This window comes from Prionailurus bengalensis, chromosome C1 (assembly GCF_016509475.1).
Source record: "Prionailurus bengalensis isolate Pbe53 chromosome C1, Fcat_Pben_1.1_paternal_pri, whole genome shotgun sequence".
Taxonomy (NCBI): Eukaryota; Metazoa; Chordata; class Mammalia; order Carnivora; family Felidae; genus Prionailurus; species Prionailurus bengalensis.
Genome location: NC_057345.1, coordinates 66,396,183 through 66,540,361, shown reverse-complemented (window position 1 = coordinate 66,540,361; position 144,179 = coordinate 66,396,183). Strand labels below are relative to the sequence as shown.

The following is a 144,179-nucleotide window of genomic DNA, read 5'->3' as shown; positions in this document are numbered from 1 at the left end:
CTGTCCCAAAAATAAATAAAAAACGTTGAAAAAAAAAAATTTAAAGATTCATGGTTAATCCCCAGCGACAAAGTTGATGTCAAATTGAAATCTCTAGGTTGCACAAGTTTTGCTAGATTAGTAAACTTCACATTTTGCTTTTAAAATTAGTTTCTTTGTTATTTATTACTTTTAAAAATATCTTAAATGACTGTCTTCATTGCAGATTACCGTTGTTTGGGCTCCATACTACAAATTACAAAGTAGGGTAGACAATGGGACATTCAAGTGAGCTTAGCATTAATGTAGCTATTGACTCTTTTCTTCATAAAGACACATCAGTAAAACATTCATACAAATATCTTTAAAAGTAATATACGCTGGCTTGGTGAGAAATAAAGTTTCCAATGCCAGGTATAATATTGCAAAAGTCAAATTCTCCATCGGTTGAAAACTTTTGTTTTGGGGTACATCTAATACTGCTCTCCTGAAACACTCCAGATAGCCTGTGCATACTGCTTTTCTTCTGAAAGTCTACGCCCAAATTTTAATCCTTCAGTCATGCAATTAAAATATGTAAAATACAACTCCATATGGAAAGGCTGTTAAAATTAAAGGACTATTTAGGGGCACGTAGGTGGTTCAGTCGGTTAAGCATCCGACTTCAGCTCATGTCATGATTTCATGGCTTGTGGGTTTGGGCCCTGGGTCAGGCACTGTGCTGACAGCCTGGAGCCTGAAGTCTGCTTCAGATTCTGTGTCCCCCTCTCTCTGCCCCTCTCCCCTCTCAAAAATAAATAAACATTAAAAAAATTAAGTAACTATTTAATGGAAAAAATCAAAAGCAGGTATTTTGAGAGAAGAGAAAGGAAATTATCTCCATTTAGTCAAATAAATGGAATGTTTTGTCCGTTTGCTTTGGAGAGGAACAGTAAATTTACTACCAAATTAAAGTCATGGCTGTGACAACACATTTACACCCTAGAAAGATTTAGCAATATTCATCAAAGATCTCTCAGAGATCTTCTGACACCAAGCCAGATCAAGGCAATAAATGTAGGAGGCACAATTCGTTGGATGTTTTAAAGAGAAAATACTGATTCAGTAACAAAAACTACTCACTGGGATGCCCAAGGTGTATCGACCAATATTTTAAAAGATTGTTTCTTCATTAAACAGAAGGTCAAATATAAGACTGAATTTTTGAAAGACGTAATACCAATATTAAAACAGATCTCTAAGTAACAGGTAAAAATATATACTAAAAAAAAAAACAACAAACAAAAAAAGTTAACCATAACATATGGTCGATTAGATTAGAGATCTCTTACCAGGCTAATTTGAACTGTCAGTCAATACACTTTAGGGCTGCTTATTCTCCTAAAAGTCAACCTAACGTGAATTTGATCTAGCCTGCATTGATTTCTTCATCTTGACCACAGGACATCAAGAAAGTTATTCCATGGTGACACACACACACATAAACTAATCTGCCAGTCTCGTACTGTAAGTTTTAAAAGTTAATTTAACATGCCTACTGGTAAAGACCATGCTTGCCCCTCTTATCACTACCTTATTTTCTAAACGCTCACAAACATTAACTGTCTAGCAATTTTTCTTAGAATCAACCAAATTAGAGTTTTCTAAATCTCCTTTTGGCCATTAGGTCATTTTTCCTCGGTATTTTGAAACTCTCATTCTCCAAGAGTTTTGAAAGAATTATCAGGCAGTCATGACTTCGCACCTCTGTTATTCCGTTATTTACGTAAGGCCCTTAGAAAATCTCAGAGACTCCTCTATATCTCATATCTACAATGTCCCTTGATCATAAATGTTGTGTGCCTTCTGGGTTGAAAATCATTTTCACATTTAGATGGGAGAGTGGGGAGTAGCTAAAGAAGAGTGTGAAATTCAAGCCTCTCTTTTACAAATGGGGACCCTGAGATCAAGCACAGGTGTGTTCAATGAGCAGAATACCAGCTGGACCTCGGGCCATTGCGCATGCTCATTCTCCATGAAAGGAACTTGAAAGCAAAATTAAGAACGGAATAATGTGTGTGAGTGTACTATGAGGAAAAAAAAAATACTCAGCTCTGATTTGGGTTTAAGTTCCAGCTTAACCCTTAGGCAAAGTTTTGAACATAGTTTCCTCATCTGAAAAAGGCAAAAAATTCCCTGCACTGTTTTACAGCACTGCTATGAGATGCCTAATTGGGAAACAAAGCAGGGAAACCATAATGGATCATATAAGCATAAGTTATTATAATTATATAGTAAATTACACCATCTGTCTTTGTTCTTGTTATAAACTTTAACAAAAATTGTAACATAGTCTGCCCTTGCTGCTTCTTGAAATGTTTTAAAGTTGTTAGATCGTTTTTTATCTTTCTAGACTTTATTCCAGAGAAAAGATCATGAGTTTTTTATAACCCGACAATAGCTTTTCCTGAACATACTTTTTGATGATAATCATCATTTAAAGATTTTAAATCTTGTGTGTGTGTGTATGTGTGTGTGTTCTACACGAGTCATTTAGATTTGGGATGGTAGCTCTTCCAAAGAACTAGTAACAACACTTTCTCAGAACTGTAAGAATGATATATTTCTGAAAATATCCTCAGCTGTCTGAAGAGACTTTTAAATGCAAGCTGTGACTCCTTTTTAGAAACACGACAGCAAGAGAGTTTCCCATTTAAGACACTGCCATATGCAGCATTTTCTTGCTCACTCAGAGATTGTATTTAATGTCTACAAAAATATATTGTGTTGATTTCTTTTGAAAGTATTGAAACTTTGAGGAACAGCAGTGTCTTTTAATAAAGAACACCTAAATGTTATACCACTCTAAAAATGTTTCGTTTCATTCTTCAGCAGCTGATAGGAAACTCGGTATTATTAAAGCAAAACAAAGCAAACTCATAGTCTATAACCAAGGCACATGATAAAAACATAGCATTTTGTTTTTACCGCATACAGCATGAAAGCAAATCACTTATTATCAGAAATATATCTGATTCCTTAAACAGATAAATATGAAATAGTTCCTCATAAAATTATCACACTCGATTTTTAAAATGTCCACTACATCAAATAGTTTTTTATGGGGATGCCTGGGTGGCTCAGTCTGTTAAATGTCCGACTTCGGCTCAGGTCAGGATCTCCTGGTCCAGGGGTTGGAGCCCTGCCTCAGGCTCTGTGCTGACAGACAGCTCAGAGCCTGGAGGCTGCTTCAGATTCTGTGTCTCCCTCTCTCTTCCCCTCCTCGACTTGTGCAGGCTGTCTCTCTGTCTCTCTCTGTCTCTCTCTCTCTCTCAAAAATAAATAAACATTAAAAAAAATTTAAAAAGTTTTTTTTTATGAAATGATTAGAGTCATGATCAAATTCATGTAAAAAATCTAGAAAGGGCAGTTTTTACAAAAAGATTGCTTTGCCTTTTAAAGAATTAATTAAGCAATTATTTTATACATAGCCCCAAAACTTACTCACAGTTAAACAAAGCAGTTAAATATAATGTAATGTTATGAGATTACACTTGCTGGTATTTTGTCATAACAAATAATCTTATTTTTACTTCGCTATGCAATAAGTAAGAGAAAATTATTTTCCACCATCATTTTGATCTCTAAAAACAACTTATGCTCAGAAAATCATGTGTAAAACGTAGACCCCGATAATAAATTTGGACACATTTTTATTCGCATTCAAAAATCTCTTTAAGTTAAAATTCAGATTGAAAAGGAAAGGGTTTAGGAAAAACTCAAAGATTAAGAATTCATCATCGCAGAATGACATTTCTTTTGACAACATAACTCGATTGCTACTCAAAAATAAATCATTTAGGATTCAAATGCTGTGAATATTTATTTAGTGTCATACCTGTCATTTGTTTGGCACTTTTCCCCATGGATAGAGGAGAGCAACTGTATATCTCTTATTACACAGTCAAAACCATTCCTGGTAGCAAAAATCCACAAATGCTGTGTACCTTAAAGTGGGCAGGAAAAATTTTCAGGTGTTCTAATAAATCACAAAAAGAACTAATATAATTCCCATAACAACACTCCACTTGCTCTCAAGCTAGCATTTCATAAAACATCATTCGAATGCAACAGTAGATGGGGCTCCTGGATGGCTCAGTCGATTAAGCATCTGACTTCAGCTCAGGTCATGATCTCAGGGTTCCTGGGTTTGAGACCCATGTCAGGCTCTGTGCTGACAGCTCAGAGCCTGGAGCCTGCTTCTGATTCTGTGCCTCCCTCTCTCTCTGTCCCTTCCCTGCTTGGTCTCTGTCTCTGTCTCTCTCTCTTTCTTTCAAAAATAATAAACATTAAAAAAAATTTTTTTAATTCAAATGCAACAGTAGAGAAGTCCACCCAGCCCATCTAAAGGATGAAATTTTTATTAAATTTAATAAAAGAATAAAAGCAGAAAGAGTCAAGTTCTTAGTCTTTTCCAAAATTAAGTTTCTCTGGTGTCCAAACAGTACCTTCATTTTTATAGTGTCATGTCTGTGCCAAAATTTTCTTTAGGAACTACCTAATTTAAGGCCCAACACGGCATGATAGAACTGAGAATATGCAGGAGCTAAGCATATCTAAGAACAACTTCTAGGAAATTCATTTAGACAAGACACTATTAGATTCTGGACAGGAATAAGTCATATTTTAATTACACTGCAGTATACCTATAAAATGATATTTCAATATTTTAAATTAATTTACTTTGAAACTACTCAGTTTCTAACTTATTGTGCTGTTGGAGATCAGTAAATTTAACATCAAACAAACAAACAAACAAATAAAAAACAATTTTGCTGCATGAAGAATTTTGGAGAAAACATTGGCACTCTCCAAAATTTCTATCTTGTACCATTTTTGTGAGGATTGACTCAAGTTGTAAAGTATACTGCCAAATAAAGCTCTATATGAATATAATAGATTACTCTGCGGATGGTGATCATTAGTGTTTGTGGGTAATTTAACCCCATTTAACCCCAAATTTAACCCCGATTTAACAGATACACTTTCATCCCATCTTAATGCACTTTTGGTAGTCAAACCACCCTGCATAAGCCAGATAAAATGTCTAGATTTATCAGAGAACTGAACCTTAATGGAAGTCTGTTGATAATAATAAAATAAGGAATTAACAAAGTTGATATGTCATAATTAAGTGAGCGAAGTAAAGAATTTTAAGATCTAGTCACTCAACAAATCATGGAGTCCGTTTCTCTTGGTCTGGAAAATAAATGGATTGGATTTTAGGTCCCCAAATATGTATCCAACAATAAGCTTCCACATTCGCTGTCACAATCAAAAATCCATAGTTTTATAAATCACTAATAACATAGCAATGCAGATGGTTGATTGTACTTTTTAAGTCAAACATTGTTTCATATCCATCATTGCAAATGATCCCTACCTTCCACCTCCTCAAAAAAAAGCTATGAGGGAGCCAAGACAGACTGTACAATCCCCATTTTACAGGTAAGAAAACAAAGGCCAAGTGAAGTTGCATAATGTGCCGTGGATAGAAACATAAGATGCCCAACTGGGGCTAGAATACAGATTTTTTTTCATTGCAAGAGAAGGAGTCTTTCAGGATTCTTAGAAAAGATTCTCTCAAAAATGAAAAAAAATCATTCATCATAGAGCATCTATTAACATTTATACATTTATAACATCTATATATATATATATATATATAACACCTATATATATTATAACATTTATAACATCTAGATACATTTATTGTATCTATTAACAATAAAATTTCCCATGAGTTAAGGGATAGACTAAAATACACAAAGGTTGAAATATTCTAATCTCTAAAATTAATACATAAAAGCAGGAAAACTAAGCTTGTTTGTTTATTCTTCATTAAATATTTTAGCAAATAGTGGGGAAGTGATTGTTTCAATTTTTAGGTATTAGACACTTCTCTTTAGTACATTGTATTGCATTTTAAAAGTATATCAGAATTGAAAAATACATATAATTATTATAATATTCAAAAGTATTCATTTTTCTCTCAGTTCAAATATTTGTAAATCATGTTCTAATTATAAAACCTCTAGAGTTGATTAAAATCAGCTTTAATTATATTCATATTTTATTTTAAAGCCAATCAGTTCACTTAATAGAAAGGAACTTATGCTGTCAATACTATTAATACCAATTGCCTTTAGATATCTCACATTAGTATTTATTTGATTCAAAAAAGTAGTAATTTCTTGAGGTTGCCTTAAGATAAATGCATAATATTTTATAATCATGATAGTTCTATTTCTAAATTTCCATGTTTTATAACATGTCATTAGTTTCATGCAGTTTATAAAACTTGAAATACAGTGATAGCAACTGTGTATCATTTATATGTCAAAGACATTTGAATGCTAACTCTTGAAAATTTTCTTTAGGCCCTATTACTGATTTCCTGTGAAAAATAATATATTACAATGTAATGCAGGTAGCTAATGGGTCCCACAAATTAAGACACAGTGAAAACTATTTGCTTCTTTCAATAAGCTCAATTAGAAAGTGTATGATAACTTGTAGATTTTTTTTTTCAATTGAGTGACAGGAAGTAACAGTATATAACTGCCAAAGGTTATTAGCATATAGACTGAGGAGAGACTATGACTGGCTAAGAATTCATTTTTTCCAGTGCAACTTTAAAACTTTCTCCTGGGTGGACTCCATTCTTTATTTTAGTACAGTGAAATTGTCTCTTAACTCAGAACATAGTGAGCAATGTATTGCATTTTAATGTGTCCTTTTCTTACACAATTTGTGAAAATAAAATATCATGGTCATAGCTTTTGAAAGTACTATAACTTTTTAAACTACAAAACAAACTGAAAGGGAGGGAGAGTGGGCGACCTGCAAGGAGATAAGGAAGGGAAATGGAAAGGCAGGGGAGAGGTAAGGAAGGAAAACAATCCTGATACCCTAATAAACTAACTTGCCTTCCATTGCCTCGTGTTCCTGCACATTTAGCAGTTTGTCAGTTGGCAGAATGAAGAAGTAATTCACAGATTCTGCAGATTCCAGTCATACTTGCGGGAATGGATTCTGGACTTCCTCAGGACTCACTGAGAAGATGAAACTTGGCAGAACCCATGTGGAAATTCATTTCATCTGTTTTCATTTTATACTGTCTATCATGTATTTTTGATGACTAAATGGAAAAGAAAAAATGAAATTCTACCATATGAATTTCTATTAAATATCATTTTAGCTATCAGTTGTCACACCTGTTATTTGATGCATTTCCGCCAGTTGGTATAATTATATATATTTGCAACCTATATCATTCTATGAAGCCTTATTTATTTTGCAATGAATCCAATTTATTAAAAATTTATTCAAACATCTTAATATATACCAAATATTAGTTCCCAATATATTTAAATATTTTTCACTCCGAATCTATAAGGGATTGATAACATGTGGTTGTTTTTTAAGTGAAAATGAGTCACTGTTTTCCATGATAATGTCACGACAGCTCTGCAGGCTCTCTTTATGGGTCACCACATGCGCTTAGATTTGCATACAATTTCAGGAAGTTTTGAAGCTCCCTGACGTCTCTTCTTAAACCCTCCCAGGTTCTGAAGCTCCATCAAACCTCTATAGTCTATCAGTTGCCTCCAAAATTCTGTCATTAGAGTCACATATCCGTTACATTTTTTATTATTCTGCCATATATGTATGTTTGTATATAATACCATGCAGGATTAATCTCTTAAATATAACATAAACATGTACAAAAGTAGACTTTAAAAGACTAAACAGGGGCACCTGGGTGACTCAGTCGGTTAAGCTTTTGACTCTTGATTTCAGCTCAGGTCATGATCTCGTGGTTCGTGGGTTTGAGCCCCGTGTCAGGCTCTGCACAGACAGCACAAGCGGCTTGTGGTTCTGTCTCACTCTCTCTTCTCTTTTACTTAAAAATAAAATAAAATAAAGACAAAACAAAGATGTAAAGAATAATATCTTACTGCTTCCTTACTGATGTGACTTCAGAGCATCTATATGGTTGGGTGTGATTTATAATTAACGATGATATATTATGTAAAATCTTGTTTCAGAATGAATTCTTGATTACTTTTGTTTCTTGGCTAAATGTTTGTCAGATCTGATTAGTCCCTGTTTTTATTCCCTAAAATGCCTCATAGTACAAGTATCGACATCCCACTTTCAAAACCAGCAGTCTATATATTATAAAACACCCACACATACATACATACATACATATTGGGTTATTATTATGTAACTCATGAAGATGGCTCATCAACCATTCAAACTTTGGACTGGGTAGAATCTGGCCTAAATCGCAATTTCTCAGTGGGATATAAAGACAAAAATACTTTTACATGTATATTTAAATAGATATATATTTCAATTTCTTTAGTCTCAGTCAACCTTCACATAATTTCTAAAATGCTTCCATCTTGATTTATTTATATTTCCTAGGTTAAGTACTATAAATGTATACTTTGCTGAAAGTATTAAGATGATTTACTGTACTCATGTCTCTATACTCACTTGACATCTTATTTAGATCTTTTCCTTTGGCTGAGTCATTTGATAAAAAGAAAGATTAAAAGAGAATATATTTTGTTAACAAAGATATTCTTTTCTGAATTTCCCTGCCAAATATTTTTAATATGCTGAGCAAAGCTTTCTTTTGGAAAAAAAAAAACATTTTATACCATCCATTTCTCAACATTCACTTACTAAAAAGGTACTTGAATACCTATTATTTATGAGCACCATGCCAAGTACTGTAGATTCCTTTTTCAAAAGTTGATATCTGCTTCCTTCTTTTATATACTCTCAGTCTTAAATTAATTGAATTAACAGGGTACCACCCACATTTCCTGACATTTTTCCTTCTGCAAATGCACTTTTTCTAAGTTCGGAGAAAATAAGTAGTGCTTATCAACCACAAAGAATTACTGAACTGTATATAAATGGGCGCTAAGAATCAATCCCCACCCTTGCAATCTAGGTCTAAAATAAATCCTGGAAATAGTGCTCATTTTATCAAGGAATATGAAAGTTGACATTTCTATACTTAGCAAGCTTATTCCTTAGTGGTGATAGAAAAGAAAAAAGACTGATCTAATCATTCCAGTATTCCAAATTACATCATAGATAGTGACTCTTCAAATGAAAACATACTTCATAGGCCTACTCTATAAGCTTTATATTCTGTAGTGTAACAAAGTATTTTAGGAGTGAAAATGACAGATGTGAGGTACATTAGCAAAACGAATAGTCACTTCTTCCCACCAGACCAAGCACTTTTATCACAGCAATTTATCAGGAACTAGATAGCAATTTAAGAGGAAACATTTGAACTACAGTGTATATCGCAAAGGAAGTCAGCAAGTTTGAAATTATGACTACAAAACTAGTAAGCATTTTATTACGGATTTTAATATTTTGAAATTAAACTATCACTTAAAAGATGAAGAAGTGAAAAAATACACAGTTATCAGAATACATCGGGTAAAACTTAGGGAAGAAGGAAATTTAACTCTGATTTAGTCAGTAATCGCCTGCATTTTTCGTTCTGCATTTATACATCTACATTTTGGGGGAGTACTTGGCTGATTTTCTGGGAAGTACTGATTCTCTCCGACTGCCTGTGTCACTAGTGGGTTCTGCTCAAACGTTTTACAAATAAATACAAGTCTAAATTCAAGATCCAAATGCTTAAACAGCAGAGAATTGTCTACTAATTCAATTTTATTTCATTTCATTGTTCTTATCAGAAGCTGTTGACGTTCAGAAAGAGTTATTTTAAGGCTGCATGTGTTCAAGAGGAGCTCTAGAGATAAATATGCACAAAAAACTCTGATAAATGACAAAATTCCAGAATGGAAACATGCTTTGGTCAGGGGGAAACATTCACTCCCTCAGTCTTTCATTCACTTCATTAGACATGAAAAGCCTCTTCTGGGGGTGCAGTAATAAGAAAGACACAGCCCATGCTCTCAGGAGCCCATGCTGTGTTGACAAGACTGTTAATATTCAATTTGAATACAACGTAGACATGGTATGATAAAAATATGTTTAACATGCCATGACAGAAACATGAATTAAGCACCCGAGTCTGTGAGAAATTCTTTGAGAATCCTGCCAAGGGCGGGGAATGGGGAGACAAGAAGGTGGGCATAAAAGGCTCCCCCTAGTGGCAGCCAGCCCTGCCTCTGCCCAAGGTGGAAGGGAGACTTCCATTCCTCTGAACAGCACCCCTTCAGGAATGGCAGTGTGAAGCGATTCTGTACAACATTAAGGGGGAATCCATACGCAGCAGGGTTCTGGAAAAGTTTCGGAGAAACACAAAAATGGGCACACAAAGACAGACATTTCCTCTTCTAGTCTGCGGCTCATGTTACTTTGAGAAGATCCAGTGCTATGAGTCGCCACGGTTTTGGTGCCATTTTAACAAGATATAGGAAAAGGGGCACCAGGGTGGCTCAGTCAGTTGAGCCTCCAACTTTGGTTCAGGTCATGATCTCATGGCTTGTGAGATTGAACCCCGTGTTGGGCTCTGTGTGACAGCTCAGAGCCTGGAACCGGCTTCGGATTCTCTCTCTCTCTCTCTCTCTCTCTCTCTCTCTGCTCCTCCCTTGCTCATTCTCTCCCTCTCTCTCTCTGTCTCTCTCTCTCTCTCTCAAGAATAAATAAAACGTTTTTAAATTTTTGTAAAAAGAAGAAATAGGAAAAAAATTGGGAGTCAGTGGAACTGAACACAGTCCAAATCTTACTCAGTTACATTTGCATTTGCAGACAGAATAACTTTGACAGCTTTACTAAGTGGCCAAGAGATTCCAAACATCAAACATAGGTACAGATAAATATACCCTAGCTACTCACCAAAGTCAGGAAATAGAAATAGAACAGGCAGCTCAAAGTGAGAATCTATCCTTTACTGATCTATTTAGTCCTATAATTTCACCCTAAGTGATTCACTCCTTTATGTCTTGATATAAAAGCTTAAATATACTTGCACAGGCTCAGCTATTATTAGCTAATGTAAGAATACATGCTATGTGCATTATTGCATGATGTAACAATGTGCCAAATGTAGAGAAGGGTGGCTGATGTTTGGAAGAGGACTAGAAGCAAGGGCCTGGTCAATGGTACAAATCAAAAGAATGGCAAGACTGAAAGCAAAGTTAGAATAGAGACCCAATTTGCCTATTTCACAATTTTATCTAGTGTTGGTCCTAAATACAATCTTTGAGATAAATTTTATTTCATTCTGGAGGATAGATTTTTATATCTAAAATTACTTCTCCATTTTCTTATTAATCAAAACAATTATCAACAGAAGGCCAGCTGGAAGAATTTCACAATAATATTTGCCAGTCTATTATAAAATAATGATTGCAAATTGCTCCCATTTATTGAAAATTGCTACATGCAGTAAGTGTGCTTGATATGTATTATCTCATTTAATCATCATAGCAAAACTATGAGGCTAATACAGAACTCTGAAGCTGATCTTTGTACTTCCCAATAGAACCCAGACCCAGCTACCCAAGATCAATTATTTGTAGTAGCAAAAGTGAGATTCAAACTCATGCTTTCTGAATACAAAGCCCATACTTTTAAACAGTAAGTGTGAATGTATGACACAGAGGAAGAAACATGTTGGCAATTAGCCTAGGAGTGTGGTCCCTCTTGCCTGTAGAAGTAAGTATTTCAGTATTTTATTTTTGAGTATTGAAGTAAACTGTGATGGTGTTTTCTAACGTTTCTTATCATAAACTCATATAAAATTTCAAGGTTTGTCAAGAAATGTTAAGACTGCTTTGTTTAACTGAATACAAAGTATTTGTAAGGGTTAATAATACATTTTTAAAAATACCTGAAAATACACCTGTAACAACTGACCACTAATCTCCTTCCGTTATACACATTCATAAAAATGAACATTTTTAAAGTTATTTCAGGATCGTAATTTTAACAACCTCTCTTGAAATGTTATGGGAATCAATGAGTTAATACTCATAAAGCACACTGTAATTCTTAGTTTAAAGGTGCTTAATTTAAAGAATATATGGACTCTTAATAAAAAGGTCAGATGTGTAATTTATTGAACTAAAAGCAAGTTCTTCTTTATGTGTAATTAATCATGGAACTTGTATTGACATGGACTGAAAAACAGTGTGGCTCATTGCAATTCAACCTCACCAGGATAGTTAAATGAGGGAACAAATTGTTCAGGTAACATCAGCCCAAAGAATACAACAGAAACTAAGATAAGCATAAATGTCATAATTGCCACCATTTAATATTCACTGGCTGCCTGCTAAGTGGATATAACTATGATAAATGCTTTAAGAGTTTTAAAGAGAGGGAGAACATCATGGGTCAACAGCATAGGAAAAATAAGTTACGTGATGCGATTTTAATAGTTCTAGAGTATAGACCCTCTTTTATTTGTAGCAAGCATTATTCACATACTACTTCATTCTTTTTGTTTAATTTTTATTCATTATTTTAAGTAAGAAATATCTGAAACAGATGAAAGACCATGTGTAAGCATATACAAGCTATAAAGCATAAGAATAAACTAGCTGCCACCACATATATATTGTCTGTTCCTTCTGCATGTCTTATTTTTATCTCTCATTTGGAAGTAAACACTATCCTGAATTTTTTAGTATGATTCCCTCGTTTTTTATGGTTTTAGCACTATCCCTGCACAGGAAGTTCATATTTGGGGGGTATTTACAAAAAAATGGCATCATACTCTATGTCATTTACCGTGACTTCTTTTTTTTTTTCTCTCCTCATTACATTTCTAAAACTTATCAATGTATTTCACTTTTTGTTTCATTAATTTTTATTACTGAAAAATATTCCATTATGGGGATAAACTTCATCTTAGTTATCAGTTATCTTCCCTATATTCAGGTAGGTTGTTTCTAGTATTTTGTTTTTTGCTTGTTTTTAGTACTACAAACTATGTATATTTTTGTTTCTGTCTCCCAGGGTTTATTTACAAGAGTTTCTCTAATTATACACCTAGGAATACAATTGATAAAGGGTAGATTTTTTTCTTCCTAAGTGGATACACTAAAATATAAAATGTAACTTGATCTACACCCCACGAATACTTGATATTGCTAAGCTTACTTGCTGCTCATCTATATTGCGTCCCAGTAGAGCTGAGACTATTTTATTTTTGGTGTTTGAAAACTCTCTTGAGATTTTGTGTCCAATTTAATTGAATCTACAGTCCATTTTTTAATGTTTATTTTAGAGAGAGAGGGAGAGAGAGAGAGCAAGAGTGGAATAGGAGCAAAGAGAGAGGAAGACTCAGAATGTGAAGGAGGCTCCAGGCTTTGAGCTGTCAGCACAAAGCCCTATGCAGGGCTTGAACTCACAAACCCCAAGATCATGACCTGAGCTGAAGTCCAACATTCACCCGACTGAGCCACCCAGGAGACACGTATAGATCATTTTTAAGGAGAAGTGACAGAATTACATCATTCTATTTAAATTTTCCATAAAGACTTACATTACATTAAAATTTTTACTTACATTAAAATTTCATAATTTATGATATGTTTTAAAGTGGATTGGGTTTTTTTGTTGATAGTGTAAATGGTATTTTTAATTGGAGCAAACTGCAATCAATTTTTACATATTGATCCCATATTTAGCCACTTTGTCAATCTTTCTTACTATTTCTAATAATGTATATGTTATAAAATAATGTGTATAATAGCAGCTTTGCCTATTATTTTTAGTCCTAATACATTATATTTCTTTTTCTTATTTTGTTGGCCAGGCTTTCAGTATAATGTTTGGAAGAAGTGATAATAAGTCATTTTTGCCTTTTTTTCCCCCTGATTTTATACTTTTTGCCACAACAATGATATTTGCTATAATGTAAATATTTTATCCTATTATACATTTAAAAAAAAACAGGAATGAGTATTGAGTTTTAGCAAATGTCTATTTTCTATATCTATTGACTACACTGTGTTATTTTCTTTCTCTAGCCAGCTAATATGGTAAATTTACTTAAAGATTTTCTGAAGTTTTATTCTTGGGCTAAACCCAAACTGGTCTTTTTTTTTTTTTTTTTTTATATTGGTGTATTAGACTGTTACCATGTTTTCGTACTATCCTTGCTTAGTTTTGGTACTAATGTTATATAGGGCTTATAGACTAGGCTGCCTCTTTATTCTCTATTCTCTAAATCTTTGTATAAGATTACTTAAAATGATATACTTCTTGAAAATTTGATAAAACTCATCTGTAAAATTATTTGTATTTCATTTTTTCTGTGAGAGAATGCTGCTTTTATTTTCCTCTAGTAAACACATATCTTTCCTGGCAACAATAACAATAGCTAACACAAAGTACTTATTGAAAGTGCTAATTCTCTTGCATATAATACATATAATACTTGTTACAATCTTAGAAGCAACATGTTATCATTATTTCATTTTAAAGATGAAAAAATGAGGCATGGGAACAATTGCTTAGCTTATAAGTAGCAAAGTCATAAGTTATAGCTACATAACTTTGTTCCAGAGCCTATGTCCACTAGAATTGTCTGTTGACCAGAAGTCCTATGGTTTATATCTTTTGCCTCGCATTGGGGAGTTTCAATCTTTCTTTTTTTCCAATTTTAAAAGTCCTGAGAAAGGTCTTTAATTGGATATTACCCTCCACTCAACTATGGTCAGGATGACAGGGTTTATAGCAACATGACTGCTCCCATTCTTACGTGAGAATATAGTGATATTAAAAGAAGCTGCCAAGATAAAGAGAGTTGCATTTATAGAAAATGGTCAAGGTTCTGGGTAGACACAGGCACTGGACTAGGAAAAATATCTGAAAAACAGAAAAAAACGCTATACTCAGAAGAAAATTTCCCTTATACAAGTGGAGTTTTGTGTATATGTAAAGTTTTTTTACCTGGCTGAAAGAGAAGTCTGGCCTTTGTCCTTGGTTCCAAAGAGGTAGACCCCTAGATCTTGGAATTTCTTGCGTGACGAAATTTTGTTTTGTTTCATTTTGTTTTCTTGTGTTGTGTTGTGTTTTTTATGTGAAGGCTTTTGACCACATCAAACAGTCTATGATAACAATGTGATGTATGGTATGGACTTCGGGTTATGCGGAATCAGTGTGACAACCAAAGAGACTGGAGAGTAAATTCAGTCACGCAGGTAGCCAACCATCTCTACATGACTGAACATCAATAAATCTTCTGGACACTAAGGCTTGTGGGAACTTTCCTGTTTGGCGACACTCTGCATATCTTCATACCATTGCTAGGAAGGGTTGACACTATCCATGACTGCATTGGGAGAAGACAACTAGAAACTCCACAGAGGAATCTCTCCTAGACTCAACCTCACAGTTCTCTTCCCATTGGCTGATTCTGATCTGTATCCTTCGCAAACTCTAACTGTGAGTTTAACAGCTTTCAGTGAGTTCTGTGAATCTTTTTAGTGAATTATCAAACCTGAGGGTGATCTAGGGAACCCCAGAAATCTGCAGGTGATGTCAGAAATGAGAGTGGTCTTGGGGACTGTTTCATAACTTTCTTAATGACGAGTATTTATCTGCCTGATGCCCTGCTCTTTTAGGTGAGGTGCTCTTTCAGAAAGTGCCTTGGTCCCTAATACAAAGAAATCTAAAGCAGGCAGCCCTGGCAGAGCAACTAACATGCTCAATTTTCTTTTTTTTTTTAACGTTTATTTATTTTTGAGACAGAGAGAGACAGAGCATGAATGGAGGAGGGTCAGAGAGAGAGAGACACAGAATCTGAAACAGGCTCCAGGCTCTGAGCTGTCAGCACAGAGCCCGACGCGGGGCTCGAACTCACGGACTGCAAGATCATGACCTGAGCCGAAGTCGGACCCTTAACGGACCGAGCCACCCAGGCGCCCCTAACATGCTCAATTTTCTATGGATCTGCTTCATGCTTCTATATATGTGAGTCTGTATACATATAATACATATAGATGCTTGTTCAATGATCTCTCCTCCTAGACTGTGAACTCCAGAAAGCAATAATCTTGTCTCTCTTATTCATTCGCAGGGTCTATATTCATTTACTATTCAGATTTGATGGATTTAATGATTGGTTAATTGATTCAACCATTCAATTAATATTACTGAACTTTGGTTAAAGACCAGGTGCTGTCCTACATGCAGTGGGTCCAACAGTCAAGAGTTCCAATTAGACCAAAGTTTCTATTCCCATGGCTCCTAAAATACATCAGGGAAATAATATATAAACAAAATAAATAATTAAATATAAAGTTTCTCAAATGGGTGCAAATGCTATTGAGAAAAAATAAAGAAGAGAATGGGGAGAAAGGAGTGGTAAATTTAGGACTGCGGTTCAGAGAAGGGTCTCATTTATAAGGTAACATTTCAGCATGTAACCTGAAGTGCAAAAGCAATATGTCAGTGCTCAGAGATAGACAAAGCCATGTGAAAACCAGGAGGAAAACATTTTCAGATGGGAGACTGTCAGAATAAATTCCCCAATGGGGCCAGTGCTACTACAGTTGAAATGAATAGTGAAGAGGGAGAAAGAAATGATAGAAGGTAACATTAGATAAAAAGGAGAGCAGATTATATGAGGCCTGTGGGTCAGTAGAAGGACTTTGGCTTTGATTCTGAATAAACACAGATTGCCATTACATGGCTTTGAATTGAGGAGTGTCATTATACAAGTAACATCTTTAAAAGATCACTCTGTATGCTGTATTGGGTACAGATTATGTAAGCACAAAAGGTGAGAATTGAAAGTCCAGTAAAGAAAGCCCATTTTTACGGAGAAATCCAGGAAAGAGATGATGGTGGCTTGGACCACAGTCAAGTTGGTGGTGGCAGTGAGAAGTAAAATAATTCTAAATGGATTCTGAATGTAGAGCTCACAGAATTTGCTGACGGGTTATATGTTGGGTGAAAGAGAGAGGAGTCAAGGGTGATCTTAAGGCTTGTGTCTCAAGTAACAGTTAGGATGGAATTGTCCTTAAATCAAATGCGGAAGCAGAAACAGTTTCGGATTTTTTTTGTTTGAGAGACAGAGGAGGAGAAGAGAGAAAGTTTTTTTTAGACATTCAAATGGCATATCTAAGAAAGTAGTTCTAGGTGCTGGTGATACAGTCTAAACATGGAAAGAATAAACAACAAAGACATAGATAAGCTTCATCATCTTGTTTGCCGTTATATCATTATTTCCTTGCATAGGTGTTCAATAAATATTCAAGACATGAAGAAGCAAATGTTTTACTATGAATATCTAAAATTCTGCCATGATTTTGCCTCTATGGGGTTGTGCAGTAATAGTATTGAGGATAGGGCCAGGAATTTCCTTAGAATGCAACTCCAGATATACTCATTTCTGACCTCTATCCACTAAGCAATTTGTTTCCTGTAACACGTTTGATTTTCAACAGTGATATTCTTGTGAGTCAGCTAGGATGTTAGTCAGAAAACAGACCTCTGAGTAAGTAAAAAGTTAAGTTGAACACAGTTTAGTTTTATCTGTTAGAATACCAGGTGATTTTGCATAAAAACAACTCCAATTTTTCCATAATTGGCATTCATGTTTTTCTGACAAAAACTGACTAAGATATTTGGCTAGTTCTTAAGGCCACTTCTGACAAGAGGAAGTTTGTTTTCCTGTTGCTCTGACAGGAAGAGGAGGATCTACTTCTCCAAAATGCAATACCCAATTAGGACACAGGCTAAAAATGATGACTTAAGTTAGTATATAGCACTCTTGAAAACTACATATCGAGATATACAAAGTTATGTGAGCGTTTACAAGTGTGTGTCCACATACTGAGTTTGCAATGCTAAATGAATTTCTTAGGGGTTGCCTGCAAAACAACACTGATAATGACAGGTGAAACCATGGGCTATCAGATGTGATCCAGACTCCACCAATCACCAATAGATGAAATTGGACACATTCTATTTTTGCTAAGCCTCAGATCTTTATTTCTAAAATGGTAATGCATTTGGCTCATGGAGTTATCTCAAAATGTACATGAATTTATATCCACTAAGTGCTTTTGAATGGCTGGTGCATGAGAAACATTTACTACATAGTACTTATTATTGTTAATACTATTGTGTTTGAAAATTTTGTATCCTTCTGTTCTTTACTTGTAATTATATCATATTAATCCTCTATGTCATTGAACAGTCTTTATAGATAACATTTAAAATACGGTTTGCAATACTCTTGTGTTCAGTTATTTCAGTATTCAAGGCTATTTTTAAAAATTAAACACCGGTCTGTTTTTTAGCATTATGTCATCATGCTAGCATTTTAAAAATCTGAAGTCTGTATCATTATTTTATTCTGGTGAAAATCACTGACTTTATTATACTATTGATGTGAAAAGACAAATCAATTACTATTCTATAAGCCTAGCCAGTTCTGTGCCCATGAATCTAAATAGGCAAATGTATTATGTTTTGCAACTCTTTTCAAAAATAATTTTTACTCTACTTCGAAAACATTCCAAATAAATGGAATACAAACATAACAATATGGAAATTGTTATATAGTTAAGGCTGCTTCAAAACTTCCATTTATTCATGATAAAATGTATAAAAAGACAAATCAGGAAACTGTTCATGTAACAAAAACAAAATATACAGCTTGCCATCAGTAAAAAGTTTGCAGAGCCAGAAAAAAAAGACCCTTTAAAATCTTATTTTAAATGATTTTTTCAAAGTTATCAACTAAGGGATCTATTATGTAAAGATGAAAGATTTAGAATAAACTATTTGGAGTTATTTTATAGCCTGTCTCTGCATCATTCTCTTGACTTGTATAGAGTCAAAATGCACATTTACAGCAACAGGGAACAATCTACACAAAAATATACTCGTGAGTTAACATTGATGATATTACACTTTTTTTAGAATAGTGCTTTTTAAAAAGAGATCCAAGGGACACCTGGGTGGCTCAGTCGGTTAAGCATCCAACTTCAGCTCAGGTCACGATCTCACGGTCTGTGAGTTCAAGCCCTGCGTCGGGCTCTGGGCTGATGGCTTAGAGCCTGGAGCCTGCTTCCGATTCTGTCTCCCTCTCTCTCTGCCCCTCCCCCGTTCATGCTCTGTCCCTCTCTGTCTCAAAAATAAATAAACGTTAAAAAAAAAAAGAGATCCAATATCATTTTCCTTTAAATATTTTAGAATTAAATCTTTTCTTTATATTCTTTTCTGGCTCACCAAAAATATTTTATTATGTTAATTAATATTTGAGTGGGAAATTTAAATTTACAATTCTACTCCCTGACTTACAATATAGCTATAATTTATTGTATTTGAAATGTATCACATATTTACTCTCATTTTTTTTATGAATTCAAAACTGTGTTTTAATAAAAACTAGCACGTATATCAGCATCTTGAAATAACCAAAAAAAAACCCCAAAATATCCATTTTACTCTATTATTATCACCAATTTTATATGAATGTATAATTTAACATTGACTAGTTGTGGTGTGATTTCTTTAATTATTTCCTTTCTGTCGAGTATTTAAATTGTTTGCAATATTTGAATGCTACAAAGTGGGTGTAAATTCCTCAGTGTGTAAACCTTGTCAAAATCTAAGGGTGTTTATTTTTATTTTAGAATCTATGTCAAGAATGGGAACTACTTAGTCAAAAAATGGGAATGCTTTTAAAGCTGCTTATAAACACTGAGGGATTGCTGTCCAGATCAGCCTAAGTGTTTTGTTTTGTTTTTGTTTGTTTGTTGAACTAATTGTAGTACTAGGCCACCTGTGTCAAGTCATCCTAAGCATTGTTGCTGTAGCAATATTCCTATAATAGATTTTAATAATGGGCAACAACGAGTATGCATACAATAGGACTCAAAGTTACTTATCTATAGCTGCACAAGACAGGGTTTGTCCTGGAGGGAACTTAGTGTCTAATGCGGCACATTCTATATAAGAAATGAAGAATCAAAGTAGAGTAAGAATCAAAGTAGAGAAATAAAGTCAAGACATAGAGAATGAAGAAATTAAATTCCATAAACAATCAGAAAGCACACAAGAAATGGTATCCCTCATCACAAATGTGCACTCATAATGTGGAAAGACTTTTAATTTTTTTTTTAATGTTTATTTATTTTTGAGACAGAGACAGGATGCGAGTGGGTTGGGGGCAGAGAGAAAGGGAGACAGAGAATCCAAAGCAGGCTCCAGGCTCTGAGCTGTCAACACAGAGCCCGACGCAGGGCTTGAACTCATGAGCTGTGAGATCATGACCTAGGCTGAAGTCGGACACTCAACCGACTGAGCCACGCAGGTACCCCAGGACTTTTAGATTATTCTTACTATGTTTCCTATTAAACCACTATACTGAGTCTCTAGTTTGTTTATAACTGAAAAGTATACCTCAGATTTTTCTTCATGTTGTCCCCTAAATTTAATTTTTGATCAACTTTATCAATATCAACACATTTCTAACGTGAATTTTTTTAAAGCTCATTATGGGGCGCCTGGGTGTCTGACTTTGGCTCGGGTCATGATCTTATGGTTTGAGTTCGAGGCCCACATAGGGCTCTGTGCTGACAGCTCAGAGCCTGGAGCCTGTTTCAGCTTCTGTGTCCTTCTTTCTCTCTCTGCCCCTCTCCCACTTGTGCTCTGTCTCTTTCTCTCAAAAGTAAATAAACATTAAAAAAATTATTTAAAAAAGCTCATTATGATAACGCAAAATAAATGTTAAGTATAACAAAAGATTTAATGTACTTGATAAAAACTGCAGAGACCTCTTATAAATATCTAAATGTTACCATTTTTTTTACTTTTGTATGAAAATCTATCAATATCAGTAAGCTAATATTATCTAATAATTCATTTGAGAGGAAAACCAGAACTGACAATTTTACTAACAAAGCTATTAGTTCTAAGTATTTCACTTAAGATGTCAACCACTTAAAAACCAAAAGACTTTATCAATAAGCCACACTTGCTTCACTCAAAGCCCAGGATTGTGTTACAAAACACCGTGTGATAGTTACAAATTAATAAAAATTCCCACTATCACTTACAGCATGCTGGGATGCTTTTTTTCATGTTACTCTGATAAATACCATCTTATTTTTTAATGACCGTCTTCATAATCTATAAAAGCCACCATGCCGACTCTCCAGAAATGTTTCAGTAACCCTTTGATTAAACAAAATCCTTAAGGATTTCTTTGAAATCTTGAAGGTTTGTCATTATTTTTAATAGACTAAGCGAAGCACTCAAAGGATAGTCACAAGCAGTTAAATCACTTGGATTTGCACTTGCCACAATGAGGTACTTTTGTGTAGCATTCATATTTTAATCAAGGAGGATCTCTTTAGTTTAATTTACAACTTGAAGATCTATTATAATAAACCCAACATACTCAAAGAATTAAGATAAAGAGACATCTAATGTTGAAGTTATTATCTCATAATAAATATTGAAAAAATACGTATGTACCCTAACTTTGTTTTAATTTCTGGACTCAATAAATTAGTGGAAAAAAAATAACATGAAAGTAAAGATTCTAATATTAAGTATTTTTGTTGTATTTAGCTATGAAAAGAAGTTATACTTTCAAAAAGTTGCTTTATTTGTGTCTATAGAAATATATATGCACACACACATACATATACACATATACATATATATGTATATATTCATATGTGTGTCTGTGTGTTTGTGTGTGGTATGGTATTTAATTCCCTAAACTGTGGTTCAGGGCCCCCTGTCTTATCCTAATGTTAACTCCTACCTGAGCCTCTGACTTCCTTTGTTGGCAGTCTCTGATCATTACCAACTAGATGCCAAAAGCAAATTAGGGGGAGGCCCAGCATTACATAGGTACAAAGAATACACTTGCAGATGCCCTGGTAGCCACACCTTTAATCTGATGTGCCAAAACTGTCCTCATGTTCAGCTCCTTCAAATCCAACATCGATAGTTCTAAAAACATTATGCTTAAGAGTAAACCCCCAAAACAACAATTGCTCACTTAAGATAGGAGGTAATTGTTCTCACCTTAAAGACTAGGCATGGCCAATTTTGCCCGTTCTCGCAGGTGGCTTTGGCTTTACGGTCCTCAGGGATGACTCTGTTTTATCACTCCACCATCCCCAGGCTGCAACTTTTCCTCCTGGTGGATAACTGCTAGAGTTCCGATTTGAGCACAGTGTCTTAAGTAACAGGAAAGAAGAAGCAGGGAGAAAAAAAAAAAAAGGCTATTTAAACAAGGCTTTAAAAGCAAAACCCAGAATTGTGCTTATACCCTAATAGCCAGAACTTAGTCTCAGCAGAACCAGTTGTAAGGGCGATCAGAAAATGCAATTTTTATGTTGGTAGGCTAAGTTCACAGCTTCAAGTATAGGCTACTATTATTAGGAAAGATGGAAAATATACTTGTTAGGGAAGCAACCAGCAGTCCCTGCCACACCCTCATGGCAGTCTACATTCTTTGTACCATACTGACAGTTATTTATTTGTATTAAAATTGTTGGTTTAGGGGCGCCTGGGTGGCGCAGTCAGTTAAGCGTCCGACTTCAGCCAGGTCACGATCTCGCTGTCCGTGAGTTCGAGCCCCGCGTCGGGCTCTGGGCTGATGGCTCAGAGCCTGGAGCCTGTTTCCGATTCTGTGTCTCCCTCTCTCTCTGCCCCTCCTCCGTTCATGCTCTGTCTCTCTCTTTCCCAAAAATAAATAAAAGTTGAAAAAAAATTTTTTTAATTGTTGGTTTATCCCTGCTTAATGAATTACTGAGGTCAGTAACATGTCATGTCTAGTTTTGTGGTAAGAAGATCAGGACTGCCTGAAAGTTACCCTGAGGATTCATTTTGGGATACCTAGCAAGCGACTTTGAATTAAGGATTCTTCTCCCATCAGAAGGCAGTTTTCTCTCCCACCCCAGCCACCTAGAGGAGTTAACAAGCTCCGAAAAGCCCTACAATCCCCGATGTTAGGCAGCTAGTACCTAAATTCAGATTACTTGGCTCCCAGAAGTCTTCCACCCTGTGAAAAAGCTATTTTCTTCAGGTTATCTATAAGAAGGGATAACAGGGCTACGTGCGTGGCTCAGTCAGTTAAGCATCTGACTCTTGGTTTCAGCTCAGGTCATGATCTCGTGGTACATAGGTTTGAGCCCTGCATTGGGGTTGGTGCTGAACTGTGAGGAGCCTACTTGGGATTCTCTCTCTCTCTCTCTCTCTCTCTCTCCTCTCTCTCTGCCACTCCCTGCTCATGCTCTCTCTCTCACTAAATAAATAAATAAATAAATAAATAAACTCTAAAAAACATAAGGGAGAATGGAGGGCCAAATCCCCTTCACTGGAATCCAAACCCACACAGCGTGTCCTGAACAGTACCTATTTAGGTAAACTCACAAGCCCATGCTCAGCAATAACCAAGAAGGCACACATCCCCTCCAAGAGGGGACGGCTGGTCCCGGTCTCTCTGCTATGCATGAAGTACAGACCCAGTAGGGAGGGCCCTGCTTTCCCTTTTGGTGGTGAGGAGTAGGACAATAACCTTGTCAGTTGTAAAGGAAGGAATTTTCAGTTAATTTGGTTGACAGAGTTCAGAATTCTGATATCAACTGTTGACAAGAGTTGTTTGGGAAAGTACTTGGGCACCCTGTGGCCCCATGGGAAGCCAGATTAGATACGGCCCCTTCTGATGAAGAAAGTAGAGGAGCATCTTCAAGTCCCAGCTAGCTCATTGTCCAGGAAACCCAGAATCAGCCTATAGGATGAGTTAGGGATATTTCTGCTTGTCATGCTATAATTTTGAATCTCCAGTGTCACAGAGAATATGGCAAATAGTAGACACTCAGTAATGTTGGCTGGAGAATTAATGAATGAATAGAGGATATCTAATGTTACACCTGATAGCAACATTGGGAAATACATTAATATCTGAATTATTTGTTATTTTCTTTAAATGAAAGAAAAAGCCACCTTTATGTAGATATCCTAACCTGTCAGTGGGTGTTTTCTCATGAAAGATCTAAGCTTTCTATGACACTACCAAGGAAGTACAGAGTGAGCTCTCCTGGAGTAATGCTAAGAGCCTTTGTCTTAGGTATTTCTCATCAGAATGGAAGCTTGTTCCATGCTGTCCCTTTTTAACTTACTATATATTTCTTTCAATCTGATTCTAAACATCTAATTCGAATAGTGTTTTCTAATCTTAAAGGAAAAACTATTCACTGTAAAACAATTTGTCTGGGGACTGGAGAGATAAAGAAGCCATTGCAACTGGTTTGCAGGCACATAGAAAAATGGGAAAGCCACACATGGACCCTGCTGAGCCTCCTGTTCTCACGTGAATATCAGGCCAAGTAGATGAAGCGATGTCTTTGGCTTTAGAAGATGAAGAAGTTTGATATCCCCTGGCATACAAAGCCACTAGAAGGCAATAAGGATGTAATAGTAGCTGTGATAAAAATGAACTGGAACACAGTTCTCCAGATACAACAGGGCGCCTCAGAAGTATATTCTACTCTATTGTTCCCAGTATCTTAGTTAATTATTAGACACATTGTGTAAACTATTGTTTTTACTGGATAATATATGGAGATGATTCAGTGCTAGAGTGATTTGATTTTCCAGTAACATTACTGGGATGAGAAAAGTTACATCTGGGCAAGTTATTTTACCGTAGTCATATTTCTTCAATTCTGTGTAGCACTCAACATGAACCAAGAAGCTAGGTTTTAAAGATTCTGATAAGAATAGATTAATTATTTTGACCCCTTTTCTCCCAGTAAACTTTTTGCACAGTGAAAATATGAGGTACACTTGAAATTCAAGGATAACTCTTTGTTAGGGTCAAACATTTTATGATGCAGAGGTATGAAATTAATCCATTTTGTTGACAGCCTTATAAATCCTTTAGGAAAAAATAAAACAAAAAGAAAAATACATTCTATTGACAAGGATAGTAAGGAAATGGAACAAAATTAGTGTATTTACAGGACAACCTCTAAGACCATAATCATATGGTTCCTCTCAAATGCTACAGTAATGGACCACAGAACACTGTAAACAAGACATATCACTTAAAAACTGTGCACATCAACCTTAACCATCTTAGCACTGAAGGAATAAACAATGCATAATATTAATTTCAGCCTTCAAAAACCGAAAGAAAACAGTCAACAGAGGACTCACAATTTTAAAAAGTGATATGCATTGTATTAAGTTTTCAAAAGTACTTTCTGACAAGTATAAATATTTTTTTTTATTCTCAAAAATAAGAGAGCAATGAGGGACATATTTAGAAGACACACTGCTAATGACAGAATACTGAAATTATTAAAAATAAAGTGAAAAATAACTATTTAAAAAATCTGTCCAATACTACAAAATAATATAATAGAAATAAAATAAAAGCTACTTAAGAAAATGTTCTATATGTAGTTTTGTTGTTGTTGTTTTTTTCTGTAAAGAGAGGAAGTGCCCAGATCAAGGAAAATGTTAACTGCTTACATTAGAACCTTGTTTGTATCTCCTGATCTAATTAGACAAAGTGAGGAAATAGTTTGAAATAAAATCTCAACCTCAAGATTAAAGGGTCAGCTATGTTGACAATAATTTAACCACAACCTCTATCTTTCAGAGCTAAGCAATTTCACACCTAAACAATGTTATTACTATTATAGTTTAGAATTATTTTCATTTTAAACATATGTATTTACATTGCAAAATTGCTTATAAGTACCTGAATATCACCTAATGAAAGAAAAACCTCTTCATTTGTCCTATGTACTGGGCTCAGTAATTGTATTTGTCACAAAAATAAAATGATATGACTACTTTTCCACAAAATTATTATTTGTACCTTACATAACTTTGTTTACATTTCACAGATAAGATTCACTTTCAAAAGATATTATTTTAAATATTTTCCCTTTCTAGAAGTTAATTCAGACAAAGAATTATTTTCAGAATTATCACCAAAACTGGTCATCATTCTAGATTTTCATCATTTTCTTATAAGTCATTGAATAAAAGTGTGTAATTTCATATGACAAAGAAATCAATTTTTATTTATCATTTAAAAATTTTCATTATATTATAAGAAAAGTTGTAGTGGAATTTGGTATAATTACATTTGGAAAATTGCTATTTAAGAATTTTTTGGGGTGCCTGGCTGGCTCAGTTGGTAGAGCATGTGAGTCTTGATCTCGGGCTTCAGCCCCATATTGGGTGTAGAGATTACTTTAAAAAATAAAAAAAAATGGTAAAAGAAAGGAATTTTGGAAGAGAAAGTAGTGCAACTAGTTTGTGAATAATTTTTAAGACACATATGAGAACTAAACTCTATATCTTAGCCCTTGCTTTACAATGTTAATTTATAAGTTATGCGTCAATGATGCCTTTTTTGTCACCATGACTTTTAGGGGAGTAATGGTTACCTTCAAATTTATCTTTTATTTCTGTTTAGGCAAAATCATATTAGCAGTTGGTTGAAGACAGTACTATTTATACTATTTATATTCATTTACGGTTATACATAGAAATATGAGGAAAACTTATGACCACCTGATATGCACCTTCATAAAAAAAGTTTTAAAAATGAGATAAATTACAAATGATTATAAGCTAATGAATTTTATTTAGAGTTCAAAATAACTTTATATTTTTAAGCTAATCCTTTCTCATAGAAGGCTATTAATAACAGATTACAATAGGAAAATTAAATCTTGTCTGAGATAAAGATTTGTGACAAAGTCAAAAGTAAAGAGTATGAATAAAAAGGTAATTCTCTAAGAAGTAGGAAGTTAATAATGATGTTCCCTAGAGATCTGAACAAGAGACTTGTATTTTCAATATGCATGTTAATAATAATGGATGATTGTGAATAACAAGCAGCTGAAATATGCTGACAGTATGTAATTACAATATTTAATTTTCCTTAAAAATTTTGAGCAATTATGGAGAATTGTAAAAAGGTATAATAAACTAATGATCAAAGAACACAAAGTAGATGAAATGTAGTGTAAAGTACATTGTATTACATACTAAAGAAATAATTTAAATTATTTGTACATCCTGATGGATTCTCTAACTTCTTAGGATATTCTTCTGCACAACCCGGTGAAGCAGAGGAACCAACTATGATTAAATCAATATTACAACATGTTAATTAAAAGCATAGCTAAAAAGTGTAACAATATTAAGTAGAAGATGATTTTAGCATGATTTATATTTTAGAAGTGGCACACTTTTTAAAAAAATAGCTAAGTTTAATATTTTTATAACATGGAAAAAGTCCAAACAAAGGAAGATACATTAATAAAGTATTTAGAGGTCAGTTATAATGCAAACAATTAGTATACTACACATGCTTTCTTTCTTTCTTTCTTTCTTTCTTTCTTTCTTTCTTTTTTTTTTAAATCAATGCCTGGCTTAAAAATATCTGTTCCTAAGCATTGGTGCTAATTTATAAATCTTTAAGAATAGGAGTCATAGGAGAGAAAGAATCATAAAAAAAACAGGGACATTTGCAAAAATGTTAAACAGAATAATGGAAAGATTTAGTGAGTTTTCTGAAGGTCACAAAACAATTGAATGACCAGGCTGGGAAGGAACTCAGATCTCCTTTCCAATCAACATCGAAAATTACCAGATGCTCTTTGCACTTGCTTCCACTAAAAAAAAAAAAAATTAGCCTAAAACTAGTCAAGTGTTGCTATTCATAGCCTTAGACAGTCAATTTTTAAATCATTTTTAAAATACTAGAGTTTTATAGTTATGGGTTATTAAAAATGCCTAAGTGGAAATGTTTATTATAATATTAAAATTAATTTTCATACAAAATATCGACAGACATTAAATAGATTCAATACAGATTAGAGATACACAAGTTTCCAGATAGCTAAGTTTGAAAATCGTAGCACTTCTTTGTTTTTTAATATTATTTTTTTTAAAGTTTACTTATTTATTTTGAGAGAGAGAAAGAGCACACATGAGCGAGGAGGGGCAGAGAGTAGGAAAGAGAGAGAATCATAAGCAGGTTCTGTGCTGTCAGCACAAAGCCCAACAGGGGGCTCAAACTCACAAACTGTGAGATCATGACCTGAGTCAAAGTCAAGTGTCAAAGGCTTTTCTGACTGAGCCACTCAGACACCCCCAAAATTGTAGCATTTCTATATTGATTATTTAAGACCATTAGTTTAACAATAGACAAAAAGACATAGTTCCCTATTGTTTGAGAACCATGAATTACTCTACAAATAACTAAAGATTTTCCTGGACTTCTCTTCAAATTTAAATTCAAAATATTTACATCTGCTATATTGCAATAACATGAAATGTATCTGGAAGCCTAAAAGACATTTGAGGCAAACAATTTCTAGCTGATCTCCCAAAATAAAGATTTCCTTTTGTGATAAATTTTACTATTCATTGGTCTAGATATTTATTAATTTATTAACTCATTTAATCAGCACAAACTTTTATTGTATACCTATCCTTCTCAAGTTACTGTGTGAGGTATCATGGAGGGGAAAACAAAGAAGCAAAACTATGTTTCTTACCTTCAAGTTCTAAGATACCAGGTGAGGAACCCTCATCAGAGAAGTCCACCTTGTGGAAACCCAATCGGTACCCATTCCTAGAGGTTGTCTTACACTGAGTGGCTGATGTCCCACTTTGGTAAAGCTTTTCTTTGAGTGTTGCATGTTGCCATCAGATTACTCTTCCCATCCTTACACATAATTCCTTTTTTCTTGTTTTTACTTTTTTTTTTTATAGCCCTTTTGCCAAGCATATGTTGTTAATGCTGGGATTGACTAAAAATTAACCTGTGGTGGAAAAATCTGTTTAGTAAATTGTAATCCTATTGAGAATCCTATGGGAAGAGAGATAATATAAAAGAATGAGGAACCACCTAACTTAACAAGCTGGTAATAAAGTTTCCTTAAGTCAAGAAAAATCAAATGATGTGTAATGACAATATTTAGAATATAGTCACAGAGCTGGTCAAACACTTAGAATCCAATCACACTGTTAACATATATGGATAGGAATTAGAAAATCCCACAGAGGCCTCATGAGGGAGGTCCAGAAGCAGCATACGTTTTGCACATGATAAATACATCTTTGGAGAAGGTCTTTATTTCAACTGTGCACGAATTTCCTATATTTTGATGTGTTGAGTATTAAAGGTATGGAATGCCTGAGAGTTCTGGCATGTATATTAATGACCATAACAATTGTGATCTAATGTGGCATGCATTGTTATTTCCATGTTATAATGGGTGAGCTGTTTCCCAAAGAGGTTAAAAAAATCTATTCATGATAAAAGTTTGAGCTACAACCAGATCTTCACGGTGAGTACTTTTCAATGCAAACTTTAACTTGACTAAGAACTTTTCAAGGAAAGCCTCTTTGATTTCGCATCTTATAGATAGACCCAAGATAGAACTAACCATTAATTTGCTAAGACCCCACATTGCAGAATGAGGGTTCAAACTAATGTATTATGACCACAACTGGGTAGGCAGCTTAGAATGACTTAACTTCCATGTGTTATACTTAGGCTAAAGTCAAGCTCTAAGTGATTGCTATATTTTTAAAAGTTAGATATGTCTCAGTGGTACCCAAGTGAAGATGACCAATAAAATGTAAAACTTAAAACTGTATCCCTTTGAGAATACTTCTTTAAAATACACTTTTCTCTCACAATTGAAATATTTTCTTGGATTGAAAATTCTCAATGCTTCTTTTTTAGTAACGTAAAGACAATGGGTCCAAAATTATTCAGTTACTATATCTATTCCTTAAGAAAATAGACTACTTCAAATAAATTTTTAAGTAATTTTGATTTTTACCAGAGCAATCTTAAACTGTAAGCATCATTAAAAGTTCATGTTCACCCTTATGTTCTCCTACATTTTCTTGATAAAGATATATAAATACAATTTTACTTTTTATAAAAATACACATGTGAAAAAAGAAAGCTTGGAAAATATGTTTTAAACTGAATTTTAACTTACTTTTGTTAATTTTGAAACAATGTATAGAGAAGAATAATATATCATTTTTATTTGCTCATCTTCTGTTATCTTAAGGGTAAAGAGTAAGCGTGTGTGGCTGACATAGGAAGCAAACCATCTTAAGGCAATGATGTTAAAAGTAGGTACTGTCTTTCAGTTTATAAGTTGTCTCAGAAAACAATGTATTTCTATATTTATTATGCCTTCTGAATGATGAGTATGTTCAATGACTCCATATGATGAATCTATGCCATGACTGTGGGAAAACTCTTCATAAACGGAATCAGGCCATTGGAACACCTCAAATTTTAAATTATGAGACTGAGCTCGCTATTTATTTCCCTACAAAGCCACTCCTCCTATTTTTCCAATTTTTGTGAATGGTTCCAACCTTCCTCTATTCATACAACTTGAAAACCTTTCTACTCTCTGTGTCTCAAATATATCTCTCAGCCTGAACTAGTCAATCAGACATCAATCTGTCCTTCTTTAATCCTTTCAGGACTCTGTCCGCCGCCCCCCCCCCAGCCCCTCCCTTTTTTTTTTTTTTTTTTTCCATCCAAATACCTCTACCTTTGTTGAAACATTTGTAGTCTATTTCCTGAACTATTCTGGCTTCCCTGCCTTTGATGTCTCCTTAATATCCTTCATTTAGACTGCTGCCAGACTTTTTCACTGAATCACTGTCTAGTTAAAAAAAAAGGGGGGGGGGGAGTAATCATTAAAAGAAAACCAATTAACAGTAGAACAAAATCCCAAACTTATGATTCGTGGCATTTGGGGCATTTAAATCACCTTTACAAACTCCCTGAATAGCGATAATGGATAACGGTGACCTCTCATTTTTCCAACAGCCTTCTGAGGTGCTAAGAGCACTAACTCAGGAGCAAAACAGCCTGGGTTTGAATCAAACCAGCCACTTAAGACTAGTTGTGTGACCGGGCAACTCACACACTACCTCTGTTCCTCATTTCCCTCATCTATTCCAGACCCACTCTCAGGAGCTCCTGGTGGGAGTTAAGTTAAGCTAGAAAGGGTCTAAGCAAATGCAGTAGAGAGCCAGGGAAATATATTTATACCTAAGTACTTAGGTCGTTGTGACTTGTGTCATTGTGACCGGTTTTCGTTGTTGCCCCACGGGGGGGGGGGGGGGGGAGGCAGGGCTTGCTCCTCTTGGTGATTGTACTCTGTATACAAAGTCAGTTCTCAGTAGATGTTTGTTAAATCAAACAGAATGTAAATGAAACAACAAGGGGGTGCCCAGCTGTGTAAAGGAAAAATAGCTTGTCTTGATGGCACAAATTTCAGTTGCTTCTTTTCTTTAAATCAACGCTATTGAGGTATAATTTACACACAATAAGATGCACCAACTTGATGAGTTCCAACAAATGCGTAGACTTTTGAAACTGTTTTTTTGTTTGTCTGCTTGTTCTTTGCTCAGTCATCCGAAGCCCAATCTTCACCTGTAGACAAGGTATCCTTCTGCCCTCTGAAACCCTGAGTCCCAACAAGGTGAGGACTCGGCACTGGCCAGGAGTGTCCCATTGTCGGGAGCCAGGGCTCAGCCTACCTGCGAAGGCTTCATGGAAATGTGCTCGTGAACAAAAGAACGCTGTGTCCGGGAACTTCGGAAGTACCCCTTCGACCTTTGCGGTCCTGGATGCTCTCCCGGGAGGGACACTCCGTGGGCGGCCCCCTTGTTTTGTCTACCGAGCTGGGGGTTTGAAGGCGGCCCTCTGGACGCTGAGCCCGGGGGCACAATGATCCCTCCAAGGGTCAGCAAGAGTGCTCGGCGGTCAAGAGGCCGGGGATGGAGGTCAGGGTGGCGTGGAGCAACCGGCCGGGGGCCGGACGTGACCGGCAGACTCAGGGCTTGACCCACAGGCTCACACAAAAGAGGCCGGAAAGTGTCCGGAGGAAGCGGCGCGTCACGGGGGACGGAGCCGGGACCCTGCCGCGGCCGCCCAGCTGCGTCCCGTGGACACGGCCCGCACACCCAGCCGCACTGCCGCCACCGCCTGCACCGCGGCCGCCGCCAATGAAACTCCTCCCGCTCCTAGGTGAGTGCCCAGCGAGGTCGCGGAGGGGCCGGGGCTTGCAGGGAAGGGGATTTTTCCGAGGTGGAACTCGCGTGCCAAGCGGATTTGGCCCGGGTTCCAAGAAGAATGGACGGCGGTACTTCTCAGGATGTTTTTTCTCCTTGGCCTTTCAACTCTGGAATTGGATATGCAGGGCCCAGGGACCAAGTCACCTTTTTATTCCTGAATACAAAGTCCGCAAAATCCCCAATGTCTCCTTTGACCTTTTTTTTTTTTTTTTTTCTGATCTCCCCTCAAGAAATTTGGGAAATCCAACCCGGTAACGCTTGTGGGAGGCTTCCCGGCATTTTAAGGGGACTGCCAGCCCGGACTTTGGGTTCATTTAAAATACCATTTGGATGATGCTGTGCAGAAGGGTTATAAATCACATCTTTGCAGCTGAATTAATTCTGGTTTAGACAGTATATCCAGCCCTATGTGAGGCCGAGATTTAGAATCAAATGTTAACACTCTCTTGTTACCAGATAAGGACAGTTTATCTCAGATGACTGTTCTAAGAACAATGATTTGCATGGCTCCTGACTGTCCATCCTCAAGCAGGTGTGACTTCAGAAGACCTGGGACAATAATAAAAAAGGATGGGCCCATGCTTTTCCTTATCAGCCCACAAAATACCATTTCCTAACACAAAATACCAATTTCCTAACAGCCCACAAAATACCATTTCCAACTTTGTTTTCAATTACTCCGAAATAAAGCCTCGTTCTCTTTTCTGCTTCATTTTATTGGTTGTGTTTGTATGGTGTCCGTTCCCAGAAGATCAATCTTTGACCAATATGTTGAGTTTATCTTAAATTCTCCTACTGGGGGAACATGTAGCATAAATTTTACTATGGAAAAGGCAGGATTTAAAAGAAAATTAGACTACAGAAAAAAACAATAATTGCACTTGTCCTCCTGATGTTATGATATGTTGCTCTTCATCTTAAAAATTAGAGATTTGAATTTGACAAGACCCAGACCATCAAGTCACCTTGATCTCTGCACAGAATCATTCCCAGAGGCGAGAAATGGCTTTACAATCATGCAATCCCCTTTAACAATATTTCGTCTCAGAACCAAGAGTCCAGTGATCTAGGAATACTCTTTTCTGTATAGAGCTGGGTTGTTTACTACATTACAGCTTTGTTGAGATTTACTCAATAAATACTGACATTGAAAAAAGTGCTCATCTTTTTGCTTACTTGCTCTTGTGCTGTTAGCTAAATACTCTCTTGGGAAATTCTCATAATCCATTTATCTAGATGGAAAGAAAGAAGGGTTTTTGTGTTTACTATAGTATGACTCAACAATGGGGGGGGCAGGGGAGAGACTTTTCTTTCTCTTTCTTTTCTTTCTTCCTTTTTTTTGAAAAGGTATATTTCTCTATTTTCCGTAGTGGGTTTTTCCACTTTGCTGAATTGTTCCTACACTCAGAACTGCACCAAGACACCTTGTCTTCCAAATGCAAAATGTGAAATACGAAATGGAATTGAAGCCTGTTACTGCAACATGGGATTTTCAGGAAATGGTGTCACAATTTGTGAAGGTAAACAACCTTTATTACCTCTTTTGGGTTTTTTGGTAAGATTAAATTCTGATATGATTGTTTTTCCCTTGTCCAGAAATTAAGTGTTTTACATTAATCTGTATGATTTCAAGCTATTGATAAAAAAAAAAAGCTTAATTAACTAAACAAGTTTGAAGGTCCCACTTGAAAATGTATACTTGATTATTGATTTTTGAGGAGTCCAGGTATATCTTATTTTTGGTGTAACTATTGAACATTGTCCTTGAACTTAAGCTGGAAAACTAAGTTGCAGAGAGCAGAGTCAATACCTTTGGAAAGGAAAGAACACAGAGTTCATGAAGTCCAGGCTATATGGATATGTGTTGCCTTCGGGTACCTTCTTTACTACCTGACTACTTAAATTTGAGGATAATATTAAGAGATTCAAGTGTTTTGCCTGTATATCCTGCATGATACCCTGGAAGATAGAGAGAGAGAGAGAGAGAGAGAGAGAGAGAGAGAATTTTGAAAATGTATTCTTTTCTGAAAAAGTAGATCTCACTTATAGAACTTGAGGCTACAATCCAGAGCAAGAATGGTAGAAAAGGTCCTAGCAGGGTGCAATTCAGCCCACTGATTTGATAAACAAGACCTTGTCCGAAAATCATATTTCAGTGACTTCTTGTCTGTGGTTTCAACCACCACTCTTTATCTTCCTTCAAGCCTCACTCTACCCTTCTTCTCTCTTTCATTTTTAGTACAATCTAGTTTTAACTGGGTCAATGGAAAAACATTCTGTGTATTAGAGAGAGAAGCAGTTCCAAGTCATATAAATTAGTTTTAAAATATAATTAAATGACAACTTCAAATTAGAACTATGTGGTATTATACTCCTAAATGTATTTAAGATAACATGGACTTTTTCTAATTAAGCCAGGATATTGTACATTGTTAATATTGCATGTGTTTGCTTATAGCGTAAACAAGTTGTATCTCGTGATTCAATTTGATAGGCTCTTAAAAAAGATTAAATATGCAGTTCTTAGTAAGACCAGACCTCATCATAATTAGTTTAATGTTTAAAAAATGTAGAGCAAAGCTACAGTTGCTTAATGGTGCATTAGATCAGGCATTTCTGCTTGTACATACAGCCAGGATTTGTAATATACTATTCCACAAGCACTACGAAATTCTTTCTATAAATAATCTTAGATTTTTACTGTGTATTTAATTGAATGGCATTATAGCAAGTTGATAGTCGAGTGACCTTCAAAATATTGCATCGAATATATTAGTGTGCTTTTCCACTAATCATTACAAATTGCACTATGATACTTCATAAGTGGTGTTGCCTTTTTGTTATTTAGATTCTTTTCAACTGTCATGATTACCATCATTAACATCAATAATTTTTCACAATTTGGACCTTCAGCAGCTAACCAGATCATAATCATCTTTTTAATGTTTTTTTTTTAACACATCTTCCATTATCCAATGCACTCTTCCTCCCCAGCCACCCCCACCCCCCCGCCCTGCTGCCTCAGTCAATAGCCAGCTGAAGGACAGAAAAAACTTTTTGTTGGAAAAAAAAAATACTGCAAGATCTTTTGGCCTGTAATTTCTTTTCACACAGAACAGAATTTGTAATGGCACTTTTTTTTTCAAGGTCTTTTTAACAAATCCCTCATTTAAAGAATGTTATAAATTCACTTGTCTTAGGGATACAGGAGTACTGATGCATAGGGGCACTTGTACCCCAATGTTTATAGCAGCACTCTCAACAATAGCCAAATTATGGAAAGAGCCGAAATGTCCATCAACTGATGAATGGATAAAGAAATTGTGGTTTATATACACAATGGAGTACTACGTGGCAATGAGAAAGAATGAAATATGGCCCTTTGTGGCAACATGGATGGAACTGGAGAGTGTGATGCTAAGTGAGATAAGCCATACAGAGAGAGACAGATACCATATGTTTTCACTCTTAGGTGGATCCTGAGAAACTTAACAGAAACCCATGGGGGAGAGGAAGAAAAAAAAAAGAGGTTAGAGTGGAAGAGAGCTAAAGCATAAGAGACTCTTAAAAACTGAGAACAAACTGAGGGTTGATGGGGGGTGGGAGGGAGGGGAGAGTGGGTGATGGGTATTGAGGAGGGCACCTTTTGGGTTGAGCACTGGGTGTTGTATGGAAACCAATTTGACAATAAACTTCATATATTGAAAAAAAATTTTAAATAAAAAAATAAAATAAATAAATTCACTTGTCTTAATATTCACTATGTGAGGCTTATAATGGCCTCTTAAAACTGTTCAAACAGTGGTTTGCACCTTTTATTAATTCACTGGTAGATTTTTGAAATTTATTTCAGTAAGTATATTTAACATGTGTTTTAGAGTTAAAACACTATGTTCTCAACCACTGAATTGTCTAGATTATATATTGGGTTTGAACAGTTGGCTTTCTTCATCTGTGAAGAGATTTCCCACTTTTCCTATCTTTCTCTAAACTTGGTATTAGGTCAATAAGAAATGACCAGACAACAGTTTTGTTATAAAGGATGGCTACTTCTTGAAGAGTGGAAGTAAATTTCTTTTTGGTATCATTACCATCATCTTCCTCATCTCCATCCAATTTGGCTCCCTCAGAGACCTGTCAAATAAATGTTATGGTAGTAACCAGACCTCACTTAAATGAACTCTGTTGCAAGAACTAGTTTTAAACAAGTCATTTAGAATTTGGATAACCTAGTCCCATAGAAACAAGTGGTTTTTTTTTTTTGATGTTTATTCATTTTTGAGAATCTGAGAGAGACAGAGCATGAGCGGGGAAGGGGCAGAGAGAGAGGGAGACACAGAATCCGAAGCAGGCTCCGGGCTCCAAGCTGTCAGCACAGAGCCTGACACGGGGCTCGAACTCACGAACGTTGAGATCATGACCTGAGCCAAAGTCGGACGCTCAACCGACTGAGCCACCCAGGCGCCCTGAAACAAGTTTTCATACTAGTGACTTTATTTCATTTAATCATCTTTTTACTGGACAAATATTTATTGAATATTTTCATTGTCATCATTATCATTATCACCATCACATCAAGATAGCTAATATCTAAGATATTAATTAGCACAACACCTTCATCTGTTTTTATTCTCATTTTATCTATAAAAAAGTAGAATCTTAGAAAAGTTCAGTGAATATCACAAGTGGTAACAACAAATAAGTAATAGAGCTGAGATTTCAGCCTAAGTCTGTTTCCAGAGCCTGTTCTCTTACTCACTATGTTTGCCATAAGACCTCTACTTAACAAATACTGCTATGCCCTTGGATTACAGTAATAGATAAGGAATTGGCCTTGATTTCCAGGATATCTAGGGACAGCTTCAGAACTATATTAACGACTTGATGCAGTGTTATAAAATATGCAAATACAGGTAAATTTGAGATATGTAATCAACTGCAGGGTAGCTTTCCAAGTGGGGGTGACATTTAAGCTGAGAATCAAAGAATAAATAGGATTCATTAAGACTGACAAAGTGACAAAGCCAGGCAAAATGAATCAGCAGTAACAAAGGCCTAGAAGTTGAACATGTGTAGTATGTTTTAGGGAGCCCCAAGTATTTCATTCTGGATGTATATATCACAGGGCATATTAACTGGGGGGGGGGGGGGTCAGTGGGAATTAAGTGTGGGTGTCAAGATATGGACTTTTTTCTCTTAACAAAAAAAGAGCCATTGACAAGTATTAAGTAGCTAAGTTACATGATAAATAGTGTATATTAGAAAGATGACCCCATTCGGTAGAATAAGAATAAATTAGCAAAGGTCAACCCAACCTATACAAACAGTAGTACTGGGGTGCCTGAGTGGCTCACGTGGTTAAGCCTCCAACTCTTGATTTCAGCCCAGGTCAAGATCCCAGGGTCATGGGATTGAGCCCTGAGTTGGGTTCCCTGCTCCTGCTTGTTCTCTCTCTTTCTCAAAAAAAAAAAAAAAAAATATATATATATAATAATAATAATAATAAAAATAATAATAAAAGAAAAAGAAAAGAAAAAATCCAATAGTACTTTGTACAATTCTTATAGTTTATGTCACTTCTATCCAATATATCTTAATTTTCATAAGCTTTTGAAATAAAATGTATGGATGCTGTCTTTTATTTACAAACACCATTTTGAATGGTTATAACTAGTTTGTTAAGCTCAATGCTATAGCTTTTTGCATATGAGAGAAGCAGGACTCTGAAGCTTAAGTGAGTTTCCCAGTGTCCCAAGGCTACAGTGACAAAGCTAGGACTCAAACCCTGGGGATCTCAACCTTTTCTAGATTACCAAAAATATCACTAGTATTACTAATCAGCTGATGTAATTAGATTAGTGTAGTACAGCTTTTTAAATCAAATAGGTAAAACAGTATCATTTGAATAGGAATTATTTATTTTCGACAACCTTACTGAGGTATTAACATGAATTTATTTACACACTTATCTTTATGCTGACAATGAGTGTATTTTAAGGCAGAAGCTGGAGAAGTGTAGAAATTTGGGGATATATTTAATGGCTTTTGAAATTGTTGATGATATTTTCCTAAAATTTAGGATTATTTTAGTCTTTTAAACAAATATTGTTGCTATATGTTTTGCTTCTCAGCACAGTGTTGGTTACTCTCTGGAACACAGTTATAAATCTAAAAAGTGAGACATCCCATCTCCCCTCAGTAATTTGGAAGGTTGGAAAAGTTGAAAGAATCACTGAAAAGTAATTTGGAAGGTTGGAAAAGTACAAAACATGATATTGCTTGATTTGAAATAAACTGAGCTGGGAGAGGTAAGAAGCAAGAGCAAGGGGAAGGATGCGGTACAGTGCCTGTTTGGGTGTGGGCATCAGGAAGAAGGTAGTAGACTTTCTCTTCCTACTCACATCTGAACTCAGTAAGTGGTGCTGTGTTTGGGGAAATTTCATGGAGTCAGAATGGGTAAGAAAAGAGTTGCCCCAGATGAGGATAAGATAGGTCAGGAAAGATATAATTGACAGCGTGTATGCATGTATAAAAATCTTTCATAGCTTGGGACATGCTTGTTATGAATAACATCGCAAGCACTTTATAAGAAATAATGAAGTCTCAGTGCCTGCACTCAGGGAGACATACTCTATGCTTAAAAAACAGTTTTCTTCATTATCTAATAGCCATATATATGCTTGAAAAATTCAGCTGGGAGAATATCATAATAAATTAAAGAGCATTGTGACAATAGTAAATGTAGAGAGAACAGTGTCGCAATAGTTATCTAAGAGTTTGGAAGAAGAAATGGTCTGCGCGTTCTGAATGTGGGAGAAATATCCATTAGAATAATCTGCTAGCATCATTCTGCCCAGGCTACAATATAAGTACCAAGGACATGTAATTTTCTTCCATAATAGCTTGTTTTTTAGTAATGAAAGGATGCTTATCAAAATGGGCAAACCGAATGTCATCAGAACAGATGCAAAGCATACAAAATGTGTGCATGTGTTTGTACATCGTGTATCACCGGTTACCACAGATATACTATCTAAACTATCTCCTACAAAAAATAACTGCAGTTTTAAATATTTAACAAAAGACAGTTTGGTAATTTCCATAATAGACATGTGATCAGCAAAACTTAAATGATGCAAGTCCTCTTTTTCCTTTTCCTTTAAAAATAATTCTATTTTTAGTGGGGCACCTGGGTGGCTCTGTCAATTAAGCATCTGCCTCTTGATTTTGGCTCAGGTCATGGTCTCAGGTTTTGTGAGATCAATCCCCACATCTGACAGCATGGAGTCTGCTTGGGATTCTTCTCCCTCTCTGCCCCTCCCCCGCTCAGGAGGGGGTGCATGCACACTGCAGGCTCTCTCAAAATAAATTAAAGAATTAAAAATTAAAATAGAATATAAGCTTAAGGAAAGTGTTAAAATGGTTTATGCTTTTATTTTTTTCTTCCTATATGTTGAAGGAATTTGTCATCTTATGAAGTGGATATTTTTGAGGAAATTCCACCTAATTATTGTGGTAGAGTTTGTTCTCTCTAATGTGGAACCTCTTCTTGTCAACACACGAAAGAGGTCATATTTCTAGTACAAGGAAAAGGATTTCTGGAATTGGCAAAGGCACTTTATTTATTTGGAGGAAGTTCATGAAAATCACGCATCCTGGAATGTAAGCCTTGGGTTAATTTAGACTGTCATTTCTTAAATAGGTTACATTTCCATTGAGTACAAGACATCCCAAGGAAATATGTACTTCACTTTAAATACATCTGATACATGACTGTCTAGAAGCACATTAGAGTTCCTACTTTTTCAAGTTTGTATTCGTAGTCATGTACCTAAGAAGATCATCTGGAGTATGTAAAAATGCATTTGTTTTACCAAAAAATAAAAACTTTGCTTCCTCAATGCTTTTTATTAGTATATCACATATGAAGGAAAATGAATCTTGGAATTATCTAACTTTCTTCCATCTAGAACCTCCAGTTGATTGTTCAAATATTATTTAAATATTATGTATAAATCAGGAGCCGCCTCCCTCTAGGGATTGCAATAAGAAGGAGAGAAAGAGGGAGAGGGAGGGAAATGAAGGCAGGGAAAATGAAAGTGCTGGTCCTGGCTGCTACTTGTGCCATTTGAGTTTTGTTGATAAGCTGCACAATTTTATAAATAAACACTTACCTCATCTGACTTGACAATGTCATTTTTGCAGGCTGTTTCAGAAATCATTTTTTTAAATCATCCTGTTTCATGTTTATTGCACAGGATAATTATCAGAATTAATGAGATAACAAACTAAGAAATATTTTGAGATCTTAAAAGAGGTTTTAATATGAACATATGATTTTGGGTTTTTTCAAGTAATTTATACTGAAATATCATGACAAGTTTTCTTCATGTAAAAATCTCTTTGATTTGTAATCATTTTAATCTTTTATTTATTTATTTATTTATTTATTTATTTATTTATGAGAGAGAGAGAGCACATGGGCATGAGTTGGGGAGGGGCAGAGGGGAAGGGAGAGAGAATCCCAAGCAGGTTGCTCACTGACAGGCACAGCTTGATGCAGGGCTAGGTCCCATGAACCATGAGATCATAACCTGAGCCAAAATCGAGAGGTGGACACTTAACTAACTGAGTCACCCAGACACCCTGTAATCATTTTAAATCAGTATTATCTAGGTGGATTTATTGCATATTTAGAATCAGAAAAGTAATATCAGCATAGAGAATTAGCAATAAACACATTGCTTCTGAGTTCTTTTAAACAATCACAAAGAGTTGTTCAAAATTCTGAGTTAAATCAATTCTAAATAAGACTTACCATCTGATTTGACATTATTAGTGTCCTGATTTTTTTTTCTAAGTTAAGACTGCCATTTTTGTTTTTTGTTCCAGGCTAAAACATCAGTTCACAAAGTATGTATATATCTATGTATAAGTGTGTGTGTGTCTGTGTGTGTGTGTGTGTGTGTGTATGCGCCCTATGATATGTGCTGATGCTAAGGCATCAATAAAAATGGAAATGGATATTGTTTTTCTAGAATTAGTGTTCATTTTGCATGCAGAGTGAACATGGCAGCTATACCATCTTATACTCTCTGTTCAGCCATATCTTTAGGAACTGCTAGGAAATTAAAATTAAATGGAAATTGTGCTCTCAATGTGGAATTTTCATACATTTTAATCCTCTGTGCTTTTCAAGAAAACTACTGGTAGAAATAAGGACAAAAGGATCATAGGGATAGCACTTTCAATTCCACGAAGTAACTCACCGAGTTCAAGTTTTTCTGCTTTGTTTACTGTAGCTCTGATCTTTTGTCAGCATTTTAAGATAGCAAACTTTATGTTGCTAAATTGATACTTCCTGTGTCCTGGGGCATGTCAGTTATCTACAGCCCCAGCTTTATAGGACATCAGCATACTTTACAGCCAACTCCTGCTTATTTCAGAAGCAAATTATCCAGTCTCCTGATTATCCATCTTTCCATTATTTCTTTTTCCTTATTTAGGCTTTTTTCATGCTTAAAGAAGTAACTTTCATATTTACAGTTTATTTACAAAAAGAGTAATAATATTGATGTTGATTTTAGTGCTTTCTGTGAGCTAAATGCTGCTCTAAGCACTTTACATGAATTTATAAATTTAATCCTCATAACAACTCTTTGAAATGAGGGCTAGTATTACCCTCAATTTATAGATTAAATAATTTTCCAGTGAAAGCACATTCAAACTATTGCTTTATATAATTCTCAAGCTACTCTGTGAAGTAAGTCTGCAAATAAGAAAACTGAATCTCCCTGAGACATAAATGAATTATTTTGGTTGTTGACCCCACCTTGAATCTGCTTTTTACTCACTATGTTATCAAAGAAATTGATTAAAAACAAAAAAGTATGAGGTGTATATACTTAAGATACCTTAGGAATAAGTGCAGGCAAGTTAAAACTATTTACAAGTTTCAATATCTTGATGAAACTCATAGATCAGGTAAAGTTGTTTAACTCCTGTTCATCGACCTCCTTAAAACCCAGTGTATTGATAATACAACCAGTGAGATTGGGGTGAGGAGGATGGGCACGGGAATTCTATAAATTAGGAGTGAACTTCTCAAAGCAGAATCAGAGCAGGCTTCTGCAAAAATGGCAGCTCTTCCTTGTGGTGATATCCTATACCCTTCCCAGAAAGGAAGTGTCAGTCTCGGTGACTGGTTTAGTTACATGTGATTTTCCAAAGGTTACCCTGATTGGGCTCCTTATTCCCCATTGGCATTTGAGCCCAAATAAAGCCAAGAAAAAAATCTCTTAAAGGGAACTCTAGCATCTGCCTGGAAGGAATTGTTGAGAGTAAAAATTGATGTCACCTTTCTGCCTATACCCCATCTATGCCACCAGGAATAATTCTTGGAGATTGCTCTGCCCCTCCACCCACAGATATAGGGAATTCTGAACTGTCTTGTATGTACTAAGGAGGTTGTAATGGCTGGCAGGCAAAACCTGGGCCAAGCTACCTGAGATAATCAACATTGCTCTTTAAAAACATGAGGATCATTTAAGAATAATCAGTCATTGGAGAAGAGCCAATAATACAAAGCACAAAGTTGAATAAATAGAACAATCGGCCTGGAAAATGATACTGTTAGGAAGAGAAAAGAGGTTGAAGGGAAAAGTCTAGCTTATATCTTCAAAGAGATTCTGAAAAAGTTTGCATTCAAACAAACAAAAACAAGTAGAATAGGCTTCTGTGTACAGAAAAATTATCATACCACAAAAAATTTTCTTCTTCAATATGTCTTTAAACCTTTGTGCTGCTCAATTCCTCCTACCTTTATCCCCTGTTTTTGCTCTCATTTTGTAGCAAGAGGCATCAAGACAATAGCTGTAATTGTCAGGAATGAAAGCCAATGTTTAAAAGTCACCAGAAGGGGCGCCTGGGTGGCGCAGTCGGTTAAGCGTCCGACCTCAGCCAGGTCACGATCTCGCGCTCCGTGAGTTCGAGCCCCGCGTCGGGCTCTGGGCTGATGGCTCAGAGCCTGGAGCCTGTTTCCGATTCTGTGTCTCCCTCTCTCTCTGCCCCTCCCCCGTTCATGCTCTGTCTCTCTCTGTCCCAAAAATAAAATTTAAAAAAACGTTGAAAAAAAAAAAAAGTCACCAGAAGATTGAGAGCATAGTCTCCATTTCTGGGTTTCCACCCCTACCAAGATGATCACACAAGGAACAGGGAGGTTATAAATATCAAATTTATTAACAAATCAGTGGAAGATACATCAGGACTCAAGAAGTGAAGATATTCTGAGCCGATCAGCTCAACACAATCATCCTTTTTATAACACAATTTCACCCTTTTGTGATCTTTTCCTTCATCTGTGCCAAAACCTCTCCCAAATTCTTCCCATGTTTTATCACAACGTGAAACTAGGTAGCCAATGTGTTTTCTGATCCTAATTGCCTAATGTGGTTTTCACATTATAATGTCATTAATATAGCGATGGAACCCCTATGCAGTCTCACTATATTGTCTGTTTTCCCAAGTGATTTTCTGAATTCACCTGCTCATACTTTTGATGGTTCCTGCCAGACACACCTAATGTATTTTTCTCCTCCAATAAAATATATTTATCATTTAATCAATATTAGTCCCAAGTTGAATTGATAATATATAGTAGTAAAAAAGTGGTAAAAAATAACCCAGGAATTGCAGAACTAAAGTTAAGACAAAAATTATGAGAACAGAGAAACAGGACTAGACATGGAGAAACTAACATCCATGTAATAGAAGTCTTACTGAAGAAAGGATAAGACAAACTTTAGCAAAGGAAATAATAAAAGGTCTGACAATTTCCCAGAGCTTAAGACACACATGAGTCTTTAATTAAAAGAGCCCTCTAATCCAACCTATCTTCTACAAAATATGTTTATGCCTTCACTTCTCAGTTTATTGCCTATTGAAGCCTTCTCAGCTTCGATGTCTATTGATTGATATCCTGCTATAAAAGAGGAGTATCATTTACTTCACATTGTCACTTTTATTCATACATTCAAGTTGTTACCTTCATGTCCTTAAATAATAATGGAAATACTGGCTATCGGGCTACTCCATTCCTGGAGCCTAGGGTGAGGATCTCTTCAGATCATAGGGACAGAGAGAGAAAGGACTTTAGGGTGGCTGTGGCCATCAGGAGAGTGAATAGATGAGCCGAGCAGCCTAAAAATGTAGATGCCTACTACAGGAGAAGTTTTTGTCAAACTCTTGAGCCTCATTTCTTCGTTAGTCTACTTTCATTTAACCCCTACTTCATTTCATCACTTTTCTGAGACGAATTGTAGCCCTAAGAAGGGAGGGAGAGTATATTTAAAAGTCCTGTGATTTTAATCGTTATCTTAAAACTAATTTTTAAGTGTATTTATTATTTTCAGAGAGAGAGAGAGAGAGAGAGAACAAGTGGGGGAGGGGCAGAGAGAGAGGGGCAGAGAGAGAGAATCCCAAGCAGCCTCCATGCTCAACACACCGCTCAGGGCCTGATCTCACAACCTTGAGATCATGACCTGAGCTGAAATTAAGAGTCGGACGCTTAACTGACTGGGCCACCCAGGCATGTAATTTCTAAATCAAGTAATTCTAAATCAAGAAAAGTAATTGGGCATGAAAAGTAATTTCTAAATCAAGGTCTTATTTTTCAAGTTCCCATTGTTAGATCCATCCCTTATATCCTTGTATTGCAGTAGCTAAGACCCAGCCCTATAAATTGGAGCCTTCCTGTTATGCCATGGCCTAGTAACTAGATTCTCTGATATAAATTCTAATATTGCTGTGCAGGGTTTCCAAACTTGTTTTAAATATTCTAGTCCAGTTCATCTGCGATTCTCATGATAAGTCACAAAGTGCATCTGAGCCTGTTTCTCTGTGAAATGAGCAGATTTCACCAGGATCACTATCAATATCTATTCCGGTTTTAAAATTATGTGGGTCTATTATTGTGAGACATGTATTTGAACTGTAGTTAATTCCCAGTTCAATCACTTTTGAGGTAAATAGCCTGGATTTGGGGCTTTATTTGAAACCTGAAAGTGAAACAGAGATTTTGGTCTCTTGCCTCTGAACTCAGTACACTTTTCATTGTTTTTTTGTTTGTTTGTTTTTTAACTCTGATCTCTGGAGCTGGCATGACCTAGGCAAGCAATGCTTTCATCTCCTCTTTCTGCTCCATTCCCTCTGACTCATGGCCATAACACATCCTGATACTCTTTCTTGCTGAGCCAGGATGTGACCTCAAATTTCCTCTCAAGACAGGTGTTACAAATGAATAGGGATTGGCACATAGGTGAAACTTATTTTCCATGTTTTTCTCTGGTACCTTCCACTCTTGGAAGGAATTTCTGGACCAGTCTTCAGGAGCACTGCACTATTGCAGTGCTGAAAGGTAAGCTATTAAATATAATGCAACCAGAAAGTTAAGTACTGTAGCGGAGTGATTTGAACCATTAAAAACAATCAAGAAGGCTATAAAATCTTGATTTTTATATTTGCTTTCCTATTGGAGACGTTTAGCTACTTTTATATGTTATTGAGACTACCTCCCTTTGAATAAGATGGTGTGCATATCCATTTTGTGGGTAAGAGGGTTGTGATTCATGTGCTTTTATAACCACCATTTAACTGACATCTGGAACAAAATGCTACAAATGGAACTTGTCTTTGTGTTGCAATTCCAAAAGTACATTGATGATTGTGTGTTTATGAATATGTGATGAGCCAGGGACAGTGAGAATGGAATTGACCAGAGCAATCCTCTCAGCTGGAAACCTGGACCAAATTTCTCCTTTCTGAGGATTACCTGTGTTTATAGGCATCAAAGTACCTTTGTGTCATGCCCAATAAATGGGATGGGATAACCACCGTGTTTGTGCTCAGGGGAGAAATTGGGCACTTTCCATGTTGGAAATACTATAAGCTGAGACTCATTGTGTAAGACACAGTACATGTCATTCTCTTTGGAAGATTTTTTCATTTCTATCTATTAAGAATAATTGCTCATGTTTTCATGTTCTCTTCATAATTCCTTTTTATTTTGCATTAATACGTAATGTTGGAGTAAGTTTGGATGGGGTCTACCTGCTTTTTAATAGTACCTGAGGGAATGGCTGTTTGGGGACAGTGACTAGTTCTTATTCTTGATTGTACCCTTGAAAACTACCAAAATTGGATCCAATATATAAAATATCATGGACTATTTTTCAGGTGCTACTCTGACAGGTTGGTGCACTATTTTTATTGTTCCTTCCCTATGCTGAATGTATTAAGATATTGCAATGAATGGTATCTCTACTTGTACGAATCTGTGCTTAGATTTCATTGAATTTTATGCATTGTAAAAGGCTGATATAGCAAGGTTACCTTAGGTATGATCCCATCACAAATATTTTGCTACACATAGTGTCCAATATAGCCATATGGAAGATTTGTGTGATCAGTGAACATCATAAACTTCACATACTTCTTTCCATAACATCTTTGTTTTCCTACTTTATTTTGAGGATCATCCATACAATACTGAATGTTCATTAACTTATTTATTGCACTTTTGAGAATTTTCATGAGTTAGGAAGCAGCATGTGTTAGGCAGGGTCATTTGCAATTTTGGCACTAATCCTTCATGATCATCCCCTAGTTTTGAGGACGATCCCCTGGTATTCATGTTTAAATCCCAGGAGTTATTTATGTTGACTGTGGTATTTCCTTTTGTGTCTTATGTTATCAAAAATGCCTTTTTTTACAAAAATCCTAGGAAGTATGAAAATACTGGCACTTAAAAACTGATATTTTGGGGGCACCTGGGTGGCTCAGTTCGTTAAGCATCTGACTTTGGCTCAGGTCATGATCTCACAGTCCGTGTGTTCAAGCCCCACGTTAGGCTCTGTGCTGACAGCTCAGAGCCTGGAGCCTGCTTTGGATTCTGTGTCTCCCTCTCTCTCTGCCCCTCCTTTGCTCATGCTCTGATTCACTCTGTCTTTCAAAAATAAATAAATGTTAAAAAAAAATTTAAATAAACTTTAAAAAAACTGATATTTTTACTTTTAATCATAAGAGTACTTTGATAGTTCTTTCTTAAATTGCAAAAAAAGGAATTTTAGTTTATGTGTTATTGAAAACACCTGCCTCATTTATTGCTCCTTCTAATGAACTGACCTTTTTAAACACAACTTTATATGAAACACAACTTTATATGAAACACAACTTTATATGTTTATTATTTAGTTAACCATTTAAGATGAAGTTTTATCTGGTTTGCATTAATGTGTTTAAAGTGAAGCACTGTTTCATTTTTTTTATCAAACTTTAAATTTGATTAAAATAGAATAAATGATCACATGAAAAGGGAAGAAATATTCTTAACTCTCTGTAACTTTAAATCATTTCCTTAGAATGTTGATATTTCCAAAATATAAAGATTATCAAGAAACTATTGTCTCCATCTACAAAAAAAATTTTTTAAGTGTATTTTTTAACCCTTCCCTAGACTGACTCACTTTCTTGCTCTAGAAAAGATTCTTATCCCATTTGACAGTGCTGGAATCAACTAAAAAGATTACATGTTTAGAAGGCTGTGGGAAAATGATTTTAACAACTCTAAATGTATTATCTCAGATAATTTTCTGTTTCCTGTCTGCTTGAGATACAATTTTATATCCTGTATCAACCATCAAACATCATCTTGGTCCCAACGATCTGAATTTACAATAGATTTGTATAATTTATTAGTCAGTTGCAAGAGAGAACACCACTGGATAGTGTATATAGCATTTATATACATATCTCAAACATTTGCAATGTTAAAAAACAGCAAACACAGCACATTTATCTGGCATGGAAATTGTAATTTTCTGAATATTAAAATATTAAGGCAAGGCTATTGAAGTATTTCAGTTCCTTTAACTATTTTGGTCCATTACCATTGAGTATAGAGAAAAGGTACTAACACTTAAATTACTATAGTCTCGTGTGTAGTGTGAGTAAGGTAAGAATGAGGATATTAGGAAAAAAAAGATTCAGTGTAAAGAAATTGGAATATACAGAAAGAACTTCAACCTGAATATAACAGATGATTGTATTTTATATTCAAGTCAAAGAGCTTTCATTGAAAATGTGATTATCTTGAGTGTCATTGGTCAGACAAGCTCAATTCCTACAAAGTCCCTTTATACGGATTTACTGAAAAGTGCCACTATTTTCTATAATAACATGATTTTCCCGACAATTTTATATTCTTAGATAATTAATTTCTATTACCAAGAAGTCTGGATAAGTATACATATTCAGAGATTTTCTTTATAATTGCTTAAAAGTTCCCAGATAAATTGCTGGAAGATAGAATGTCAAAACTGTTCAAACCTAGTACTTACTTTAAGGAGGAAATTAACACTTTGGTCCTTTATTTGCCATGGAAAGAGATAATGACGTTCTCTAGGAAGATTAGAATCTAACCAAACAGTGTAGGCTATATATAGCACACAAAGCCTTGTGCCATTTGTGAAAATGCTATCAGGGAGAAAACCCAATGACTGAGTTTCTGTACTGTATTTTTTAGGTACACAGATTTAATTTAGAGATTATGGTTTGAAAATAAAATTTACTGTATGAGTGTTTTTGACTGATAAGAAATTGATTTTGTGAGCTTGCTACACATTAATTGAAATATCTGGCCATGTGTCTTGCCTAGATTTAAGAAACCATACATACTTGGAACCATATATATTCCTTCGCGTTGAACTAGCAAGTTAATCACTTTGTTACCCATGTAAGGAAGAAACTACTTTTTGCTGGTGTGGTGTCTGAATAATCTCCCTGTATTGCATAACAAGTGGGTTTTACGTAATTGACAGTTTATTTAGTTGGTTTCAATATATTGAAGGTGGAGACCTTTAAGTTATTTAGGAGTGATATTAGGTACAAATTAAATGCAATAATTTATATTCTCTAATATTTTAAAGGCTATATTTCTAAAATCAAAAATAAGAATGTGTGTGCACATAAGCCCATTAAAACATAAATGTTATTTGTTATTGATATTATTCAATGCATTTTAGAATGCAGTTTTTAAGAAGTTAAAATAGAATGAAGGTGGTTACATTGTAAGTGTCTTTAATATGTTTTAAATATAAGCTTATTTAACAATTATTGACTCAGGTTGTGCTTACACAGGAAAAATAAATTGCAGACAAGAGTTAAATGATGCAATTTGGCAAATCTTCCCAAAGAATGCCCAAATATATAATTTCCATGAGATTTTTTAAACTTAACTATCCAGGTCACTTATCTACACAAGAATTATCCAGCAAAGGGGATATCTGTATTTTATTTCTCTTTTGTGAATAAAAGAACCAAAATTTGGGTCATGTTGATTCAGTAATGTCATGCTGTTGGCCCTGTGCTGAACAAGAACACATCCTAAGTCTAAAATAATTTGCTATTAAAAATATAATTAAGTTGTGTTTAACATTTAGAACTTGAGGAAAGAAATGTGCTGGCCTTTGCGCATTTTTGAGAATTAAAGTTTACATATACAGACAACTAAATCAATTTTGATGAGATTGAACAGAAGTTGACGTCGTCCCAACAGTCGTTTCATAGTTTTGTATTTAAAGCAATTTTTTGAAAAAAAAAGAATTGTGTACCTTTTGTGTCGGAAAGGTTCTTATGCCACATTTCCTAGTGCCATATGGAGGATAAGTTCCAAAGATAATTTCTGGACCTTTATAAACACAGAAACCTATTGAGAATACTAAAAAAAAAGCTATAACAAATCTCTGTTGTGTATGCAATGCAGGAAGTCAAGCAGATGCTTGATTATAGTGTTATGTTTGTTCAACTAATGTCATGTTCATTGCTGCAGTTTCATAATGGAATACCATGTGGAGAAGAATGGTTTTTTAAATGTGTTTTGCACTTTGAATTTCAGTTTATTAGTAGACAAATATGTCAGAAAATTTTCGGTAGAGGCATTAATTGTTGTTTTATAGTCAATGATCTCTTGATACTTATCCTCTGAAAAAAATCACATGGTTGCTTTAAGAATAAATAAGTATAGAGTTAATCTGACTTTAAGTAAGGCTTTAGATTATAACCCATAGTATAATTCCACTATTATGATAAGAAAACTTATGACTTGTTAATTACTGGTGATACAATTTTAATAAAAGATTACAGTGATTCATAAATTGTGATCCAAGAACTTACTACTACTAATGCCTTAATATTTGCAGGTCTTTTCCTTTATTAAGGGAAAAGAAATTATCCTTATAACAACACTTATAATCAATGTAAGTATGATACACTTAGAGAGTAGAATTTAAAATAAAATTTTGACATATGGTAGTATTCGAAACTAGGATATCAAGTACAGATAATAAATATAGAAGAGAAAAGGAATGACTTTAATTTATTTTGAAGTTGGTTTCAGATGACGAAATGTTGTAACGGAGACCCACTTTGAAACTATGGGCCTCAACTTTTTAGATTCAGACACTATTGACAATTTCAACCAAAATACCTCAAAAGTAGAATTACAGCTTGCTAGGAGATGAAGGGCCATGAAAGAAGCACAGCCTCTGAGGAAGACTTTCCTGGGCTTAAATCCTGGTTCTGTCATTTACTACTCACTATCAGATTTGGACCAGTTTCTACATCTTTGCCGTATAAATAGTTTTATCATTGTCAAAGTACTTTTTGAGGATTATAGAAGGTAATACAAATACAGCACTTAGTTATGATGCTGGCCATAAGTGATAACGGTTATTAACATAAATCTGTCAGTCACCTCTTGCCAAATTGTTTATGGTAGGTTCATTCTCTTTCTACTTTCCCAAACCATTTGGGAAACCAGGTTAAGATCATCTAGGTAGCTAGGTCTGAGGATGATGTTACACCTATAATACCAAAACACTCTTCTGCTTTTCTGAGACTCCATGAATATGAACAATACATATGTGCACTTCAGCATATATCTGGAATACAGGCATATTACTCCCAACCTAGTAACAGTTTATTAATCTTTAACTTATATCTTAAGCTTGTTTTGTCTGAAGAAAAACTTTAAAACACACACAAACACACACACACATACCTAAAGAAAATTATTTTGAAATGTTTATCTTTGAAAGCATAGTATCTAATGAATGATATAAAATATAGTAGGAAATAGATTTAAAAAGCATAAATTCTCAGAAAACAGTTTATTTTGTTTACTATGACTATGTATCATTATTAACAAATATATTAATATCATTTTTTACAGCTTGAAAACAAGAAGGTTTACCTAAAAATGTGAACATTTCTCTCTGTTATGAAATTCTATATATTTTTGGTTTAACAAGTGTCTAACTAAAATTAGCTATTTCAAAGTATATGAAGATAAATAAAAACAGAAAAATAGATGATATATATACATACATAGTTGTTTTTAATTATTATTATGAAACGTTTAAAAAGACTGGCTGGGGGCGCCTGGGTGGCGCCGTCGGTTAAGCGTCCGACTTCAGCCAGGTCACGATCTCGCAGTCCGTGAGTTCGAGCCCCACGTCAGGCTCTGGGCTGATGGCTCGGAGCCTGGAGCCTGTTTCCGATTCTGTGTCTCCCTCTCTCTCTGCCCCTCCCCCGTTCATGCTCTTGTCTCTCTCTGTCCCAAAAATAAATAAAAAAACGTTGGAAAAAAAAAATTAAAAAAAAAAAAGACTGGCTGGATGCTTTGTTATAAAACTTATTAGAATAGAGAAATATATAATATACATGTTTGTGTGTACATATATAACATTATATATAATAAGATCATAATACATAAATAATATATATAATATATATAACATAATATATATAATAATATATATATAATAAGATCACTATATATGCAATAAAATCATCAAATATAGCAACAAGATTTACTTTTCATTGAGTAGGATCACTCTAAGAAAAGTATAAGGGAAAGTAACTTTTCATATTTGGCACAACTTTGTTTCAAAGATGGGAATTTGGTGTCTTACCTTTCAATATAATCTCCACGTAGATTCTTCAACTCTGAGGGAAATCACGGATCCATAGTTACCTCACAGGACAGCACTTACCGGTATCCTCAGTGCCTGGGAGAAGTGATGTGTGTTCACTGACAGAAACTAGTTGAGAGGAATGATTGGAATCACTCTATCATGATTCTGCTGTTCTGTGGTTGTCCAAGCATTCATCAGTGTAATATATCTCATCCTGAATCAGGATAGATTTGAATGGAAATATGTCTAGACACCCTTATTCAATTCAACAATATTTCTGAGTTACAATTTAACTTATGTCAACCTGGGATGATCAAATATTTATTCACTGCATTTGAACCCTCTGTAATTTCTTGGAAATTTTTCCAGTAGAAATGTAAGGAGGCCAAATACAAATTCAATTGATTAAGAATGAAAAGGCATCCTTTTGAGACTAAATCTCAACTAAATATTTTTTTAAATGTCAAAACAGACTTTTAAGCACTTGACCAGTGGTGAAAACTCCCATTAGGCTCTCTTAAGTCTAAATTTACTCCTCTCACTTTTTTTAAACTGTTTAAAATTATTATCAAGAAACTCGTGACCAATATAAGTTTTAAAAAGTGTCCTGAAATAGAGTGTTTAAACCCTTGATATAATAACATTTCTTTGTTTTCCATTACCTTTCATTTTATAATTTAGAAAAAAAGTACCAGGTTATATCTTAAATTTCTGCACTTTTAAATTTGTTATTTTTAATTCTAATATATTTTGCAACTTTCATTCTCATTTGTCAATTTTCCTGAATTACAGACATACACAAAAAATGCAGTTGCCGTTAAAAAAAACTATTTAAAGAATTTTTTAATTTATTTTTCAGAGAGAGAGAGAGAGAGAGAGAGAGAGCAAGCAGGTGAGGGACAGAGAGGGAGGGAGACACAAAATCAAAAGCAGGCTCCAGGCTCCAAGCTGTCAGCACAGGGCCTGACACAACCCACAAACTGTGAGATCATGACCTGAACCAAAGTCAGACACTTAACCTACTGAACCACCTAGACGCCCCTGAAAAAAACTATTTTAAATGATAGGATAAATAGTACCTAACAATAAATCTAAATCTAAAATTCCATTTTATAATTAGCATAATTTTTAACAACAGAGCAGTCATATTGAATCAAATTGGATGCTAATTTTTAATTTATTTATATTTACTTATAATTTATCATATATTTATAATTACTGTTCACAAATTCATGCGTTTGCTCACTCAAAATATACAGTTGAGCATTTGTGATTTATTAGACACTTTACAGGGTTAAATGTAAAGCAGTGAGCAAACATGTGGCCCTTTTGGGTTCTGGAAGGATAAAGAAACATTAAAAACAAAATCGCACAAATGATTACTTAATCATTTGAGTGACCTGAGTGATCATGGAACCTTCATAAGGAGACAATGTCTAAGCTGAGAATTGAGCTGGGAATGAAGTTGATGAAAATGTGTTTACGGATGGGAATGGGGGATAAGAATGATTATTGCATGCACTCATTAAAGGTGTGATGAATGGTAAAGAGATGCAAGGGCCAAGAATAAAAATAAGTTACAAGTTAGTAAAATGCTGGAATTGTAGAAGATGTATCTAAAAAGTTGGTCAGTGTCCATATGGTGTAGGGTACTGATTTATCCATAGAAAAATTTTGATTATATTTTTAGATTTTTACATTTCTGAAGATCACATTAATTTCTACAAAGGAAATAAGTTGGAGGCCATCAAAGTGTGGATGCAAGCTTGTAATATAGGGCTGTTGCATTGGTTGGAGAGAGAATATTGGCTTAGTTAAGATTAATGAAAGAAAACAGGCAGGAGTAATATATAAAATGTAGAGATATATAGGTCTTAATGATGAACTGGATGTTCTAAGTGAGAGACAGATGTGAACGATATGTCTTAGATTTGTAGTATGAACAATTGGGTAGATGTTGATGAATTTGATGTTAAAAGGAAATATATATGGAGAAAAATGATTTGTTCTGTTTTGGACGTGGTATGACTGACATGCTCTTCATATATCTAAGTTGCAGACAATAGTATATATTGGTCTAAAACTTAGAAAATTCTTGAATAGACAGAAAATTTTTGGAATCCTTAATAGAATGTTAGTAATAATGGAAGCCATGGAAGCAGATATGATTACCTATAGATAAAGATACCATAGAATGAAAACAAAGAGGAACTAAGCACAATTTCTGAGACTCAAATCTTTAATCAGTAGGAAAATAAAAATTGGCATAGAGTATTTAGAAATATGGCCTTAAATGTGGAGAGAGTGTGTATGTTACCACTAAATCTCAGGGAATGAGTATTTCAGGAGAGAAATAGAGTTCACAATTTCAGACACTACTGAGAGGTCCAATAAAAATGGAAAATCACTGAGTAACCCTTTTAATACAGAGATCAGTGATGACATTAGCAGGAGCTACTTTGGTGCAATTTTGGTGACAGAATCCAATCTAGAATGGGCTGAACAGTGCATGAGAAATAAAGTCAGTCTTTTAGGTAGTTTGGCTATGAAAGCAAACAGAAAACCCAGTATGGAAATTGACCAAATGTAAAGGCTATTGGAAAGAATTGAGAAAAAGTAGAAGATGAAAAAAAGACTAGAGGAAACAGATTCAATGAAGACAAAAGTAGTTGGGGTCTCAGTCTCAGGAAAGCACACCCAAGCTAAGTGAGGGTATAGAGCAGGAAAAGATTCTGCCTTACTCGAAAGCACGGGCACAAGTTTGGCGTCTAGAGAATCCTAACATGCTATTTCAAATTCTTGAGTGGTGGGGATCAAAGAGGGAATAAATGTGGCTTGTCTAGAAAAATGACAGGAGTTTTGCAATATTGAAAAGAAAAGGATAGCAACAAAAACATTATCCACATAAAATAATCAAACAGTATCTGCCAGCACCTAGAGCAGCATGCCAGTAGATGGTTCCAATGAGGCCATGTTTCCTATCTTCTCCCATAGATAATTATCATCATTTCTGTCTTAATCAGTCCAAGCTGCTATAAAAAAAAATATCATAGAGTGAGTGGATTATAAACAACAAACATTTCTGTCACACAGTTCTGAAGAATGGGAAGTCCAAGATCAATGTGCCCACATACTAGATGTCTGGTGAGAACACTTCCTGATTTGCAGATGGCCATTTTTTCTTTGCACCTTCACAGGGAAGAGAGGGAAAACTCTAGCCCCTTCATCTTCCTAAAAGGGCACCTATCCCATTTATTAGGTTTCCTCCCTCATAACCTACTTATCTCTCAAAAGCCCCGCCTCCAAATACAATCACATATACATTTTATGGGGACATAAATATTTAATTCATAGAGTATCCCTAATCAATATTGACTGAACATTGCCTTATAATTGTCTCAGAACAGTATATCGTGAAATAACTATCAAATGATTAGAATTGTCAGAGAATCAATTCCACTTAAATTGATAGTAAATTTGGGGGGATTCTGTATTTATGCTGTAAATTAGAATTTTATAGACTGCACATCCAATATATGTACATTTATTAATTATATTTATACTACTCTACATTTTGCAACACCCCAAAATTGAATTGTAGAAAGGAAAAGATGTAAATAAATGAAGAAATGTTAATAATATTTCCTGTGTATCCATGGATCTTTTTGTACACGCTTTGGGGTGCATTTCCCCCATGGTAATTTGAAAACAGCTGGTACTAATGAGATCCTCTTTGACAAGTATACCATGGTAGCATGTCATATGTATACTATGGGGTTATCTCAAATCATGCATGGAAAATTTGGTTATTGTGCTATTATATTGATTTAGATATTGAGAGTTGCAGTTACTTTTAACTAATGTTAAGAAAATTCATGTGAAATTGAAAATTTGCTATTAAAAATAGCACTGACAGCTCCTTCCAAAATATCATTTTTAAATGATACCATACTGCCATAATTTATCTAATTTTGTTCCCTGACACATGTATTGAGATTAAAGTGTCTTCAAAGCATCTTATTGCTACAAAACACCTCCCTTATGGTCAAATTCATTTTTAGACACTTTATCCAATCTCTTTGCCAAGATACATTTTTTCTATTCTTGATAATCTTTTGAGGTGTTAACTCAGATTGTTTGCAGTCATTTTGAATAGGACACCAGCTGCTTTTAGTTATGATGAGTCAACAACTTGGAAAATATTTGAATTTGAGTAGAAACATAGTTTGCATTTGGATCTCAATTTTATTTTATTAGTTGCAAAATATTATTTTATTTCTCCTCTTTTGACAGTTGGAGAAGAAAAATAATGCATACTGCTTTTTAAAAAATTAACATTTTTTGTAGATTTCATTGCCAAAAAACAGTCAATTAGTTATTATTCTGCTGTATAAAAACTTAAATATGAATCATATTTTTCATATATTGCTTAAGTTTGGCCACTCATATCTTCCACAACCTAAGAGGGTTTCTTATGTGTAATTTTTATCCTTGTCTTTATTTAGATGGGAAATGAGAGATTCTATAATAGCTCTCAACAAACCTGAAATTACTACTTCAGGAAGCATATTATGTTAGTTGTGTGAGACAATTAAAGATTTAGATACTGTTTTTAAATTTATCACATAAGGAATAAATTCTGTACTTCTTTTATTTATAAGTATTGTTTATAAATATTATTTTAGAATAACATTTTTTGTGGGGTGCCTGGGTAGCTCAGTCAGTTGAGCATCTGACTCTTGATTTCACCTCAGGTCATGATCCCAGGGTCATGGATTCTTTCCTTCTCCCTTTGCCCCTCTCCCCTGCTTGTGCAGTCTCTTCCTCATTAAATTAAAATAAATAAATAATAAAATAAAATAAAATAAAATAAATTTTTGTTTTGTGTGTGATATATACTCATTATAAAAATTTTAAGCCATTTGAAAATTATGAAGGAGAAAGCAAAACATCACTCAAATCTCCATACCCCCACCAAACCAGCTTTTATGTATTTAATAAACATTATTCTGTGGCCCTTTTACGTGTACCTGTAAAAGATACTATAGTTAAGGGAAATAGTTGCTACATTAGATAGATAGATGATAGATAGATGGATAGATGGATAGATAGATAGACAGACAGATAGATAGATAGATAGATAGATAGATAGATAGATAGATAGATATAGATGTGATAATTATAACTGATTATTATGTTACTGAAAGGTACCCACTCTCATTTTACTAGAAGTAACAAAATGAAATAAAACTGAAAGAATTACTCATTGCAGATTTCTAATTTTAGCTGCAAGATAATAAACTTCAAAAGAACTGTTAATGTAAGAAAAAAAGGTGTAAATAGAATCTGAGTGCTGAGATAATTTTTTAACCATTTGTTTTAATTTCAGATAGTACTGATTTGTCCACTGCTATAAAAGATGAATCAGTTGGGGTTCCTGGGTGGCTCAGTCGATTGAGCATCCAACTCTTGCTTTTGGCTCAGGTCTTGATCTCATAGTTCATGGGTTCAAGCCCCTTGGACTCTGAGCTGATAGCTCAGAGCCTGCTTGGGATCCTCTCTCTCTCTCTCTCTGCCCCTCCCCCTTCATTCACTATCTCAAATTAAATAAAGTGAAAAAACTAAAAGATGAATCAGTTATCATAATAACACTTTCTTCTCCCTTCTCTTTCTTTTTTACCTGCTTATTTTTTGCTTATACTATTTTTACTTTGCCAAAGCTTGTACTATTGATATTCTGTTCGACCACAATTCCCATAGAAGTTTAGTCTTGATTTTATGTTTAAAAGGTTTTAGTGCTTCCCTTGAGTAATTTTCACTATCGATTCTCCATTTCAGGTGATTTAAAAATATCTCTAATTAACTGAGTTTAATCATTGAAGATGTTTTTTCAAGAAGGGTTTCTGACCACTGCTGTTTTCAGTCCTCTACATTGGAGATGTCTAACAACCCCTTTTATACTTAAAAATTTTGTATGAACATACTATTTCTAAGTCAAACTGTCTTTTCATTAGAACTCCCTACACCACTCTCTGTCTTCTGGTGCTGACTGCGGACATATCAGAGATTCAGGCTAGTTTAACTTTGACCTCTCACAAATGACCTGCCTTTTCTGCCTAGATGGCTACATTCACAATTTATTCAGGTGGGCCCAGCAGATATTTTCCTTTCCTGTTTCTTTTCTTTTAGTAGTATCTTTAATTTTCAGTTTGTGTAATTAACTAAACAAGCCAAAGATAATCAGTATCTCTGCATCCCCCTCAAAATATGAGAATTTAAATATTTCAATACCAATCGTCCATCCCTAGTCTGAGTTGTTTTTATAGTCTAGTATTTTAGTTTGGTATTATTTTTGCTCCTTTCATTAGTCCTTATTATTTTGCAATAATAGAAGTAATCATAATAGAAATAATAAGAGCTATAACATGCTTACTTTGTGCCAGGAACTGTCTTAGGATCTTCAATTATATTAACTCATATAATCCTCATACCACCTGACTTTCAGATGCAGAAACTGATGTATTGCAAGGCATCTGCCAGCTAACAAATGGCTGAATGGGAAATGAAATGAAATAAATAAATAAATAAATAAATAAATAAATAAATGGAATTTATTGTCAAATTGGTTTCCATAAAACACCCAGTGCTCATCCCAGCAGGTGCCCTCCTCAATTCCCATCACCCACTTTCCCCTCCCTCCCACCCCCATCAACCCTCAGTTTATTCTCAGTTTTTAAGAGTCTCTTTCGGTTTGGCTCCCTCCCTCTCTAACTTTTTTTTTCCCTTCCCCTCCCCCATGGTCTTCTGTTAAGTTTCTCAGGATCCACATAAGAGTGAAAATATATGGTACCTGTCTTTCTCTGTATGACTTATTTCACTTAGCCAGTCAGAGTGGCCAAAATGAACAAATCAGGAGACTATAGATGCTGGAGAGGATGTGGAGAAACAGGAGCCCTCTTGCACTGTTGGTGGAAATGCAAATTGGTGCAGCCACTCTGGAAAACAATGTGGAGGTTCCTCAGAAAATTAAAAATAGACCTACCCTATGACCCAGCAATAGCACTGCTAGGAATTTACCCAAGGCATACAGGAGTACTGATGCATAGGGGCATTTGTACTCCAATGTTTATAGCAGCACTTCAACAATAGCCAAATAATGGAAAGAGCCTAAATGTCCATCAACTGATGAATGGATAAAGAAATTGTGGTTTATATACACAATTATTCATATATTTAAAAAGAATGAAAGATCATCAGTACTACTGCAAATACTGCTACTACTAAGAACTAACATTTACTGAGCACCTACTAAATGCAATAATTCACTCGTAATATCCTTATGAATCCTATAAAGTAGGGGGTTTCATTGTAGCCATTTCATAGGCAAAAAAAATGTTACAATTTAAATTTTATACCTGAATCAGCACTGGGATAAATTGACACAAAATAATTGGAGACATCATAAAGGGAATGGCAATAATATAATCGTGGCTTCATTATGACCAATTTGTCTATATTAGTCACTTCGTATTAATTAATCTGTTTTACTTTCAGCAGATGTTTTTTATTCTGTCCTCTTTGAAGTTTGCATGATAACGGGACTGCTTTTGGAGGGCACAGGAGTAAAAATGAGAAGGCCGCTATAGAGAGAGGCTGGTGCCTTCGGCAAGAACTGCGAGAATTGTCATAAAGAGTAACACAATTCTGGAAAATGACTATTCAAACTGAGACAAAGGAGGTGCTCAGGGCTCCAGTAATAGACGATACTGTTCAAGCTGCTGCTCACCTGCTGGAAATTAACCTACTATTCTCAGGCTTGAATAGTGATGGTACCAGAGGAAATGGGTTTAAACTCTAGCAATAGAAATTTAGGTTACGTTTAGGGAGAGGTGTTTAGGGTGAAAGGTGTTACGTACTGGAATGAGTACAAAGAGAAGTTGTCATATCTGCTTTTACAGTGTAGATTTTTATTTCTCCAGGATGATTTAAACATGAGAGATGAACTCAGCGACCTCTCTGGTTCATTCCCAGCCTTGTAATTCTGTGAAGAAATAAAATATTTCTTCAGAGCTGCTCATAAATTTCATTAGGCTTCAGTTAGTGTTCTCAATGGTAAACTAGTTACTAAAGATTTCTTCTGAATTTTCTGACCTGCTATATAAATAAAGCTTTAACTCCTCGGTGACTGTAAAATCTTCTGTTTTAAGAATATTAAGTAAAGTATTTTAATTGTAGAAGTTAGCACTGGTTTTCAATGAAACACTCAAACGGACTTGATTTATAGGTCTCTCCTGAAGACAATGTTATATTGTAAGAAGCAGTGTTTTGTTTTATTTTAACTAAATTAGCTGGAAAAAGTATGAAGTACTGGAAAGAAGCAAAGGTGTCCTTACTCTTTAGAAGGACGCCAAATGAACAAGTCATACAGTAAATAAAAAAGATCGGAACTCGGGGTGAATATGAACACTGCAAAGACGTAGCACATGAGGGGAGGGAAGCCTTCCAGTCTTCCGTGCACGCATGTGTGCCCCCTACCCCCCAACCCCATGCATGAGCAGATGAGTAAGGAGGAAGGCTGCCAGCAAATGACGAAATCTGAGTGTGTCCTAAAACATTAGTATTCTTTATTCAAGTGAGGTTAAGAAAAAATGCTATGTTGGAAGCATATGTTTAATGGCTCTGAAAATGAGAGTGTGAGTTGTCTGAAAATCTTCAAGCACTTTATAGATCTGCAACACTGGGTACAAAGGGGGTGAGCGGTGAACAGGCAGATACAACCAAGGGCTGGCTTGTGAAGGAGTTTCAGTACCAAGCTGTGGCCAATGGACTTAAATAGCCAACTAGAAGATTTGAAGTTAATTTTGAAAACAAAGGCTTTTTAAGTTGTGAAAGGAAATGACATTTAAGTTTGGGGTCTGTATCTGTCATGACTGTGAACAGTGTTTATTATATTTTGAGGGTCAGGTTAACCATTTACAAATTATCTTGAAACTTTGTTTTATTTTCTTAGAAAGGCCAGCCCCATTAGAGAGATAACTGTGCAGGGTCTAGAGGAGGTTGTGATGTTTTCTGGATTTAAGTTAGGCACATTTGGAGATGGGTTTTCATTAAATTTAACTCATAACTAACTCTAAATATTGCTGCTGCTAGTGGCAAATGGTAAGTATTAACAGTCCAAAAGTATTAAAATGTAAAACAATGATATTAGTTATCAATCTAATATATATGCTGTGCTATACTAAACTATACGTTACTAATACTATACTATTATATAGATGTTAAAATAGAGAAGAAAAATGAATCAGATCTTTGGCATTACATTAACTTGTATTTGAGTCTTGACTCCAAGCTTTCCAGCTTGGTAAACAGTGAAAAATCAACCTCTTTGATTCTAATTTCTAACTGGTGAAATAGAACTAATAAAATCCAACCCACGGGAGTTTTTGTAAGGATCAATTGAAACAACACATGTAAAGCACTTACAGATTTCAGCACCTGGAATATACTTGATAAATGTTAGTCTGGTCTTGTGCATATTTGTAAAAATACTGTAAGGTTTCTCAGGGAATCCTTCTCAAAGGGAAGTATATTTCATATACACTTAAGAGTAAGGTTATGAGAAAAAAAATGATAATAAAAACAGAAATGTCTGGCAACAATGGCCTAAGGAATTACATGAGAGAGGAATTGAAACATTGATTATTCAGGCAATTTTCTACTTGGAAATTGTAGCTTTTCATCCCCATGTTCTTGTAGGCAAAGATACTGCCTCTCACTTTTAGATTGTCAGCTATAAAGTAGGCAGTACATTTTTAATGCAAAAATAGTTGTATGGATGAAAGGATCAGTTATGCCAATAGATGGTCTAATAGACGCTTAGTAGAGGGCAAGAAAACCCACCAGAAGTCAGTCCCCCAAGCCCCAGAAATCTGGGGCCTGACAATAGGCACAGAGAGTAGAGTCAGGAATGAAGATCACAATGGGTACTCTTAAACTGGAAGAAAATGGGATACTGAAGATTTGACACATGACTTAGGGTCTGAGAGCCAGATAGAAGTCTTCTTATTTTGTGTTTGTTTTTGATTTGGTTTTGGTTTTTTAATGTTTATTTTTGAGAGAGAGGGAGAGAGACATGGCATGCCTGGGGGTGGAGCAGAAAGAAAAGGGGACACAGAATCCGAAGCAGGCTCCAGGCTCCGAGCCATCAGCACAGAGCCCAACACCAGGCTTGAACTCAGGAACTATGAGATCATGACCTGAGCTGAAGTCGGAGGCTTAAGCATCTGAGCCACCCAGGTGCCCCAAAGTCTTGTTATTTTAGATGCCAAAGAAGCTGAACCCCAAAGCTTTTCTACCTAGTCATGGTAAATGGAAGGACAGAGCCGAAGGGAGAAATGGCTATGGAAATTTACATGGTTGCAAAAATTGGTGGGGAGAATGCTGTTAATTTGAGTATGAACTTGGTAAAATGTTAATTATTTGTTGAATTCTTTTTTATTTAATGAGTTTCTTTTCTGGCCTAGTGGCTTATATTTCTTTGCTAGTATTTTCTACTACCAATAAGTAATAGGGGTGACTGGTATTTTGATTAATTCCAGGTGAAGTTCACACCTAGGTATACACTGTATTCATTAGCATAAATAGTCCATAGCTAGATTCCAGGAGTGCCAGAAAAATAGCACTTACTCTCCAAACTACTTACCAGTATACACACATACTAGGACTACTGTTATCACTACTGCTTCTATACACACATATATTTGCATATGGATCTGTTTCCGAGTTCTGTGTTTGATTTCATTTGTCCATTTGTCTATCGTTGCATCAGTACCACATGGTCTTAAATACTGTAGCTTTATATTAGGTCTCTACTGTTAGACTCATCTCACCTTATTTTCTTCAAGAGTATCTTAGAAGTAGTTAGCAATTTGCAGTTTTAATCAACTTTATTGTGGTGTAGTTTGCATACAACAATATTCATCCACTTTCAATGTATCTGTTGAGTTTTGATAAATTTATAAAGCCATGTAACCAGTGCTAAGTCAATATATAGAACATTTCCATCACTCTAGAAAGCTTTCATTTAATCCATCACAGTCAATCTTGTCCCTAGCCCCAAGCCAGGTCTGAGACAAACCCTGCTCAAATTTCTGTCATCCCAATCTGATTTATCTCAAATGTGTGCAATCATTAAATATATCCTTTTTTTTGCATATGGCTTCTTTTTCTCAGCATAATAATTTTGAGATTCATCCATGTTGTGGAATGTGTCAGTAATTTATTCCATTTTTTTTCCTGAGAAACATTCAGAATTTATTAATCATTCACTGTTGATGGACATTTGAGTTATTTATTGTTTGGGGCCATTATGAATAAAACTATGAATATTCATATATAAGCATTAGAGTGGAAAATTTCTCTTGAGTAAACACCTAGAAATAGAATTCCTAGTTCATTTGGTAAGTGTATGTTTAAGTCTATCAGAAACTGACAAAATGCGTTGCAAAATGGTTGAATGACTTTTATTTTCCCATAGATAATGTATGAGAGATACAGGTGCTCTACTTCCTCATGGTCATTTGGTATGGGCCATCATTTAAATTTAGCTTTTCCTGTAGATATTGAATGGTTTCTCATTGTGGCTTTAATCTGCATTTCCCAAGTTACTGATGATGTTGAATATCTTTCATGTGCTTCTTTGCATTCCCTATCTTTGGTGCAGTATGTGTTCAAATATTTTGCCCAAAATTATTGAGTTGCTTTTTTTTTTCTTAAATTATCTCATATTTTTTTAAGTTGATTTATTTATTATTGAGAGAAAGACAGAGGTAGAGAGATCAGAAGAGACAGAATCCCAAGCAGTCTCCTCCTCATCAGTGTGGAGCCCAGTGCCAGGCTCAAACTCCCAAACTGTGAGATCATGACCTGAGGCAAAATCAAGACTCAGACTATCAACCTACTGAGCCACCCAGGGGCCCCAAGTTGCTTTTTTACTACTGAATTTTTAGGTTTTTTTTTCCAATATATTATGGATATGTCTTTCTTGAGATACATGCTTTGCAAAAACTTTCTCCCAGTCTATGACTTTACATTTTTTAATTTTGATTAAGTTTAGGTTATCAGTTTGATCTTTTATGGATTCTGCTTTTTGTGCTATATCTAAAAAACATTTTTATAACATAAGTCACAGATTCATCCTGCATTTGGTTTTACATTGTGGTCTATGATCCATTTGAATTAGTATTTACACATGGTATAAGGTATGGATTAAAGTGTTTTGTTTTTGTTTCTATAACATATGAATATACAAATATTTTATCACTATTTGCTAAAAGACTATTCTTTCCAAATAGATGATGGTATAATTTTCCAATAAAAACAGTTTTACTCCTTCCTTTCCAAACTTAATACATTAAAACAAAACTCAGATTAAAACAAAAACAGACATGCAGGTTATTTTTTACACCAGAATTGGAGATTTTATCTCTGGGTTTTGTGGGTTTTTTTTTTTTATATATTCCATGCTCATATGTATTTTTTATGTTATTATTTTTTAACTTTTTTTTTATTTTTAAGAGCGAGTGAGAGTGGGAGAGGGGCAGAAAGAAAGAGAGACAGAGAATCAGAAGCAGGCTCCACACTATGAGCACAGAGTCCAGTGTGGGGCTTGAACCCACAAACTATGAAATCCTGACCTGAACCAAAATCAAGAATCAGCCGCTTAACTGACTGAGCCACCCAGGTGCCCCTCCATGTCTATATGTAATTTTTGAACATGTGGGAGAAACTGCTGAAACTTAACATTTAAACATTCTACCTAATTTCTTGTTTTCCATCTGCCTATGGGAGCAGAAACTTGCTGTGTGAGCAAGAGGTACCGCGCTCTTATCCTTTCAGATGATTCTTTCTTCACATGCAGCACTAATCAGTACTTTGCCGAATCCTCACGTGAACCTTTGCAGTCCTCTAGGAGTTTTTCTCTCTGCAGCCTTTCCTTCCTTCCTTCCTTCCTTCCTTTCTTCCTTCGTTCCTTCCTTCCTGCCTTCCTGCCTTCCTGCCTTCCTGCCTTCCTCCCTCCCTCCCTTTCTTTCCTGTCCTGTGAACCCTAGATACCCTGGTCTTCTGGGACTGTTAGCTCCATCTATTCAACTCAAAGGGTTCATTAGGCTCCATCTGGGTCATGGGCAAGAAATTCTCTCAAGGCAGGAAGCTTACCTCATTTTTTTTTTTAATCATCTCCAGGGATTAGTGTCTTTTTATATCTGTTGTCCAAGGTCTTGAAAACCATTGTTTCACATATTTTTCTTGTTTTGTTATTGTCATTAAGGTTGATTATTTCTGACAAGAGAGTAAATCTGATCTCTTTTATTCATTTTCATCACTCTGTATTGTTATGTAAATTGAAAAAATAGCATGAATAGCTCCATATAAATGCTTGATTTGGGGGGCTGGGATTTTATTTCAAAATGCAAGGATTATATATAAAAATAGTTTGAAATGGATATCTGTATGAGGTAATCAATCCATGAACATGGTATATTCCTGCTTTACAATAATTTGACATTTCTCAATAGTGGTTAATCATCTTTGTAGACAGCTTGCACAGGTTTTTATTTGTGTGTTTGTTTTTTGTTTGTTTCGTTTAGTTTTTTTTTTTTTAGCTTATTTGCAGATACCTGTGACTTTTTGGTGTTTTAACTGATATTTTAACTTCATTGCTTATTTCTTATTGTTAAAAAGTTTATTGCTTTTATTGCTGTATAAAAGGAATGGAACTGATATTTTTCTTATTTTGACTTTATATCTAGTGAGCGTGTTACATTTATTTATATTTCTGATAATTTATTAAATCATCTACAGTATTACTCTTTTCCTTTTAATACTTATCCCTTTTATTTCTTTTTATTGCCTCACTGGACCTCAAGTACAGTGATGAATAAAAGTAATAAAAACAGACATTCTTATATCTAATCTCAAAGAAAAAACTTTCTTTTATCATTAAATATTGTATTTATTGTATTATCTCTTTTATTTCTAACGTATAAAAATTTTCATTAGGGATAGATGTTAAATTTTGTGAAGTCCTTCTTTATTAAGATGTTCATGCCATTTTTTTCTTTATACTACTAGTGTGGTAAATTTAATTGGTTTTCAGTTGTTCAACAATCTTTATATTGCTGGAGTAAATCATTAGCTATCATGCATTACCCATTTTTGTGTTTGACTAGATTAGATTTACTGCTATCTGTTTTGATATTTTGCATCAATGTTTATGAATGAAGTTGAACTGTAATTTTTCTTTTTCATAATATCCTTGTTCAGGCTTCTAGATTTTTAGATTTTTCTGGTTTATTATAATTAGTTATATAGAATTCCATTTTTTCTGTTCTTTGAAAGAATTTTTGAAATGACATTATTTCTTTATATCATCCAAATGGTATACCACATAGGGCCTGGTGTTTTGTTTTGGTGGAAATATTTAATTATAGACTCAATTTCTTTAAGTTAGTTTTCTATTTCTTTTGCATGCTTGTTTTTATTTATAATAAGAGAGATTTTGCAGAAATCTCTGGAGAAAGAATGGTCTTTTCAGCAAGTGGTGATAAAACAATTAGATATCCATGTAGAAAAATGAAAAGCATGTCTGCTGTTTACAACATATATAACAGTTTCAGGTGAATTGTACATCTTTAGATGACATTAAAATCAGAACAGCTTGTAAAAGATTAGGAGGTTAGGAGGTAAGAAGATTGGGAGGTTAAGAAATGATTTCTTTTATAGGAAAGAATAGTAGTAACCATAAAAGGAAATATAAATGTACTAGATTAATTTTTTTCATCAAATTATATCATTAATGAAAAGGCAAGCCAGGGGCACCTGGGTGGCTCATTCCATTAAGTGTCTGACTCTTGATTTCAGCTCAGGTCATGATCTCAAGGTTTGTGGGTTCCAGCCCTGTGTCCAGACTCTGCACTGACTCGGCAGAATCTCAAGCAGGCTCTGAGATTCTTTCTCTTCCTCTGTCTCTGCCCCTACCCCATTCTCTGTCTCTCTCTCTCACTCTCTCTCCTTCTCAAAATAAATAAATAAACTTAAAAATACAAAAGAAAAAGAAAAGGCAAGCTATATAGTGGGAGAAGATAAATGCAACACATGTAATCAATGGCTTTTATATAGAATAGATAAAAAACTTCTAAAAAATAATAATAAGGCAAAGAGCCCAATAGAAAATGGGTAACAGACTTGAATAAGCAAGCCATGAAAAGAGATATCTAAATGTCCTGAAAACATAAGAAAAATGCTCACATTTGTTAATAATTACAGAGATTAAAAGTAAACAACAATGAGTTAATACTACATACTTACCAGGATGGGTAAAATTTTTAAAGATTGTCAATATCAAATGAAATTTGGGAATAGTGGGACACTGCTAATATGAATATAGGTTGATATAACCACCTTGGAAAACAGTTTGGTATTATCTAGTATATTTGAAAATATGTGTGCACTATAACCCATCAATTCTACCACACAAACATCAAAAAATATAAAAATATTTGTATCAATATTTCTAATATTCAAAAATGCAAACAGTTCAATTGACCGTTATCAGTAGAATGTTAAGCCAATTGGAGTCTAGTCATATAATGGAATAATTATTAAATAGAATCATAAAGGGGTGCCTGGGTGGCTCAGTCGGTTGAGTGTCCGACTTCGGCTCAGGTCATGATCTCACAGTCTGTGAGTTAGAGCCCCGCATTGGGCTCTGTGCTGACAGCTCAGAGCCTGGAGCCTGCTTTGGATTCTGTGTCTCCCTCTCTCTCTGACCCTCCCCCATTCATGCTCTGTCTCTCTCTGTCTCAAAAATAAATAAACATTAAAAAAATAGAATCATAAAAATAAATAGAGCAAAGGTATATATATAAAGCCATATGAGTGACTCTCACAAATATACTTTTGAATAAAAATAAACAAATGGAATAAAAATCAGACATAATAGAATATACATTGTGTTATAAACCTCAGGACCTGACAAATGCATGTAGTGTTGGGTAACCATACTTGTGCAATGAAATTACAAAGATAAGCAGCAATGTGAGATTTCATAAAAGTCAAGATAGTTGTTACCTCTAGGAGTGAATTAGCACAGTGATTAGCAGGAGGTACGGGGGTTCTCATGAGATGCTGCTAATGTTCTATTTTTTAACCTGAACGTTTATTACATAAATATTTCCTTTATGAAAAACCACTGACCTATGCATCTTTATTTTGTTCACCTTTCTACATGTGGGTATAATAAAGATTTTTTTTGTGCCAAAAAAGTTTTAAAACCTTATATTTCTATAAACATATTCTTTTCACACTCAAACATCAGGTTGTTCTGACTCATTTTCTACATCTAGGCTTCTCTCACTAGCCATCTGGGTGACATAAGGCATATCAGATTTTTTATTTGTAAAACAAGAATGCAATATTAGTGTAGGATTATCTTCTTCCTGCTATGAAACTTGACAACTTTATTTGCTCATTATATTGGTGTTTTAACCATAGATTTTCACCACCATTGGTTTTGTGTTATAATTGTCATATCATTAATTTATCATTGGATAGTCTAAGTAATAATTAACATTTCCTCCATCAGAGTTGCAACTCAGAAACCATTTCATATCTACTTTTCAGAGTTATATCCAGAAACAAACAATGGTCAAGACTGAGGATTGCTTAATAATCCCATAAATTCCCGATTTTAATTCTGTAGGAGGAAAAAAAAAGTTAATTAATTTATTTTTTTCTTTGTGATTGTAATAGGATCTGAAAGACAAATGTTATCACCTGCCCGCTGCAGTCTATTTGTTTCTTTTGTTAATGTTTCTTCACCATGTGAAATAGGTGGTAGGCAGAATAATGGCCCCCATGGGTATCCATGCCCTAATTCTCAGAACTTCTAAGAATGTCATGTTACATGGAAAGAAGAAACTACGTTTGCAGATGAAATTAAGGTTGCTAATCATGTGACCTTAAAATAGAGCAATTATCTTAGATTGGGTGAGCCCATTGTCTCTCTCAAGTATTCTAAAATGTGGAAGAAGGTGGCAGAATGTATCAGTTTCAGAGTGAAGAGATTTGAGAAAGACTCAACTAGCCATCCCTAGCTTTGACAATGGAAATGAGGCTCTTTCTAGAAGCCAGAAAGGCAAGAAAATGGTTTCTTCCCTGGAGCTTCTTGGAGAAAACTCAGTCCCACTGACACATTTTAGCCCCCTTGAACTCACTTCAGACTCCAACCTCTAAAATTGCAAGATAATAAATCTGTGTTGCTGATAGCCACCAAGTTTGTGGTAATTTGTTATAGCAGTAAAAGGAAATTAATACAGCAATACTGTTTCCTTGGGTATAATACAGTATAAAAGTGAAAGGCATCATGGATGTATTTCCATTCTTTTTATTATTTTTTACCTCCTAAAATTTTGGAGTCATATGTTTAAAAGAGACACTATAAAAAAATTTTAAAGCCAAATGGCACGAATAACTTGCCAGTAAATACCTGAAAAAGTAGAAGAAAATAAATCTAAAATTAATAGGCACTAAAATTCACCTGTATCCACAAGAAGTTATAACAAAGGGTTGTGATTTTCCCTGTAATTTTATAGGTTATTATTAAATAATAATTTAAAATCAGACTAATTGCTGCCAAATTAGAAATCCAGTAGAATACTTTTCAGTAAAGATGAACTAGAATATAATAAAGATACTTGTGTTTGTGTATATATTTGAGAGAATATTAGGAGAGGTAGCATCACAGGGGGAGAAGGTCTGTGGTTGTGCACTCTAGTAAGGGGTGCTTGAAAGAAATGGGTGTGTGTGTGTGTGTGTGTGTGTGTGTGTGTGTGTGTGTTCAGTATACTGATCAAGCAAAGAAAAGAGAATATACTTTTCTTTAAAGATTATCACAAAAGGCTCAATAATCCAATAATGAAATCGAAGTTAATGTTCATGAATACCCAAAGATTTCCTCAGTTGCTCCAAACAATTTGTTAAACTAGTCAAAACTCTTCTTAGAGTTTTGAAGAGGAAAACTATAGAATATGAATACAAATGAGCAAACAACATGAAACAAAAACCCTGTAGCAATAATGGATATTTTAGCACAGTTTATAAGTGGAGAAAGATAATAATTTGGTCAATTTATTGTAAAGATTTTAGGTGGCAAAACTCATTGAAAAATGTGTTTTATGTGTTTAAATTAACATTATATAAATAGACTTCCTTCTTATTTTTGTTGTCACTGAACTATTGCCATGCATGCTACATCCCACATCACTTAGGAGAAATTGATATATGTTACATTTTATTCAAATATACATTATATTCAAGTACAATATATTTATTGTACTTGCTCATAAAATATACCTTATTTGAAACTTTAAATATAGTCATAGGAATGTCTTTTTATTTTTTATTAAAGTTTTTAAATGTTTATTTGTATTTGAGAAAGAGAGAGAGAGAGAGAGAGAGAGAGAGAGAGAGAGAGTGCATGAGTGGGAGAGGGGCAGAGAGAGAGGGAGACACAGAATCCGAAGCAGGCTCCAGGCTCTGAGCTGTCAGCACAGAGCCGGACCAAGGACTCAGCCCCACAAGCAGAGCCATGAGATCATGACCTGAGCCAAAGTGGGATGCTCAACCTCCTAGGCTACCCAGGTTCTCCAATACGGATACCTTTAAAACCATAAATGTTTATGTGAGTATTTTTAAATAATATATTTTTAATTTTTTAATGTCTATTTATTTTTGAGACAGAGGGAGAGACAGAGCACGCACAGGGGAGGGGCAGAGAGAGAGAGGGAGACACAGACATCTGAAGCAGGGTCAAAACTCTGAGCTGTCAGCACAGAGCCTGATGCAGGGCTCAAACCCACAAACTGTGAGATCATGACCTGAGCCGAAGTCAGATGCTTAACTGACTGAGCCACCCAGGGGCCCCTTTAAATAATATCTTTAATTATAATCAGAAGAGTCACTCAGAATCCTTTGTTTCCTTATAACTGAAGGTAATCTCTATATATACATAGCTTATGTATAATGCTTACGTGAATACGAAAACGAGTTACTAGATATTTGCTCTGTTACATGAAGCAAAACTAAACTCATTTTAAAGATATAAAATGGATAACAAAAGTTCTTGGTTTAACTCTTAAAATCTGAACCAAAACCAGGAACTTGTTTTTAAAAATGCTTTGAAACTAACTCAAAGGGAAAAAAAAAGAAGAAGAAACTAAATCTGGAATAAAGTGGAGAGAACTTGATATTTGAGAGAAAATGCAAATGCTAACAACCTAAGGGTGCCACCTGTCTGGCTTCCTTTAAAACCACAGAAATATGTGCTTTGCAACTGAATCCAGTCTGATGTTCATAGCTGAGAGGCCCCCACCCGGTGGGAGCAGGGTCCACTGGCAATCTTATTTCCCAAGCAGACTTCCCACACTTTTGGTGCCGCACAGGCAAGGCGGCGACAACAGATGGAGTATCGCTGTGGTATAAAAAACATTTGAGGGGAAACATGTGCAGATGTATTTTGGCCATGAAACTATGTGAAAGGTCTTACAATTCGAGAAATTAATTAGAAAACAGAACTGTTGTGCAGAATTTGAGAAAGTTTTGGCAGTAAGCAGTTATATTTGTAAAACCAAATAGCCACCACCCTTCTCTTCATCTTCTAAATAATAAATTTTATTTCCAGCGTGTTCCCTTTCTAATTTAACAAACTCATATCAATGTACTAATGTGAAATTATACAGTCCTTAAATTATAAAGCTTTGCTATAGGAATGAAGCTTTTTTTTTTAATGTAAGTTCCTCATGTGTTAGACTTTATTCTTTTTAACATATTTGTAATTTCCATTTGTTCTAAATTTGCTACACCAGAAAACTTGGAAGTCAATAAAATCTATAGTTAAATCTATTAATTCTACTTTTAAAATTAGGCAATAATTTATAAGTTTTTATTTCCTGTCTTAATGAAGATTTGACTATAAATATTAAATCTAAAATTCATACTGATAGAAAATTCAAACTTTTTCATCATGACCATACAGTATGATGATAAATATGGGCTTTACATAAAAGAGACCATACAGTATGATGATAAATATGGGCTTTACGTAAAAAAAAAAAAGATAAATATGGGCTTTACATAACCTAAGCAGTGGGTTAAAAGTAATTGTTTTCATTCCTTCGTATTTATTCAAAAGTTAGTATGTTTTGGGGCGCCTGGGTGGCTTAGTCGGTTGAGTGTCTGACTTCGTCTCAGGTCATGAACTCACAGTCCTTGAGTTCGAGCCCTGCATTGGGCTCTGTGCTGACAGCTCAAAGCCTGGGGCCTGCTTCTGATTCTGTGTCTCCCTCTTTCTCTGCCCCTCTCTTGCTCATGCTCTCTCCCTGTCTTAAAAATAAATAAAAAACATTAAAAAATCAAAAGTTAGTATGTTTTATTATTCTTAATATTTATAACACCTCCAGTGTGCCAAGTACTACCTGAAGATATTTAATGTTTTTTTTTCTTTTTGTCTTTATTTTTTTAAGCAATTTTAAGTTCATAGCAAATTGAGAGGAAGGTATAGAATTGTCCATACACCCCCTAAGCCAACACTTTGCACAGCCTTCTCCATTATCAACAACACCCCCACTAGAGTGGTACATTTGTTACAACTGATGAACTTATCTGGACACATTATCACCTAAAGACCACAGTTTACAGTAGGGTTCACTGTTGGGGTATAATCTGCAGGTTTGGAAAAATGTATAATGAAATGTATCCACCAGTATAGAATCATACAGACCATTTTTACTGCCCTGGAAATCCTCTTTATTCCACCTGTTCTTCCCTCTCTCCTCTTTAATGGATTCTTAATCTTCACAATAACCCTCCAGTGGACATCCTTGATTCCATTTTGCTGGTGGGGAAATTAAACTTTGGACATGTCATATAAGATTCAAAGTTTGACCTATGTGACTCTTCAATATGTGTTTTTCCCAATTTCATGATGGCTCTTTTCAACCAGGATTCAAATTACTGGGTTTTTTTTTCTTTTTTTTTTTTCTTTTTTTCTTTCTTTTTTTTGTTTTTTTGTTTTTTTGGTGGGGGGCGTTCTATGCTGTCATTACTGTCAAGATAAAATAAACTTTCCTTTCTCATTGGAAAATAGTTCTTTTGTCACCATGTTCATTGGAGATGATATAAGTCTTGCTTAATATTTTACAGCATCAGCTCAGCTGTCAGATTTAAAACCCAGCTCTGACAGTCTAATGCTCTGTCCTGCTGTGTGCTAACATCTCTGTGCCTTCAGTGTTTTCATCCATAAAATGGGGCAATATTACTTCAGAGTTTTGTTTTAGTATTTAAATGACACAGTAATGTGACTGCCTAGCACATAATAAATGTTCAGTAAACGTTAGCAATTACTTTCTTCTTCTTATAAGAGATAGATAGGGGCATCTGGGTGGCTCAGTCGGTTAAGCATCTGACTCTTGATTTTGGTTCAGATCATGATCTCATGGTGGTGAGATCGAGCCCCACATCAGGCTCTACTCTGACCATGGAGCCTGCTTAGGATTCTCCATCTTTTTCTTCCCCCCCCCCCACCTCGCCCCTGCCTCTCTCCCAACTCACACATACTCTCACTCTAAAATTAAAAAAAAAAAAAGATAGATGTAAATGGGTCCAGTAGTTTTAATACTTATAATCTCTTGTTCTTTCCAGCTATTGGTCTTTGGAGTAGGTTATTTATTTTTTTAATATATTTTTTAAATGTTTATTTTTGACAGGCTGAGAGAGAGCTTGAGAGCAAGGTAAGGGAGAGAAGGAGACAGAGGATCTGAAGCAGGCTCTGCTCCACGCCATCAGCACAGAACCTAATGCAGGGTTCAAACTCATGAGCCCTGAGATCATGACCTGAGCTGAAACCAACTGTCAGATGCTTAGCCGACTGAGCCACCCAGGTGCCTTAGTAGGTTATCTAAAAGAAGATTCTAGTTATACTTGATCTTGGAAAATCATTTTATTGTTTGCTACAAAATTGTTGGGACATGAGATAAGGAAATGTCCCATTTTTTTCCCCTTAAATTAACACTGATTGTTTAGGTATCTCTGGGAGTACTATAAAAGCTGAAATGTTGGCATGTTAGTCCATATTATTTATATTTTTATGTCAGCCTGCAAGGTTTGCCTGCTATAAACTAGCAAGTACAAGGAGTTAGTGCTCCAAAGGAGATATTCCTTTTCTAGCACAGTTAAAATTGAATCCTCAGTTAATTTTTCACTTATGTTTTATTTTTATAACAAAGTATTATACAGATTATGGCTTTTTGAATCATAGTTAAGTGTGATGGTTACAAAGATTTTTTTAAAAATATTTATTTATTTTGGGGAGAGAGCAAGTGGGGGAGGGGCAGAGAGAGAGGAAGACACAGAATCCAAAGCAGGCCCCAGGCTCTGAGCTGCCAGCACAGAGCCCAATGCAGGGCTGGAACCCACAACTGCAAGATCATGACCTGAGCTGAAGTCGGACACTTAACCTACTGAGCCACCCAGGCGCCCCTGGTTGTAAAGATTTTAAAAATACAACAATTATAGATTTCACATTAAAACAGGAATCTCTCCAAATATATACTTGGATTTTTTCAGAACTCTGGACTAAGTAATCATAAGCAGAAATTATATTTTTATATTATGAGTAGGCGAATTCCTATTTTAAAGATTAAAATACTTAGGAATAAAATAGCTTCAAAGTTTTATTTATTTAAGTACAGTTATATTCACCATCTTATTTATTGCTGAGAACCTTTCTGCAGAAATTTAGACAGTATATTATTAATATCAGCACTTTGTGGATGAAAAAAACACAGACAAAATAGAACTAAGTGACTTGCCTGAAATAACACAACTGTTTGTAAATAAATCCAGGACTGGGGCTTATCTTCTCGACTCAAAGCTTTTGTAAAATTTTTTAACACAGCAATAAGCAGAATTCTATTCTGATTATATGTCCTTCTGCTACCAGAATATCTAGTATGAGTCGTTTAGCCAGAACCAAGATGTTCTCATTTTCAATAAGTCTGCACAACAAAGTCATTAGGCATAACTAACTGCTATCACAGCCATCTGTAAATGGGCTTTGAAAGAAACAACTTTGATACTGTAACAGAAAACATCACAGAGGCAGAAAACAGTATTTTATTTGATGAGTTTAACTATATCTCAACTAATAAATTGGCTGTCATTCCTGCCCAGTATAGAGATAAGGGGGACGAGGACATGTAGATGCCCTTTTTGGCTTGCCAATTTGCAATTATCCCATGACAGAACACAGTTTTACTATGATTGATGAAACATTTTAGGGGGGAAAAAAGGGCTTAAATGGAAGAATTTTATTAGGTTTTAAAATGACACTGCTAACAATAGTGCTGGGGAAAAATAAACATGAAAACATTTTAAGTAGATAGCAGGAATGCAGCCTAATCCAAACTGCCTAGAATGTCCTTGCTGTTTTCACTTACTTTTGCATCATATACGGGGATGTAAACAACTTAATTCTAAGGTTATTGTTGCAACCTTTTCTGCTTTGTACTTTGATCAGAAATAGTGTCTGAAATAAAAATGAGAAACCTCTAAGACTTCAGTGGCTTGTCATAAAAGGATGCTATTAAACATAAAAAAAAATGCGGTAACTGCATACTCTGAGCTAGAAAAGCACTAGAGTGATAAGGAAATGTACATTATACAGTAATATCAGGATCACTCTGATCTTGAACATTCATTTTCAAGTTGGACAAAGTTTTTGAATCAGTCTCCCTTGCTCTTAAGTATTCGTATCTCAAGTTATATAATCAGTTTTACCATCCCATATTGGGTCAGATCACTGGTCCAGAAAATAAGGCATCAGATCTTTTCCCAGAGTCGGTACTATTAGCTAAATCATCTTACTGCTCAGTGTACCTAACCAATGGTATGAGGCTACAAAACTTATGGAGGAAAGCAATTTCTAACTGACCCTTAAGGCAATTATTTTAGGGCTAGAAGCGTGATATTTGATTACACCTAGTATCATTTTCAATTTAAATAGCTATAAATTACTCACACCTTTTTTTGAATAGCAACAAGTTTTAAGTCAAGGAACTCTTCTGATAATTGAAGAAATGTCCATATGTTTATTATATGCCCCATAAAACAGCGTTTCTTTAAATGCTTTAATTATTTCTTGGGGCTGTGATTTTATTATGTGTAAATTTATTTTTATTTTTTCTTATGAAGAGATCCCATAAAACAGTCAAGTGACCGATGATTTGAGACCAGCCAGACATAAATGATAAAATAATAGTTTTGTGATATGCTGTATGATTAAAGCAGATGTCATATTTAATTTAAATTTAAACCAATGTCATATTTAATCCTGATGATATGAAAACTATGAATACAAGATTTATTTTTCACAGTCCCAAAGTAGATCTCAAATATCCAAATCCAATTAGAGGGTTCTCTCTTGCTAAAGAAACTTCAGAAGGCAAAGAAAGATAATCTTGGCAGCACTCTGGAAGTGGAAATGTACTCATAAATAGGCAGGATCAGAGGAATTTGGGATCAGGTAGGAAGGACAGGTACACAAAGGAGCAGAGTGGGGTTAGGGCAAAGGAAATATGGAGGAAATATGAAGGAAATTGTCCACTGAGCAGCCTCTGTGGTGGTTTGAACACTAGTATGATTTATACCTCTTACAAGCACCATACCAAGTTTTAAACAGTTTGTCAATAGGGGCACCTGGGTGGCTCAATAGGTTGAGTGTCCAACTTCAGCTCAGGTCATGATCTCGTAGCTCACGAGTTCAAGCCCCACGTCGGGGTCTGTGCTGACAGCTCAGAGGCTGGAGCCAGCTTCAGCTTCTGTGTCTCCCTCTGTCTCTGCCCCTCCCCTGCCTACTCTCTCTCTCTATCTCTCTCTCTCTCTCTCTGTCAAAAATAAATAGACATTAAAATTTTTAAACAGTTTGACAATAAAAGGTGTGTGACATGCTCAGGTATGGGTGCAAACAAGAAGATTCCATATTGTGATGTCCTCATTGAACAAGCATTTGTTGTGTATCTCTTATGTACCAAATATATACAAATGCCCAAATATACAAATATCAATAATTTATGGTCTTTTTCCTTGATAATCTCACAGTTTAAAATGAAAGACCTATTTGTAGAGAATTCATCAACTTATAATAGCAAAATATGGGAATCTTATTTTAATATTCATAAAATATGAGACAAGCTTTTCTGTATACCATAGTTTTGCATGTCAAGTTTTCTTAAGGCATGGTAAGCTTCTGTGGCAACTTTTCTCAAGTAGATTAGTACCATATTTTGCATTAACCAAAATTTGCTATTTGATTAGTTTTATGTGGCCATAGATTTTTAAATATGCCCTCACCACTATTGTACTTTATTTTGTACATATTGAGATATCTGTGAGATTTACAAGGATATGTCACCAAAAAGATGGAAAAATCATTGAAATTAAATTTCTGTATTCTTTTCTTTCAACAAATAAAAACTATGTATGTTAATTTACACACACCTGTACATATATGTATAGATATATTAGTTTTAAAGCAAAAATACATAAATGACATTTTAGTATAATTTTTGAAGAATGTTTGATATGATTTATGGCAAATATCTAAAGAAAAAGGTGTCATTCTGACATTGTCAAGATAAAGTTTATGCTTGGATGGACAAGACAGGGAGAGAAAGAATCAACAATATCTTCAACATGGTTCTGCACAAGGACTTGTGAAATAATGGTGTAGATAAAAAGAACTTGAGGGAGGCAAAATGGTTGTCATCTTTGAAGAGGAAGGTAATAAATTTAAAGTTTTCATAGTTAATTTAGGGAATTGTTGGGAGACTTTAGGAATATCTAGTAGCTATTGAATTAAAATGCAGAGAGATCAGGAGTGGAGGGAAAAAAAAAAGTAGGAGTGTCCCCAGGGGTAAAAGATGAAAACACAGAGTGAATGTAATCTCTGAAAAGGACAAAGGGCTGCTAACTGAGGCATTTTAGGGATGCATTAAATGTTTATTGCAGATAGCCTGCAATTCTGCACATGCTTTGCTCTCAGGGCCCTGTACTATGATGAAGGGATTTAAAAAATGAGTGTTAGGCTTTGACCTACCAAAAATTAAAAAATAAGTTAGGTTTGAGCATTAAACAAATACTATTTTTTAATATCAACCAGTCTGACATCAAGATGCACGTATTGGCTGGTAGAGAAATAAGTTTTGAGTTTTTTGCCACTTCTTTCTCAGCTATTAATACAGTCATATATCTAGGAATGGATAATAAAATGTACAAGAATAGGTGAAGTTGGGGTCATCAATGTAGGCATCAGGAAAGAATATTACTCAGACACAGGACAAGCAAAATCTTATTTAACTAAAAAAAAAGAAAAAGAAAAGAAAAAAATACAGACAAAACTGATAGTTTTCTCATGTCAGTACCATTTGTCACGCCTAAATGTGGTAAATATTGAGGTCACAGTTACAATCACAAGTTATGGAAGGCAGCATATCATCATTATACTATGTACAGGTGGATGACAAAAATAAATTTTGTCAGGACAGGGAATTCTTGCTCCTCTACACCTATTCCTGGTACTCATCATCAAATCCATATTTTTGTGCTTGACTAAAATTAGGTAACCACATTTCTTTTCTGCAGTGTGTTTTACTTGCCCACTGTACCCTATTCTCACCTTGATCAAAGTAATATCAACTCTATGAACCCTATTATGTCCCTAGTATTATTAGTTTTTCATTTCAGTAAATATAAGAACCCTAATTATCTCTTAATTTACACATTCATAATCATACAGTCATCATCCAATTGCATTTATATATTGTTAGGTTGATTGTCCACCATTATTATACCTCAGTCTAATCTTCCTCTGTATTGAGGCCTGTATACAAAATACATTACTATTTGATTAGAACACTATGTTGAATGTTTACTTGACACAGAGTACATGGGTGGGTGATCTAATATCTGAATACATGCATTTCTACAAATGCTTTGCAATCCCATGAGCGAAAGATTTCTTTAGCTGCTTAAGAGAGAACAATAGGATCAGTTATTTTATCCCAGTAACTTACACATGCTACCCCACTGTCTCTCAGTTATGTTGGTGAGGATCTGATACTATTCTAATCATTTTTCCTTTGTTAACTGGTGACTTTTTTTGTAACTGAGAGCTTGTAAGATTTTTCTCTCTATCATTGATTTGATTTTCCCCTTGAATATGTATTACTTTAATGATTAGAAACAAAAATCAATAAAACTAGTTTCTCAAAACGTATTTCATAACCATCACTTAAGTACCAGAAAGATTATACGAGTATTATTCATCTTTACTATTATAGTTAATAGATATAACAGAATGAAAAAAAAATTAGAATCATTGATTCATAATCTGAAATAAATGTATGAGGATTTTTATCCCACCCTCTGCAGCCAATGAACAAGAGAAGTGGTTTCCAGTGTCTAGAGAAATAAGATGGCTTGTTTTCTTTCTGTTTGCCTACCCTGCTTAGATTTGGTTTTGCTTATTTGCTCTAAAATGTGTTTTAATAGCTCTGACAAAGGGCCAAAAAATGATCATAGCATGAAATGGGAACATTTTCGTAAGTGCTACATTTCCTTCAGAAAATAAGTAAATGCAAAAACAGCAACAAAAACCATTCTATACATTGGAAGGGGGATGCATATCCTTGGCAAAATTCCCGATCTGTATTCGAAGGCATACTTTTCCTTTCAAAAACCTTGAAATGATACTTGTTGCTTCAAACCTTAATATTCCCAAGATAAGTACAAACCGAAGACAGTCCATAATTGAGGAGGCTGATAATGATGATTTTTCTCAGTTCATTAGAGCATTGGGATGAGAAGAGTATTAATTGCCAATGCCACTGGACACACACAAGCCCGGCAGCCTGCCATGGGGAGAAATAGAAAAGAGAAAAAAACAAAACAAAAAACAAAAAAAAAACCTCTCCCATTGCTTCACCGTTGACATAGAGGACCTGTTTCACAAGGAATCACATAATAGTTACAGTCATTTTAGTGTTCAAATTTACGGAACAATACTGGAGATCATGACCAGAGGGAAAATGTGTGTAAGAGTGATGTGCTCTTAAGGTTCTGTGGCTTTCACATTGTTAGAATCCATTTGAGTCCCGCCAATATCTCAAGTGCTTGGAAAAGAGAACAATATTTTTTCTTTTTTAATTATTTTTTTCCTGACTGAGATCAATGTATTAAAAAATGGAATAGAAACTAAAATCATGCTCAACTGCTAGAAAGCCAGTGTCTTATAAACCCAGTAAAACTTCATTATACGGAAATTAATACAATTATGTGGTTTGTTGCCAAAAATGTGTCATTACCTGGATACTCCACAGCACTCTTGAGTTTGGAGAATTAGATGCCCATTAATTGTGCCTTGTTTGGAAGAACACTTTATAGGTCGCCTGGGTGGCTCAGTCCGTTGAGCGTCCGACTTCGGCTCAGGTCACCACCTCGTGGTTGGCGAGTTCGAGCCCCGCGTCGGGCTCTGTGCTGACAGCTCAGAGCCTGGAGCGTGCTTCAGATTCTGTGCCCCCCTCTCTCTCCACCCCACCCCTGCTTGTGCTCTCTCTCTGTCTTTCAAAAATGAATAAACATAAAAAATAAATCAATTTAAAAAATTAAAAAAAAAAAGAAGAACACTTTATGAAAAAGTACCTGTCACTCTACACTGCAGAGATGTAAGGTAGAGCCAGGTAGTCTTCAGTATAAAAACTGTGTACAACAGATTTTCTTTCTAAACTACATGATTTAGCCCATCAGGGGTTTAGTTTCATCATACATAAAATAGAAATAATAGCGATCATTGTGTTATTGTAACAATTAAATAAAATGAGCCATCCAGCAGGATGCATGAGAAGTGTTTCCTCTCTTCTTTCAGATTATTAAGATATAAATCATGCTGATCTAATTTTTAATGTAAGCCCATGGTAATAAAATGAGTAGCTAACCACCAACCACAGGAACAAGTTGCCCAAAAATATGCTAAAAGAGGATTTTTCTGGCATATGCATCTGTGTATTATTTTAAACTCCTGTGTGGTTTTCGGGTAAGCTGGATTGAACCATGTGGAACCCCAAAGTTTTTTCTGGCCAGCACTGGGAACAAATATAAATTAAAAGGCTTCCTTGGTCCTTGTCCTCTACTCTCACATCCTAACCTCTGGGCTGTATCACTCAGTTGGTAGGAAGATCAAACCCAAGTAAAAACATATAAGAAACAACAGCAACAACAAAAGGAAAAACAAGAGTGCAGTAAGGTGACAGCAACACTCATGAAAACCATGGAGATCAAAGCACGTTGAGTCAGGAGAGCGGGCCTACCCAAAGAGAAGTACAAAGACAACAGGCTTGTTTCTTGCACTAAAGCTGAGTAAATGCCAGGCTCTTGATTCTGATGCATCCCCTGGAAGAGGAGGAAGCCTTGTGTTTTACCTGGCGATTAAACAATCTATGGCTATATAGTTGACTGCCCAACTGTTAATACTCCTTTCTAAATGTCCTAAAGGCACCTCAGTCTTTCCTTGTCCAAAAGCAAACTCTCTCCTTAGCCCCTAAGGAAGCTCCTCCTCTGCTTCCCCCTGTCCTGGTAAGTGGATCAGTTTATCAGTGAAATTCCTCCAATTTGGAACCTGGGAGTCATCCCTACTTCCTCTATCTCCAATTAACTCATGTCCTATTAGTCTCCAATCCTCACCAATGTTTTAAAAATTATTTTATTATGAAAAATCCAAACACACAAAATTAAAAAAAAATAATAATAATATAAAGAACCACATGTAACCATTATCCAGCTGATACAATTTTTTTTTAATTTTTAAGTTTATTCATTTATTGTGAGAGAGGGAAAGAAAGCATGAGCAGGAGAGGGGTGGAAGGAGAGAGAAAGAGAGAATCCCAAGCCGGTTCCATGCTGTCAGTGCAGAGCTTGATATGGGATTCAATCTCATGAACTGCGGGATCGTGACCTAAGCCAAAACCAAGAGTCATACGTTTAACCAACTGAGCCACTCAGGTGCCCCTAAGTTAGGTCTTCATGTCTTGTAGTGTTCTGTTGAGTCTACTTGGATCTTAGCTATTTTTCCTTATATTTCCAAAACTGTTTTGAAATTCAAATCTAATCTGATTTCTCTACTACATAAACCTGATGATGGCTATTTTCTTACCCACTGAGTATAGTCCCAAATTCTTAGCAAGTGTTTTCTCAGTTCAGGCCACGCCTACCTGCACAGTTTCTTGCTCTTCATCTCTACCCTCATACCCAGTGTTCAACAATTTAGCTCTCCTATAAAGTATGCTGTTCCTGCAGGCCTCCAGACATTTGGGGAAGCTCTTTCCTTTGAAAGGATTATTGGGGGTTCCTTTCATTTAAATTCTTTTTTTTTAAGTTTTGTTTTTTAGTTTTGAGAGAGAGAGAGAGAGAGAGAGACAGAGAGACAGAGAGAGACAGAGAATGAGTGGGGGAGGGGCAGAGAGAGAAAGGGACAGAGGATGGAAACAGGCTCTGTGCTGACAGCAGCGAGTCCAGTGTGGGGCTCGAACTCATGTACCGTGAGATCATGACCTGAGCTGAAGTCAGACCAACTGAGCCACCCAGGCAACCTAGTTTGTCTAAATTCTACTTCATTGCCGTTTCCAGCATCCCCTCCTCTTCTAAACCTTCCCTACAAATAACCTTCACCCTTCTATCCTGAAAATTTGCCCAGGAAACCATTCCCCTGAGTTACCATTGCACTGCTAAATACCTCTCGTATTTGTTACACACACTACATTCTAATAATTTGGGCCTTTGTACATCTTCTCTCCAGTATCCTTGGATCCTGTTATGTAACAGGCTATGAGCACTCCTTTGTGCATGGAGTGCTCAACTCAGTGTGTTAGACATGAACCACTGAAAATTTTGGCCGAAAAAATGTTACTATTTCTCTTTAACAGTTTTTATAACTTTTAAAAATTTTATTTCCCACTTAATGGTGTTACAGTGAACTTTTCAAGTGATACTCTAATCTAAATATTTATTTTATTATGCCACACAAAGGATTCAGTATAGAGTTCCAGAGAGTGTGTAGCATAACTGGTAAGTTGATTTGAACAATGGAAATAAGAGCACAGAAGAAGCAGCCTTCTGTTTTCCTATATGATATCCACCCAAAGAAACTTTCTCCTTGAGAATTAATTATTATGAAGCTGGACACTGGAAAGCTTAAGGCTATTTAAATACTTCACATTTGTATATTACTTCACAAAGATAATTTCTTGCCTATCTCCACTATCTTGGGGGAAGTGAGGAGGTTACTTCCAGATAAGTGCTATTTTACGAAACAAGATTTGACTGGGACCATCAGGGAATTAGTCCTTATTGTATATCCAGTCCAGAAGATTGGGCGAGAGATAACAAAATACTTTTATTTCCCAATTCTTGATAAGAAAGCTAAAAGGTCAAGTGCTCAAAACCACACAGTAGAGAAAGACACAAAACTCATTGTTAATCTCTTTTTTTCTGCCTATTCATAACATCACCCAAGACTTTTAAAAATGTGTTGAGGCCCAATAACATATTGCCATGTTTAATTTACTTTTAGAAACATAATCAGTTGATATAGTGTCTCATTTTCTTGGACTCTTACCAATACCTCAGACCTAGTGAGTCCTTTTTCTCTGTATTTTTGCATATCATTTTTCAGCTATAGGCCACAAGGGATAAAATCTTCATCGTTCTCTATATTACTAATAACTGATCTGAGAGCACAATTTCTTTTAAAGTTAATATAAACTTCTCCCAGTATGCTGTAAAAGGAGTCAAATTTTGAGATAAAAATTGAAACTTTTATTTTAATAAGAACTCAATTATATGCTCCTGTGTTAACTTGCTTTAGAATGTGAACTCTGACAGCAGGGCACATATCCTGACTTTTTGATTAATTTTTACTTATTTCCCAGTATAGACCATATTCACATTTGGGAACTAGGAAACTCCATAAATATTTGAGTAACTAAATGATTGAATCAAACCTAGTGTTATGAGATATTTTTCTTTTACTTGATTTAGATGATTGTGTTCAATCTGTGAGCTACTCTCAGTTAATTTTAATAAACTAGGCTTTTTGTATGTGTACATAAACAAATGCTTGCTCTGTGAGCGTATATGTACATATTGTCATTAGAGTTGTGTAAGATATCTCTGTTTACAGAATAAATTAATAATTAAATACATACATGTTAATAAAGTATTAACTCTTCAGCCCACTTTATATAAAGCCATTCAAAATTTCTCTGACTTTACCGTCAGATTCTCAGCAATTTTTCTCAACTCCTCCAGCCTCCGTATGCTTTAGCTAAGGGTTGACAAATGTCTAGCCAAATGCTACACATGAACTAAGTGTTTTAAATATGCTTTTTGAATTTTTAAAAATGTTAATCCTTTAGGTAAAGTATGTACTTCCCAGTATCACAAGCCATACCGCCTTCTGTTATCTGACACTTGGTGGAGTCACCTACCTGGCCTATAGAGTAGAGAGTTTTGAGAGCTCAATCTTTGTTCTTATCTATCTCTGAGTTGTTGGCCTCTCAGGGGAGTTCAAAACTCTTCTCTTGCTGCTCTGTCCTATTTATACAAGAATAAATCAGGTATTATGCTGGGGTTTAGAGCTTTCAGTGAACAAGGGATTAGAGAGAGGTGTCTATTAAGGTAAGGTAGAAAGAGGCCTGATGCAAATACACACACACACACACACACACACACACACACACACACACACAAATCTAGGTGCAAGGCCTGGCCTAGCCCTGCTCTAGATATTAGAGACAATGTTCTTGCTTCTCGAAGGCTGACTGGTTTTTCTCTTGAACTGATTTTTTTTAAGCAGTTGAAATGGTAGTATGCCCATTGTAGAAATTTAGGGGTGTGCTCAAAGCAAAAGACACTCCAAAGTGCTTCCTTTGTTTTAGGAACAGGCCTCCCTTGGGCCTAGGAAAGGAGTCTAACACAGAGTCCTACAAGTCTTACCATGAAATAGATCTGAATTGTAGGACATCCTACTAGGCATTAAGATCTTATATTTGTTGAGCTTTGGACCTCATCGTTAACAGTCAAGATCAGATCTCAAATAATCAAAAGTCTGTTCACAGAGATCTTTTTTTTTTTAAGGAAACTGTGTATTTCCACATCATAAAATGAAATAACACCATCTTGTTGATATTTCAGCTAACTTAAATAACATGTAATTCCTAGGGGGGAAAATGTTAATATAATGGTACCGTGTAAAGCCATATACAAAACTAGATATTTTGCATCCGAATTATGTTTCAAATAAAAATGCCTCAAGGGATGAGTGGTTATCTTTGTGTACTGGAGTTACAAATGATTTTTCTTTTCTTTCTTTCTTCTCAGCGTTCTTCCAAAGAATTATAATGAGCAGCATTAAATTACTGAAATTTTAGAAACTGAATTATGGGAAAACTAATTTCGAGAACTTAGAGATTCTCTTTTTGTAAATTATTTATTTATTTTTGAGAGACAGAGTCTGTGCGAGATTGAGAAAGAGAGGCAGAGAGGGAAAGAGAGAGAGAATCTTAAGCAGGCTCCTCACTGTCAGGGCAGAGTCCAGTGCAGGGCTTAAACTCACAACCCGTGAGATCATGACCTGAACTGAAATCAAAAGTCAGATGCTCAACTGACTGAGCCACCCAGGTGCCCCTACAAATGTCTTTATTGTTATAGATGGGTAAGGATAAGTGATTTAAACTGGTTCCCACAGTTTGGAAGCTCCCTCTACACAGAGAAGGGATGACATTACATGCTAATGGCCAAGTAGCTGTTAAGAATCTTAAGCAGAGTGCAAACAAATTTCTAGCAATTAAAATGGTAGGAGTATTATTTTTCAAATAATAAAGACATTAGCAGCCTGTATATACTGCTTAAAACATGCTAGGCTCTACTCTAAGCATTGTCTGAACATCAATTTCTTTAATCCTCTTGACAATCTTCTGAGTTAGTCACAATGTATTTTCCATTTTACAGTAATCTTTCTATCACAGTGACTAGCACATAATAAACACTCAATAAATGGGAGCTTGTTACCACTATGAACTCTTTTTATAATGTATTTAAGAAAGATGAGATCATTTCAACATTCAGAATGGTCCAGGCTTGAATCAGACTTTGCCACTTATTGTTTGTGTGCCTTTGGGCAAGGTAATCCAACTTTTTATATTTCAGTTTTGTTTGTAAAATAGGAATAATGTCTGCATCATAAGGTTTATGTGAGGATTAAAAATGTGTGTCAGATAATGTATATGATGTGTTTAGTATGGTGCCCTGGTTCGTTGGGAGCCTTCAGTGAATGGCAGTAATGTTAGTCATACAACCCTGTTTTATAAGGTCTTACCCTGGAGGCTCCTGGTGCCTCAGTCAGTTAAGCTTCCAACTTCATTTCAGCTCTGGTCATGATCTCAGGGTTGTGAGATCAAGTCCCACCCCGGGCTCTGCACTGAGTGTGGAGCCTGCTTAGATTCTCTCTTTCTCTGTCTGTCTGCCTCTCTCTCCTTCTGCCTCTCTCCTCCACTCACACTATACTCTGTCTCTATAAAATAAAAAATAAATCATGAAAAAGGTGTTCTCCTGAAAACCACAAGGTAGGAAACTGCACTGCAGTTAGGTGGGAGTTGAAAAGACATCAATGACATTATTTCCTTCTCTTTCTATAACCTCTTTTAATAGTTCGATAATATGGGGGCACCTGGGTGCCTCAGCCGGTTAAGCGTCCGACTCTTGATCTTGGCTCAGATCGGTCTCAGGTTCATGGGTTTGAGTGATAGATGACTTTTACAGACATGACCCATGACTCTCTTATGCTCTGTTCAACCCTAGCTCCCTACCTGGATCAATACAGAAAGTTTGGAAGGCCTCTGGGGTGGTGGAGTCATTACATTACACAGAACACCCTGTGTCCCTGAACCATTGATTGTGGAAAAATTACCTGAACACTAACCGTGGTGTCTGTCTAGAGCAGTCAATAATCTTTTTATTGTACTGAGCCATTACATGTTTGGATACATTTATAGCAGTTAGTCTATTATAATTAATATAATAATTCAAAATGACAAAGCATATAAATGGGATTTGCAAATCTTACCTGACCTGTCCATAGTAGTCATTTTTGAAAAAAGAGAGGAATTCATCTTTAGTTGTCTGCCATATGTTAACTTCTATACTTATATTCTTAATGTTTGAAAATGAGGAAGTGGAAATAAAATGTAAGTTAAAGATGAAATGCAGGGGCTCCTGGGTGGTTCATTCGGTTAAGCCTCCGATGCTTGATCTCAGCTCAGGTCATGATCTCACTGTTTGTGACTTTGAGCCCCACATCCAGCTACACACTGGCAGTGTGGAGCCTGCTTGGGATTCTCTCTTTCCCTCTCTCTCTGCCCCTCCCCTGCTTTCTCTCTCTCTCTCTCTCTCTCTCTCTCTCTCTCTCTCTCTCTCTCAATAAATAAACTTTAAAAAATAGAATTTGAATAAAGTTTCCATTTTCCTTCTGAAATCACTACCTCGATATCTTTCCATCTTGCAAAACAGACCCATAATTCATTTGATGAATTCTTATTATACATTTTGGCATTTTTAAATAATTCTCATAGAGGCAGCAGGATGCAACAGTTAAGAGAACAGGCTTTGGAACCAAACTACCTGGCTCTGCAACTAAATAGCTGTGTGATGTTGGCAAGTTACTTTTCTCTCTAGTCCTTATTTTCTTCAGCAGTTAGCATAACAATGGCAGCTACTTCCTAGAGCTTATGTAAGGATTCAGTGAATTCATATTTATAAAACAGTTGGAAAATTCTCCAACTCTTAGTCATCACTAGATGTCTGCAATAGCCTGTGTGTGAATTAAATGTTAAACAATTCATTCTTTAAAGAGAAATTAAATTTGGTTTGATAGAAACGGGGGTTAAAAATCAAAGGCATTTTTCCAACTTAGTTTTTACAATTCCCTCATGATATTTCTCTGTGTTCCCCAATTAGGCTTCCCTGTACCTTCAGAAGTGTTTCAATGACCTTCTGCTTGCATCTTTGCCCAACATTCTGCCTTCCTGTTAGTGACCTTCCTGCTCTCTACCCAATACTTGTCTAACCTACATTCACTTCAAGCTCTTCCTCTGTTTTCACATAGCTTTCTCTTCTGTGTCTTCATGTCCACATTTCCCATATAATTTATTTTAAGGGTACCAGTCAGTGGATTAGGGTCCACCTAATTCAGTATAACCTCAACTTGATTACATCTGCAAATGCCCTGTTTATAAAGTCATAGTCAACAAGACACAGGGTTAAGACTTGAACATATCTTTTTGCGAGACATAATTCAACCTACAGCAAGATTTAGTGCCACCTGAAAATATTTTCTGTCTCTTCCAGCCCCTCATGATCACTATGGAAAAGCACGTACTTTTGGTTTTATTTACTTGACAGATTATATCAATTTGCTTTCTAATTTTTACAAAGGGCTTATGAACCTATATATTTTCTGATAAATTGTATTACAATATTTTAGGCAAAACCTTGGACCATGATATAATTTTTTTGTATTTGTATACTCTTCTATAGGACAATAAAATGCACATAGTAATGAATAAAAATATTAATGAATAAGTGAAGAAACCTAGTAATGCGAAATTTTTCTAGGGAATAAGTAATAAAGATAAATGGTACATGATTAGAACATGTCAATTTGTAATCTCAGATTTTTTAACTTATGATATGCTTTTGACTAATTATAAAGAGAATTATAAATTTACAAATGAGTATATATGTATTGCCATTATTATAATTAAATTTCATATAAAATCTGGAAAATGTCCCAGTATACATCCGATAACTATGTTCCGTGCTTCAGAAATAAGAGATTCTATTTTGCTTTGCAACAACAAAGAAGGCTTCCCACTGTAAATAAGAATAACACAGGGTGGAATGTCGATCAGACCATTAATTTTTCCTAGAAATTGACATCGCATTACCTTATACTGTTTAACAGTCACAATTCCCAAATCCTGGTAGGAAATATTAGAAGTCAATTTCAATTATATAAAAATAATGTTTTAAATTGATATGTCCACAGATGATAATGAGTGTGGAAATTTGACCCAGTCCTGTGGTGAAAATGCCAACTGCACTAACACAGAGGGAAGTTACTACTGTATGTGTGCACCTGGTTTCAGATCCAGCAGTAACCAGGACAGGTTTATCACAAATGATGGAACCCTCTGCATAGGTAAGTTTGACTACCTAACTTAAAATTGGTACCTCTCACTTATTGCTTATTACCTCCAGAGATTAAATAATATTTGAACCAAATTCTGCCAGTCTTTGAGCGTACCCTAGATGTGCAGTACTTTTAGAAATTTCATTAATTCTTTTAGTCTTCTAACACTGTTTAATCAGTTACTATGGAATATTTATCTAAGGATGTAAGAAAAAAAATCAGGGGAGAAAATCAAGCAGTGCGTAAGAAAAAAAAATCATGAAAGTATGAAATCTAGTGTGGTGGCAAACCACAGGATAAATATTTACACTTGAGAATAATATGTTAATTCAAGAAAACTACGATTTGCATGGCAAGATATTGATGCTTTTATAAATATGCACTCTGAGATGGGCTCTACATTTTCTCAGAAAATGTTCAGAAAGGCATTAGTTCTAAAAGACTTGTTCTAGGGGCGCCTGGGTGGCTCAGTCAGTTAAGCGTCCGAGTCTTGATTTCAGCTCAGGTCTCATGGTTGTCAGATCGGGCTCTATGCTGACAGTATGGAGCCGGCTTGGGATTCTCTCCCTTTCTCTGCCCCTCCTCTGCTCTCGCTTTCTGTCTCTCTCAAAATAAATAAATAAACATTTTTTAAAAATAAAGAAATAAAAGAATTGTTCTACTGCTTTTAGTATTGTCAGCTGAAAGGTAGTTACACTTAAGATCTGCATTAAGTTTTTCTGAACACTAGAGTCCTATTTAGAAAATCATTTCAGGTTTACTAAAATGTTTTCTGGAATGATGATAATAATTTCAATTAAATCCCTAAGTGAAATATTATTCTGAGTCTGAAGAGAGTATCTAGAAGTTTTTTTTTAATGTCCTTCTGTTGTAATTTGGTCATGCATTTGATATATCAGATCCTATAGAATTTGGATTAAAGTCTGAGAAAAAAAAGATTGCTTAGGAAATTCAAAAAGTTGAACAATTTTCAGGGGCAAATTCTCTGGGGCCAAAGACTTTTAACTTTGAAAGTAAGTTGTAAATCATCTTAATCACGGTTTATACAACACTGTCCAATTTACCAACAACTAGTATAATTAATTATGGTTGATACTAATCTGCAAAATGAATACATGAACTGAGACCCTGAGAGTGAAATCACATGGCCAAGAGAAGATATTTTATTAGAACTCATGACTCTATATGCAACGTGGCCAAGGTAATGTGCTGCTTTCACTTTACACAGTTAGCTAAAAGAGAGATACCCAGGCTAATCCACATCACACTAGGCTTTGCTTAGTTCCCTACTGAGATTCTCCTTAGTGAGCTAAGGAGAAGTCTAGCTATGTTCTTATTAACACATGAGAAGTTAGGAGACAGTGTTCAAAGAAACTTCATCAGTGAAATGTCTCCATCAAAGAAATTATCCTGTCTCATGTACCTGTGGTTCATAACATTTACTCCGCTATATAACCAGAAAAGAGTTTGTTCTCCTCATTTGATCTCTAAGGTAAATGAGGGCTACTTCTGATTCACATGTTTAGGTAAAAGGAGGATTAGAATCACAGTCTTGTATCCGGAAAGCTACAGAAGGCTAAAGCAGGTGGCCATCTACATCTTATACATTGATCTGAATCTTGCAAGTGCAGAGGATCAAGTTTTGCAAGGGCATAAAAGACTTAAAATATGAGACAATTGAATGATAACTTCACTTTTAGTGTTTGCAGCAAAAAATTTTATTGGAATATAGCTTTACAGTATATTCAGGATATAGTCTATGAAGCTCCCCAGAAAACTTGTAATACCTCATCATTTGATATTCTCAAACCTCTGCTCTTGTTGCTTGTCTTCTTAGAATGTTATGCATATGTGTGTTTTAGCTTTAGTAGTTAAGTTCTAATTACGTAGCTCTGTAAGCTTTACTAGAAACGTTCCAGTTAGTGAAGAAATATAACTCACAACATCTTAATCACTTAATTTTAACTATGTTCTCCATTCCCTCTTGTCTCTGGAAGACACCTGTCTTTTCATCTGATCATTTTTACTTTTAATATGCTTCAATTCACAAAACGCTGTATTTCTCTGTCTGTTTGTGTTTCTTACAAGTAGAGAATTCCTATATTAGAAAAAAATTGAATCACAGACACAGAGAAAACACATACACACAAAGATGATTGAATGCCAACGTTTCATGGAAGTATAACATATTTGTAATTTATGACTCTTTCTCCCAATGCTCATTTATTATTGAGATACTATAGAATGCCCCTAAGTTTTGGCTAATTCCCTTTTTAGCTATTTTAAGCAATCAGTAAACACAAGAACTATATTAAAACCCAGTACCCAATATTGAGTCCTTCAGTTTCTACCTGTTTCATTTGATGGATTATTCACCGAAAAACTCGTTCTCTGGAACATTGTTATTCCTCACCAATTTTGTTGTCCTTAAGGATTAAGCTTTTTTGAGAAGTAGAACAGTTGTATCTTTTTTTTCTCTAGTCCCATAGTAATTTTCATTGTGCACTATGATAATCTTCAGGAGAATTTGAACAGAGAACTATAATTCTGTTTCCTTTTACATTAGTGTATCACCTTGTACTATGTTGCCTCTGATTTGAAAGTTTACCTGATCCTTAAATTTGACATGCCTGGTAATTATAGTCATTAGGAATCTCTAAAAATAAATAATGAAAAACTCCAATTCAGGGCAAGAAAAGACCCAAGCAAAATTCTTTGCCTTTAGTCTATATTCAAATACTATTGGCCACAGATAAGATCATTTTGTTGCAAAAGGATTTGAGGCAGATTTAGTGTCCTGTGTATTTGCCTTCCCCTGTAATTACAGTAAAACAGAATTTCAGATACCTAGCTTCCTCCCAAGAGACCTAGTTCCAGACTTGCATTTCACAAATGGGAAAAAAGAGGCATCCAATAGGAAAGTGGTTCTCCCAAGGCCAAATGAGTAGAACCTAAAAGCTTCACATTTACTAAGTGCTTAAGACCAAGCTTGTAATTTTTATGTCGCATTGCCTTGGGTATGCCGATAATTTCAGATTTTTTTATGGCTTTGGATAATATTAACATCCAGTTTTGTCTTCACAAATTACTTTCAGTAATTGAACATTTTATCTTTTCTTCACAGTGTGTGAGTTAAACGTTAGACAAATCAGTTATTGATGAAAATTGTAAGAATCAAAACAATCATATGATCATGTTTTGAAAGAAGATTATGATAAAACACTGTTGGGTTGGCTCATTGTAGACATGAAAAACAAGCATAACCTCACTAATGAAAAAGTACCAAGTGAATTTTTTGATGTGCAAACCAAGCAAACGATTGTTATGATGTGCTTACGTTTGGCAAAATCACCTTATTAGTATTAAGCCCAGTGTTAGGTTGGTGGTAGAAAAAGTGGATCAGTTATTAAATATGGTATGCCAATTCTAGCCTGACTGAAATAATTCCAGAGTAGCAATTTAACTTTTATTAAGCTGAGGTGGGGGTTCTTTTCCTCTTTTACATCTCTGGGGAGTACCAAGACATGGCAGTCTAATGAGACACTCATTATCAATCTGTTTTCTCCAAACTTACATATTCACAGGGCTCCTGCTATTAAGAAAACATGCAGTCTGAATAGAATCACTGGGCCTATTATATCTTGGGCACTAGTTCAAAACACTTCGTGTCCATTTCCTCATTTGTTTTAAAAAAGAACTCTTTTGAAGTAAAAGGTATTTTTTAGGGTATTACCCAAAGTCACAAAACTAATGAGTATTACAGCTAGAATTTGAGTTAAGATCCTCTGCAGGGCCTTTACCTGTAAGAAGGACGCATAGTGATTTGATTAGATCTCAGCTAATGAGGCCCTGCAAGAGAATGCTAGAGAAGTTAGTGTAAGTCTTACTGCAAAATATCGCGTTCATTTTGGTAAACCAGTTGCATCTTATTTGGGCATGGCATACTCTCAATATCTGATGATTCTCTCTACATTACTAGGTAGCAAGGGGCGTAGAGGGATATCCTGACACTAGTAGAAGCTTTTTGACTAGTCTGGCACATAGCCAGTTGTCACACACTCCATTATTAGGTTAGATCCAATAAACTCTACTACCAAGGCACAGAATGAGAAGGATATCAAATTCAGCCAACTGCACTTACACATTTGAGTAAATAAGTTATAAAAACAAAAAGTATAAGCAAGAAAAGTATAAATAATTTGGAAAACAGTCCTTTAATGGGATGATTAGGATTTTTAAAGGATTACTTTGGTAGGTAAATTAATATTCTTGTATAACATTTGGAGTCAGAATATGAAAATTTTCATAATGTTAATCTTGAATGCTGGTCTCCCAAGCTACTACCTCCTTATTATTTTTGATTACTATTTTGTCACTTGCTGAACTTAGAGCTTGAAATACCCTACATGATCCAAGGCTGACATTCTGGGATGATAACTAGCAAAGTGAGTGGTGGTAGAAAGGCTTGAACTAGAGTGGAGACCCCAAGAAGCACCACAGGCATGGAGGATGCACAGGGAAAAACTGAAACACCGTCAGTTACAAACACCAACGTTATATATACCTGTGTCCAAAATGCACAAGAGAGGGTGGAAATTGAGTTTGCAAAGATTTCCATGTTGCTTAGACATTGGGTTTGGGACAAAGTTGCCAAGAGTTGCACCTTTAAATAATTTTAAAATTAAGAGAAATCAATACCTCATTTCCTGTTAGCCATATAAGTCATCTAAAAATATGAAACATGGGCATGGGGTGCCTGGGTGGCTCAGTCGGTTAAGTGTTTGACTTCAGCTCAGGTCATGATCTCATGGCTTGTGAGTCAGAGTCCCACTTCGGGCTCTGTGCTGACAGTTCAGAGCCTGGAGCTTGCTTCGGATTCGTCTCCTTCTCTCTCTCTGCCCCTCCCCTGCTCACACTATCTCTCTGTCTCTCTCTCTGCCTCTCTGTCTCTCTTGAAAGTAAGTAAACATTAAAAAAATTAAAAACATAAAATAAAATAAAAATATATAACATGGGCATTCAGAGAACCTAAGTTTCTTATTCATGAAATAAATGATTCTATCTATGATATCACATGGGTCTGTCACATCTTCATTGGGGTGTTATCCTATTTGGATACAGTACATGCTACTTCTTCAGCCATGATCCAGAAAGAACTACTCTTTAGTTTTCTTATACATATTTTTTTCACTTCATTGATGTCATTAAAAATAATGCTAGTCTGCACTTCCACCTGGCTTCTTTTCTTTACCCTAACCTGGAATCCTTTAGTGGATGGTTCACTAAATCTTAAAATTTTTTTTTTTTTTCAACATTTTTTATTTATTTTTGGGACAGAGAGAGACAGAGCATGAATGGGGGAGGGGCAGAGAGAGAGGGAGACACAGAATCGGAAACAGGCTCCAGGCTCTGAGCCATCAGCTCAGAGCCTGACGCGGGGCTTGAACTCACGGACCGCGAGATCGTGACCTGGCTGAAGTCGGAGGCTTAACCGACTGCGCCACCCAGGCGCCCCGACTAAATCTTAAGAGTCAACCTGCTTTTGCTCATCTCCTACTTTATTTTCTGTCTTTGTGTGTGTGTGTGTGTGTGTATGTGTGTGTGTAGAGCGGCAGTCTTTAAACACACATACGCAGAAATGAGAGGAAGAGCTTGAGGGTACCAGGACGATATTCCTGTTTCTTTAAACATAGTATACTTGGATTCCTGGGTCATACAGATTATGAATATACAGACTTGACAGAAGAATTAGGAGTTTCTCATCCTTTTTTTTTTTCAGGCCTGTGAATTGTCTTAATTCTAAGACCATTGCCTTTCTGGCTAATGGAAGTTTCTTCAAGAACTGCCGGGAGGCTTACTGTCAGTTCCAGTTTTGGGTGGTTCAATTTTGAATGGTATCCTGTCCCTTCATTACATTTTGGAAGTGAGAAGTTAAGATCAGCTACTTTTAAGATAACTAGCTAGATGGCTTTTTAAATTGGACTGTGATTACTACCCCCCTTTTTTTTATGACAAACAGTATTGTGGCACTCTATTAGTTTTTTTTTTTAATCAAATTTTATACTTAAGATTACAGGCTTATTCATTAATCTAACAGAGAGTATCTCTAAGATGTCAGAGCCAGGCTGAGAACTCAAAAATCTTTGCATTAGTTTAAGGTAATGATTTGGACTCTTCAGTTCCTTGGAAGCATTCCCTATTGGAACTCTGCCTACTGGCAGAGTATTTATACTGCATTTATAACTTCAAGACATATTTCACTGCAGTATGTAAAATTTTAAATTAAGAATATAAATTATGTGAGCTTATAACCTAACATTTTTATTGTGACTTTGATATATGGCTACTGAAAATCTAAGACTTAATTCTGCACAATTTGTTACTTTATCTATGATGACTGTGTATTAAGAATCATAGTAAACTATAACTTGGACAAAATTAATAAATAAGTTGTGGTAAAATTTTAAAGGAGTCACATCACACATTCTGCTAATTTTTAGGATAACTTACTTGCAAACAAGAAGCTTTGGAAAGAAAGTGGGCTATTCTTTTTTATCCTCCAGATTACCCTAAACTGAGTTTAGCATAATACTAGAAAACAAAGAATTTTTGATGTATTTTAAAAATTGGTTCTTTATTAAATTAGGACAATGTTAAAATTGTCAATGATAGAAATTCATTTAATGGCTTTGGGGATGACTGATTCTTTTCAGAAAATAATTCAAGAGTTTGGTTGTTCCATGAAAGGCGGTTTTTAATACACTTTCAAAATGGATTGGCCAAATCAGGGTTTAAAAAAATGATATGCGGCTCTTTGCTCTGTCATTCTGCAAATGATGGGATTTTCATTGCTTTCCTGTAAAATTTGATATGAAACCATTAACCATACCTAATATTGTATCAGCAAGGTAGCAACTGTGTAAGTACTAAATAAAAATTTAATTTTTTAAATATTTCCAGATATAGATGAGTGCAGTGGACCAGCTGCCTGTGGTGATCATGCGGTATGTGAAAACGTGGACGGTGGGTATAATTGCTCCTGCAAGGAAGGTTATCAGACATCCACAGGAAAATCTCAGTTCACGCCTAATGATGGCACTTACTGCCAAGGTAAATTATATGATGAAATTTTATGTATTATCGAAGAACTGTATAAAATATAATACTGCACAGTAGTGAAGTATACAAAGAACTGCATCTTCTAAGAAATATTCTAGTATTCCTTTATTGTCTATAAAATGAAATAAGAAAAGCTATTGCTTTTTTTAATGGAAGAGGTACACCATATGTTTCACGTAGTTAACATACTTTGTTCTGTAGGGTGACTACAATCTTCCATTTTGCCATAAAATATTGTGTATTTTATTGAGTAAAAATAAAGAATAGATAGAAATAAAAAAGGAAAAATAAATGAATGCAATGAAAATAAACACTGTATTTTATTATGAGTAAGATTCTTTAAATAATGAAAAGTAAATAAATGTTAATGAAAAAACAAAAAATGAAAACAAAACTCAAGTGTTAAGAATGTGTTTTTAATATTTAAATAAGGGAGCAAAGTTATTAGAATCAATATAGTCATCTTAGGAAAAAAGTATTTTTAAACATTTACTATATACTCTTTTTTCTTCTACAGAAAATGTGAGTGCAGACTGCCATCTAGATAATGCCTGTATTGCTGCAAATATTGATAAGATGTTAACAAAAGTAAGTAAACTAGTTGTATTAAGAACTTATTGTGTTTTGACATTTTGGTTCCAGTTAAAATCCTTCCTGCATCACATGTAAAAAAGATTAACAATCAGGGGCACCTGGGTGGCTCAGTCAGTTAAGCATCCAACTCTTGATTTCAGCTCAGGTCATGATCTCACAGTTCGTGAGATCAAATCCCGTATCAGGATCCATGTGGACAGTGTGGAGCCTGCTTGGGGCTCTCTCTGTCCCTCTCTCTCTTTCCCTTCCCTGCATTAGCACTCTCTATCAAATAAATAAACATTAAAAAAAAGTAACAACCAGTTGATCTTCTTGTATTTACGTATAGAGATTTAAATAATTTGTTTGAGTCATAGAAAGGAGCAATTCGAAAATCCCCAAAGCATTGAAGACTTTTAGATATTTAACATATATTACTTTTTCACTATTAGTATACTGGAAAAAAAAATTTTAACATACAAAAAAAGTTGATGAATAAAATAGTAAAAACACACTTTGACCCCAGGCCCATTCCCACATTCTAAGAAGACATAATGAATGCAACTAGGTTTTGTACTTCAAAGGAAATATTTCAAAGAGTAAATAAAGTAGGACATTCACAAAATTATTGTCATGTGATTGAAAGTGTGACTCTCAACATGATTAACAATCAACTAAAAGCAAATTTCCAATATATCACATTGTAAAGAATTTTCTTGGGTTGATTAAAATCTAATTCAAATTAAGTTATAATGTATCAGAACTTTTAAAAGCTAATGTTTAAAGGTTATTAATTCAAGCATGCAGTTTCTTTTCTAAAGTAATTTCTGTGCTTTTTATTTGGTCACCCTTTGTAAATAGTTTCAAATTTTAGTGCTGCATGTTATGGTTTAGGTGTAGTCTGATAACTTACTAATACATAGCACAAGAAAAATAAACTTAGAATAAATTTGCCATTCTTGAAAAGCTCCAGTACTACTCTAATTTGGTTTCTTTTCTCTGGACTCATTTTTGTACAGATTAGACACATAAAAGAACCTGTGGCTCTACTACAAGAAGTCTATAGAAATTCTGTGAAAGATCTTTCACCGATGGATATAATTACATATATAGAAATATTAGCTGAATCATCCCCATTACTGGGTGACATGAATAGCACTAATTCAACCAAGGACACTCCTTCTAATTCAACTCTTACTGTAAGTATATTGAGCTTTAACTCAATATAACTGAGCTTTAAACTTTCCCTTACATCTGTGATTCATGTAAGATTCCAACATTTTTTTAAAAGACACACTATTTTTTTTCTAACAGGAATTTGTAAAAACTGTGAATAATTTTGTTCAAAAGGACACATTTATCGTTTGGGACAAATTACCTACGAATCGTAGAAGAACTCATCTTACAAAACTGATGCATGCTACTGAACAGGCTACCTTAAGGATAGCTCAGAACTTCCAAAAGACCACTCAGTTCGATACTAATTCAAGTGATATAGGTAAGAAGCCAAGGTCAATTTCAAAACAATAGTGTTTCCCAAACAAGCCATTCTAAAAAGGGGATGTATTTAAAATACTGCTAATTGGGGGCTCCTGGGTGGCTCAGTCGGTTAAGCGGCCGACTTTGGCTCAGGTCATGATCTCACGGTCCGTGAGTTCGAGCCCCGCGTTGGGCTCTGGGCTGACAGCTCAGAGCCTGGAGCCTGTTTCAGATTCTGTGTCTCCCTCTCTCTCTGACCCTCCCCCATTCATGCTTTGTCTCACTCTGTCTCAAAAATAAATAAACCTTAAAAAAAATTATAAAAAAATAAAATACTGCTAATTGAATTGGCAGCTGTTTGAGCAATGCAGAAGCTAATGGCAATGCACATTGCAAGAGTAATATGAATGAAGTATGAATCAAAAGGATGGGTACCTAACCATTGCCTCCTTCGTACCTTCTGCACCTTATCCTGTTCCTGAGCTATTTAGCATTTAAATGCTCAGAGTACAATACTCCCTTGTCATTTTGAGTTAGTCATCTCAGGACTTCTTAGGGTCTACCTTGACCAAAGACAGTTCTAAACAGATTTTCTGATATGAAACAATCAGCATAGCAAACTAGAACATTTCCTCCTTCATGAAATCTCATACTTAGAACATTCAGAATCTTGAATCAAATTGAAGATGCCTATAAAGTTGTTCTGAGGAAACAAAGTATATTTTCTGATAATCATTGCATTCATCTATATTGTATTGTCTGGGAGACATCTTGCTGTGCAACAGCAGGTAAGCAAAAATCACTCTGTTATATCATGACTTACCACTTACTCAAAATTAAAGTAGCAAGCTTTATGACTAATATATAGGAGCCTTGCATTTCTGTGATGTTCTCGCATAAAAAGGGTGAACTACCCCAGGTAAAGAAATTATCACTCGAGAATTTAACTCAATCACTCTCCATATAGTAAATTATAGATACCGTCCTCTATACCATTGTGGTTGCTTATCTTTGATTTAGTAATTATAGTTTATAGCTCCCTGGTGTACATACATATTTTGTCTTTCATTTAATTCAATAAAGATTAAATTAAACCATGAGTGCTATGGTGAAATTAGAAAGTTAAAACTTGAGTTAGATTTTTAGATATAAACTACAAGGTCCAGGCATGTTCAGAATGTGTTCATTCTACCTACCATAAAAAAGTTGAAATACAATAATGATGGATAACAATGTTCCTAACTAAATGAATACACTGATTAAACTAATTTCAGAGAATTTATGATTTTCATGATTTTGTTTCAGCTCTCAAAGCTTTCTGTTTTGATTCAAATCACATGAAATATATTCATCCCCATATGAATGTGGATGGAGATTATATAAAGATATTTCCAAAGAGAAAAGCTGCATATGATTCATATGGTAAGACTTTGATAGTCTTGTATTCAATGTCAGTGATTTGCAATAAATACTTACCATGCCTTTGACTATATCATATATACCCATGTGATTTCTTATAGAAAATATTTGATGTTTCTATACAGAATTTGTATTTGTACTTGAGATTTTCATTCTGATATAAATACGTGGTGAGAATTTTAGCTGCCAGTATCTATATCCATCTTGTGTTATGCCCAATCTCTGAAACTGTCTGATATTGTTGAAATTCTAATGAAATATATAAAGGAACTGTCATTTCATTCCTTGTTTCTCATCAGTCATAGGTGCTATAATTTGCATAGAATTCTTTTAATATTTCTTCTTCAGCAATCCTTCATATTCCTCATTGGGAGACTGAATTTGTGAGTGTGTGAGGAAGACAAATAATGTTCAGAAAGACAGAAAGTTATTGTTTAGGCTTGGATTTCTTTCCCACTTGTCATTTCTTGGTCTTTGTACAGTAAACTTTTCAACTGGCAGGCTTTCTTAGGAAATGGAATCAGAAAATGCCAGTACCAGCAGGTGACTTGATGATTATCTAACTTAATTTCTTCATTTTATGGTTACTAGAGCAAAGGCACAATGAAGTTAATGGATTTGTCTCCATGCACATCAACAAACAATACAGAACCAGTACTAGTAGGGAGGAAGTTAACAAAGAAATCAACCCTGACCAGCTTATCTTTGTCACCTAACCAAAGGCAAGCAAGCAGCTATTTTAACCATTTATCTGCTCTCTTAATGCAACACACTTAGGAAAAAAAAAAAAAATCTCCGCCAATAGAAGAATTGTTTTTGTTTTCATATAGGTCAAAATATAGTACCTAGAAAAGACATGAATTATAATAGCTTCTCAAAGAATATGTGGGTGGTCATAAATATAAATGAAAAGCATATTTAATAACACACATATGGTTTTTTATAGACATCACTTCATAAATGGATGTGTCTTTATTTTTTTAACATTCTGCACATTCATTCTCAGAAGAATATCTTTTAAAAAAATTTGTATGACACTAATATGGGATTTTTTTCCTAATCTGTTGATATTATCCTTTTTTTTTCCTTGTCATTTTTATACAATAGTAAGACACGGAAGGTCACAAAACAAAGAAAAAATAACTAGGCCATGCTACCATTGAACGCAAGGCTCTTACCCTATTACATCATATTCTAATTCACCAAGCACACATATAATTTTTAGGAGCAAATCCAAAGACTGTGTTAACTGTTGAAATTTCAAAAACAATTGGGTAATGTTTAAAAGTTGAGAATAAAGCCATTGACAATACTTATTATAGCGACAGATGATGAAATTGTCATGGAATTAATATCTCGAAGAGATCCTGTCTGAATGTATGATAGCTTTGTTATGTTTGAAGATCACACATGCAAACTCTGACACTTGAAAGAGACCATAATATCAGCTCTCAACAAAACACGAGGAGAAAATTTGATCTCCTTAAGGGCTGTATCTTAAAAATAAGGGCAAGTCTAACAAACTGATAAAACCTGCTTTATGATGTCTACATGTGATGATTCATTTACCGATAAAAACCCATTAGTAAAACACAGGCTTCAAGTTAAAATCTGCATAGTGTCATTCATAGGAAAATAAGGAAGGTTTATGGAGAAACAGGTAGATTTTTAATCTTTTTTATAGGCTGAATTTTAGTTCCTGTAATTAGTAAATAAACTCCTCATTTACTGAATGAAGGTACATACCTGATAAAGGACTTAAAAGCTAGATCAGGCCGAGATTTAGTGTGAAATCTCTAAGAATTACAAGAGGTTCAGATGAGAAGAATGGACAGATACTGAAACAGTACTCAGAACAGAGGTAACAAGGGATTTGGAAGCATTCTATGCAGCAAGAATCACATTTTACCCAAAGTCAAAAATTAATGTTAAATATTTTCCTTGAGAAAGGAAAGGAGTGATTAACAGACGTTAAAAACCCATCTTACCTTTTCGGGGCTTCATTTGGTTTTGGACCACCTCCTACTGCAACTTCTGAGAAGTCACTGCAACATGAAAGGGTCATCCACCAGACAGGGTCAAGTTGACCTCAGAGGTTTTCAGATCCTGCTTCAGGCCCTGGTCTGTCTACAGCAAAGGCTGGACTAGTTGATATCACTCGGAGTCCTCATGATGTCACTAGCCCAACCATGTGAGACTACTTCATTTCTTTCTTTCATATAAGTTTTCTTAAGCTGACAGTTCAAGAAAATACTCTTACCCAATACACATAGATTTTAGCAACCTCTTAGCAATGTTTCTTCTCTTGTGATACCTTTTTAGATAAGATAGAAAACATGAATCATGATATACTTTGGCAATGTCTAGCTCACATACCCATAGCAATATCCAAAAATATTATTCATTAATGTGATATTGTGATGTGGAAGGACTCAGGTTTGTATCACGGTTCTTTGTTTTTTGGTTGTTTTTTTTTTTTAAATTAACCTTGTTTCAAACTCTATTCCCAGGCTTCTTCAGCTTCATTAGCTGCAAAGAGTGAATTGTGTATAAACAAACACTGAAAATAGTTGTGGTATCCAAGGGGCTCAGGCTTAAATATATTAGAGATCTAGATTTTATCAGATCCGTGAACAAAATTTTAATAAGCAGTCATAATATAAAATAGCTCCCAGGGCACCTGGGTGGCTCAGTCGGTTAAGCGTCTGACTTGATTTTGGCTCAGGTCATAATCTCGAGGTTTGTGAGTCTGAGCCCCACATTAGGCTGTGTCAGCACAGAGCCTGCTTGGGATTCTGTCTCCCTCTCTCTCTGCCCCTTCCCAACTTGCTCTCTCCCAAAATAAATAAAAATAAACTTAAAGAAAAAAGATTGAAAAGGCAGCTCCTAATAACTTCTTCAAGTTTTATCTTCTTCAGAAGTTGACTCAGTTCAGTTTGCTTCATTCTTGGAAGCTTCATGAAAGTTCTCCACAAGATCTGGAAATTCATTCTCCTCCTCATCCTCTCCAGTAGCAAATGGTACTTCTCCAGCCACAGACTATGTGGGCAGAGCTTCAGCCAGTCTTCTTAAACTAGTCAGACTGTCTGCACCAAGTTGGTTTAACACACTGGGTTAGATTTCTGTCAGCTGCTTCATCTCATTGTGGCCTGTGATGGTGAAAGTGTTTGCTGCCAGGGATGCCTGAACTTTAGGCTTGTTAAAGTGGATCACTGTTCCTTGGTTTGTGAACATTTTCACTTCTTCAGTACCAGAGGCATTGTTTACCCCTAACTTCTTTAAGCAGAACTGAAGTGTTTTATCATCTGCTGTTGCCCTTCTGTGAACCACCTTCTTTAAGCAAGCAGTTCCTCTCCCAGTGCACAGCTGGACAGTTTGGCGAGTGTCTCCTGGTTCATGATACTTTCTTTCATCTTGGAGTGGAAATGGCACAGCATGGGGGTCTAGGGTTGACACTCGGGGGTCTCGGGAAGACCGACTGAGATTAGGTGCACATACATGGGGATCCAAGATGGCTGCTAGAGGGCACAGTTCTTTGGGTTTTTTGGCGATGTAATCAACATTTGTATTTATGGTTTTGATTGATTGATGCCTGTCACATTATTTGCTGGTGTCACAAATTTGAGGGAACAAATACAGAGTTCTTTGTAAGTTGTCCAGTAATCTAAAGCCAAAACATAATGTTCCTAGTTAATAAATATAACAATAATCATATTACTATAGTGTGTTAAATTTTACAGAAGCCTCATGTGTCATTTGATTTGTCTCCACCTTAGCCTAGTAAGTAGCTAGGGTGAGTATTACTATCATCATTTTATAAGTGAGGAAGCTGAAGTTCAAAGCAGTTCATCCATAGCCACACAAGTAGGAGCCATGACTGAAACCAGAACTTTTGATTCCAAGAGTAAATTCAGAATGCAAAGTTCTAAATTTAGTATCCATAATTCTGTGCAACAAATAGAGGAGGTGTATGATCTAAGTGGCAAGAGGAATTTTGAAAAGATAATAGATCTAGATTTTGAGTTGTTCACACACTTAATATCAGTAATAATGAGCTGCTTCAAAAACCAAGACAATGTGAGATCCATTAATATAGGTGCACTGTCTAAGCTAAGGGGAAGATAGTCACATGATAATCTGTCCTGATAAGGTTACATTTTTAGTACTGGGTTATATGCGGGTCTCCTATGCATTTGGAGAGTGTCAAGGGGCACAGATAAATGGCTGCCTGGCAAGGCAATAAATTTCCTACCTTGAGACTGCATAACTGTATGTCATCAATATTAAATAGGAAACATTTCAGAGGGCATGAGGTGGAACTCAGTGGCATGTGACAACTTGTTTAATTCTAAAGTTCCTGAATACTCTTAAATCAGTGATAACTTTTTTCCACTGTCTTTCTAATTCCTATATTTGCATAGCAAAGATAAAAAAAATTTACCTTTTAAGTGAATGCATCTCACATCTTTGTTCTTAGGAGTTGGATATACATTTATCTAGGACTGTTTTTCTCCTAAATATAGCTTGTGCAAAGGGGATGTTATAGTCCATGATCAGTTTCAGAATCATAGAGGTCAGAGAATATGTCTTAATATGATTTGATTATATAGACATGGACTTATTATGACCAATGTATTGGTGTCTAGGTATTTGTACGACTGCCTTAGAGTAAACATTTTGACTGTTAAATTTTTATGTTTGAGAGCTTAAATATATATATATATGTATATATTTATAAGAATTTCACTAAATCCACTTATTTGATTGATAGGCAATGTTGCAGTTACATTTTTATATTATAAGAGTATTGGTCCCTTGTTTTCATCATCTGACAACTTCTTATTGGAACCTCAAAGTTATGATAATTCTGAAGAGGAAGAAAGAGTTGTTTCTTCAGTGATTTCAGTCTCTATTAGCTCGAACCCACCCACACTGTATGAACTTGAAAAAATAACATTTACCTTAAGTCACATAAAGGTAAGCTGTTTTTCTGGTGACTTCTGGTTATGATTGTGAAACATTCGAAGTGAACGTTTTTGTTGTGTCACTTTAATTATATGTGAATTCTTCAGTTTAAAAATTGAAATAAAAGAGTAAAGTAATTTCAACTCATTTTTCTATAAAATAGGTTTTTACTTTCAGTGCTCTCTAAACTTTCTAATAAATATCAAGGAATTTTACACATTTGATTATCTGAAATTAAGCTATATTTTATTTTTATTTTTAATTACATCATTCACTTTGGAAGTGTCTGTACCTTTTATGAATGAGTTATAAAAAATGTATCAAAGAGATAAATGTCATTTGTGCAATGACAGAGACGTTTGATTAATAATTGCCATTTGAAATAATAATTGCTGCAGGGATTTAGATGCTGATTACAATAAAATCACAGAGAAGTTTACAATATTTCATAAAGAAATTAGCTGAGACCACTTTGCTCTTTGTTATTCTAAATCTTTATGAAGCTCCAAAAAATTAAAATTCTACTATAATAAACATTAGAAAGAACTAAATAGATTTTTTTATATACCTAAAAATGAATGAGGAAACTAAAGATTATAGATTACTCACTGCTTTTTTACAGTTGATGGTTTCTTGGACTTTCAATAGAATTTCAGTCCTAGGACCTGAATAAGGTACCTTTAATGCTCCATTTGAAGAGTCTTGAAGCTAGACAGTTGTATTTGCATATAATAAAAGAACATATATGCTTACATACAATACAAATGTGTCACTATAAGTAAAGACATCTAATGTAGAAAGAAACTAAATGTATAGAAAATACAAGAAAATAGTAGCTCAAACCTAAACATTGGTAGGCATTATGTTTAGTGCAAAAGAAGATGTGAAATGTTTTAAGAATGGAAATGAAACTTAGATATTTTCAGATGCTAAATGACCTTTAGACACTAGAAACAAAACATTGTTCTTTCACATAGTCTGATGGTTTTTCTGCAGTTTTTACTAGTAGAATGTTTTGGCAGCTGAAGAGATGCCAAGGACAACTCAGTTCACCAATCTCTGATACAATGACAAAATAAAACACAACACACATTTAAATAACAATTCTTCACCAAAACCAATGGGAAAATTGATTGTCCTTAATCTTCCTCTGTGTTCAAATTTTTTATCCATTCAAATTAATGACCACTATGAAATTTTATCACTTTCTTTGCACAACACATTCACTAATTCATGGTTTCCCTCTTTCTTAGAATAAAATTTGGATCCTATCTTTTCCCTAAAAAAAAAAAAAAAAAAAAAAAATAGAAGCTATCTCCTATATAACAGCTTCAGTTTCCTGATTCCCTGAGAATTTATTTGCAATTTCACCAATTAGTATACACTTCTCCATTACCTCAGAGGAATATTAAAAGTAGTTGTCATAATAGTATTATGTTATGCTTACTTAATATAAGTATATGGTAAAGAAAACTCTATTTACTAAACAACCATCCTGTAGTCTATGTGATCAGACCCTATCTCTGATCTTGTCTTCAACTGATCCTTATCTCATTCACTATACCCTAACTACCCTGTCATCTAGATGCTTCTGGAAGTTTCCTATTCAGTCTTAACTCAGAGCTTTTTCATTTTCCATTCCAGCTGGAACTCTGTGTTCCCAAGTCTTCGGGGTTTACTCTCTCTAACTTCATTGAGGTATTTGCTTTAACATCATCTCCTAAGACCTCCTCAGACCAACCTCAACTACTTTTTTTTTTCCTTTGTTTGGTTTATTTTTCTTATTTAATCATTTCTCATCTCATGAGAATATAAAATCAATAACACAAATACTTTTACTGTTTTGTTCAATACTTTATTTTTAGTACTTGGGTCAGTGACTAATATCTAGTATATACCCAATAAACTTTTATTAAATAAAGATTGCATGATAATTATGTGTCATGCACTATTCTAAGTGATCTCTTTGGATAATAAGTAATTCTCACAACAACTTTTGTGACACAGGAATTGAAAAAATGTAGCACTGTCGCAGTAACTTCAATCCTTCCACATAACAATGGCATTCATTTATTAGCATTGATTTTATACTTTACTTTTAGGCAAGGTGTTAATTATATTGACATACGAAATGGTATATTAAATATGACAAATGTGATACTAGATGTATAAGTTTTTCTCTTTTTTCCATCAGTAAAATGTCTCTTTTTCAGACCACAGATAAGTATAGGAGTCAGTGTGCATTTTGGAACTACTCACCTGACACCATGAATGGCAGCTGGTCTTCAGTGGGTTGTGAGCTGACATACTCAAATGAGACCCATACCTCATGCCGCTGTAACCACCTGACACATTTTGCAATTTTGATGTCTTCTGGTCCTTCCATTGTAAGATACTTTTCCAATTCATATTTATAAACCTGCCTATTTCCTTCTTTTTTCTTGGTTATTTCAGGAAAGAGAATTGATTTTTTGTGTTTCTTTGAGTGTCAATATCATATTTAGTTAATTGATAAAGCCCCAACATTATCTTTTTTTAATCTTTGCTTTCTTACCTACCATAACCTAAAAAAGTCTAGGACTTATCCAGTCTATAATAGCTAGTAGAGTGTATGTTAAATATCTCTCCATTGACTCTTATGTTGCTTTTGATGGGGTGTCAGGGAGAGGGGAAAATGGGTGATGGGCTTTGAGGAGGGCACTTGTTGGGATGAGCACTAGGTGTTGTATGTAAGCAATGAACCACGGAATCTACCCCCAAAAACCAAGAACACACTTTACACACTGCATGTTAGCCAATTTGACAATAAATTATATAAATAAATAAATAAATAAATAAATAAATAAATAAATAAATAAGAAAGACATAAAAAAAACCATTTACATATTTAAATGTATCACAGTTTTTAAAGGCCTTTGCTTTTGTCTCGAAAGTTTATTTTTACCGAGTACAAATTAGGTAAAAATATTTGACATCTGGTCAATAAGTATTAACATATTTATAACTAATGCAACGTTTTAATAATGTAGAAGCCTACAAGATTTTTAAACACGAAAATCTCTCTACAGTGAATAGCTTCATGCTATGTATTTCATATCATTAATATGTTTCTTTTACATTATATAATTTCTTATTTTATATCTCTGTATCATAATTATCATTAAATATCAGGTTAGTTTCTATGTCTATCGAGAATCCATCAAATATATAAAGTGGCCAAATAGATCTACCTCACCATGTCAGTTATAAAGACTTTTTTTTCCTGAATGTTAAGTGAGAAAAGAAGCCTCTACTCTGTATATAAAACATAAATATTCATCTGGTTAGAATAAAACCAACTTTTCTCATTTCAAAGTCTTTCAGCTTTACTATTTTGATGTTCTATATATTCAGTATTTCTGATACCTTTGTTTAATGTGTTTTAGATGAATTGCTGCATAGAAATAAGACTTGTTATTACCATTGATAAATCTGTTTTAATTAACCATTTTCACATTACAATAATGAATTGCCTTTCTAATATCATGAAACTGATGACGATAACATTGTTAAACCATGTACTAATATACACTGTGCCCAGAAAAAAATCACTAATTACAGAACTTTTAAAGTGCTACATGATTTATATCATATTTCTCTGAATATTGAGCATTTTCAAAGGTACAAAATTTTTCTCATCTAAATGCACATTTGTATTTTTACATTTTATGAACATTTTGATTAATGTTACACCAAAAAGAAAGTTCATTATATGTTGTAGTTCCTTTGACAAGTTACTGAGTTATTCTCTTAACAGCTTTATTATTATTTTCCCTTAGGGTATTAAAGATTATAATATTCTTACAAGGATCACTCAACTAGGAATAATTATTTCACTGATTTGCCTTGCCATATGCATTTTTACCTTCTGGTTCTTCAGTGAAATTCAAAGCACCAGAACGACAATTCACAAAAATCTCTGCTGTAACCTATTCCTTGCTGAACTTGTTTTTCTGGTTGGGATCAATACAAATACTAATAAGGTATGTAGATCTCTCTCAATCTATTTTTATTTTCTAATGTTTTTCCCTAAATATACATGTCATAAAATCATGAATTGTAATTAAGAGCTTAATGAGCAAACATAGTATATATTTTGTTCCTAAGTGTTTTCTAAGTTTGCTAATGTTAACATAACTAAAACCTGCCTGTGAATTTCATTATGCACAGTGTCCCTAGTTAGAATGAACCATTGGGACAAGTGAAAACTTTGCTACAAACTGAAGAAATAATCTTTTGGTTTGTTTTTTGGTTTGTTTGTTTTGCTGTGTTTTTACCTGGGCATTAAACAAAGGCAGAAGGGACAGAGCGAGAATTGGAAATTAAAAGTTTATCTTAACATAAAAGGAGCTGGGTTCATAGGTTGAGCTATGACAAATAGGCTCCACCTAGTCATTACACTTTCCTAACAACCTCTTCCCCACCATTGTTGATCTAGGGCCTTACCAGTTTCTATATTGTATTAGTCTGAGTCCTCCTAGGAGCAGGCATTAAAGTGAGATTAAACATGCAGTAAATTAATTAGGCAGAATGGTTGAGAGATAATGGGAAGAGAGAGACTGGAGAGTCATCAGACCAAGACGCAAGTGAGTATCTGCATGAGAAGATGTGTAAAGGAAAGAAGGAAGGAAGGACAAGTAGGTGGAAGTGTTTGACACAGCAGTGCACTTTTCAGGAAAGTTCAGCACGGTTGTCAAGGAGTCCTTTGAGAAGACCTTGAGTCAAATCTGTGTCTCAAGAAGAGGAAGGTCTTAGTAGCAGCAGCCTATGGGAAACATGAACAGGGCAATGTCTTTCCTAGTGCAGCTGCTGGAGCTCTAGGTCAATTGCCCTCCCTGCAGGTGGAGATTGGAAAAGTGCATTCTCATGGCCACAAAACATTCAATTGTCTCCACATTGCCATCCTTGTAGAAATCTTTCAAGTATTGACACTAACCCCTAGATATCAAGGTTTTCTTCGGAAGTAGATACCACCAAACATCTATCTTAAATAGTATACACTAGACTATAAACTTCATAACTGTTTTTGTTGTTGTTGTTTTGCAGTGGTGCTCCCAACACCTGCCAATTTTATATACCACCCACTATCCTCCAATGCCTTATTTTTCCTTCAGTTTCATTCCCCCCATTATCCTTTCCCTAAAACTATTCCTTAGAGTATTTATTTTCAATTCTGTTTCACCTATCAAGTTTTTCTCCTTACCAAGCCATATTTTAATCTCAATTCCTCACTAAAGTAGCTCCCAAATTTTAATTACCAGTGACCTCTCTGTTCCCAACTTTATATAGTACCCCCTAATATATTTTGTATATAATCTCATTATGCTTGGATTATGCTCCTTTTTATTAAGTGCAATAGGTATGTAAGTGTGAATTATATTCCTTTTCCAGCAATAGATACTGTTAGTTCTATTAATACAGAAGTGTGTAACTACTTCTTTTTATATTATTTCTTCTAAGCCTAACTCCAATTCTATTTGTGAAGAAAAAACTAATAAGTAATATTTAACTGAAATCCATCTTGAACTTACCTGATAATCTTACAGGTTACAGTGCTTCCATAATGAATTCTTTTTGTAAAATATATTATCCATTGTCTATTTTTTAAAGTCAATGTTTGTCACGATAATCAAGATATTTATTATATTTCATTTAGCATGGTATTAGCAATAATTTTCATTCTTTGAGCATGAATAAAATTGAGGAGGGTAAAGGCATCTCCAAAACAGAAATCAACTTAAATCATAACACAGAGATCACGTTTTACCTGTGACGAATCCACAACCGATCCCATAATGTAAATGTATAAAACTGTAACTCTCTCTGGACGAGACCAGTCACTTAGTTCTGTCATGGGATTGCTTCACAACTGGTGCTTCACATTGAAGAAGCTCACCTGGAAGTGGTACATCTTAAAAAACTGGCACTTGATGAGGATATTTTAATATGAGCAAGCATTGTATCAAGTGGCATAATTTACGGGGAAAGTCAGGATGTTATGTTATGCTAATGTTAAAGCAAACCCTGCTTATGGTTCCTTTCTTTCTTTGGTTTCTAGCTCTTCTGTTCAATCATTGCTGGGCTGCTGCATTATTTCTTTTTAGCTGCCTTTGCATGGATGTGCATTGAAGGCATACACCTCTATCTCATTGTTGTGGGTGTCATCTACAACAAGGGATTTTTGCACAAAAATTTTTATATCTTTGGCTATCTCAGCCCAGCTGTGGTAGTTGGATTTTCAGCATCACTAGGATATAGATATTATGGCACCACTAAAGTGTAAGTTAAGATGATCTCGTAAGTATTTGAAATGCAATTCTGAATATGCATGTGTATCATTGCAAATGTTGCTTTGTGAAGTACATACAAACATATTTATAGATTTATTATTTACTTTTCAGATGTTGGCTTAGCACAGAAAACAACTTTATTTGGAGTTTTATAGGACCAGCATGTCTAATCATTCTTGTACGTATATTTAAAATTGGTTCAAATTCCAAACAGTGATGATCAAAATTCTCAGCAATCAGGCATTACTCTGAGGGAAAACAATAATTTTGAGCACTTTACAGTATATCATTTTTTAACATTTTACACATATTGCATCATTATTGAGAAAAAATACATGTATACACATTAAATTCAGAGGTACTAAAACTCATCTGCCTCTCCTGGAGGAGGATGTATTTCTGCATAACATACAGGAAAAGCATTTTTCACTTATCAGTAATGTCTCAGCACACTTCAATACTGAGAGTTTGCCGACCAGCTGATAATCTGGCGTTTCAGATGTTTACGTTATTTAATCTTTTATCAATGATCAGTGATCTCTGAAGATTAGACTGTCATCTTTATAGTTTCATCATCTGTATGTACCCTGTCATCAAGAAAGTGATTTTAAACTAAATTGCGACATCAGAGACAAGAACCCACTATTTTTCATGAACAGACAAGTCATATATTGATAGTCCCATTTCAGTGAGGAAGAGGGCCTTTTAATTCTTATTGGAAGTGGTTTTTCAAACCTACAAATTTGGCGGGTGTTATGTTTTCCTTTCTAAATAAAGACATTTTTAGATATCTCAAGAGCATTTCTAAGTGCTGTTAAGTTTTCAGAGCCATTCTGAATATAATAGTCGGTCAATGAATCTGGGAGGGCTGACAAGGCTCTAGAATGGAGTGAATTGTCAATGGAGAAGCTGTAACAGTATTTTGGACAACTCTGTCACCTGTGTTTTGACCATAAGCTAGCCATCCTTTTTGAATTGTTTTTTTCTCTCACTCTTTCCCCTTGTGTTTTTATGGTTGTAAGGAAGCTGCTAAAGGGTGAAAGACTTGAAATGTAAAGCAGAGAGTTTCATCAGGGTTTATTTTTTAATGGTGTTGGGGAAACAGAGTGCATTCAGAGGCGGTATTTCCTAATCATCACAGAAAATTATTTCTAATTTTCACAGTGAATCTAGTAATATAACAAGAAATCATTAGCTAGATTTCAGCTAAAATAATTTCATAGTTTATTGTAATTCCAAAATTTTCAACCCACATGAGAAGATAGACTGCATGTTGTTCCTTTCCTGTATTTTTGTGCATTGCCCTGATAGGAGTATTTTGTATAAACACACTCCCTGTATATTCTGATTTTACTGATTCCCTCTCTACAGAATGGGCCATCTCTGGTACTGTTTTGTACAAGTGAAAGTTTTTTGGATCAGTAATTCTTATAATTAAGGTAAGAAGTAGTGAGCTAGAAATTATAGTGAAAACAAGAAAAATAGGAGGATTCTGCTCTTAAGGAAGAAATGGAAAGTGTTCCCTGAAATTGTTTTTTTTTTTTTTTTTACTTTTGCTTATGTAAGGGAAAAGATAACTTTGGATTATCTTATAGTAAAGTCCACAGACTTTAGATGGGCTTATCTAAAAATGAGTCCTACAAACTTTCCTAGATGCCTAAATGAATAACGTCACACTGTCCTAGGCTGGAATTAATGAACCAATTTATCTTCCATAGTTTCAGTATGATAATCATTCCATTTAACCAGACGGTCAGGCTACTTAAGAAATAGATGAGGCACCTCAGTTTTATTCTAAAACTGAATAATGTTTATCTTCTTCAGTATCTTTAAAAGCAGCAGAAATTCCTTAAATAATTATCAGATTGAAGTGAAGTCATTTATTGTTGTTATTCCCGGTTTTTCTGGCTAACACTGGCTTATTATTATCTTTGTTGTTGTTGTTGATGTTATTGTTTGTTATAATTTTATATTCAGCTATATGTTGTTGTAATTGTTATTATTCTGCTCTATGACACACTGTTAAGTGAAACACATCCTGTCATCCCAGAATAGTATATATCTCTAGTTCAGAGATGAAGTAAAAGAAATATTGGGAACCAAACATCTGAAAAAAGAGGCCCTAACAGTTTGGGCCTGACACTTCCCATGGGTCTATTAAAGAGACAGTAGGACCAGCTGTAGCCTAGTAAGAGGACTGGAGATGGGGGCCTCAGGGGTAGTGTCTTAGAACTGGGAGTCCTTGGCCTTTGCAAGAGTGCAATGTTCTTTTTGAAAAGCTTTTCTTTTTGTTGCCAATAAAAAAACGTTAAGTTTTCCCCTATATTTTGAAGACAAGTTGTGGATGAGTACTGCAAAAGGTTTGCAGAATAGAATCAGAAATATAGTAAGAATAGGGGCACCTGGGTGGCTGTCAGTTAGGCATCCAACTTTGGCTCAGGTCATGATCTCACTGTCTGTGAGTTCAAGCCCCGCGTCTGCCTCTGTGCTGACAGCTCAGAGCCTGGAGCCTGTTTTGGATTCTGTGTCTCCCTCTTTCTCTCTCCTCCCCAGCTCATGCACTGTCTCTCTCTTCTCAAAAATAATCATTAAAAAAATAATTAAAAGAAAAAGAAATATAGTAAGAATAAAATTATCATTCTGATTCCAGATTGAATGCCAGCATGACTGGATTTTCATGTTTCCTTGATATATAAGAGCAGAGTATAATGATCCAGTTTTGGCACGCTTGGGTGGCTCAGTCGGTTAAGCGTCCAACTTTGGCCCAGGTCGTTGAAACCATGCACTTCGTGGGTTCAAGCCCCCCCCCCCCCCCGTTAGGCTCTGTGCTGACAGCTCAGAGCCTGGAGCCTGCTTCAGATTCTGTGTCTCCCTCTCTCTCTGCCCCGCCCCTGCTTGCATTCTGTCTCTTTGTCTACCAAAAGTAAGTAAATATTAAAAAAAAATGATCCAGTATCTATGAGAGCTTGACATATGTCCCCTGACTTTGGGCCAAATCTGAACATAGAGACTAGACCTGCTTTTTTCAGAGTTTCTTGCAAGCTGCATGTTTACCAGAGTATCCTTTGACATCAGGGATTGGAAGGGATCATTATATAGCATGCCTAGGAATAAAATGATGAAAGAACATACACAACTTCAGCTCTTCTATAAACACAGGAAACTTAGAGAAGTGGACAAAAGTTGTAGGGTTGCCTAGAAGGTTGCGAGGTCAAAGTGAAGTTATGCACAACTCAGAGAATGGGGTGAAGAAAGGTGAGGTTAAATGGTGGCATGACTGCCCTTCTCTGAAGAATAGAAGGGGCCAAAATGGAAAGGAAATACTATAAACACTAAGAAAATCACATATACCTCTAAGTGGTGGCCATCACATAAGCCAAGATTACCAGCAATAATAAAAACTAAACTAAACCAAAGTGATGTCATGAAGCAGAGGAATTGAGCTTTATCAGTGAAGGGACAGCATGAGAGAAGCAACTATGCTGCCCCACACTCATCTACACTGATGTACTGAATGGAAAGTCATTATCCTACGTTTGGGTATATTTTGGTAGGTAAGGATGCAAGCCATACAGTTAAGTTCTCCATGTTAATTAGGTGGTATGGGCATGAGGGGAGAAGAGGAAATATAAGAATTATCCCCTGCTCACTACAGTATCAATGAGGATAAAGCAAGACAAAACAAATGACAAAGAACAATATATAATAAAATAGAAATGACAGATAAGATGTGGGCGAGATTAATATGGGCCAAGGTAATCATTCAACAAATCTTCATTGAATGAATGAAATTGTTTGTAGAAGGGGAAAGAAGCAAATTCTGCTTTACATACACCAGATTTTTAATGTGAATTTAAGTCTCTAACAAGAGGCCCCATAAATCTGCCAGATTTCCTTTGAAGGTAAACAAAGAACACAGACAAATGGCCATCACTGTGTATAAGACAATGCTAGAAATAACAAAATTATTATCATCTGGCTGTTACTAAGAATATTCGATTATGGTCATTTCACGGCTTCATCACTTCCTAGTCTGGATGCCATTAATTATGTATCAGATTTTCCTCCATAAACTTATCCATTTCTCCTCTACTTTCAGAATCAAACTATTGCTATCCCTTCCTAAGATTCTAGTATTAATAATGGGAATTTTTTTTAATTTACAGTTTATTAAACACTATCATTCATAGCTAATACTCAATCTCCTTAAATCACTCACATTGTTATCATCTATCCCATGTTATAACTAACAAAAAATAGGATTTGATTCGAAATGTTAAGTGATTGGCTCAAGGCTCTAAGTCTACAAATAAATATTGATACGAAAACTTGAAACTAGAAACTACCTTTCCATTTTATCTTGCCTCTCTTGCAGTTGCCTTATCAACCTACATTTCTGCTGCCATTATCAATTTCATTTTAACCTTTCCATAATAAACTGCCCCCAACTCAGCTAAAACAATAGCAACTATTAAAAAAAAAAACATTGATGATAAACCTCATTTTATTCCTGATATTAACCTAATCATTCTCCATGTTTTACCACATTTAATCTAATCCTTCAAACAACTCAAATATGACTGTATGTATGTATTTTATTTTGAAGTTGGAGAAAATGAGACATAAAGTGATTTCACAACTTGCTTAACAGCTAGTAAGCACCTGAGCTGAAACTCACATTCATGAAGTTGAACCCATGGCCTGCTTTCTTGATTCCAGGGCTGATATTTCCCTTTGTCTATCGCCCAAATTCTAGAAGCTGGAATGTGAAGTTTCTCAGTAATTTAGCTGAATCCCGCCTATTTCCAGCCTGTTTTCACACTGCATATTCCCACAAAACAACTCCCTCAAAAACTTCATCCTTGTTAGATATTCTTGGATATTTTCTTGTTCCTTTGCACTCCAATAATCCTACCACCTTGCAGTTCTGCATGAAATCTTATCATTAATTAACACAGGACGTGATGGAAACCTTTCCAGATTTGCAACCAATCTCTGTCTCCAACATACATACCATAGAATTTTTATTCAAACTCTCTATAGTACTTTTAATGCTCGGTTTTGTTGCACACAGTAATTTTCCTTATGCGTTATGCTACCCATCCCCTACATCCAAATTCCCAAACAGAGCTATGAGTTTCTTGATTTGCTGACCATATGTTGCTCAATAATCAGTGTCATTTTGTTGCACAACCTTAGGGGCCACCTCCGGTCAGTAAATTACAATCACTCTTTACAGAGCAACACTCACATTGCATTTTCTATAAACCCTAGACTATCAAACAGGCTCTTTTGGCCACCCAGAATATAGAACTATTTAGTAAGTCCTTAATAATTATCTGTATATTTCAATTAATCCATTAATAAAGACCACAGTAATAAATGGGGCAGGAAGAAACACCATGAGATCCTTCTAAAGCTGCGTGACTGCTCTGTGTCCTGGATGCCCAACACCTAAAATGAAGGTATCAATGCCCACCCTATACAATAAGGCTATGGTAAAGCAAAAAGAAATGTTTTAGGAAAGGCATCCATTCTTTAAACTTAAAATGCAAAAATGCACAATAATTTGGAGGATAATTTTTGGCTCTCTTATTTATACGTTTTGTATTGGAAAATAAAGACTAATTTTAAAGCCATGGTTTGCACAGTAAAAAAAAAAAAAAATGTATGCAAGGAAAGGTATGTTTGGCCAATACTGTGTATTTGTGTGTATACGTATATAATACATATATGTGTGTGTGTGTGTATATGTTTAAGCATAAATCTTAATTTTTAAAATATTGGTGAGGATGTGGCAGCATTTAATTATGGCAAGATAAGATTTAACATACGTGCCTGTTACTTTTTGGAATGTGTTAAAAGTCTCTAGAACACTCTGCCAGACAAAGTTTAACTGAAATTGAAACAAAGTGTAAAATATCTTAAAAGCAATAAAAATTTCATAGAATAAAAAGACAGGATAAAGACAAAATGTAAGCGAAACTTCAAATGTAAATAGATAAATTAGTGTTCATTCTGTTATGCTTCGCCTTTTAAATGAGTTATATGATTAATTTCGTGACTTACTCTAAACAAATCTGGGAGGACTTGCACTCCGGAGTAGACATCTCTGTAGAACAATGGCAGTACTTTTCATTCATACATAGAATTCTTGCATTTCTTCTGTAGAGGAGGGACTAGGTCCTGCAAATGATGTTTGCTTGTTTTTATGAATGAAACCTGAAGTACGTCAGGTTTGGGATTATAATGTAAAATGCCTTTAAGACAATATGTAAATGAGTAAGAACTGAATTCGAATCAGCATTGGTGGCTTTTTCTACCCCCAGGTATATTGCTTCAAAAGAATACTCAAGCTTTTAATCTCCTCTGATAAGTGTTAACGATTTAGGTATTTGAGGAGCAACATTTTCTGCATTGATCAAATGAAAGTATTTCCTCAGGTGTTGACTCATTAATATTAAGGATCTCTTAGAAATTGGAAGTATAAACCAGTGACCCCTCGGATTCTATCTAGGAATCGCTACATTTAAAATGTTAAGATTGTAACTATACATAAAAAGCCCTAGCCATGCTTTTGAAAGATGGAGCTGTACAAGAAAGAGGCTTCTAAATCTTTGTAAAGCAAGCTGCAAACTGAAGATAATTTCCATAATTCATTTCTTTCTTCAATATTTTTAATCTTTAATGCTGAATCCTTTCAACTAAAACTGCACAAGCGATTAGATTCAAATACACAAATATAAAAAAAGAGTTGGTGAAAATAATTTAACTTTTAAGTAGAAATTGAAGTTTCCCATAGACATGTTCGGCATTGAAGAATAGAATTTGCTTGATTGAGGCAAATACTAATTAAGCTATGTCCAAATAAGGCATTTTCTTTTAAAAATGGGAGCTTCCATTTGAATTTAAATCACAACCCTTATAATTGAGTGTTTCTATATTACTACTCCTAGCCCCTTCCTTTTAGGTTTGCCCAGATTTCCACTCAGTTCTTTGTAGTGGCCTCCTCTAATTGTTCTTTCTATGTCTGCAATCTCTTAATTCCCTTTCACCAGGAAATGCCTATTAAAACCTCCTCAAAAGTGAATTCCTCACATAACCCTTTCACAAGAGACAATGTCCATGTATGTTTATTATTGTGTGAGCTATTCATATTACATTTTTTAATTTCATAGACTGCCCAATCTTCAAAGAAATGCAAATGTTATAAAACAATATAAAGTAAAAAGTGGATATTTTATCCCACACTCAATATTTTTCATAACCACTCTTTTTCTTAATATTTGCTCTGCTTCCTTCCAGACCTTTGGCATGTGCATGTATATGTGCACACACATTTCACATACACATTTATACAAACTTAAGCAAAAAATTTGATTACAAATAAAAAAACCCTGTATCGTTTATAACCCACAATACGTCATATTCATCTTTCTTTGTTATGATATGCAATTCTCCCATTTTATCATTACATATTGTGTATATTATGCTCTAATTAATTTTACCACTTATTGATGAACATCTAATTTGTACCTAATATTTTCTTATTATAAATAATACTGCATGCACAGGGAATTCTTGTTCCAATATAGTTGCATACATCCATTACATAAAATTGTTAAGAAATGCTTCTTAGGAGTAGAAATGCAACAAAACACAATGTTTTAAATTTACAAATGGTCTCCAAAATATTTACTTCAGTAGATACTTATACCAACAATATTTGAGGATGTCCCTTTTCTGACATTTTTGCCAACACTAGATATTACTATTTACTATAGTGTCTATACAGCTACCCTGGAATATATAAACCCAAGGGAAGGATTATGATAGACCGGGGTTCTGCAACAATGGCACTGCTGACACTTTGGACCAGATCTTGTGGGAAGACCTATCCTCTGCATTATAGGAAGCGTAGCAGCATCTCTGGCTTCTACTCACCAGATGCCAATAGCACTGCTACCACAGCTGCCTGGACATGACAACCAAAAATGGCTCCAGTACAGCCAAACATCCCAGGGGGAATGATATCCCTGATCCTCTCCATTAGGAACCACTAGTCTAGACTTGGACATTAAGCATCTTCTATAGGAGTGCGTTTGGCAGCTTTCTTTAAACAACAAAAATATTAAAAAAAAAAAAAAATTAAAATCGTAACTTGGGCAATGTCCTCTAGATAACCCCGCTGAAGCTATACTGGAAACACTAGCCATTGTATATTTTACATGTTATGGATAACAACACAGACATTTTCATTACATCTTTTAATTTAATACCATCGTGTTTGTTAGATGCATCTTTTAGTGACCTCTGTGGTTCAAGGCATTTTACAATTCTAACCTTTTCTTCATATTACATATTAATAAGCATTTCAGTGCCTGTAACATTTTGTTACTTTCTTTTGTATTATTCCAACCTTCTTGGAACAATAATAGCTAGAGTTTAAAAAAGAAAAAGTGGAGTTTTAAAAAAAAATACTTAACATAAATAATACATTTGTAGTTTTCAACGCATTCTCATATGTGGAAGTTATATTCGTACCTTCTCAGATAATCTCCTTGGGATTTGTACTAACAAAGTTTCATAAAAATTGAATAACTTTATAGAAATTAGAGATCCAAAAAGAATACTGGAAAAAATATCCCTTGGGTCTCTCAAGCCCAATTAGAAAACACTGGCCAAGGTGAAGCTCATCACTGGTATTTTGTTTTATAAATATAGCTTTACAGTGAGGGATGTTACATCATGATCTAGTGAAAGTGAGTTGGTAAAACAAGGTATCATTAGAATTATTATTCACTTCACATTTGTATAGTCTTTTAATCTTTACAAAACCCTTTTAACACCTCAGTTAATCCTCACAAAAACCTTTGGTAGTACAACAAAATGTAAATAGTAATAGCATTTAGTAAGAGATAACGTGTTACTAGATTTTCACTAAATCTATTAACTATAACCTTGACTTATTTATAAATCCCTATGGGGGTTCTGCTATTTATAACTTTTTCAAGTATACCAATTCCTTGAGAACTGGTTATACTAAAGCAAATTATGTACATTCTTATGTGGGCAACAGATAAAACCTTCTACAACAGATAAAAGCTTCTACTCACTTAAACTTGGCCAAAAGTTCAGTACTTGTTCTGATCATTGTTGTACCTCTGATCTAACTCTGAGCATAATACAACGTCCTTGCCAACATTGTTGGTTGGTCTGCAACAAAAATGAGCCCTTCTTTCAATCAATCTTTATTAGCATTTGCAGAAATCATATTCCACACATGAGAAAATATTTAATCTTTCCTGTAAGTATTTATTATAACCCTCCATCTCCTTCATTATTCTCTGCAAAATACAAATGACTCATTCTGAGACCATGGACTATCTGTGTGGCTGTGTCTTGATTTCTGTTTCTCATATGTAAATGTTGTCATGCCTAGTTTCAGATTTTTCCAAGAAAGGAACATTTAAAATTCCTTCTGATGAAGAAAGCATGCCTCCCAATGACATCTGATCAAAAAGAGACCCCACGTTGTTCACTGTTAGGGCACAGCCTTTAGTCATTAGAGCTTAATTCACACTTATTTGGGTAACAGGCACCATTTTGTCTGTACTTTAAATAAGTGAGAACTAAGGTTTAGCAAACTTAGGCAATTTACTCAGGATTACCCAGCTACTGAGTGGTAGAGACAAGCTCATGTTTTCCAGATTCATGTTCTGCACCTTTTCACTACCGCATGTCCTTCCCTTCTGAAGGTTGCAGATTTTTGTTAGGTCCATGAAGATCTTGTTCTCTCTTCCAGATTCTGGCAAACTGTCTTAGGGTTGAGTTGTGAAAGATCTAGCAGCTACAGAGTTTCAGAAAATTATTCACAAAATTTCAATTCTTTATTTTGCTGGTGAAGGTGTCAAAATAAATTATTTTCCATATTGTTGAAAATGAGGGAAATCTTGGCCCTTATAAATATCTCTTCCCTCATTTTGCTTTGCTTTATCTAAATCTTGCCAAGAATATCCAACAACTAACCAAAATACCCTACCTAAAATCCTGATTATATCAGACTACAGATCAGTATGTGGAATACAGATAGTATGGAGATTTACTGTTTCATTAATTCATATTCATCAATAAGTAATTTCCAATGCCCTGTTTGACATCTAATTGCTCAAATTCCTTTTTCCATTTTCTGTCATCGAGAAGAAGCTAAAAGGTGAGTTTAATGCTTCACCCATTTTTAATTGTCCTTAATTTCATATTTTTAGTTAGAAGATTTATTTTTTTATAAAAAAAAGCCTTTGGGGTTCTTTGAAAAATTATTATGATTTTATTTAACTAATATCACTCTACCAATATAGGTAGTATTAAATCAAAATAAAAGTACAGGTAGTATGAAAAGAAAAAACCTGGGAAAAAATAGGTACAACACTTTGAATATTTCAGAATAGGTCAAAACTTTACCAAGTATTAAATCCCCAGGTGAGGTTGTGCTAGAAAAACTAAGGGGATGTAAATGGAGACAGTTGCTTTCAAAAAGTGCATCAGGTTGGAGTGCCTGGGTGGCTCAATCAGTTAGGCAGTTAGGCATCCAACTTCAGCTCAGGTGGTGAACTCGCGGTTTGTGGGTCAGGCCCCATGTTGGGCTCTGTGCTGAGAGCTCAGAGCCTGGAGCTTGCTTCAGATTCTGTGTCTCCCTCTCTCTCTTGCCCTCCCCTGCTCGCACTTTATCTCTCTCTCTCTCTCTCTCAAAAATAAATGAACATTAAAAAAATTTTTTTAAATAAAAAAAGTGTATCAGGTTGACATGTATAAACAATTCTAAGACAACACATTAGTGTACTTGAGATAATATTTTGGAAAGGCAAAGCTGAACATCTTTCCACCCCTTGTTTACCTCTTTCTTGGCTTTATTGCTCTTGGAGTCAAACCTAAAATCTTTAACAAAGCCTACAGTAAGGATGACCATATTCACTTACTTATCACCAAAATCTGTACCTTTTTAGGTTCACTTTTAGTGAAAGTAGGTAACAAAAAATCATTCATATTGGGTTCATTTTATTGATGGACCCATAAAACAGCTCCAATCAAAAATCTATTTTCAAAAGTAATTTTTTTGACACAACAACAGTGATTTTGAATAGAGCACCGTGTGACTGACAATGATGGCCATTTTGAAACCTTCTTCCACTACACCCTGATGACAAAGGAGAAAGCTGTCCCTAACCACTCATGCCTGAGCCTATTTGAGCAGAAGGGGCTGTTTATGCTATATCTGGACAGAGTCTGGAGAGGGAGGTGGGATATTACTGGTTATGTTCCATGTTTGAGCACATGTGAAAGTCAGAATGGTTACTGCAGATGTGACTCTCACACAGTGCCCCAAGAGACATGGCAGGGTAGAAGTGGAGATTACCAAACATACTGGGCTTATTTTAATAAGATGTAAACAAAAAAAAAAAACACGGACAAATGCTAATCTGAACAGAACACTGGGCAACAGGCGTTAAAAATACCGTGCCCAGCTAACAGGCATAAAGTGGACACTTTACTTTGGGGGCACTGCCCCTGTCAGCCACATGACCCTCCCATGGGATTTTGTGTTTTAATCACACTGCCTGCTTTACATTTTCTGAGCAGTGCTTTGTACCTTCCCATCTCAGCATCTCTGCACTAAAATGGCTCCCTGTCGCTTCCCTCCCACCATCCCTTCATCTAGGTAATTCCTGTTTGTCTTTCAGATATCAACTCGAAAAACACTTTCTGAGGAAAGTACTTCCTGACTCATTGATCCATAGTGTACTTTTTTGTGTTATATGACTTCACAGAAACTCACTTTTTAAAAAACTGTTTTCCTTAATTTATAATTACCTATGTATTGGTGTGAATAACTGATTAGTAATTGATTCATATGTTTCCTCCAGGAGACCATACACTCTTTGAGGGTAAAGCAGCTTTATGGATTTTCTCTCACTGTATTATCCTTGAGGTTTACCAGGTAGTTATCACTCAGGCAATAATGCTGGGTAAATAAATAAATGATGCAGCAAGCACAGTATTTAGTCAGAAATGTTCATTCCTTTCCCCCAAAAGGAAATTTAAAGAAATCATCACCACCGCAGAAATGGGATTATTTTGAGAGGACTTCTCCAAAGAGATAATACCTGAAGCATTCCTTAGAGCACATCATTTTTCCTTCATTTCTTTTCTCCTTAGAAATGACTGTTGTATGTATCTGTCTGCATTGATCTCTCTATTTAGGGTATGATTTCACTCAGAATTCTAACATTGGCATTTTATGTTTAGCTGAATAAAGTGAGGTCCTGGCCAAATAATGTGACAAATTTTCAGAAGCCAACTGGTAAAAAGTATACAACGTGGGTTCTTTCTGTGCCCTGGATTTCTAACATTGACATGAAGATATTGATGCCAATTCTATATACAGAGTTACTATAAGAAAAGAAATGAAATTAAAAGAATAAAAGCATCCTTCAAAAGTTAAAAAAGGAAAATTTTTAATAATTTAGGAGACATTCTTATGACTCTTCTATTTTTACCTTTAAAATTGGCAATAACATCAGATACATCTTTGAATTTAATTGGGTAAGATATTTTAAATATAAGTTACAGTCAAATGATCTATATATAAGTTTATGTGTGTGTGTGTGGTGTGTGTATATAAATATTAAGTTTGTGTGTGTGTGTGTATTGTGTGTGTGTGTGTGTAAACACACACTTTTTTTTTTTTTACTAACCTCTATCTTCTTTTTCCACAGTAAGTATACATAAGGAAATTATTTCCTTGCTTATATCTTAACAAGGGAGATTTCATCACCGGGTTTTCATTGTCACATTAAATGGAACTGTTATAAATGTCCTTCACATATAGTTTTTCTCATTTGCTTTTGTTACTTTTCTAATATCTTGCTACGGCTCATAACCATCTACAGTTGAAACCAGCTACAAAAATAAGCCCATGGAATTCACTTACACCCACGGAATTACTTTATTCTTCATGTTTATACATTTCTAGTACATTATACATTTCTCTCCACCTTTGATTCCATTTTGAAGACAGTAAATTACTCTTTCAAACACTGAAAACAAGTTCGGCTATTGAAATATTCCTAATGGAAACATGTTAAAAATACAGAGTGTGAATTTTTTAATGTCTAAGATGATTGTATATCAAGATGGGATTTTTAGGAGTGCCTTGGGTGGCTCAGTTGGTTAAGAGTCCAACTTCGGCTCAGGTCATGATCTTGTGATTTGTGAGTTTGAGCCCCACGTCGGGCTCTGTGCTGTCAGCTTGGAGCGTGGAGACTGCTTCAGATCTGTCTCTGCTCCTCCCCCGATCATGCTTTCTCTATGAAAAATAAACACTAAAAAAAAAAGGATTCTTAGCCATAATAAAATGGAGCAATTATTCAGCAATTACTTGAGGGGATGTGGGAAGATATCTTCCGAATGAGGCCATATGCTTCCTACTTGTGATTAAGACTGTTGTTGTGGCTTACGTGCCCAAGACTGTGAATAATGAATATACATCATAAAATCCAAGGGTCTGCCCTTTCTGTTAGAGGCAAAATATTGCATATACTCCAAGGTATCCACACATAAAATAAAGGAGGTGCAACTTCATCATTTCTCTATGCAAAATTATTCCTTGAGGGTCATTACATTTTAATAATGTATAATATATCCCTCAGTTTCTATTGCTATATCTATTTATGGATAATAGATTTCTAATAAGATATTGTTTTGTCAAAATCTGCATGATGTGAAACAAAACAAAATTTTTAAATGTTTAATCAAATTAATGGTTGAATGCTTCTTCACATGGATCATAAAGGGTAAGTGAGATTTAGGTATTCCATCCTTCATCCTTTTATTCATTCAGCAAATGTTTATTGAGCATCTTTTATATACCAGACATAGTTCTAGGCCTAGGGAATATGTCAGTGAATAAAATAGAGAAAAGTCCTTACCCTTATGGATCCTGAATTCTAGACCAGGAGTCAGCAATGGCCACAGTCCACAGTCTGTTGTTATAAATTTATTTATTTATTTATTTATTTATTTATTTATTTATTTATTTAATTTATTTTTTACTGAGACACATTCACTTGTTTGTGTGTTGTCTAAGTCTGCTTTAATGGCATGGCAAAGTTCAGCGTTTGTAAGAGAAACCATATGGTCCTCAAAACTTAAGCTATTTACAACCTGTCCCTTTGCAGAAAAAAATTCCTGACCTCTATTCTACACTTGAGTGATTTAAGAAAAGATAGCTATCCTCTCCCATAAAATATCCCAGAATATAATATCGGGTTCATGAAGAATATGTTTCTTATATTTAAGTTATCTGGCAATTTTATCTATAGATTGCCTTTTGAATTACTCCTACCTTTTCGATAAACCTTTGAAGATACCCAGATTTTTGACCTGGAAACTTCAGTTCTACCCTGGAGGAGTTTCAACAAAAAATAAGAAATTGTTTATATGAACAATAAATGTTTGACTTATTGTTGAATTATACTACATATTGTTGAAGTATTTATTTTGCTAACATTATTTTAGGGGAAAGTCCTGAAAGTGGAAAAAGATCATCTGTTTTCTATTGAGGTCATATTGCCCAAAATAAAGACTGAAAGGTATAAGTCTGATATAAGGTGATTTTTATAGGTCCAGTGAGACTATATCACAAAACAATTCTTATCCAAGTGTGGAGTAAATATGTTATATTTATCATTGGGCACATCAAATGTTGAGATAATTTGGAAGAACACATTTCTATATAAACATAATTGCCGTTAGTGAGAATAATTGATGTTCCTTGAGAATTTATATATTGAGCACTATTCTAAGTACTTTATATTATTTAACTTACTATACATAACCATTTATGATAAATAGTAATATTATCCATATTTTACATAGGACAAAATGAAATACAAAGAGTTAAATAAATTGACCAGTAAATAAGTATCAGCACTAAAACTCAAACCCATGAAATGTGGCTCTGAGTCCATTTATCCTATTTATTTTGAAGTTGCTTCTGTTACTTTTTTTAAGTGTTTATTTATTTATTTTGAGGCAGAGAGCATGCAAGTGAGTGTGGGGCAGAGAGAGGGAAAGAGAGAATCCCAAGCAGGTTCAACACTGTCAGCGCAGAGCCCAGCGTGGGGCTTGATCCCACAAACCTTGAGATCATGATGTGAGCTGAAATCAAGGGTCCAACGCTTAACCAATTGAGCCACCCAGGTGCTCCACATCTGTTGTTCTTTTCATACTGTCAAATTATATGTAAGGTAATGATCTCCAAATTTTTCAACTCAAGAGCCCATCAGTAAAATATATGTATCTTAATACATAGTTTACATCTTGAAAAATTGTATATACTTAGTAGTTGCCTAATATGATCTGTCACATTATATGATATATACAATATATATTATTACACATTCTGAAAATATAAATTCAAAATTTTGAAGATAACAATGCTTCAATTTAATAATTCTCACTAAAATATTATTAGATTTTTAAATGGAATATTGATTACACTTTTAATACAGCAATCCAAAAGTGTAGATCTAAGTTCAGTTCAACACTTGGTTTTAATGGTTATCAGAACTGATACTTCACCAAGAGACATTAAATCTGTACTTTTGTGTGAATGTATAGCCAATAGATCACACTGAGTGCTCTGTTCTAACATTCATTTCTTCACATCTTCAGTAATGCTTTCTAATTGCACTTTGAAATAATATTACTAAAAGGAATGTGTATTTAAATGTATAAATGAATGCATTTAAGTTTGTGCCATATTATTTTCCAGATATTATTTCAATTAACGTACCTCATCATGGAGAGCAAAGCTGTTTTCCAATGGTGCATGACTTTTTAAAACTCGAAGTAGAAAACATTAAGAAACTGCTAAACATGTATTATTGACTTTAGAGAAATTATGTGTTGAATTGATTATTACTTTAAATATGATTGAAAATTGTGGATCTAAATGCATATTTCAAATAGCCCTCTTAATAATTTGAATTTTTAAATGACATTTTATCAAATCTGAGTAGATCTTTATGTATTTTAATTTGGTTGACTTACATGGACTTAGAGCTTGGATAGCAACTTACCATATAAGTAGAAAAATAGTCAGTTCTGTCATTGTCCCATGTGTATATTTTTTATCAGGATTAATTTTAACCCACAGTATACTTGGAGACACTTTAGGTCCTAATTTTTTACTTTGTTCGTGTTACTTTGTTAAAACTACATAATGTTTAAAAACATATTCATGTTACTTTGTTAAAACTACATAACTACATAACAACAGGGGCAAACCTCTCTACCTTTAGGAACAAACACTCATCTTGCTGAATGGTTTGAGAGCATGAGTGTCATATATATTTTAAATAGTAAATCCTGGGGAGCCTAAGTGGCTCAGTTGGTTAAGCATCTGACTTCGGCTCAAGTCATGATCTCACGGTTCGTGGGATCGGGCTCTGTGCTGACAGCTCAGAGCCTGGAGCCTGCTTCAGATTCTCTGTCTCTCTCTCTGCCCCTCCCCTACTCTCTCTTTCAAAAATAATAAATAAACATTGAAAAATAATAATAATAAACCTTTATTTTCCTTGGAAAAGTATCAACGGGAATTCTAATGTGTTTCTCCTATGTCCCAGTAGATTATTTTAAGGCATTCTACTTGACCACCAACATGGACCACATTTGAAGACTATCACATTCCTGGATTCTTTGATCACAGAGAACAGTGAAGGCAGGCGTCTCCACTAGGGGATCACTGGCATAACACACTAAATCCTACTCATGTTTACAAGACCTTCACCACTGATGTCTTGACTAAGTTCAATGAATACTAATGCCAGACAGCTGACCATGTCACTACTCATTGCTGTTTCACTCTTCTACTTTTGACCATTTTTAAAATTAAGTAACTATTAGCAGCTAATATAATACATGTCTAAACATTTACGTTTGTGAAATTTTCAATGCCAATTTAATTTTTCTTTACTGGCCCTTCATCTGTGGTTTGGTAGTTTTGTAAAGAGCTTCAGGGCATTATCTTCCCTACCCTGTCTACTAGGTATGAATCTTTGCCCTGGTACTTCCTACTTGTGTCACCTTGGGCACATTATTTAACCTCTCTGTGCCTCTGTTGCCCTAATTGTGAAATAAATGTAATGATAGTGATAATATTAAGAATATTAAGAATTACCCCCATAGAAGTTGGCGTGAGGGTGAAATGAATTAAAAATAGCACTAACAATAATGTCTAGCACACAGAAAATGCTCATAAATATTGTTTTTGTTATGGACCCAAGTTTCAATGTTACAGCAATTTATAACTACCTGCAAAATGCTTTTTATCCCAGAACAACTGTTCACCCAATTGTAAATCCCAGCAGCCCATGCTTGGTGGGAGAGCATTGCTATCTTCTGAAGAATAAACCTCAGGGTATTTATGCCATGAATACTGTTAATATCTCAGATGTTCTGTGAAGGATATTCTCCTCTTATAATACTTAGAACCTGTTTAAAAGTGTTTAGTATGTTTTCAGATTGCTTCAACTGTTTCAAATACTGTACCATCATAATTTCTGTGAGTTTTCACCAAATTTGAATTTTTTTAATGTTTATTTATTTTTGAGAGAGAGAGAGAGAGAGAGAGAGAGAACAAGCAGGGGAGGGGCAGAGGGAGAGAGAGGAAGACATAGAATCTGAAGCAGGATCCAGGCTCTGAGCTGTCAGCACAGAGCCTAACACAGGGCTCAAACTCATGAACCACAAGATCATGACCTAGGCCGAAGTCAGATGCATAACCAACTGAGCCACCCAGGCGCCCCAAGTTTTCACTAAATTCGTACTAATGCAATTTTACATCTAAGCTTTAGAAAATTTATTTCTAGCCATTATTTCCTTAACACAAGTTTGTTAACAGGTGTCAGCCTAATCCATCACTTCTCAGCATAACTGTCACCGTGTACATCAAGGGATTTCTAGTGGGAAGTCCTGCCTGGCCAGGGTGTGTTCTTTACTGGGCTCAAACCTTTTGTATGTGCTTTCGTCCACTGTATACTATATATTTTATCAGTCTCCGCACATACACACATATTCTGGTTCCACAACAGTTGCAGCATCTGAAAATTTACCCCCTCTTCCTTTGAGATCTCTTTTCAAGCTGTCATATGTGGAGAGGGTGATGTCCTTGGGGGTTTCTACTAAGAAGCTAGTGTCGTCAGGTTAGAAAAAAGATCAGATGTGAAAATAATTTTAAAGCTATGGAGTTGTGGTGGCCGTACAAAACACAGGGTGCCCAATTAATTGGAATTTCAGATAAACAACAAGTTATTTTTTAAGCATGCCCCAAATATTGTATGGGAGATACTTATACTAAAAAAGTTTTTGTCATCTAACTGCAATTCAAATTTAACAGGCATCTTGTCCTTTTATTTACTAATGAGACAACCCTATGAGAAGGGCTTATCAAAGTGTGTGTTATACAGAAGAAAATGTGACAGGGACTTGAAGGTATAAACTGTATTTCTGACTTACTGAAAAGGAAATTGTGTACTAGTTATAATTTGTGTTGATCTTCTAAGAAACGTAGAAACAGAATCCACAAATAAGTTTTTGTCTAATTGATTATTCATCACATATCTAGAACATCAATAATAAATACGAGTTATTGATAAGTTCGTATTTTTTTAAACTGGATTTTAAATTTTTATTTAAAATATAGGAAACACAGTATTTCTAGGGTATTTCATATATGTATATATGTAATTTATATTTTATATTTACATGTCTTTTACCTTGCATAGATTTCTGTTGTTGTCAAAACAAATTACCACAAATTTAGTGGCAAAACAACAAATCTACTGTTTCACAGTTCTGGAGGTCAAAAGTCTGGGTACAGCATGGCTCAGCTGTTTCTTCTGCTGAGAGTCCCACTCGGGCTAAAATTAAGGCCTCAGCCATTCTAGAGGCTCTGGGGGAAGAATTTGTTTCCACGCTTCTTCAGGTTGTTGGCCAGATTCAGTTTCATGCAATTGATTTCTTTGCTGGCTATGGGACAGAGGTCAGTCTCAATTTGTAGGGGCCTCCCACATTTCCTGACTGACGACCTCCTTTGTCTTCAGTTTTCTCTGACCTCCACTTCTGCCTCCTCTCTCCTGCCTCTCTTCCTCTCTTCCGTAGCACCTCGCTGCTAAATCCCTTCTGCCTTCCTCTTTCATTTCTAAGGGCTCACGTGCTTACATTGGAACCAACAGGATAATTCAGGATAACTTAAAGCCCATAACTTTATTCTATCTGCACAATCCTTTCTGCTGTATTCACAGGTTCCAGACATTAGCTGTGCCCATTTTCTCAGAAGAGGGGTACATTTTTTGCTTATCACATATTCTAATTTTTTCTGATACTCTGTAATTAGCATAGTAAGTAAGTAAGGGGTGATTCCAATTAAGAAATAAAATCAGAATGAAGACAAAACTCCGACTACTTGATTCCAGTGTAGCTAGTAAATTTGTTTTTAGTTAAGAGATGATATCTTCTCATTTTAAAGCTTCAACTGCAAACTACTGAGCCATCTCGGCAGTGATCTAGGGACTGAAAATGAGTCATTGTTTTTTGTGAGTTTTGTTTTTGCTTTTAGTGCCCTCTCGGTAGGCTAGTAGAAACCTACCCTTTGTCCATGGCAGAAGCAGATTAACTAGGCCAGTTAATTTAAAGGTAATAAAACTATTTGAAAGGACATAGCAGTTGTAATCATGACACATTCTTAAATGAACCAGATTCCATTTGATGTATATGAAAAATTAAAGCATAGGTCTAAAAGTGCTGTAAGAGAAATTTTCTCATTCTTTTTGGTGAGATCTGACATCAGCATATAGATGGCTTCATCAATTATTGAGAAAAAGACTAAGAAAAGAAAAATGACTGATTGGGATGCTTCATTTTGAAGTCTGAATTTGAAGCCCTTGGGTTGAATGTACCTGTAGGTCTAAATCTTTCAGAATTAGCTCATGCTCTCTCCCCAGCTTATCTATGTAAATTTTTGTTTAAAAAAAAATAAGGTACTTAAACATTTTTAATGCACTCCATCAAACATCAGAGCATGTGTGCCGGGCTTTGAAGCCACTGCATATATCAACAAAGGTAAGAAATAGATCTCCGTATAGATAAATATTCCTTAAGATGAAGCTAGGGGAATAACTTTAAATTTAAAATACTGCTTTCTCTCAAGGGTTAAGTTTTCATGATTTTGAGTGATTTTTTTTTTTCGCAGCTATTTTCATTCTCTCTATATTCTCAAGTGCGGCAATGAATTTCAGAGTTCTTGTTTGCCACCTAACGTGCTTGTCTTGCTTATTATTCCCAGAAAAGTATTAAGGACTCCTAATTGACAAGCTAAAACTGTTTTTTTTTTTAATTGAAACAAAAAGGATGATGAATGACTCTGTTCAATTGTAGGTCATTAATTAGCCCCTGTGCTTTCGTGGAACTCATATTTAGTGATAAATAAAAAGGGAACCACAGCTGATAAAATCAGCACATGTTGGTAAACATTAATGATCAAGAGTGTGAATCATTTGAAAGGCACCATTTTCTTAATTAAGGTTCATATTAATGATGTTCTTCGTATTTTAGAGAATCGCTCAAGTATTCAAGTCCGTTATCATGGAGCCAGAATTGCCCATAAACACAGTGCTAGTAGCACCTTTCCAATTATTTAACCTAAAATGCAGTTATTTATCTAGCCTCAAAGTTGTTACTTCTCGAATAATTGCAAACCATTCCTCATGATCAGAAATAACTTTTAATTCTATATAATCTTGGTTTGGGCTTTTGTTTTTATCTTCTCAGACTATTTGTACTTATTTCATAAAACATTCCCTCCTGAAAATATTTTTCCTTGCCATGTAGAATGCAGAGTTTCAACTTAATTTCCACCTCTAAGTAAATAAAGTCATGTGCCTTTGGGTGATACTGATTCTTTAGTTATGGTTTTTTCACTCTATTTAAACATGGATCTAAAGTAGCTTATATATTTATGGATTAAGAGAGAATGCAGGCAGTGTAAAAGCAGCAAATGTAAGTTTTTCGTTACCCCAAATTTGCTGAATATTATAATATGATGGTGGATTTGTCTCTGAGTTTTGTTAAGGAAAAAAACCTATTCTTATATTTGGTAAGGAAGACTTTTTCAGGACTACTGTGATAGGTGTCAAAACTATTGCAATAGGGGAGAGAGAGTCAGCTCAATTCTGAATACAATAAATATAGCTGGAGATTTATAGCCAAGGATCAGGTTGTGTGTTGGGGAAAGGAGATGCGTGGGAAATTACTAAGAGCAGATAGCAAAGGTAGGGAGAATTCTTGCTAAATTTACTTAACAGGACTCTTGCTAAAAGGCAGGCCAGTGTGATCAGATACCAAGGTTGGGGGTGGTGAGGAATTTAATTAGATATTGAGAGTGACCAGATATCAGGGGTGGTAGGATTCTCTCTAAGCTGACTTAGCAGGGTTCTTGATAAAACTGAACTCTGCAAAGGTGAACACTGAAGCCAAATGCTGAGGCCTAGTTGAGAAGAGAGCTCAGAGGAGGCTCACTGAAGTTTGGTCAAGAATTTTGTCAGTGCTCTAATGACTAAGGCAAGGGAAGAACGTGTTTGCATACAGAATTTTCATTGTCCAGAACAGTAGAGAGTACTGTCACGGTTTACACTGCCATCGAATTGAACTCAAGCCTGATTTTATCATTTGGGTTTCAGTTTTCAATAAACATACACTGGGAGGCAGTATGTAACAAGGTGGCATTTAAACAGGAGTGGTGAAGAAATTTGCCCTGGCAATTCCTGAAAGCCCAGCAAATACAACCACCCTAGGGCACGCTGGTGGGCTGGAGGAAGGACAGAGAATCCAATGTGAATGTAGTGACGAGATCAAAGGATAAAGATGTAGGACGTGAGAGAAGAGGTATAGTGAGACAAATCTAGAGGCCATTGTGAACTCCTTAGATCTAACTCTGAGTGAGATGAGAAGCCATCAGAAGATTCTAAATAGAGACATGGTCTGACTTACATTTTAAAGGGATCAGTCTGACTGCTGTAATGTGAGAATAGAAGGCAAAGACAGAAGCTGGGAGACCAATTAGGGGGCTTTTGCAATAGTCCAGATGAGGCACAGTGTGGCCTCTCCCAGGAGAGGCACTGCAAAGACAGTAAGTGGTAGTCATATTCTGAATATGTTGTAAAGGTAGAGGAGAAGGGTTTGCTGATGAAGAAGACTGATCTTCTAGAAGGATGAGGTAACTTTTTTTTTTGAGGTGAGGAGATTGAAGCAAAACTAGGTTCTTCGGGGGAAGAAAGGCAGCTTGGTTTTTGACATGTTCAACTCCTGATGCCTACTAGACCTACTGAAGCAGTTGGGTAGGACGTTAAGGATAATATTTTGAGGGGCACCTGGGTGGCTCAGTGAGTCAAGCATCCAACTCTTGATCTCGGCTCAGGTCATGATCTCACTAACCGTGAGACAGAGCCCCACATCAGGCTCTGACAGCACAGAGCCTGCTTGGGATTCTCTCTCTCCCTCTCTCTCTCTCTGCCTCCTGCCCCACTCACACTCTGTCTCCTTCAAAATAAATAAACATTAACAAAAAAAGGATAATATTTTGAGCCATTGGGTCTGATAACCCAGGAAATGAGTGTGCATAGATAGATCTGATGACTGAGACACTGAGTAATCTCTTATTTTTTCTGCGTTGCCTCCTTTGGCTTCACTGGTCATTCAAGATTGGCTTAGAAATTGTTTGTTAGTGTGCCATTACCTGTGTTCTTTTACACTACTATGCAAACAGTCACTGGGCACTTACTGAATAGTGTTGTACCTATCGATTGACTGGTCATCTCTTCCATTATACTGTAAGTTTCTTAAGGAAAAGGCTTAAAAGTGTTCTTTTAAGGGAAGTGGAAGAATAAATTAAAATCCTTCGCATTTAACACAAAATCTAATATTCAGCTTTGTCTACTTCACTCACCTCTTTTCATACTACCCTTCCCTTTATTTACTACACCCCAGTCCCCTTTGCTAATTCCTTCAGCGTATACCGTATCCTCAACTCTCTCAAGCCTCATGGGTTCTTTGATCTGCTAATGCATTATAACTTATTAAGTTTTGGTTTAAATACTAAATCCTAAAAGAAGTACTTCCTGAACCTTTATCTTAATCCACCCTCGTTTTGTCTCTCCTAATAACCCAAATTTGTCACTTGATAGCATTTATCCCAGTTTGTAGATTTATAAGTATTTATGTGATAATTTACTATAGAATTGTCTTAATACATTTATGAGAACAAAGGACAATGTCTGTTTTGTTCATTAATATACCCACCTCTCACCACTATCCCAGAGACTTGAGCCCTTTATAAAATGTTTAGAATACATGTAAAAAGCTTCATATATTTGAATTAGTACCAATGAATGTGGATAATATAATCAACATGTTTGTGATTTTATTCATTACGTAAAACTGTAACACCATTTGATAAATATATTTTAATCTGTGTTCTCTTATAATTGGTAAAGTATAAAAATATGGAATAGGAATTAGTCTCCTGCTTGTCCAGCAACACCTGGTTTTTATAAGTATGTAAACATTCTCCCTATTGGACACAAAAATGTACTTTCCAGAACTGGATCACCCATAGGGAATAAGTTTACATACTTATAAAATGATGTGGAACAACATTTCAAATATATACGTACTTCTGAGAAGACATAGCAGTATGAGCAACTATTTTTCAAGCCTGTTTTATTGAAAACAGTTTAAGAAACTTTAGTTAATATTACAAATTAGTCACATGGAAAATGTATGCAACTAGAAAACAATTTTTTTGTTAAAGCTATCTCACAACTCTTTGCTGAGATGACATATTCAATATAAATACTTCATAAAAATTCTTCAAAAATACTCAAACCAACAGTGGTTTGACATATATTATTTATACTAGCTGAATTATAATACTTTTTATTATTTAAAAATATATGCATATAATTATAGAATTAAATACAGTTGTTTCCAAATTTACTTAAAGAAGCTATAGCTATAAAACCCTAGAAAATATGATGCATCCCTCCTTCATAAGTATAGTCTCTTTACAAACTTAAATATTATTAAATTATCATTTCAGTTAGTTATTTGAGCTAAGATAGGGTGAAACTATCAATCAATCAATTTTAATATGCTACCTCTCCCCCTCTACAGTTGCTGAATTCTTTTCTTTGTATCAAAGAATTATTGTAATTAGAATTAATTAATAATATAATTAGAAGTAATAGACATTTGGAAGCAGAAAGAACAGAATAGACCCTCATTCCTCTAAGATTTTCTCTCAAGGACTTCTCCATGGAGAAGTGACTATATGAAATTATCTGACCCATTATTTCATACTGCTATTTATAATAGTAATTAGTAAATTTTGAGAAGTTACACAAAACTTCTTAGAATATAGGGGAAAAAAGCCAATTTTTTCCATAGCTATAACCTCTTGAAATACTAGTATAAGAATTAGATTAAAATACTGCATTTTGCTATTTTTACAAAATGGCTTTTGAAAAAATGTTTGGATTAATAAAATGTATTCAATAAATGATTAAGCTATAAATTATTTTTATAATATTTAATATTTTTAATTGTTAGTATTCTCATATTAAAGTGGACATACACTAAAAGGTACCCTTAATTTAGTCTTCTGGGACCACAAATATGACCTAAAGGTTTCCAAAAATATGGGAAAGAGGAAACTTTTCATAAGCAGTCACTTTAAAAGGAGTAAAAATTGTCTGTATTCTACTTAGCCCATAATAGGAAATATAAGTAATAGAATGATAAATGCTTTTTAATAAAATGTATATGCCTTCAGAAACATTTCTTTCATTGATTGATATTTTGAAAGATTCTGAGGTTAAATCTAAGGGAAGGAAATTTCAGCGTAAATATTAGGCGACATTGCTAGATGAACCATACAAAAGAAAGTACATTCAAACATTTTCTAGGTGTTTGAAGATGTTTTGTTGGGTTTTCTAATCCCTCTGATCTCTTTTTCCAGTTTAAATTTTTAAAAGCTGACAGAATTATCACTAACACTTCTCATCGAAGAAACAGCACACAATTGAATGAAGAAAAATTTGATTTCTCAAATGTTCACAAAGTTTTTCAAACCAAAATTTTACTTAATGTGCATATTAATCTTATTATTGGCAGCAGCTGATAATCATCAATCTGTAGATGTGATCATACATCTGAAGAAGTTTCTTGAACAGGTTGTTTTTAATACAGTCTGGCAAATTGTATTACCATTTGTACCAACAATTTTCAGTGATATTATAAAGATCAACCCCAGATCTGTTTCTACCAGAAGGCTTGTACTTTGTAATATACATAAAAGTTCTAAGATTTTCTAGTTTCCATCTTATTTGAAATCTTTACTATTTATTTATTCCCTTTATATGTATCTAATTTACTATGAAAACGGTCTTTTCTTTGAAATTCATTTATTTTCTCAGGTTAATCTCTTGGCTTTTGGATTTATCATATACAAAGTTTTTCGTCACACTGCAGGGTTGAAACCAGAAGTTAGTTGCTATGAGAACATAAGGTAAATGTCTCTTTCACTCTATTTCTTTAGTAGTTAAAAGATTGAGTACCTTAAGGCACAAATAACTCTTGGAAAGGCTTTTGTAAAATTTTTTTTTATAACTTTCTTCTGCCATATTAAAAAAACTTATTGTCAAATAGCATTTTAAATATGTTTAATAAGACTATAATCACCACAGATTAAATGGTAAGTAAAGCCATCTTTTCTAACATAATCCCCTTTGAAAGAAAAGATGATGGCTGTGTTTTAAGGCAAAAATTGGCCTTAGCGATTTTCTTTGGAAAACATTCCTCAGAGCTTAGTAACTGTGTTTCTTTCTTGTGACTCCTAGTTTGCATGCTGCCATGATTTTTCCTTCAACCCTCTCTTTAAAACTGATTTATTGAGACCTCGAAAATGGTTTGTTCAGGAAAAACTGAAGTGTACTATAGGGAACATTAGAAACGACTAACGTTTGTGTTGCTTGGAAACACTCCTGTAGTTTCAATACCTTACACAAGATTTATAGTTAGGATTTAGCAAACGTTTGATCGATTACTTTCTTTTACTCCTCACCATTCATAGCTTCATGTAGTGTGCTGGTTTTAATAAAGTTGAAAATGACTCATTTTCTGAGGTATACTGCTAAAACATCTTCTGCAGGAGAGAATGATTGGACAAAGAATGAATAAGAAAATAATCATTAATTGCCTCATTTTCAAAGCAATGTCCTCAGTGAGCAGGATTGAATGTTGTTTTACCAGAAGTCATAGGCAGTAAGTTGAAAATATGTAAGAGTATGTGCATGTATTTTTTTCTAATTTTTAAGAAAGCGGTATTCTGACACGAATTTATTTTGAGGCAACTGTATTGTAACAGCAGAAAAAAGAATCTAGTTTTATATTTTATGCTTTCTTCTTTACTAAACCTGAAAGGAAAGCAGAACCTTCCTTTGATGTCATGCACATGTACTCACCCAAGTCCACCCGGTATACTTTGCAAGGTTTCTTAGGGAAAATGCTCCCTAACAGATAGATGTCTTACCTTCAGGAATTATTACAACATTTGATTTGAAATCAAAGCACATACACTGCAGTATACTAGATAAAAATATTTTAAGATTAAGGGAATTCCAGGACGCTTGGGTGGCTCTGTCGGTTAAGTGGCCAACTTCAGCTCAGGTCATGATCTCACAGTTCTTGAGTTCGAGCCCTGCCTCGGGCTCTGTGCTGACAGCTCAGAGCCTGGAGCCTGCTACACATTCTGTGTCTTCTTCTCTCTCTGCCCCTCCCCTTCTCTTTCTCTCTCTCTCTAAAATAAGTAAACTTTAAAAAAAATTTTTTTTAAAGATTAAGGAAATTCCTTGAAAAATACCATATTTTAATAGCGTTGCCTTCATTTTGGAAGTGCATCCCTGTCATGGTGCAGTAACATACCCTAAAGGCTGTCCCACGTAACTAGCATGATGTATCAGTTTCAAAATCCTTATTGGTCTTTGCAGATTTCTTAATTGTACCAAAAAGCCATTTCCCACATAATTTGAGGAGTTTAGGGATGTGTTGAGTCTATGTCATTTTCTTAACCGAAACATTTCAAATGTGTTACAGGTCTTGTGCCAGAGGAGCCCTTGCTCTCCTGTTCCTTCTTGGCACCACCTGGATCTTCGGGGTTCTCCATGTCGTGCACGCATCAGTGGTAACAGCTTACCTCTTCACCGTCAGCAATGCTTTCCAGGGGATGTTCATCTTCTTATTCCTGTGTGTCTTATCTAGAAAAGTAAGCAGTTTCTTTTATTATAATTGCGCTCAACCCTATAGCATATTCATGTAGCATCGGCTACCAAATTGATAAAAATTCTTATTCTCATGGATTTGTGCTGTCTTTATTGCCTAATGCAGTACATTTTAGTATCAAAATAATTGGAACATCTATCTGTTCGTATGGAAATATGCTTTAAAAAAAACTTGCTCTTAGGAATGTAAACATAGCTTATATTAATTTAAGCATATTCTGACAGATAATGAGAAAATCATACTTTAGAAAACGAAATATAACAATTTAATGTGATTTGAAAATAATTTGATGTGACCATTGCAATTACGTTTAACATTTCTTTTTTTTTCTTCTTTTTAGATCCAAGAAGAATATTATAGATTGTTCAAAAATGTCCCTTGTTGTTTTGGATGTTTAAGGTAAAAATAGAGAACTGTGGATAATTTTTGCTCTACATAAGAAAACCAAGCTGTGGATGGCCAATGTATAAAAATGACTTGAATCAATGATCTAATTATTAATTACTAGATAAGTATTTTAAATCCATTTTTCTGTTTACAGTGTAGAAACTGTAGATAAGATACCATAATTATGTACCATATAGCTATAGTTTGCTTTCCCACATGACATAGTTAGTTATGTCAAAATAGTATTGCAAATATTTGAAAAGTAATTGGTTTCTCAGGAGTGATATCACTGCGCCCAAGGAAAGACTTTCTTTCTAACACAAGAAATATATGAATGTCCTGAAGGAAACCACTGGATTGATATTTTTGTGACTCATGTTGCCTTTGAAACTAGTCCCCTATCACCTTAGTAATGAGCTCTGTTACAGAAAGTGGAATATGAGAGAATGAAGGGGCAGAATGTAAAGCAGTAAAAAGGAAATGGCTATTATAACAATGAGATGTATTTTGAGTAAACTTGTTTTTTTGTAAATTAAATGAGAAATTACAGCTGAAATAATTGAATAAACACTTCTTACCACTGCATGAATTTTCCTGAACTTAAATTTATACTAAAACAACTTAGACCTTTTCTATATTTATTTTCTTTCCTAATATTCGAAAAAAACCCACAAAACTTTACAAATGAAGAGGCAGGCAATTATGTTCTGGTTTTTGGGTTAACATCATAAGGAGGTATGTGCTGTTTCCATACTAATTTCATAGATTATAACTTCAAATCTTTAATCAGAAATACATAAATGTGTCAAACTATAATATTTTTCATGGCTGTAAATGTAAAAATAGTGTATATAAAAATTGAAGTATTCTCTTCTATAACCTTTCAGTGTAGTGAATAATATCGGATCTCATTAGGCTAGTATATTTGAGTTCTTTATTTCTTTTAATTTTGGAAATATTATAGTTCACATGACAATATTCCCTTTTAACTTAACTATTTTTAAAAGGGCATTGTAAATATGAAAGTATTCAGAAAGTGAATTGCCATTTTTTTCTGTTCAGAAAAGTACACATTTTAAAATGTTATTTATAACAAAGGAATCACTGAGAACTGTAGAAATGTTCGCAGTGGATATATTTTCTGACAGTTTTCTACTATCTATTAAAGCATATCTGCTTAAATGTATGGTTTCTATCTATCCTCAAATCTTCTCATTAAAATGTGGAAGCAGGGATTTTATTTCAAAAATATGTAATTGTCTGCACCTGCCTGTAGAAGTATGCCAACACACTAAATGTTGTGATTTTAATTTCTCCAGCTTTCAAAATGAAGTCTGTCAAAACTTGCTCTAACAAATAAAATGTTATCTAAATGAATACAGCTACTGTTTGCTGAGTCATTTTCTCAAGAAAGATGAGCTACCTGCCAATATGTCCCTACACATTTTTAGAGAATCCATGATAAATTTTCATTATATCTTCTGATCTCTTATATGCTAAGCCTGTGACCTATTATTACCATTGTCATTATAGAACAGGGTTATAAGCATGTGATATTGAAAAACTAATCTGTTCAATCAATACATACGAATGATGTATGGCAGGCAGAATAATAGCTCTCCCAATACTCTCACACCCTAATCTTCAGAATCTGTGGCCACTATGTTAGGTTACATGGAGAGAAGAATTAAGATCACTCATCAGCTGACCTTGACATGGGGACATCATCCTGGATTATCTAGGTGGGCCCAATGTCACCACAAGCGTCCTTGTGAATGAGAAAGGGAGAAAGGAGAGCACGAGAGAGTGACACAGCCCGAGATGGTTTGACCAGCCGTTGCTGGCTTTGAAGACTTCTGAAGTCTACAAATGAAGGAAACTTCACAGCCTCTAGAAGCTGAAAAAGACAAGGAAACAGATTCTTCCCTAGAGCCTCTAAAAGGAAGTAGATGTGCTGATACCTTTATTTTAGCCCAGGCTGACCTATTTTGGACTTCTAACCTCCAGAACTGTAAGATAATAAATGTATATTGTTTTAAGCCACCAAGTTTGTTGAAAATTTGTCGCAAGTTTATTGATAATTTTTGATAATTTGTTATAGCTACCATAGGGAATATTATGGAAATATGTATAGCATCTTTAGAGATAACCAACTATTCATATCATTAGGACAAACCTTGACTCTAGTGTCTTGTTTTTATCAACCCTCCCTTAGATATCATTCGATAAAGCTTGTATTCTTTAGCATACTGTTCAAACCTCCGTAGGAGCCTCCTGGGTGGCTTCTGAAACAGCCCCCATATGTGGAGGACAGGGTGAGACCGAAGAAAGAGGCAGGCCACTCCAGATTGATAGAAGGCAAGTTCAATAAGCAAGAAAACTTGTCTTATGGGATTTGTCTTAGGTTGCCACAAATAAGTAGATCTTTACACCCACCCAACAAATCTTAAAAGTTTATATAGAGTGGCGCCTGGGTGGCTCAGTCAGTTAAGCGGCCAACTTCGGCTCAGGTCATGATCTCGTGGTCCGTGAGTTCGAGCCCCGCGTCTGGCTCTGTGCTGACAGCTCAGAGCCTGGAGCCTGTTTCAGATTCTGTGTCTCTCTCTCTCTGACCCTCCCCTCCCCTATTCATGCTCTGTCTCTCTCTGTCTCAAAAATAAATAAACATTAAAGTTAAAAAAAGTTTATATAGAGACCGTCACATATACCATCCAGATGGTCTCAATGCCACATTCCAATCTCAAGACTGCATTGTTGGGGTATCTTCTTGGAGCACTGAAGACAAGCAGGATGTACATTCCAAGGACAGTGAAGGGGTGAGGAGCCTCCAAGTGCCCATGTCCAGCTTGCAGGTCAACCACATGGCAAGTCTTCTTGATGTCTTCCTCCAACAATAAGATTTCAGACCTTTCAGTTTTTACTTTTTTCCCTCTGAAAATTTCTTTAGTCACACCAAACTGTTTCTTTTTCCCAAAACTTACCATGGGTTACCAAATTCCCAATTCCTAGAATTTCCTCCTTGTGAACATCATTACTCTGACAAACATTATTTATCCCTAATGTATCTTTACATGTATCTTGAACGTATCTTGTCTATGAAGCCTTCCTGGATTCATGCGAGGAATTAATCACTTCCACTTTTGTGTCAGCACTTTCTCTAGTACTTATCCTATTTTAATATTCATTACATTGTATTGCAATTGTTTAGGCCAAACTCAGGACATTCATTGTGCCTACTTTTGTTCTTCGTTAAGGACAGGAACCTTTTCTCCTTTTTGCTTCATGAATCAGTGTTACTGCCCTCTGCTGCCTTGTGATCATATGACTGATATAAGAGAGTCTGGACCCTCTGAATAGTCTGGCCTTTTGCTTTAGGTATTCCACACTGGAAGCCCATTCAGCGAACTGGCTTTCTCAGGTAAAGCCCTCGATGCTTGTCTCTAACTGTTAGAGTGTTCAGGGGAAGATATGGCCCAGCAATCTCAAATTGGTGAGGTACAGCAGGCAGAAGGATTAGGCTACCAGTGTAGACGTGAGCTCAGAATATGGCTTTACCTCAGTTTTTCCAGGAAAGATCTTCTTTGGGGATTTGTAAGGAGCTTGCCAAACTGCTAATAAAGTAGTGATTTATTTTCCATTTGGCTGTTATTCCTCATGTAACACTCACTTCCTTGTTTGATGGTGAGTGAGGTAAATATTAGGATTTTAGATTCAATTTCCTCAACCTCTAAAACGCATCACAAGTTTTGTCATATTAATTTACAAACTCTTCTTTACTTGATAAATATACGGGGATGAGACAAGATTATAGGATTCAGTCAAAGAATTTGATACTTTAAGGTTGGCTTCAAACAATGAGAAGAATGGACACCAAAGAAGTATAAGATAAATTCCCCATGAAAATTTGCTATTAACTGGATATAATAATGTCCCAATTGTGAAAAAAATGTTGCTTGACTGATTACACTGTATATAAATATATTTACACACAATAGAAATATATTTATATAAATGTATCTATACACAATATAACAATTAGGAAAAGTGTTTTAAAAAAAAATCTATCAGCAAGTACTCCACAATCTGCACGCTAGACATAACCAACAAAGAGTACTTAATAATTTGATAACATCATCTCTTTAGTCCCTTTCAATTCAATGCCACTTCCCTAAAGTTAGACAATAACTCTGCATTACCAACATCATTCTCTAATTTCTCCAACATGAAATCTTTGAAGAAAACACAAATTATGGTTCCAGAAAGAGTACCCTTGTTCAGGTTTTTACTTTACCTGGAATGTCTACTCCCATGAGAATTCCACACGTCATTCAAAATCTCCCTCCACGAAGCCTCTCTGATCAATTTGGTCCTTGTCGATTTCCCCAATCTACTACAGCTATACCACATAGAGAGTGTACAAGATAACATAATACTTGATAGGAGTCATTGTGAAATTGTCATGCAGTGTTCAAACTTAAAACTTCTAGGTTTTAAAAGACAGCTAGGAGAGAAATCACTTAGAAAAGGCATTTAAAGGAGGAAAAAATTATTTTTCCCCAAAACTTGCTACAGTTTTCAATTATTGCATTGCATGATCTCATTTAATTTTCACAGTAACATACACAATTCTATCTTCATTTTTCAATGTGAACAGTACTTGATATCACAGAGCTGGGAACTTGCAAAGTTCATGTTCAAACTGAAAGCCCAGCTCATTCTGCTCCCTCGTGTGAACTCAGGAACTTGCTCATATTCTTGGATAGGAAGGTCCACCAATCCATGGCCATAAACTCATATAGTATGAGGACTGTATTCCTGTTTATAATTATGTTCTCTTGGGTGACGACATGCTTTAACATGGCATTTTGATATGTCTTTTCTATATGCATG

The 144,179-nt window shown here is 35.0% G+C and overlaps 1 protein-coding gene and 1 pseudogene across 2 annotated transcripts; one reads left to right on the top strand and one right to left on the bottom strand.

Annotated features, from left to right (window-relative positions):
• The first annotated feature begins 31,631 nt into the window (after positions 1-31,631).
• ADGRL4 (adhesion G protein-coupled receptor L4) lies at positions 31,632-140,666 on the top strand. Of its 2 annotated transcripts, XM_043575373.1 has the most exons (17): positions 31,632-32,077; positions 33,495-33,644; positions 89,422-89,574; positions 96,526-96,675; positions 97,202-97,272; positions 98,277-98,456; positions 98,572-98,755; positions 100,042-100,158; positions 104,927-105,132; positions 106,765-106,818; positions 107,334-107,507; positions 108,939-109,142; positions 111,218-111,438; positions 111,561-111,627; positions 137,039-137,130; positions 138,717-138,885; positions 139,243-140,666. In XM_043575373.1, the coding sequence occupies exons 1-17, from the start codon at positions 31,828-31,830 to the stop codon at positions 139,303-139,305; spliced, it is 2,505 nt and encodes an 834-aa protein (XP_043431308.1). In that variant the 5' UTR covers positions 31,632-31,827; the 3' UTR covers positions 139,306-140,666. The 2 variants fall into 2 exon arrangements, with proteins under 2 accessions (XP_043431308.1, XP_043431309.1); XM_043575374.1 differs by lacking the exon at positions 106,765-106,818 and having other exon boundaries at positions 31,637-32,077.
• On the bottom strand, positions 102,987-104,896 carry LOC122480687 (annotated as a pseudogene).
• Positions 140,667-144,179: the final 3,513 nt, after the last annotated feature.

What these genes read in the sequence shown, in the direction of transcription:
- ADGRL4 (XM_043575373.1), top strand. Translation starts at nt 31,828, where the DNA reads ATGGAGGTCAGGGTGGCGTGGAGCAACCGGCCGGGGGCCGGACGTGAC. An exon ending in TGGTGTCACAATTTGTGAAG is followed by an intron (nt 33,645 to 89,421) that starts GTAAACAACCTT and finishes ATATGTCCACAG; the next exon opens with ATGATAATGAGTGTGGAAAT. An exon ending in AGCTGCATATGATTCATATG is followed by an intron (nt 100,159 to 104,926) that starts GTAAGACTTTGA and finishes TTTGATTGATAG; the next exon opens with GCAATGTTGCAGTTACATTT.